General features: G+C 38.2%; 5 protein-coding genes across 5 annotated transcripts; 2 read left to right on the top strand and 3 right to left on the bottom strand.

Moving 5' to 3' along the window:
• Positions 1-20,325: 20,325 nt before the first annotated feature.
• On the top strand, positions 20,326-21,264 carry OR2G6 (olfactory receptor family 2 subfamily G member 6). Its single transcript, XM_068979787.1, has one exon. The coding sequence runs from the start codon at positions 20,326-20,328 to the stop codon at positions 21,262-21,264; it is 939 nt and encodes a 312-aa protein (XP_068835888.1).
• Positions 21,265-45,446: 24,182 nt separating this feature from the next.
• Positions 45,447-46,418, top strand: LOC138086265 (olfactory receptor 2H1-like). Its single transcript, XM_068981061.1, has one exon. The coding sequence runs from the start codon at positions 45,447-45,449 to the stop codon at positions 46,416-46,418; it is 972 nt and encodes a 323-aa protein (XP_068837162.1).
• Positions 46,419-63,786: 17,368 nt separating this feature from the next.
• Positions 63,787-64,722, bottom strand: LOC138085801 (olfactory receptor 2T11). Its single transcript, XM_068980347.1, has one exon. The coding sequence runs from the start codon at positions 64,720-64,722 to the stop codon at positions 63,787-63,789; it is 936 nt and encodes a 311-aa protein (XP_068836448.1).
• Positions 64,723-64,839: 117 nt separating this feature from the next.
• Positions 64,840-74,508, bottom strand: LOC138086264 (olfactory receptor 2T11-like). The gene is made up of 3 exons (XM_068981060.1): positions 73,629-74,508; positions 67,250-67,263; positions 64,840-64,866 (listed from the first exon to the last, which is right to left on the bottom strand). The coding sequence occupies exons 1-3, from the start codon at positions 74,506-74,508 to the stop codon at positions 64,840-64,842; spliced, it is 921 nt and encodes a 306-aa protein (XP_068837161.1).
• Positions 74,509-108,699: 34,191 nt separating this feature from the next.
• On the bottom strand, positions 108,700-109,668 carry LOC138086263 (olfactory receptor 2T2). The gene has a single exon (XM_068981058.1). It carries the CDS (start codon positions 109,666-109,668, stop codon positions 108,700-108,702), a length of 969 nt encoding a protein of 322 aa, XP_068837159.1.
• Positions 109,669-113,720: the final 4,052 nt, after the last annotated feature.

The following is a 113,720-nucleotide window of genomic DNA, read 5'->3' as shown; positions in this document are numbered from 1 at the left end:
ATAGGAAAAGGAGTGCATCAAGACTGTATATTGTCACCCTGCTTATTTAACTTCTATGCAGAGTACATCATGAGAAATGCTGGGCTGGAAGAAGCACAAGCTGGAATCAAGATTGCCGGGAGAAATATCAATAACCTCAGATATGCAGATGACACCACCCTTATGGCAGAAAGGGAAGAGGAACTTGAAAGCCTCTTGAGGAAAGTGAAAGAGGAGAGTGAAAAAGTTGGCTTAAAGCTCAACATTCAGAAAACGAAGATCATGGCATCTGGTCCCATCACTTCATGGGAAATATATGGGGAAACAGTGGAAACAGTGGCAGACTTTATTTTTGGGGGCTCCAAAATCACTGCAGATGGTGATTGCAGCCATGAAATTAAAAGGCGCTTACTCCTTGGAAGGAAGTTATGACCAACCTAGATAGCATATTGAAAAGCAGAGATATTACTTTGCCAACAAGGGTCCATCTAGTCAAAGCTATGGTTTTTCCAGTGGTTATGTATGGATGTGAGAGTTGGACTGTGAAGAAAGCTGAGTGCTGAGGAATTGATGCTTTTGAACTGTGGTGTTGGAGAAGACTCTTGAGAGTCCCTTGGACTGCAAGGAGATCCAACCAGTCCATCCTAAAAGAGATCAGTCCTGGGTGTTCATTGGAAGAACTGATGCTGAAGCTGAAACTCCAATACTCTGGGCACCTCATGCAAAGAGTTGACTCATTGGAAAAGACCCTGATACTGGGAAGGATTGGGGGCAGAAGGAGAAGGGGAAAACAGAGGATGGGATGGCTGGATGGCATCACCGACTTGATGGACATGAGTTTGAGTGAACTCTGGGAGTTTGTGATGGACAGAGAAGCCTAATGTGCTGTGATTTATGGGGTTGCAAAGAGTTGGACAGGACTGAGTGACTGAACTGAACTGAATTATAGATACATATATGACCAATGTGGAAGGACTGTGCATCCATTGTGCCTAATCCTGTGGACTTGAGAGAAACATATGATGTATCTCAATAAAATATAACCATATATCTTCTGCTTTTCTATTCATGACCTGCATCTGAAGGACAGTTATCTTCCAGGGTAGAATCATGGGTTCGTTGGCATCTCCTGGTGGTCTCATTTCTGTTTTCACCAGAAGCATTTCATGAAGGACTTGGGCCACTGCATACACAGCATTATGGGTGAAATAACTGGATTCAGACAAGGTCATCATGTCAGCAGAGAAGGCAATGGCACTCCACTCCAGTACGCTTGCCTGGAAGGTCCCAAGGACGGAGGAGATTGGTAGGCTGCAGTCCATGAGGTCACGAAGAGTCAGACACCACTGAACGACTTCACTTTCATGCATTGGAGAAGGAAATGGCAACCCACTCCAATGTTCTTGCTTGGAGAAACCCAGGGATGGTGGAGTCTGGTGGGTGGCCATCTATGGGGTCTCACAGAGTCAGACTGACTGAAGCAACTTAGCAGACACATCATCATGTCAGAATTCCCTTGCATAAACACTAAAGAAGAATTGGGTGGGCAGTAGAAGATACTTCCACAATGTGCTCCAGCAGGTGAATATGTAATAATTTGAAGCCACACATTCCGTTCAGTTCAGTCTCTCAGTCATGTCTGAGTCTTTGTGACCCCATGAATTGCAGCACACCAGGCCTCCCTGTCCATCACAAACTCCCGGAGTTCACTCACACTCACGTCCATTGAGTTGGTAATGCCATCCAGCCATCTCATCCTCTGTTGTCCCCTTCTCCTCATGCCCCCAATCCCTCCCAGCATCAGGGTCTTTTCCAATGAGTCAACTTTTCGCATGGGGTGGCCAAAGTACTGGAGTTTCAGCTTTAGAATCAGTCCTTCCAAAGAACACCCAGGACTGATCTCCTTCAGAATGGACTGGTTGGGTCTCCTTGCAGTCCAAGGGACTCTCAAGTGTCTTCTCCAACACCACAGTTCAAAAGCATCAATTCTTCAGCACTCAGCTTTCTTCACAGTCCAACTCTCACATCCATACATGACCACAGGAAAAACCATAGCCTTGACTAGACAGACCTTTGTTGGCAAAGTAATGTCTCTGCTTTTGAATGTGCTATCTAGGTTGGTCATAACTTTCGTTCCAAGGAGTAAGCGCCTTTTAATTTCATGGCTGCAATCACCATCTGCAGTGATTTTGGAGCCCCCAAAAATAAAGTCTGCCACTGTTTCCACTGTTTCCCCATCTATTTGCCATGAAGTGATGGGACCAGATGCCATGATCTTCGTTTTCTGAATGTTGAGCTTTAAGCCAACTTTTTCACTCTCCACTTTCACTTTGCTCAAGAGGCTTTCAAGTTCCTCTTCCCTTTCTGCCATAAGGGTGGTATCATCTGCATATCTGAGGTTATTGATATTTCTCCCGGCAATCTTGATTCCAGGTTGTGCTTCTTCCAGCCTAGCATTTCTCATGATGTACTCTGCATAGAAGTTAAATAAGCAGGGTGACAATATAGTCTTGACGTACTCCTTTTCTTATTTGGAACCAGTCTGTTGTTCCATATCCAGTTCTAACTGTTGCTTCCTAACCTGCATATAGATTTCTCAAGAGGCAGGTCAGGTGGTCTGGTATGCCCATCTCTTTCAGAATTTTCCACAGTTTATTGTGATCCACACTGTCAAAGGCTTTGTCATAGTCAATAAAGCAGAAATAGATGTTTTTCTGGAACTCTCTTGCTTTTTTGATGATCCAGCGGATGTTGGCAATTTGATCTCTGGTTCCTCTGCCTTTTCTAAAACCGGCTTGAACATCTGGAAGTTCACGATTCACGTACTGCTTAAGCCTGGCTTGGTGAATTTTGCACACTACTAGTGTGTGAGATGAGTGCAGTTGTGCGGTAGTTTGAGCATTCTTTGACATTGCTTTTCTTTGGGATTGGAATGAAAACTGACCTTTTCCAGTCCTGTGGCCACTGCTGAGTTTTCCCAATTTGCTGGCATATTGAGTGCAGCAATTTCACAGCCACACATTACTGAAGTAAAAATCTTCTGGGTATTGGGAAGGATTAACTGTCTTGAGCAAGTGTTTAAAACTTGCGATGTCCCTCTTCTGAAGTGAGAAGGAGAAACCTCCATGGAAAGAGTGCAGTATGCCGTTCATCTCAGTCAACATACTATTCCTTTGCTGCCATAATCCACACTTTGTCAGAGGTTAGAGTCCTGGTCCTCTGCCTATGGAAATGAAGCATCCGATATCACCGTGTAGTATATACACATTTACAGATGAAATTCTGGGCATCTTCAGTGAATGTACATCAGTTAATTGATACAATTCCTTAATGGTAGGGAGCTTTTCAGTAAAGGCCACACATACACTTTTCTTTACCATCTCTGCTTTCAGGTTCCAGAGTAACCTGCTTCCCTTTCTTATCTTCAGAGAAAAAATAGTGCCAACCATATCCAGTCAAGATGCGAGAACAGCCTAATCATTCCATGGATTAGATAGCTGTCCTCCCTGGCCATCTGATAAATGGATGGAAATTAGTCTTTATCACTCAGTGAAGAATCAAAAGGACCATATGTCATCTGAGCAAGAAAAGAAGAACATGATTCTTCTAACCCATGTTTAGTGGGTTTGGGGCTGTCCTCCTTGAGGAAAGGGTGAACCAGTCCTTTCTGCTATAGGGAGAGTGACCAAATTATTTCCTGAAAAGAAAGAGATCCAGTGGACATTCTATAGTTCTTATTTCATTCTGGGCACACAGAAGACTGTGTTTCCTAGATCCCTCATTCTTGGAAAAGACATGTAGTTTCTTCTGAAAAATGATATAAATATAGTACAAAAAACCAAAAGAGAATGTGTGAGATTCTCATGAGCTTTTTATCTCCTTCAATGGCAGCTGACATTTCAGATGGTGCACTGCCGGGGTCCAGCCCCGGTGGATCCAGGGAATTCGAAGGTGGGGATGGTGTTGGCGTCTTTGGAAAAATACATATTTAATTACAGATATATAGAGAGATTAGAAACGGATGGTGTAGTAGGAGATAGTGTAGTGGAGAAAAGGAGGCTGAATCCAGATGGGAATTCAGCCAGAGAAACGGGAGCAAGAAAGAAGCGACATGGGGGAATCAGTCTTTCCAGAAACTGATCCATTTTCTTTATTTTTAGGTTTGCTTATATACCTTTTGTTACACATAGGGATGAATACAGAGTCACGGGGGAGGGGGGGGTCAGCAGTCCTGACCTTTATCAAAATCAGGTGTTCACATAAAAAGGTCTTAGGGATTTTATAATCCTTTCTTTCTGATAACCAAAAAACTTATTTTTTCCAAGGGTGTTTTTTCTTAAACCAGGCACCACCCTCCAAATAAAGTTGCATTCCTATAGGGTGAGGGTGTAGTGAGTTACAATCAAGAAAGGAATTTATTTAACCCAAGGTTAACATGATTAGTCTTAAAGGTTAATACTTATTTCTCCTATATGTTAGTTATATTCATTATAAGGGTAGGGAACATGGAGATTTAGCAGCAAACATCAGCCCAACAAATGAAAATCCTTTCACCAATGTTCCCCTTAAGATCTATTAAGTCTTAAGATAGTGATAAAGTTACATTTTTACATAACAAGGACACAGTGATTTATAACAAAGCACAGTGATCTATTACAAAAGAGAAACTCCATTAACTCAAAAAGTCTAGTATTGCTAACATCAAAAACTACTATATTTCCTTTTCTATAGTCCAAATGTATTGATTAATATATTCCCAGGTGCCTAAGGATATGGAGGCCTGGTGGCAATCATTGACTCCACGAGAAGAAAAAGCCCTATGCTAATTAAGACTCTCAAAATACTCCAGAACTCTCTGTGCTGTTTATGGTTAAGAGGTAGTAAACAATCATGTGGCAGGAGTATGGATAATCCTGTCACACAAGCTAGCTTGTCAGCAGAGAGGTTTGATCTGAGACATCCTTGTCCCACCCAGAGCAGGGAATTAGCAGCAATTATTGACACAACAAATGAAAAACCCTTCACCAATATAATTCCTAACCAACCCACTATACTAATAATTTCTAACTCCCCAAAAGAATTTGCCTTTAGTAAGTCTAAAACATCTCGTGCCTCTCAGATTGGGAGGCTGTAAACAATCACATGTGGCCGGATGAACCTATACAGGTGGGCTAGATAACCTTCAGAGGAGTTCGTAAGCTGAAATACTCTTGTCACGCCCAGGAATTTTTATTGCCTTGGAGCTGCGCGTTTACTCCTCCAGTAGAAACGGTTATGGGGGAGAGCCCCTCGTAAAGTCAGAGGCTTAGGTGAGAGCATAAAACAGACTCTGGTTTTGGGGTTAGATGCTCGGGAACAGGGGGTTCCTGAGGCTTGATCACGCCTTTGCGTATGCCAAGCCTCCTTTCTCATGACCTTTGCCATGGGCGGAATTCCTCACACTGGCCCCCCGGCAGTGCACCCAGAATAGTGTAGTATTTCCATCAACTTTGCCCCAGGTGGCTTGTGAAGAAGAGATTACTTCTACCTAGCAACTAATGTTTCATGTAAATGCTGAGAATAAGTAAATCTTGTCTTATTAAATCTTCATGATGGATTAAATGTACTACCACAGCATTACCTACATTATCCTAGAGATTACAATGCCCTACCCGTCCAAGCTTTCTTTAAAAATATTCCATGGACAGCATTCTTCTATTCTATGCTGCTGTGCTTAGAAGTAATGTCTCCTGTTTTCTGCTGGTAGGATTGGTCCTTGGAAAGAGATCCGGAGATGGACAGACCTGTGTGGAAAGTTTAATGGAGATATGCTTGGGGGACAGGAGCAACGCAGAAATGGGGAAAAGAACTGCTGAACCACAAGACAATTACAACTGAATCTCAGTCAGTCCTCAGGGCTCTGGGATGACCCTTCAGGGTTGTCCAATACTGAGGCTAGGGAACCAGGCTTCTTATTACTATGTCTCTAAGACCCTGGCTTCTGGCTGTTACTTGAGAGGGTCCTGTCCTAGAGTGAGGGGTTTCCCTATGCTGTGAGTGTTTCCTGTGTAAATAGTAGTAAACCATCACACTCAATGTTCCCTGGATGGGTGCTTTGACCCTGTGCATGAACTTGGGCTTTAAAGTACTGACTGATCATTTCCATCACCTCCCATCCCCAGGAATAACTCACCATCTGAAGTCTCTAGACTGTGTTTATAACTCAGTGGAATGCATACACACAACCTCTACATTATTTTTTTATGGGATGTGGGTGAAAGACACCAGGAAAGAGACATTGTCTCTCACCAGAACTCAGACCCACTCACCTGTGACATTTTGTACAGCTCCAGAAGCATTCAAATCTTGGCTGAAAATACTGATGCAGTTCCTGTAACTATGGCCAAAGATTTCCTCTCTCTCTGGCAGTTGTAGTTAGGGGCAGTCTGTTTCCCTTCAGAGAGCCCAAACAGAACACCTTCCAGAGTCCTGTTGTCACTTTCAAGGGCACTTTAGAGACCATAACCCAAGGACACGTTGGGAAGGAGATGAGAGTTCTTGCTGATCTCCTCAATGGCAAAGCGAAAAGCCAGGACATATTGATAATTCCTGAGAAACCACCTAAACAGAGGGGACAGTATTAGACAGAATGGTCATGTAATACAGGAATATATCCCAAGCCAAGGGAAGGAAAGGAAAGGGCTTAAACCCTGTTTTCCCATTCAGAGATTCTTCTGATTTCTTGGTATGAATAAGGTCTCAGGGGTCTGGAGGACACTGGCAAGGCTCTCTCATGGTGAGGAAACAAATCATGGCCAATCCACCTAGAGAGGTTTTTAGGGCACTGTAAGAAAACAGATTTTTTGAGTTCCTCAGAGGTTAGGTGAATCAACATAGCGAGATATTTGCCTTTAGGTATGTTCTTCAGCTCTTCTCTTGGATGACTCAGGTTAACTTTTATACTGATCTTAAGTATTTATTTTATAAATTTTTTTTACATTAAATACTGTTATCAGTTACCCTAGCTTTCTGTATCCTTTTGAAACTAATAAAATGTATTGCATGTTAATAATTAATTGACCTCATGGTTAATTCCATGAAATTAGAGTCTGTCTGTGTTTTTGACCATTCCCTCTGTACTTGGCAAGTGGTATTAAGAAAAAAATCTTAGCTAAATACATTGGTATTTGAAACATATCACTGAAAAAATTTTAATACTGGTCATTTACTATTGTTAGTCATTTATTTGTTATCTCTGAAGTTCTTCCTCATGTAAATATCTTTGTCATATCTATACCACACACTACTGTGATGTTCTATCTCTTTAGGCCTGTATAACCTAGACATAAGAATGTATACTATTGAAATAAATACAGGGTCAGTGCTCACTCTATAGTGAGCGATTATTTATTTATTTATTTTTTGGTTGGAGGAAACAAAGTTGGTTGAATGATGTATACGTTGGCATTGAAGGAGTTTTGATTTCTTCTGTTTGTTTGTGTTTTTCATGCTATTTCCCCTTTCAGTTTTACTGAGAGATAATTGACATACAGCACTATGTCAGTTGAAGGTGTGCAGCATAATGATCTGACTTACATCAGTCATGAAATGATTATCATGGTAAGTTTAGTGAACATCCATCATCTCATATATATGCAAAAATAAAGAAATAGAAAAAATTTTTTCTTGTGTTGAGAACATTTAAAATTTATACTCTTTCCAGTTTTTTAAGGAATCTCCACACTGTTCTCCATAGTGGCTATACTAGTTTGCATTCCCACCAACATTGTAAGAGGGTTCCCTTTTCTCCACACCCTCTCTAGCATTTATTGCTTGTAGACTTTTGGATCGCAGCCGTTCTGACTGGCGTGAAATGGTACCTCATTGTAGTTTTTATTTGCATTTCTCTGATGACGAATGATGTTGAGCATCTTTTCATGTGTCTGTTAGCCATCTGTATGTCTTCTTTGGAGAAATGTTATTTAGTTATTTGGCCCAGTTTTTGATTGGGTCGTTTATTTTTCTGGAATTGAGCTGCAGGAGATGACCCAGAGGGATGGTATGGGGAGGGAGGTGGGGGGGGGGGTTCAGGATTGAGAAAACGTGTACACCTGTGGCAGATTCATGTTGATGTATGGCAAAACCAATACAATATTGTAAAGTAAAAAAAAAAAGTTATATTCTTAAGAAGTTTCATATATAACATACAACAGTATTAATTATATTTACATGCTGTATAATATATCCCCAGTACTTATTTATACTATAACTCTAAGTTTACAACTTTCAGCTGTTTTCATCCAATTTCCCCTTCCTACCTCTGGTAACTACTATTCTGATTTATCTATAACCTTGTTTTTGTTTGTTTGTTTTTGAAGTGTAACTAGCCTACAACATTATGGTAAGTTCCTGTTACAGGACATGATTTGGTATTTCTGTAAATTTCAAAATGATCGTTATAATAAGTCTAGTTAAAATATGCCACTATATAAAAATATTACATTATTACTGACTATTTTCCCCACACTAAGCACTCCACTTATTTTGCAACTGGAAGTTTATATCTCTTAATCTCCCTAACCTATTTTTTTCTTCCTCTAGCTCCTCACTGGCAATAATCTGTTTGTTCTCTGTATCTGTGACTCTGCTTCTGTTTGTTGTATTTATTTGCTTGTATTTCCACCTATAAGTGAAATAATGAAGTATTTGTCTTTATATATCTGACTTATTTCACTTAGCATAATATACTTTAAGTTCATCCATGTTGTCACAAATGACAAGATTTAATTCTTTTTTATGGTTGAATAATATCTCTAAATCTGAGATATATCTCACATTTTCTTTATCTGTTTTTCTGTTGGTTACCACTGTTTGGGTTGTTTCCATATCTTGGCCATTCTAAATGCTTCATACTACTTCAATGAACACAGAGAATGCATATATCTTCTTGAATTAGTGTTCTGGTTTTCTTAGAATCCCAGGGGTGGAATTGGTGGGTCATACGGTAGTTCTACTTTTACGTTTTTGAGAAATTTCCATACTGTTTTTCATAATGACTATACCAAATTTATACTCCCATCAACAGTGGATGAGTTTACTTTTTTCCACAACTTCCTCAACACTTGTTATTTATGGTTTTTTGATAAAAGCCATTCTGACAGGTGTGAAGTGCTACCTCACTGACATTTTGATTTGCATTTCCTGAAGACCACTGATGTTGAGAATCTTTTTGTATGCCTATTGGACATCTGCATATCTTCTTTGAAAAAATAATGTCTCTTCAGTGCCTCTGCCCATTTTTGTTTGTTTAATGCTGAGTTGTATGAGTTCTTTGTATTTTTGCACATCATTCCTGATCAGATCTATCATTTGCAAATGTCTTCAGTCATTCATTAGGGCTTCCCTGCCAGCTCAGATGGTAAAAAATCTTCCTGCAATTCAAGAGACCCAGGTCCTATCCCTGGGTCAGGAAGATCTCTTGGAGATAGAAATGACTAACCACTCCAGTATTCTTGCCTGGAGAATTCCATAGACAGAGGAGCCTGGTGGGTTACAGCCCATGGAGTCACAGAGTCAGATAGTACTGAGCAACGAACACTTTCACTTTTCAGTCATTCATTAAGTGAAAATGAAAGTTGCTCAGTTGTGTCCGTCTCTTTGTGACCCTGTGGACTATGCAGTCCATGGAATTCTCCAGGCCAGAATACTGGAGTGGTTAGCCTTTCCCTTCTCCAGGGGATCTTCCCAACCCAGGGATCGAACCCAGGTCTCCTGTATTGCAGGCGGATTCTTTACCAACTGAGCCACAAGGGAAGCCAGGTGGCCTCTTATTTTGCTGATAGTTTTCTTCAGTATGCAAAGCCTTCTCCTTTGCTGTAGTCCTACTTGCTTATTTTTGCTTTTGTTTCCCTTGCCTGAGACACTAAAAAAAAAAAAAGTGTTACTAAGACAGATGCCTACGTTTTCTTCTAGAAATTGTATTTCAGGTCTTACATTTACATCTTTAATCTACTTTGAATTTATTTTGTAAGTGGCATGAGAAAGTAGATCAGCTTGATTCTTTTGCACTTAGCTGTCCAGTTTTCCCAACAGAATTTAATGAAGAGTCTATCCTTTCTGCATTGTGTATTTTTGCATTCTTCTTTGTAAAAGAAATGCTGTATATGATATTTTTATTTAGAATCTTCACAAAAGTTATGCCTATGATGTGTACATAGTTTTTCTGTAAAGACACATTAATTCTGTATTAAAAAAAAAAAAACTTATAAATGTCTTTCATCAACTGAAAGAAAATAATCAAATATCACAGACCTTGACAAAATAAGTAACTCCTTTTTAAAATCTTGACTCAATATTATTTTTAATTTTTTGAAATGTATATTTCTTGATCTGGAGTTTATTGTTATTCCTTCCAAATGTTGATTTTTCTTATGTTTTATTATTTTTATTTATTTAATTAAAAATCAATTTTTAATTAAAAAAATTTTATTGGAGAGTAATAGAAGTTCTGATTATTTTTTATTAAACATTAAAAATATAAGCCCAGATACATAAGTTTAATTATATATGTGCTGTCCATTGGAATTGTGCTGTGCATATTTAGGTCAATTGGATGGTATAAATTTTTTTCCCAGAGGAAGCATTCTCAGGACCATAAACCTCCATTGAATCTCTCTGACTTTAATTAGTGGGTTGAGATCACAGTCCCAGTGGTATTGCCAGTATAAACAAGCCATACCCTAAATTTAGGCACTTTATCCCTAAGGGGAGAATCTGTTCTCTTCCATTTCCTATCAGACTTGTTTTAGATTCAAAGTAGAACGTCTTGTTACTCTGTGGTTTCAGTCTCCTGACTCCCAAACAGGCAACGATTCAGAGAAAGCAGATCAAGGATCCAAACTCTTGCATCTGCTATCTTTTCTTTCTTAGTTGGTACTTTTTCATTACTTTCTCTATCAAATTCTTTTTTTTTTTCTGTCTTCATTATGCAAGATTTATAATTAGATTCACACAAAAATCCTAACTGAAGGGATCATTCCATCCAAGAAGAGGCTGGGATCATCCACAATATCAGGTATTAGGAAATATTCCATATGAATTAAAATTATTTAAAGGGAAAAAATCATAGGATATTGTGCATATCATTTTAAAATTGGTGTTAAAAAGAATATGTTGGGCTGAGGTCCAGAAGTAAACTTGCTGATTGATTGCAGCTAGGGATTGGAGTAAAATTTAAAGATGTTTGTAAACTTGACCTATCTCCAATGCAAGTCAATTATGTTCATGGCCATATAGACTATGAAGCATTGAGTATAATTTTTCTTTTCCAAATTTCATCCAAATGGTGTTTCAAGGCAGAACTAGACGGCCAGAATGATTCTTTTATTTTGAAAAGTATAATTGGGTAAAAATAGCAGAAATTGGTATGGTGGTGGTGGTGGTTTAGTCACCAAGTCATGTCTGATTCTTGCAACCCCATGGACTGTAGTCTGCCAGGCTCCTCTGTCCATGGGATTCTCCAGGCAAGAATACTGGAGTGGGTTGCCATTTCCTACTCCAGAAATTGGTGTGATTTAAAGCCAGTTGATTGATTTTCCTGGATATGAATATTCTTTAAAAGCCAGAGAAGGAAACACAATACCAGAACCACTTTTTTTGTGTGTTCAATCTCAATATACAAGAAAAAAGGACTTGACAGTATATAGGTGGTTATTTGCTGCAGCAGTTTTTAAAGTATAAAGATATTGTTACCATATCTGTTTCCATATCTAAATTTTAACATCACAGAGTCTCCAGGCCTGAACTCAGTGCCTAGCACATTATAAATTTTTGGGAATTGTAGATCACGTGAAAATTAAGTGTTATGATGGCATGAGATGCTAAGGGATGTCAGAGGAAACTACTTGGGTAAACAAAAAATTGGTTATTCTTCTGAGTTTGCTTGTTATGTTCACCTCTTCAGATGACAGGCTTAATGTGTAAAGTTAACAAAATGAAGTCTTCAGTGTACCTGGGGACCTTAAGATTCATGAGTAAAGACCTATGGCATCCAAGAATTCTTCCGTCCACCCTTAGTATTTGATAACCACTTGTCTAGGCTTTGCATTGAGCTTTAGGTAGAGCACCAAGTTTAAGGAACAAGCAGTTCTTGAATGGTGGGAAGAGATGGCGGCTTGAAATGCTTGGAAATAGACTATTGCTATTTTAAGTGTAGTTACTAAAATTTGTCCTGAGGAAATGACGTGGGTTTTATATCATACAAAATATAAAAAAGGTATAAGTCAGAATGATTATTTTTAGGAATTCTCTTCAAATCAAAGTTGATTGTATGCTTATCTTAAATACAAACGGAAGGAAATGCAGCCATGAAGTAAAGCAACACTTCCCTCACCTGAGCAAAGACACAGACAGAAGACAGGACTGACAGAAAGACAAATATTCATGTGTTCAAATGACATTCTGTAGGAATATAGAAGGTATATTATGTAGCAAGCTATATTTTAGTGTTTATGATTTCATAAAACTAGGACTGGCAAAAATACATTTATAATTTGAGTCTTCAATTTTTTTCTTAGAACTAGGAAACATTGTGTGTATGTCTATTTGTGTGGGTGTGTACATCTATTGTGTGTGCCTGTGTGTAAGAGAGAGAGAGAGAGCGAGAGAGAGAGAGAGAAAGGGAGACAGAGAAATTAGGCCCATTTGGTCTGAATGATATAGTTCAGTTCCAACATTTGCTTATTGATTTTCTCTCTGGATGATCCTTCCATTATTGAAAATGGGGTATTGATCTCATAGTATTATTGTGTTGGTGTATATTATTCTCTTTAAATCTGTTAATATTTGCTTAATATATTTAGCTGCTCCAGCGTTGGATAATATATATTTACAATATGATGGTCAATTTATCCTCTTGATTAGCTGTCTCTCTTTATCATACAATGCCTTTTTTGTGTCTTATGAGTTATTGCAATGTGTTTATTTTACCTGATATAAGTAAAGCCACCTCTGCTGTCTTTTGCTTATCCATTTGCATGGAATATCTTTTTCCATCCCTTCACTTTCAGCTTATACTTATCTTTAAAGCTAAATGTGTCTCTTTAGGTTCATACAGTTTAATGTGAAAGGATTTTTAATTCTCTTTCATTTCTAAAGGACAGTTTGTCAGGTATTCTTGGTTGGTATTTGTTCTCTGTCAGTACATTGAATATATCATCCGATTCTCTCCTGGCCTGCGAGGTCCCTGCTGAGAAATCTACAAAAAGGCTTATGGGGGATTCCCTTCTATGTGATGATTCTTTTTCTTGTGGCTCTCAAAATTTTATCTTTCGTTGTAATTTCAAATTTTGATTATATTATGATTCAGAGAAGTCCACTTCAGATTGAGTCTGGGAATTTTTGGTATTTTTGTACCTGGATGTCTGTGTGCCTCTTCAAAACTGAAAGTTTTCAGTCATTATTTCTTCCAATAGACTATTATTGTTCTGAGACTCCTAAGGTGTTTATATTGTATACCTACGTAAGGTCTCATAAGTCTTGTAAGATCTTGTCACATTTTTTTCTTTCTTTCTTTTTTCTTTTTGCTCTTCTGAATGAGTAATTTCAAATGGCTTATTCAAGTTCACAGAAGAATTCTTCCTCTTGATCAAGTCTGCTGTTACTCAATGTTTTAGACAAGCATTGTATTCTTCAGCTGTAAGATTTCTTTTTGTTTTTGTTTATAGTTTCTTTTCCTTTGTTGAAGAGATCTCATTTTGTTCATGTATTACTTTTTCTTTTTAATTTTTGTATAGTTGTATATTTTTCTTATAATTCACTAAACATTTGAAATAATTATTCTGAATTCTCTGTCAGTCATTCCATAGATCTCCCTTTCTCTGCGTTTGGTCATTAGAGTTTTATTGGTTTTCACTGGCAGTGCCATCATTCCTGTTGTCTTCATGATGCTTGTAACTGTATGTTGGTGTCTGTATATTTGAGCATCTCTTCCACTCTTTACAAGCTCATTTTGGCAAAGACCAAAAGACCTTTACCAATCATCCCAACCTGGTGTTCCAGCTAAGCTAGCTTGTAATATACATGGGGAAGTGGTGCATTCTGCTAAAGTCTCTGATGAAGTGGGGTGAATGCCTGGACTTTGAGGTCAGCTAGGACCTCTGCCTGAGTTTTAGTTGAGAAGACCTAATGGCTGGCCTCTGTGATCTGATGGTTCCACTGACTGAGCTCCTTTATCAAGTAGGGCCTCTGGCTGGGCTTTCTGGGATGGTAACACCACTTACTGTTCTCTATAGTCTAGTGGGTTCTCTGGCTGGGCCCTGCGATAGGGAATAACAGCTGACTGGACTTTGTATTCAAGCAGGGCCACTTATTAGGCAACATGATCAGGCAGGAATGCATGCTGTGATTCTGCAAATAAATGAGACTGCAGGCTGAGCTCTTTGAATAGGCAATACTGCTGGCTGAATTATGTGATCATGCAGAGAGTTACCACTGCAATCACCTCTTGTCAGATGGTGCCACAGGCTATACTCCAAGTCCGGGTGATGATACTGATTGGGCTCTATTTTCAGAAGGGCTGTACTCTGGGTTTGAACAGAGGTACAGACTGGACTCTGTGATCAGATAGGTCCAGTGGCTGTGCTTCGTCGTGTGGGGTCACTGGAGTCCCAGGTAGGATGATACCTCTAACTATACCACACATTTGGATGGGGCTGCAGGTTGAGATATGCGTTTAAATAGGGTTGCAGCTCTGAAGAAAGCTGCTCTGCAGTTAGGTGGGGTTGTAGGCTTGTCTCCATCAATGGACTGAACTACAATTTAGGAACCTTAGCCAAGCAGAACTGCTGACTGTGCATACTAGTCATATGGGGCTGCAGTTTGTCTCCACAGATGGATGAAGCTGCTGGTTTGGCTTTCTGGTAAGGGAGAATTTTCAGCCAGAAAGAGGTTGCTGTTGTTCAGTCACTCAATGGTATCCAACTCTTTGCAGCCCCATGGACTGCAGCATACCAGGCTTCCCTGTCCTTCACTATCTCTCTAAATTTTCTCAAACTTAATGTCCATTGAGTCAATGATGCTATCCAACCATCTCATCCTCTGTCACCTTCTTCTCCTCCTGTCCTCAGTCTTTCTCAGCATCAGGATCTTTTCCAGTGAGTCAGCATTTCACATCAGGTGGCCAAAGTATTGGAGCTTCAGCTTCAGCATCAGTCCTTCCAATGAATATTCAGGGTTTACTTCCTTTAGGATGGACTGGTTTGATCTCCTTGCAGTCCCAGGGACTCTCAAGAGTCTTTTCCAGCATCACAGTTTGAAAGTATCAATTCTTCAGCACTCAGCCTTCTTTATGGTCCAACTCTCACATCCATACATGACTATTGGAAAAACTGTGGCTTTGACTAGATGGATCTTTATTGGCAAAGTAATGTCTCTGCTTTTTAATTACATAGTCTAGGTTTATCATAGCTTTTCTTTCAAGGAGCAAGTGTCTTTTAATTTCATGGCTGCAGTCACCATCCACAGTGATTTTGGAGACTAAGAAAATAAAGCCTTTCACTGTTTCCATTGTTTCCCCATCTATTTGCCATGAAGTGATGGGACCCGATGCCATGATCTTTGTATTTTGAGTATTGAGTTTAAACCAGCTTTTTCACTCTCTTCTTTTACTTTCACGAGGAAGCTCTTTAGTTCCTCTTTGCTTTCTGCCATTAGAGTTGTATCATCTGCATGTCTGAGATTATTGATATTTTTTCCACCAGTGTTGACTCCAGCTTGTGCTCCATCTAGCCCAGCATTTTGCATGATGTACTCTGCATACAAGTTGAATAAGCAGGGTGACAATATACAGACTTGACATACTCCTTTCCCAATTTTGAACCAGTCTGTTTTTCCATGTCTGGTTCTAACTGTTGCTTCATGACCTGCATACAGGTTTCTCAGGAGACAGGTAAAGTCATCTGGAATTCCCATCTCTTTAAGAATTCTCCACAGTTTGCTGTGATCCACACAGTCAAAGTCTTTAGCATAGTTAGGAAGCAGAAGTAGACTTTTTTTCTGGAATTCCTTAACTTTTTCTATGATCCAACAGATGTTGGCAATTTGATCTCTGGTTCCTCTGCCTTTTCAAAATCCAGCTTGTACATTTGGAAGTTCTTTGTTCATGTGCTGTTGAAGCCTAGCTTGAAAGATATGGAGCATTACTTTGCTAGCATATGAAATGAGCGTAATTGTGGTTTGAAAAATTTAGTTTGAAAATGTAGTTTGAACACTCTTTGGCAATGGCCTTCTTTGGGATTGGAATGAAAAACTGATCTTTTCTAGCCCTGTGGCCACTGTTTTTTCAAATTTACTTCTCTGGTGGCTCAGACAGTAAAGCGTCTGTCTACAACGCAGGAGACCTGGGTTCAATTCCTGGGTTGGGAAGATCCCCTGGAGAAGGAAATGGCAATCCACTCCAGTACTATTGCCTGGAAAATCCCATGGACAGAGGAGCCTGGTGGGCTACAGTCCATGGGGTCACAAAGAGTTGGACACGAGTTCACTTTTACTTTCATTTACATTACATATCTTGCATCACTATCAGACTGATTCCATGGGGCTGCAGCCATCGAGAATCCTTTCCTGGTTTCTGTTCCTTTGTTGTGTGAACACCTACATTCTTCTCTAAACTGCACTTCTTATCACTTTCTCATCCTTTGCCATGACTGGGATAATAATTCCGTTAGTTTAGATAATGCTACTTTGATAGCTCTACCAGTCCCTTGCCAGAGTTCCCTCTACACATTTTCCCTGATTGCTTCCTGCCTCCTTGTCCATTAGACGTGTGCACAACTGTTCACAAAATAGTAAGAACTTCATTTAAAGGGAAATTATTTTTGATATTTTGGGGGTGTTGCCTATATCAGTGACATTGAATAACCTCTTCTTCCCTTCAAGGCCTACTGGTCCCATTCTGGGATTTCTGCAACAGTTCTGATGAATGTCAGTACGTTTTTTCTTTATTACATTTAATTTGGTGAGATTTTGTTTGTTTTGTTCCTGATGATAATGAAGGTACAATGTTAGCCATTGTTCGAAATGTTTAGTATATATTTTCAAAATAGCAGTAGAAATATTAAGATTAGAAGATTATCTAAAGTGTTTACCAGCACCTAGAACTTTCTATTTTATATTTGAAATTTTTTACTTTGTTCCCCTCTGTAAAGAAGGAGGTGACTGGGGGGAGAGTGTAAAAGATTTTCAATTTGGAAACTCTGGCAGAGGTGCAGGCGCTAGATGATAGTGATTGGAAGGGAAGTGGTGGGGAAGATCATGAAGGGACTTTGGCGTGTGCACACACACTCACACACACACACACACACACTGTCTTGATTTTCATATACATTTTCCTGGCGGCTCAAATGGTAAAGAATCTGCCTGCAATGCAGGAGACGTGGGTTGGAACCCTGGGTCGGGAAGTTCCCCTGGAGAAGGAAAGGGCTACCCACTCCAGTATTCCTGACTGGAGAATTCCATGGACAGAGGAACCTGAGGGGCTACAGTCCATGGGTTTGCAAAGACTCAGACATGACTGAGTGATTAGCAAATTCTTTTCTTTTTTGATTTTTTTAAAAGTATAAATTTATTTATTTTAATTGGAGGTTAATTACTTTACAATATTGTATTGGTTTTGCCATACATCAACATGAATCCACCACAGGTATACACGTGTTCCCCATCCGGAACCCCCCTCCCTCCTCCCTCCTTGTACCATCCCTCTGGGTCGTCTCAGTGCACCAGCCCCAAGCATCCAGTATCATGCATCGAACCTGGACTGGCGATTTGTTTCATATATGATATTATACATGTTTCAGTGCCATTCTCCCAAATCATCCCACCCTCTCCCTCTCCCACAGTCCAAAAGACTATACATCTGTGTCTCTTTTGCTGTCTCACATACAGGGTTGTCGTTACCATCTTTCTAAATCCATATATATGCATTAGTATACTATACTGGTGTTTTTCTTTCTGGCTTACTTCACTCTGTATAATAGGCTCCAGTTTCATCCACCTCATTAGAACTGATTCAAATGTATCGTATTCAGTTCAGTTCAGTTGCTCAGTTGTGTCTGACTCTTTGCAACCCCATGAATTGCAGCATGCCAGGCTTCCCTTTCCATCACCACTCCTAGAGCTTACTTAACTCATATCCATCGAGTCAGTGATGCCATCCAACTATCTCATCCTCTGTCCTCCCCTTCTTCTCCAGCCTTCAATCTTTCCCAGCATCAGGGTCTTTTCCAATGAGTCAGTTCTTCCCATCAGGTGGCCAAAGTATTGGAGTTTCAGCTTCAGCATCAATCCTTCCAATGAATCTTCAAGACAGATTTCCTTTAGGATAGACTGGTTGGATCTCCTTGCAGTTCAAGGGACTCTCACAAGTCTTCTCCAACACCACAGTCTATTAGCAAAACTAATAACTGAAACTGTAAATAAAGTGCTTATAGACCAAATTTTTTCCCTTTTTTCATCTATATTATTCTAGTTCAAATAAAAATACTATTTTTCATATTTTTCCTTAACTACAGAGGGATTTTGTTCTATTTTGTTTCCATATTATATTAAAGAAAGTCAAACTCCACAGATTGTAAACGTGAATAAATATATAGATTTTTTTAGATAAGACAATATTCTGTGAACATTTTGTATATATAATTATGTATAGTTTTATATATCACATACATCATTGCATCACATATAATTTTATATATATGTATGTATATATAATTACAAATTATGTAAATACAGTAGATTATATTATATATAAATATAATAACAAATTATAACCAACTTTAATGGCAAATAATAAAATAAGTCACATTTCCTACATGATGAAACTTTATGTAATCTTTGAAAGTTAGATTTTTTTGTTGTGCTTTAAACTTTTGATATAACATAAAAATACAAGATTTGGATATATAGTAAGTGTAAGCAGCATAAAGTATTGAAAATTATAAAAATAGATAGTATTTACTTAAAGAAATTATTAACTTATAATTTGACTACCACCAGTTTAATATTTATTCCCATTATAATAATAAATTGTAAATTTTTATTAATGTTTACAGGTGTTGAGCAAGAAGTATGGAGATGAAAGTAAGTAAAGATGAAGAAACTAAGCTGTTTCTTCTGGTACACTAAGCAGTTAACAGTAATCATTTTTAAATGAAGATATCATAAGTAAATATTATTTTTAAAATTTGTTTTTATTATTCAAATATTATGTACTAAAATGTAATGTGTTCAAAGTACATTTTCAAATGAAATAATAAACAATTGAGTGAATATAAGCAGCATTAAATTATTTCCAAAATACTTTTTCAACTATTGGATTTTAATAGAAAAAGGTATGAAAAATTTAAGTGGAAATACCTATAAAGGAGAGAGACAAGATAAACTACTTCTCTAACTCATCTCTAAATACTTTAAGCTACTCTACAATAATCAAAAAATGTTAAAAATTATTGGAAAGGAGGTAATTGAAGAGAAGGAGGTGGGAAGTGAAGAAGGAACCATGGAATAAGGTGTGTGTGAGCGACTGCTAACTACTGGGTCTTTAGTTAAAAATGTCCGCAGCTCAAACTCTGTGTTAAGTCAACACCAATGTCCAAACCAATTAGTGGGTGTCATGGTGATGCTGCTGTTATTCTCATCTAGTCTCTTTCCTCTCCTCTCAAGACCACCCACCTCTTTAAGAGTTCCCTTCTCGGCCACATTGGTTCAAACTTCTTTCCATGCCTGGGATGTCATCACTTCTTGCATCTAACCTACATTTTCTCCACATATAACTGTTATTTTTCCCAATGTCTCCTCCATATTTGTCTACCATTGGATAATTTTTTTAGATAACAATAGCAGACTCTTCTAGGAGTCTGCAACCACCATTGATAGAATCAGTCAGTCAGTCCGTTCAGTTGCTCAGTCGTGTCTGACTCTTTGCAACTCCATGAACTGATAGAATAGAGTCTCACAAATGCACATTACTAAATTTACAGAGATGTCTCTGATAGATGAAGAATGTCAAGCAGATGATACCCTTTCGGATTAAGAATGAAAAGAATCGAGCATTGTGATGGTGTCTGTGTTAGAGTTCCTCCTACTAGGGTGGCATCTACTTCAAGGAAACATGGGGAGAGGTATTTTCTGTCAAAATATACATTGAGAAAAATATACATTGAGGAAACTGCTATCATTCTTCCACAACATGGTTGAATGTTGTAAGAGAAAAATAATCATATTGGAAACAATTACAGTTTACTAATAATATTCACCTCCTCACTTTCTATCTCCAGAGTATAAACCCTTTTATGAATTGAAGTCTGCAAGATAATGGAAGAAAGCAACAGCAGCTCTGAAAAAGGGTTTCTTCTTCTGGGATTTTCTGATCAGCCCCAACTAGAGAGAATACTTTTTGTTATAATTTTGCTCTTCTACATCTTAAACCTACTGGGAAACACTGCCATCATTTTAGTTTCTTACTTGGACCCCAAACTCCACACTCCAATGTACTTTTTCCTCAGCAACCTGTCTTGTGTAGACATCTGCTTCACCACCAGTGTTGCCCCACAGTTGCTGGTTACTATGAATAAGAAAGACAAGAACATGAGCTATGGCGGATGTGTGGCCCAGCTCTATGTAGCCACTGGGCTGGGTTCCTCTGAGTGTATTCTCCTAGCGGTCATGGCTTATGATCGCTATGCTGCTGTCTGCCGGCCTCTGCACTACGCAACCATTGTGCATCCTCAGCTTTGTGCATCCCTGGCCAGCACAGCGTGGCTCAGTGGCCTCATCACCTCCCTTATTCAGTGCTCCCTTACTGTGCAGCTGCCTCTTTGTGGTCATCGCAAATTGGACCATATTTTTTGTGAGGTGCCAGTGCTCATAAAACTGGCCTGTGTGGACACAACTTTCAATGAAGTAGAACTATTCGTGGCCAGTGTAGTCTTTCTCATTGTCCCTGTGTCACTCATCTTAGTCTCCTATGGCTTTATAACGCGAGCTGTGTTGAGGATTAAATCAACAGCAGGGCGTAGCAAGGCCTTTGGGACTTGCTCCTCCCACCTGCTTGTGGTCATCATTTTCTATGGGACCATCATTTTCATGTACCTTCAGCCAGCTAAAAGTAGCTCCAAAAACCAGGGAAAGTTTGTCTCCCTTTTCTACACCATAGTCACCCCACTTTTAAACCCCATTATCTACACTCTGAGAAACAAAGATGTGAAAGGGGCCATGAGGACACTGGTAACAGGAAATGCTTTCAGTTCATAAAGGGTATGAGCTGTAGGTATAGTTTTAGCGGGTTGGTTTTAGTTTATGGATTATTTGTTCTAAGTGCAATTTTCTTATTCAATGCTGTAAGAGATAGTAAAAGACACAGAACTCTACAAGAAGCTAATATTCTTGAGCCGCAATAGTGTTTCACTTTTTCCAAACATTCTTCTCATGAAGTCCAAGATTCTATGCTCTATCTAGAGAAAACTCTTTGCTTTCTCCACTATGCCATCAACTTTCATACACAAGTTATGTCACCCTGGAATACTGGTCTATTTGGTAAATTTCTGCTTATCTCTACAATCTAAAATAAATTTTACCTGTACTTCTTGAAACTTGATCCATCTAATCCTCTGGGTAAAACTGGTTCATAATATATGTTTCCTTAAAACATAAAGCATTCTCTCTCTCTCTAATAATATAGACCATTTTGGAAATAATATATGACCACTTTCCCACAATGTCATTTTAAACCAGAGACTGGACAAGCCTTATTATATTGGCTCATTTATATTATGAAAAAATACAAAACAGAATCATGATACATTGATAACATTTATGATGCAAATTTTCACTTCATTATTTTACTAAATTGACAAAATAAATAGTATTACATTAAACAGATCAGTCCATATATAATTTAGAGTTGTTCCCCTTTTCTTTAAAAGGATTAAAAGTTGAGTGAAAGTGACAGAGTGTGTGTCATTCTCTCTGTCTATTTCTCTCAAAAAGAGCAGAATTGATCAATTTGTCAATCTCCAGTATTTTAAGAGAACTGTGCAACTAGGGAGAGATTAATTTAATCTACATATTAAGTTCACTTCCATCTTTCATAATAATTTCAAAGTAAAAAAAAAACCGTGAAAACAATGAAGACAAAAAATCAAATTCGTATGTGACTTAGACTTATGATAACAAAGAGGAAAACTGAGGCTCATTTAAATTCAATTGGTACTAGAATATTGCTGTTAGTCTATAAATATTACAGATAAAGTTTGGAGCTGTTTTTACTGCCAAAGCCTAGATTGAAGGCAAAATGGCTGCACCCAAAAGGAAAAAAAAAAACATGTAGAGAATTTTCTGATTGAATCAGTGATGCCTCTGCAAACAACCTCTGTCCAATTTACATCTATCTAACATCTTTATAGAAAAAAAAAAAAAACTACTATTTAACAGAAAGAAGAATCATAAAAGTCTGATTGAATTCGTCTTCTGGAAGTTTCTTATGTGAGCTCCCCACTCAATAATGGAAGGAAGAGTTGGGAATTCAATTGAACATGTTTTTAGAAATGCACACTTTCATTTATAATGCCCAAGGAGAGACGATGTTCTGTAGGAAAGCTCATACTTATAAAAACGTCACTTCTTTATACCCAGAAAGCACAACACAGGAAAGAACATACATATGTCAGAATCTAAATAAATTTAAATAAAATAAAGCCCCTATGACACAAAATTTTACAATTAATAAAGCATTAAAAAATAAAACAAGAAACAGTTAAACTTTTTTATGGATATTTAGGACTCTGAATTACCACGGTGGAGAGCCCAGACTCTATGCTGTGAAACATCTCTACTAATTCTAATACCCTGTGGAGGAGAGAAATGTCATCCTTGAGATCCTTAGTAAGGGCTGCAACAAAGTGCTGGCCAGAAGTCTCCCAGGAAATATCTGTAGATGCTCATTCTCAAGGGCATGTGTGGGAACCTAGGTTGGAGGCCTTGAGGATGACTCCAAACCGAACCCCTCTTCAAGTGCCACGTGGACGATCTTCAAGGACAGCAACAGTTGCTCCCATAATAAATCGAATAGCTCTCAAGAAATACTTGGCAGCCAACCTCAGGAAAAGAACTTAAAAAAAAAAAAGAAAAGAATAAACAGCTGAAAAATGAGAGGAAAAAAATGTATGAAGGAAAGGAAGTAAACAATAGATAGGACTACTGTGAGAAAAAACAAATGCAAGGACAAAATAACAACAAAACCAACACTTAAAGGTAATATGAAAAAAATTTCTCATCAGGAAAAAGTAAAATTTTTATGTATGATTACTTAAATGCTAACATAATTCATAAAAAGCTATATATAGAATGAAATAAAGAGAAATACACTATTTTCTACAACCAAAAAATAATAGGCATAACTCTTCAAAAAGAAATCAGTAAATAACATGAGTGGTAACACATATGGAAAGAAAAATTAATAAAAAGTCTCATTATTAGATGAAAATGTAAACATATTTGAAAAAACATGCCACTATTTTTTCTGTATTTAATGCAGGGTTTTCTATGATAATATGTTTGCATTGATTTTGCAATATACAATTCTAACTATATTTTAAAATTTATAATATTCTAACTTTTCCTATAATGATTGAATAATCTCAAAAAAACCCATGGTTTATTTTTTAAAATTTCTCCATAGTTTGCTCAGAGAAGGCAATGGCAACCCACTCCAGTATTCTTGCTGGGAGAATCTCAGGGACTGGAGAGCCGGGTGGGCTGCCGTCTATGGGGTCGCACAGAGTCAGACACGACAGAAGCGACTTAGCAGCCATAGTTTGCTTTCAGTTTTTCTGTTGATTAATAACTGGTGTAAGCATCAGTTCAGGTCAGTTCACTTAGTCGTGTCCGACTCTTTGCGATCCCATGAATCGTAGCATGCCAGGCCTCCCTGTCCATCACCAACTCTCGGAGTTCACTCAGACTCATGTCCATTGAGTCCGTGATGCCATCCAGCCACCTCATCCTCTGTCATCCCCTTCTCCTCCTGCCCCCAATCCCTCCCAGCCTCAGAGTCTTTTCCAATGGTGGCCAAAATATTGGAGTTTCAGCTTTGGCATCAGTCCTTCCAATGAACACCCAGGACTGATCTCCTTCAGAATGGACTGGTTGGATCTCCTTGCAGTCCAAGGGCCTCTCAAGAGTCTTCTCTTCACATTTGTAGTCTGTTTATTGTTATATATTGATAAGGCACTTTAAAAATATATGTGTATTTTATTGAAATATAGTTGACTTACAGTGTTTCAGGTGCAGAGTAAGGTGATTCAATTATGCATATCAGTTCAGTTCAGTCACTCAGTCGTGTCTGATTCTTTGCGACCCCATAAATCGCAGCACGCCAGGCCTCCCTATCTATCACCAACTCCCGGAGTTCACTCAGACTCACGTCCATCGAGTCCTTGATGCCATCCAGCCATCTCATCCTCGGTCGTCCCCTTCTCCTCCTGCCCCCAATCCCTCCCAGCATCAGAGTCTTTTCCAGTGAGTAAACTCTTTGCATAAGGTGGCCAAAGTACTGGAGTTTCAGCTTTAGCATCATTCCTTCCAAAGAACAACCAGAACTGATCTCCTTTAGAGTGAACTGGTTGGATCTCCTTGCAGTCCAAGGGACTCTCAAGAGTCTTCTCCAACACCACAGTTCAAAAGCATCAATTCTTCAGTGCTCAGCTTTCTTCACAGTCCAGCTCTCACATCCATACATATACATGTATATTATTTTGAGATTATTTTCAATAATAGGTTATTATAAAATATTAACTAAGGTTTCTCATGCTGTAAAGTAAACCTTTGTTGCTTGTTGCATGTCTATTTTTAATTAAATATCTAGCATTTTATTCATACTAAGTCAAACATGTGGATTCAAAATATCATAAATTTTTTAGTTAGGCAAAAATTCTTGAGTTTTAGAAAATGTATATATTACACACACACACACACACACACATACAGAAACTTTTCTATTACACTTGATACAGGCTTGAGAAAGAACATCAAAATAAAGAGACATATTGGAGAATGTAAGCAAAATGAAATGGGATTATTGAATATGAAATAGAAAATGTGAAATAAACTAAATAAAAGTAAAAGATCATCATATAATGCAGTTGTTTTTAAACATGAATACTCATTAGAAACATATCTGGAAGTCTGGAGAAAGAAGGCAATACTTGAGCATTTGTATTTTTCAAAAAATTCCAAGAGAATTCTGGTATGCATCTGGACTTTAAAAAGTGATGACAGGTTTTTCTATGAAATGGTAGTTTTGGTGATATAGAGTTCTATTATTTTTTTTATTGACCAGCCTGGCGTGCTGCAGTCCATGCAGTCACAAAGAGTCAGACACAACTGAGCAACTGAACTGAAATGAATCGTGATACAACACTGTTAAGTGAGTAACAGTTACACAATCACAATAGTAATATATGTTTATCAGTTCTCACAATCAATAGCCAGATAAAACATAAAAGATAATTACAATTGTAAGCCATAATGGGAACACAATTCAGTTCAGTTCAGTTCAGTTGCTCAGTCATGTCCGACTCTTTGTGACCCCATGGACTGCAGCACGCCAGGCTTCCCTGTCCGTCACCAATTCCTGGAGCTTGCTCAAACTTGTGTCCGTTGAGTTGGTGATGATGCCATCCAACCATCTCATCTCTATAGTCCCCTTCTCCTCCTGCCTTCAATCTTTTCCAGCATCAGGGTCTTTTCCAATGAGTCATTTCTTCATATCAGGTGACCAAAGTATTGGAGCTTCAGCTTCAGCATTAGTCCTTCCAATGAATATTCATGACTCATTTTCTTTAGGATGGACTGGTTGGATCTCCTTGCAGTCCAAGGGACTCTCAAGAGTCTTCTCCAACACCACAGTTCAAAAGCATCAATTCTTCAGTGCTCAGCTTTCTTTTTAGTCCAACTCTCACATCCATACATGACTACTGGAAAAACCACAGCTTTGACTAGACAGATCTTTGTCGGTAATGTCTCTGCTTTTAAATATGCTGTCTAGATTGATCATAGCTTTTTTTCCAAGAAGCAAGCATCTTTTAATTTTATGGCTGCAGTCACCATCCACAATGATTTTGGAGCCCAAGAAAAGAAAGTCTGTCACTGTTTCCATTGTTTCTCCATTTATTTGCCATGTAGTGATGGGACCAGATGCCATGATCTTAGTTTTTGGAATGTTGAGTTTTAAGTGAGCTTTTTCATTTTCTTGGCCACCTGATGCGAAGAGCTGACTCGTTGGAAAAGACCCTGATGCTGGGAAAGATTAAGGGCAGGAGGAGAAGGGGACAACAGAGGATGAGATGGTTGGATGGCATCACCGACTCGATGGACATGGATTTGGGTGGACTCCAGGAGTTGGTGATGGACAGGGAAGCCTGGTGTACTGCAATTCATGGGGTTGCAAAGAGTCAGACATGACTGAGTGACTGAACTGAACTTGCACTCTCTGCTTTCATTTTCATCAAGAGGCTCTTTAGTTTCTTTTCTCTTGTAAGGGTGGTGTCATCTGCATATCTGAGGTTATTGATATTTCTCCAAGTAATCTTGATTCAAGCTTATACTTCATCCAGCCAGCATTTCACACGATGTACTCTGTATATAAGTTAAATGATCAGGGTGACAATATACAGCCTTGATGTACTCCTTTCCCAACTTGGAACCAGTCCATGATTAACTTAACAATATAAAATAATTGCATATAATTTGGGAGGGTCAAACAGAGTTATGTGGTAAGTGGAAGTACATATATGCACATGTATTCCATCCAGGAAATCTATGTCTTTTGGTTGGTGCATTTAATCCATTTACATTTAAGATAATTATTGCTATTCATGATCCTATTGCCATTTTCTTATTTTTTGGAGTTTTATTTTCAGTAGGTCTTTTCCTACCCTTGTGTTTCCTGCCTAGAGACATTCTTTTAGCTTCTGTTGTAAAGCTAGTTTGGTGGTGCTGAATTCTGTTAATCTTTGCTTGTCTGGAAAGCTTTTTATTTATCTATCACATCTGAAGGAGAGTCTTGCTGGGAAAAGTATTTTTTTTTTGGAGGGTCTTCTCTTTCATCACTTTAAATATATCATGCCATTCCCTTCTGGCTTGGAGAGTTTCTGTTGAGAAATCAGCTGATAGCCTGTTGGAAGTTCCTTCTTATGTTGTCACTTTTCCCTTGTTGCTTTTAATATTTTATCTCTGTATTTAATTTTGTCAGTTTGATTACTATGTGTCTCAATGTGCTCCTTCTTGGGTTTATCCTTTCTGGGACTGTCTGTGCTTTCTGGACTTGGTTAACTATTTCCTGTCCCATGTTTGGGAAGTTTACAAGCTATTATCTTTTCAAATATTTTCTCAGGTCCTTTCTTTCTCTGTTATGTGAATATTGATGTGTTTAATGTTTTCCAAGCAGTCTCTTAGGGTGTCTTCATTTCTTTTCATTCTTTTTTTAATATTCTGTTCTGTGGCAGTGAGTTCCACCATTCTGTCCTCCAGGTCATTTATCTGTTCTGCCTCAGTCATTCTGCTATTGATTCCTCCCAGTGTATTATTAATCTGTTTGTTTTTCAGTTCTTCTAGGTCTTTGGTAAACATTTTGAGCATCTTCTTGATCTTTCCCTTCATTCTTTTTCCTAGATCCTGGATCATCTTCACTATCATTATTTTGAATTCTTTTTCTGGAAGGATGCCTATCTCCATTTAGTTGTTATTCTGGGATTTTATCTTGTCCCTTCATCTGGGGCATAACATTATGCTTTATTGTTGTGATTAATGCTCTGCAATATGGTTTTTATTTTGGCCACTGTGAGCTGTGAGACTGCACTTTTTCTTGCTTCTTCTGTCTGCCCTCTGATGGATGAGGCTAAGAGGCTTTGCAGACTTTCTGATGGGAGGGACTGGTGATAGGGAAAACTGAGTCTTGCTCTTGTGGTCAGGGCCTCGCTCAGTAAAGCTTTAATCCAACTATCTGCTGCTGGGTGGATTTGCACTCCCTTCCTGGTAGTTGTTTGACCTAAGTTGACCCAGCCGTGAGGTCTATGGGTTCTATGGGAGAGTTAGTGACAAACTCCAAGAGGGTTTATGCCAAGTTGTACCCTCCAGTGCCCCAGTTCCTGCAGTAAGCCCCCGCCAAGTTATGTCTCCACAGGAGACCCTCCAACACTAACAGGTAGCTTTGGTTCAGTCTCTTGTGGGGTCACTGTGCCTCTCCTTTAGATCTTGTTATGCATAAAATTTTGTTTGTTCCTTCCAAGACTGGGGTCTCTGTTTCCATCAGTCCTCTGGAAGGATAATCTAATCCTGCTGGCCCTCAAGGCCAGATTCCTTAGGGGTTCCCAGTCCCTTTGTCAGATTTCCAGGCTGTGAAGTCTGACGTGGGGTTCAGAACCTTATAGTGTGAGAACTTCTTTGGTATTATTGTTCTCCAGTCTGTGGGTCACCTACTTGGCAGGTATGGGGTTTGATTTGATCATCATGTGCCCCTTCCACCATCTTGGTGAGGATTCTTCTTTGTATTTGGGCATGAGTATCTTTTTTTGGTGGGTTCCAGCATCCTCCTGTCAATGGTTGTTCTACAGCTAGTTGAAATTTTGGTGCTCTCCCAGGAGGAGATGAATGCACATTCTTCTACTCCTCCATGTTGTACTGGAATTGATAAGACACTTTTAGAAATGCAATTGTCAAAAACAAAGACACATAAGTAGATTTACATACATTACCAATTTATTTTCCAATTTTATTTCCATTTTATCCACATGGAAAGGGCAATCTTGCCTATCTCTGTGATAATTACATATTGAAATTGCTTTTAACCTGTACAATAAAAAGGGCATAATGAACAAATAGTTCCAACATCCTTCCATGAAGAAAGAGATGTACTTTTTAGAATAATTTTTTTTAAAGCTACGTATATTGGAAATACTGAAGAATTCAAGGGAAAGAGAAATATAGGATAAGATTTAAAAAAAAAAAATTGAGGGAAACCACAGCACAAACCTAGCCTAAATAGTAAGTCAAAAAATGGAAACATTTTGAAGTTTATAGATACAGATGCAGGAATTATTAAGCAGTTCATCCAGGATAACTTGTAGAGAAGCTGAGGATCATGATGACTTCCATCCCAAATATGTACCCCTCCTCCACCCCCTCAAAAGCTGTTTAAGGAATAAAAAAGAAAAGAAAAAAAATCATCATAATGCTCAGAAGATAAACTGTAGTTATGCCTCCATATGATACAAAGAGTCCCAGAAACAATGGAGGAAAGAAAATATATACTACTACATATAAAAAAGGAATAAAGTAAACAATTTCCTCATATTTAAGCAGAACCAAACTCACCAAAGAAATTAACATAAGAAAAATAATGAAATGAGGAAGATAAAAGAAAAAGAATCATTAAATACTAAAAAAGAGTCTAAATAAAGTAAAAAAAAATTTTTAAAAATACCTTCAAAAGTAGTGGGAAAAATAAAAAATAACTGTAAACACCTGACTTTCAAAAATATTAAATTTAGAAAACACAGTAATAGGACTCAATAGAAGGAACACAGATGAGGAAATGTTTATCAGATGGAAGATAAAGTCTATAAATGTTCCCTGAATATTTTGAAAAAGGAAACACATATATATGTATATAATAAAATAAGTAAACATAGATAATATATGTTATATATAAATAATGCATAAATTATATATACATAACATGGGCTTCCTCCATGGCTCAGTGGTAAAGAATCCACCTGCACTGCAGGAGACACAAGAGACTTGGGTACGATCCCTGGTTCAGAAAGATTCCCTGGAGGACGGCATGACAACCCACTCCAGTATTCTTGCTGGGAGAATTCCATCGAATTTCATGGATGGAGAACTCTGGAGGGTAATAATCCATAGGTTCACGAAGAGTCAGACACCACTGAAGCTACTGAGCACACATATACATAACATATATATTTACATGATATATATAATAAATGTTGAAGACGCAGTAGTGTTGATCATCTCTCTCTTAAAAGAAAACTACATTAAAAATAATTCTGATATTTGTGTGACTTTTATTTGCAAATTTCTATGGTCTAAATATTTCCACCATGGTAAACTCAAGTTGTCAATGCAATATCACTGACTACAGAATTAGGAAAAGATGTATCAAGTTACCTCTCACAAGAAAGTGCAATCTTTCTTTAGCACACTGATGAACAAATACTATACATCAAATTACATTTCCAAAACACACAAAATGAAGAAAGCTAACAGGACAGAATGATAGAAACTGATTTCCCTGAAATGAGTAAAGATACCCATCTTTCTGGACTGGGGGATTAAACACAAATACTAAAAATTTCCACACCATATATATCATATTAAACTATACATATCATATTGCTTTTGTTCAGTTACTAAGTCCCATCCACTCTTTGAAACCCCATGGACTGCAGCATGCCTGGCTCCCCTGTCCTTCACTATCTCCCAGTTTGCTTAAATCCATATCTATTGAGTTGGTGATACTATTTAACCATTTCATCTTCTGCCACCTGCTTTTCATTTTGCCTTCATTCGTTCCCAGGATCAGGGTCTTTTGCAACCAGTCAGCTTTTCACATTCAGGTGGCCAAAGTATTGGAGCTTCAACTTCAGCATCAATTCTTCCAATGAATATTAAGGGTTCCAATTGCAAAGAATTGGGATTGGCTGGTTTGATCTCTTTGCCGTCCAAGGGATCCCATCCAAGAGTCTTCTTCAGTACCAGAATTTAAAAGCATCAATTCTTTAATGCTCAGTCTTCTTTATGGCCCAACTTTCACATCTGTACATGACTACTGGAAAAGCTATAGCTTTGACTGTATGGACCTTTGTCGGCAAAGTGATATCTCTGCTTTTTAATACACTGTCTAGGTTTGTCATAGTTTTCCTTTCAAAGAAAAAGTGTCTTTTAATTTAATGGCTGCAATCACCATCCGCAGTAATTTTGGAACCCCCTCCCCCCACCCCCAAATAAAAACCTGTCACCATTTCCACTCTTTCCTCATTTACTTGCCATGAAGTGATGGGACCAGATGCCATGATCTTAGTTTTTTTAAATATTGCATTTCAAGCCATCATTTTCACTCTCCTCTTTCTCATTCATCAAGAGGCTTTTTAGTTCCTCTTCTCTTTCTGCCATTAGAGTGGTATCATCTTCATATCTGAGATTGATATTTCTTCTGGCAGTTTTGATTCCAGGTTGTGATTCATCCAGCTTGCATTTTGCATGATGTAAACTGTGTATAAGTTATATAAGCATAGATTTTATATATCCTTATGACTTTATCTTTGTATATTATAGTTTTCTAAGAATGTACTTATTTATTTTAGGTTATCTAATTTGTTGAGATATACCTATTCATAGCAGTCAATATAATACAAAATATGAATCTTTGCATCTTGTGGTATCAGTTGTAATGACTCCTCTTTAATTTTTGTTTTTATTTACTGTATTTCCCCATTAGTTTTTAATTTTTCTAGTTGGAAATTTTGTCAAATTTATTTGTCTTTTCAAAAAACCTGCTCTTAATCTTTCAAAATATTTCTTTTATTTTTCTAATCTCTGTTTCATTTCTGTTCTGATTTTTCTTTCCGTTAGTAGGGCTTAGTTACTTTTCTAGTTCCCTGAGGTGTAAAGTTAAGTTGCTGAATTAAATTCTCTCTTTTTATTCCTAACACAGTTGTATATTACTAAGCATTTTCCAGGTTTCCTTCTACTTTTGATTCTAGTTTTATACCATTGTTGTTGAAAAATATACCTGGTGTAATTTCAATCTCTTAAATATGTAAGAGTTCTTTGGAGATCTAATGAACTATGTTTGAAAATGTTACATGTGTTTATGAGAAGAATGTGTATTTTGTTGCTATTTTATGGAATATTCTGTGTATGTCTATTAGTTTTATATAGTGTATGCATAGTCCTAGTCTAAAATTTCTTTGCTGATTTTCTTTCTTGATCATATCCACTTTTGAAAGTGGGTTACTGGAAATCCCTATAATTATTGCATTGCTGCCCATTTCTCCCTTAAGATTTGCTAATATTTGGGCACTTCAATATTAAGTACAGATATATTTATGAATGTTATGTCTTCTTGATGACTTAATCTTGTTTATCATTATATATCAGTTTAGCTCAGTCGCTCAGTTGTGTCTGACTCTTTGAGCCCCCATGAATCACAACACGCCAGGCCTCCCTGTCCATTACCAACTCCCAGAGTTCACTCAGACTCAGGTCCATTGAGTCCGTGATGCCATCCACCAATCTCATCCTCTGCCGTCCCCTTCTCCTCCTGCCCCCAATCCCTCCCAGCATCAGAGTCTTTTCCAATGAGTCAACTCTTCGCATGAGGTGGCCAAAGTACTGGAGTTTCAGCTTTAGCATCATTCCTTCTAAAGAAATCCCAGGGGCTGATCTCCTTCAGAATGGACTGGTTGGATTTCCTTGGAGTCCAAGGGACTCTCAAGAGTCTTCTCCAACACCACAGTTCAAAAGCATCAATTCTTCGGCGCTTAGCCTTCTTCACAGTCCAACTCTCACATCCATACATGACCACAGGAAAAACCATAGCCTTGACTAGACGGACCTTAGTCGGCAAAATAATGTCTCTGCATTTGAATATGCTATCTAGGTTGGTCATAACTTATCTTCCAAGGAGTAAGCGTCTTTTAATTTCATGGCTGCAATCACCATCTGCAGTGATTTTGGAGCCCCCCAAAATAAAGTCTGACACTGTTTCCACTGTTTCCCCATCTATTTCCCATGAAGTGATGGGACCGGATGCCATGATCTTAATTTTCTGAATGTTGAGCTTTAAGCCAACTTTATCACTCTCCACTTTCACTTTCATCAAGAGGCTTTATAGACCTTGTCTTTAGTTACCATTTTTGGATGAAAGCCTATTTTGTCTAAAGTGAGTAGAATTACTCTATGTTTTGAGTCTCAATTGTATGAGACATCTTTTTTTTTCCCATTTAACTTTGATCCTTCATATATATTTAAAGTTGAAGTGAGTCTTTTATTTTATTTTTATTTTTTATTTATTTATTTTTTAAATTTTTATTTTTACTTTATTTTACTTTACAATACTGTATTGGTTTTGCCATACATTGACATGAATCCATCACGAGTGCACATGAGTTCCCAATCCTGAACCCCCCTCCCACCTCCCACCCCATATCATCTTTCTGGATCATCCCCATGCACCAGCCCCAAGCATCCTGTATCCTGCATCGAACATAGACTGGTGATTCACTTCTTACATGATAGTATACATGTTTCAATGCCATTCTCCCAAATCATCCCACCCTCTCGCTCTCCCTCAGAGTCCAAAAGTCCACTCTACACATCTGTGTCTCTTTTGCTGGCTCGCATACAGGGTCATCATTACCATCTTTCTAAATTCCATATATATGTGTTAGTATACTGTATTGGTGTTTTTCTTTCTGGCTTACTTCACTCTGTATAATTGGCTCCAGTTTCATCCATCTCATTAGAACTGATTCAAATGTATTCTTTTTAATGGCTGAGTAATACTCCATTGTGTATATGCACCACAGCTTTCTTGTCCATTCATCTGCTGATGGACATCTAGGTTGTTTCCATGTCCTGGCTATTATAAACAGTGCTGCGATGAACATTGGCTTACACGTGTCTCTTTCAGTTCTGGTTTCCTCAGTGTGTATGCCCAGCAGTGGGATTGCTGGGTTGTATGGTAGTTCTATTTCCAGTTTTTTAAGGAATCTCCACACTGTTCTCCATAGTGGCTGTACTAGTTTGCATTCCTACCAACAGTGTAAGAGGGTTCCCTTTTCTCCACACCCTCTCCAGCATTTATTGCTTGCAGACTTTTGGATCGCAGCCATTCTGACTAGTGTGAAGTGGTACCTCATTGTGGTCTTGATTTGCATTTCTCTAATAATGAGTGATGTTGAGCATCTTTTCATGTGTTTGTTAGCCATCCGTATGTCTTCTTTGGAGAAATGTCTATTTAGTTCTTTGGGCCATTTTTTGATTGGGTTGTTTATTTTTCTGGAATTGAGCTGCATAAGTTGCTTGTATATTTTTGAGATTAGTTGTTTGTCAGCTGCTTCATTTGCTATTATTTTCTCCCATTGAGAAGGCTGTCTTTTCACCTTGTGTATATTTTCCTTTGTTGTGCAGAAGCTTTTAATTTTAATTAGATCCCATTTTTTAATTTTTGCTTTTATTTAAGCAACATAGGGTAGTTTCATTTTTGTTTTTTTCCTCTAGTTTATCTATCCATTTAATGCCTTCTGTTTGGAGAATTCAATCAACTTATATGTAGTATAACTGTTGATAAGTAAGGACTTAATAATGATAACAACGTCTTGTGGTTTTCTAGGTGTCTTGTAGTTGCCATATTCTTTTCCTCCTCTATTGTTTCTTTCCTTTTAAAATTGATAATTTTCTGTAATGGTACATTGATTCCGTTTGCTTTCCCTTTTGTAAAGCATTTGTAGAGTTTTTTTTTGGTGGTTACTTTGAGGCTTATATAAAACATCTCATAGATATAACAATATGTCCTACACTGATAAATGGTCTACCAAAACTATATTTCTCTCCAGCTTATTTTTAATTTTGCTATATTTATTCGTAAATTATTTTACCTATAGTTACTTTTGATACTCTTGTCCTTTAACCTTTATACTAGAGTTAAGCTATTAATATGTTACCATGTTAAAGTATTAACGTTTGGATTTGGCTATATTACCAGTACACTGAATTTTTCACATGCTTTCATGGTACAAATTAACTTTATTTAATAAATATTTGAAAGACTCTTTTCATATTTTTTCTAAAGCAGATGTAATAGTGGTGAATTCCCTCTCTCTCTCTCTCTCTCTTTTTTTTTTTGGCCTGGGAATGTCTTCATCTCTTTTTCATATATGAAGGACTGTTTTTCTGTGAATCATATGCTTCATTAACAATTTAGTTTGGTTTATTGCATTGAATATATCATCCCAAACTCTTCTGGTCTTTAAGAAACCCATTGATATTGGTATGTAAATGTCTTTGTATGTTACAAATATTTTCTTATGTATCAATGAAGATTCACTCTTTGTCTTTGATTTTTAACAATTTTATTTTAACAAGGCTTGGAGAGAATATCTTTATTTGATCTTAATTGGTGACCTATGAACAGCATGAACTTGAATACTTATGTCCTTGCCATATTTGAGAGCTTTTAGCCATTATTATTTTTTTAAATAAACTTTCTGTCCTTTTATCACTCTCTTCTCTTTCTAGAATTCCAATTATTCTCAATTTTACTCTTTTAGTTGTAATTTATGCCCCATAAGCTTTCTTTCAAAGAAGACAATGGCATCTCACTCCAGCACTCTTGCCTGGAAAATCCCATGAATGGAGGAGCCTGGTAGGCTGCAGTCCGTGGGGTCGCTAAGAGCCAGACACGACTGAGCGACTTCACTTTCACTTCACTTTCATGCATTAGAGAAGAAAATGGCAACCTACTCCAGTATTCTTGCCTGGAGAATCCCAAGGACAGTGGAGCCTGATGGGTTGCCATCTATGGGGTCGCACAGAGTCAGACACAACTGAAGTGACTTAGCAGCAGCAGCAGCAGCAGCAGCAGCAAGCTTTCTTTATAATTTTTTATTATTTTCTCATCTTTTAAAATTATTTTAGTTTGCTCTATTATAATGGATAACTTCAAAGTTCCTGTCTTTAATTTCAGCAATTTATTTCTTCTGCTTGACCACATCAGCTTTTGATTCTGTCTTTAGTATTTATCATTTCATGCATTATATTCTTCAATTCCAGAATACTTTAAAGATTTCTCCTTCTTTTTAAAGTTCATTTGTTCAAGTGTTGTTTCCCTTATTTTGCTGAACTGTCTTTCTGTTCTCTTGTAGAGCTTCTCTGTTGTCTCAGGTAGAGAATCTGCCTGCCAATGCAGGAGACACAGGTTCAGTTCTTGGATTGGGAAGATCCCTTGGAGAAGGATATGCAACCCACTCCAATATTCTTGCCTGAGAAATCCCGTGGACAGAGAAGCCTGGTGGGCTTCAGTTCATGGGCTTGCAAACAGTTGGACATGACTTAGCAACTGAGCATGCATGCAAGATATCTTATAACTCATTGAATTCCCTTATAGCAGGTGTTTTAAATTGTTTATCTGTTAAGTTGAAGACCTCTGTGTCTTTCGGTTTGACTAACAAGATGATTATTGTGATCCTTTGTTGGTGTATGTTGCCTTAAACTTTTCATATTTCTTATTATTTTTATTTGATCCTTTTGCATTTAAAGTAACAGGTATCTCTTCTAGGTTTTACTGCTTGTCTTAAGAGGGGAAACACTGTGAGATATACAGAGAGTCTGAAGTTTTCTCAACCTACTATTGATATACCTGTTCCATGCTTCTTGCTCTACACTGGGGCAGAGCTCCTAAGCTTGTGTGCCTTCTCTGGATCATGCAACTCACCAGTTTGAATTCTGGCAATCTGTCTTTAGTTTTCCCAAATATAACTCTAGAACTCGTGTTTGTAATATTTCCCTGGCCTCCAGATTTGATGAATACTCTTTGTACATTCACTGCTACCTGCCAAAGCCTGCTATGCAATCCTTGTGAGTGCATACAGGAAGATGTCCACAAAGTGGGGGGAGGGGATATGTTGGTGAGGCGGTGTGTTGGCATGCCCATGGGCCAGGTATGGAAATTAATGGAAAGAATATTTCCAGTGGCTTGTGATTAGATTTCTCATTGGAATCTGTGATGTGGTTCATATCCATGTCTCTTTAACGCCTTCTGCTATTCCTGTCTGCTGCTTTTCCACAGTTTCCAATCCCCAGTAACGGAGCACTTGATTTAGTTCTCTGAAAGAGGTGAGAAAAATGAACCCCTTTGTCCCGTTCCATATAACTGGTGAGGTTAGGTATTCACTGGCACATTCTTTCTCCTCTGGGGATAAAATACCGAACAGCAAAAAAAAAATTCATGGATGGGCCACTTTGGGGATGGATAATATGGATAAGGTAAACTGTTCTTCTTACACACTCAAATGTGTGTGGATGGTTGCACAAGAATGTTCTCCAGGGAATCCTAGAATGCAGCTAAGAGTTCCTGAGCCTAGTTCATTGGCCACATCAGGAATTATAGTCAGAACTGAGGTATGTCAGAACTGAGGTATGCCTATTACTCAATGTGTAAATGTGCAAGACCCTTCCAGAATCCCCTGGCATATGGATATGAAAAAAGTTTTATCAAAAATATTTTTGTCCATGGAAGTATGGTGTTTTTTTTAATGTGTGTGTGTTTGTTTGTTTGCTTATGGGGGGCACAAAATCATGGAGCCTCTTCTGTCAATATAATGTTGATGTCAGTCTTGGTTTTGTGATTCTTTTTTGTCATATCATATTTTTTCTTCTTAGGTGTTGTCTAAGTTTTACTTTTACATGTGTTTCTATCTTAGTTATCAATATATTTTATTCAGAATTTGATTTTGAAATATGTTTTTTAACTTATTTCTTAGAATTTATTTTACTATAGTTGATTTACAATGTGTTAATTTCTGATGCATGGCAAGGTGACTCAGTTATACATATATATTCTTTTTCATTTCTTTTCCATTAGGATTTTTAAAATTAATTAATTTTAATTGCAGGATAATTGCTTTACAACATTGTGATGATGTTTGCCATACATCGACATGAATTGGCCACAGGAATACATGTGTCCCCCCATCTTGAACACCCTTCCCACCTCCCTCCCAACCCTTATCCCATTAGGATGTCCCAGAGCACAGGTTTTGTGTGCCTTACTTCAATCATTGAACTTGCACTGGTTGTCTATTTTACATATGGCAATGCACATGTCTCAATGCTATTCTCTTAAACTGTCCTACTCTTGTCTTCTCCCACTGAGCCTGAAAGTCGTTCTTTATGTCTGTGTCTCCTTTGCTGCCCTGCATGTAGGATCATTGGTACCATTTTCTAGATTCCATATAAATGTGTTAGTGTGTCTCTTTCAGTTCTGGTTTTCTTGGGGTATATGACCAGCAGTGGGATTGCTGGGTTGTATGGCAGTTCTATTCCCAGTTTTTCAAGGAATCTCCACACAGTTCTCCATAGCGGCTGTATCAGTTTTCATCCCACCAACATTGTAAAAGGGTTCCCTTTTCTCCACACAATCGCTATCATTTATTATTTGTAGTCTTTTTGTTGATGGCCAACCTGACCAGTGTGAGATGATACCTCATTGTGGCTTTGATTTGCATTTCTCTAATAATGAGTGAGGTTGAACCTCATTTCATATGTTTATTAGCAATCGGTATGTCTTTGGAGTAATGTTTGTTTAGGTCTTTTGCCCACTTTTTGATTGGGTTGTTTATTTTTCTGGTATTGAGCTGCATGAAGTGCTTGTGAAAGTTAGTAGATGGAAAGAAACCTTAAAAATCAGAGGAGAAATAAATGAAAAAGAATTGAAGGAGACTATAGCAAAGATCAGTAAAACTAAAACCTGGTTCTTTGAGAAGATAATCAAAATAGACAAATTCTACTAGCCAGACTCATCAAGAGAAAAAAAGGGAGAAGACTCAAATCAATAAAATTAAAAATGAAAATGGAGAAATTGTGACAACACAGAAATTTTAACGATCATAAGAGACTACTGTGGGCAACTGTATGCCAAAACAACAACAACAACAACAAAAACCAGACAACTTGGAAGAAATGGACAAATTCTTAGAAAAAGCTAACCTTCCAAAACTGAACCATGATGAAATAGAAAATTTGAACAAACCAGTCACAAGCATAGACATTGAAATGGTAATTAAAAAAATCTTCTAACAAATAAAAGCCCAAGACCAGACGACTTCACAGGTGAATTCTACAAAAAGTTTAGAGAAGAGCTAACACCTTCCTACTCAAACTCTTCCAGAAAATTGCAGAGGAAGGAAAAGTCCCAAAGTTATTCTTTGAGGCCACCATCACCCTGATACCAAAACCAGAGAAAGACGCCACAGAAAAAGAAAACTAAGGCCAATATCATTGATGAACATAGATGCAAAAATTCTCAACAAAATCCTAGCAAGCAGAATCCAACAACATATTAAAAAGATCATACATCATGATCAAGTGGGCTTTATTCCAGAGATGCAAGGATTCTTCAATATTTACAAATCAATCAATGTGATACACCATATTAACAAACTGAGAGATTAAAAACCATATGCTTATTTCAATAGATGCAGAGAAAGCCTTTGGCAAAAATCAACATCTACTTATGATAAAAACTCTCCAGAAAGTAGACATAGAAGGAACATACCTCAACATAATAAAAACTATATACAACAAACCCACAGCAAACATTATCCTCAATGGTAAAAGATTGAAAGCATTTCCTCTAAAATCAGGAACAAGACAAAAATGCTCACTCTCAGCATTACTATTCAACATAGTTATGGAAGTTCTGGCCACAGCAATCACAGAAGAAAAAGAAATAAAAGGAATCTTCTTTTCTTGGAAAAGAAGAAGTAAAACTCTCACCATTTGCCAACGACATAATCCTCTACATTTAAATAAGTATTAAAGAATTTCAGGTTTGTTAAACATGTTACCATGCTTCATGCTGCTGCTGCTAAGTCGCTTCAGTGGCGTCCAGCTCTGTGCGACCCCATAGACGGCAGCCCACCAGGCTCCCCCGTCCCTGGAATTCTCCAGGCAAGAACACTGGAGTGGGTTGCCATTTCCTTCTCCAGTGCATGAAAGTGAAAAGTGAAAGTGAAGTCGCTCAGTCATGTCTGACTCTTCGCGACCCCATGGACTGTAGCCTACCAGGCTCCTCCGTCCATGGGATTTTCCAGGCAAGAGTACTGGAGTGGGGTGCCATTGCCTTCTCCACCATGCTTCATGGAGTAACCATTAATGAACTGTTACACAGTCCTGTTTAGACTTATTTTGTTCATCAATGCATGCCTAAGATAAAACTGAGTTGTTTTCATCTTTTACTTTATTCTCAGTCCCTAAACTTTATTTTTTTCTTTTTTCTTGTGTAAATACTGCTTTGAATTATCTAATGTCCTCTAACTTTTAAATTATATAATAGTGTATACAATCAATTTTAGGTTGATGAATAATTTTTGATGCTTCTTGATTTTCTCTTATCTCTAATGTTTCCTAATACTAGCATAGGGACAGGAAAAAAAATAGTCATTTAGTAAAAATTTATAAATAAGTAAACCAATGACTTTACATTTTAGCATATATAATTGATTATTTGCCTGATAATGTTGTTGGGAGAGCAATTAAAAAGAGTTAATTGAAAATAGTTAAATTTCTACCTCATTTCATATGCTAAAACAAAGGATTTTTTTTTTTTTTTAAATTTTGTAGGCTTTTAAGACTTTTCTGGACTGTCAGCTGATTACCTGCAATGATTAAGCCTCAGGGACCTCCTGGGAAGTGCTGTTCCCTCTGTGCTGCTTATGCTTTATAGAAAGAAAGGTTCACTGCTTTGATCACATCTCCTGATGACTACGGGCTTCCCTGGTGGCTACACAATGACATATATTTAACTGGAGAGTAGCTCAGAGTAGGGGAGGCTGATATCAAGGAAAGCAGGGAAGAGTTTCTGAATGGCTCTCAGGCAAGCTAACTTATGTTTTCCACATTCTGCCAACGATCTGTTTTCCAACCCAGGTATGTTACTTGTATTTGCCAAGTAGAATAGTTAAAAATAAAGAGAAATAATCAGGCTTACATATTAATAAATTCAAGAGTCATGATATGTCTTTGGACTTAAGGGAAACTTATACACATTTCTGTTGAATGTCATGGAACATGATGTATTTTAAGATGAACAGATTATTACTGTACCCTTTCTAACCTCAAGGATACTATGTTTTCACTTATGTACAAAGTATATGTTAAAATACAGCCACACACACAACTGAGATTTTAAAAGGTTTTGTTATTGAAAATTTTTTGGACACTTTCATTTCCTGTGAATGTCGCTCAGTCATATCCTATTCTTTGTGACCCCATGTATTATACAGTCCATGGACTTCTCCAGGCCAAAATACTGGAGTGGGTAGCCTTTCTTTTCTCCAGGGGATATTTCCAACTGAGGAATCAAACTGGGGTCTCCTGCATTGAGAGAGATTCATTTCTTATATCACAAAAATAAATTTTACAACTTCCCCATATTAAAAGCTACAGAGTTGGTTTATTGTTTGGTATAATTTAAAATAAATCCTAGATTTTAATGATTTCTTTAAACACTTTATATGTTATAATCTGAAACAGAGTCAGTCTTAAGAAATGTGTTGATTACCTATTCAAGCAAATATCTACATATAAAGCTATTTATTAGGTATGACTAGTGTCATCACAAACAATTTTTAGCATCATAATCTGATTAAAATAGAGTGCTGAACAATAATCAATATTGTGGCTGCAAAAAACAAAGGGATTTATTTAGGGTCTTAAGCAATGTAATTCAGGAGACATATTTTAGCAAAACTGAGAGTATTTTGGGAAAAAGAAAGAGTCAGGGTCTAACAAAGGCAAAACCGGAAGTCTGTATTCTGACACAAGAAAAAATTATTTATCTAAATGGGATAGGCTATGATCAGTCATTTTAAGGTAAGGACCTGATGAGTATCTTGAGTTTCTGGCAGATGTTTTGGAAGTCTTTATTAGAATGTTCTAAAGGCCAAATTCCACTGAGGCAGAGACATACTTAAGTTACACTTCATCAGTGTCTTCTCAGGTTCATTTTGGAGAGCTCTCTTAACAGCAGGAGAATCCAACTTCATTTTAATTTCCCTTCAATTTCCTTTTTAAAAAATACAGAAAGAGAGATAAAGTATTCTCTTAACAGACCAGTTAATTTTTGGCAGTAATCATAACAACGGAACGTGAAACCCCCAACCATGATTGTAGCTGAACTCTTGGCAAATAAATACAGCAAGATCATCATTGTGAATCAATGAATTGAAAAAAGATTTTTTAGTAAAATGCTCTGATAATATGGCAACAAATTAGAAATAAACTTTATATATAAGGTTTACATTTAAAAATTAAACTAATTAAAGATTTGAATCTAAAAAAATTAAAAACTCAAGCATTAAGGCAAAAGTATATGAAAAATTTTAAATAAACTATGAATAGATAAATTTAAAGATACTATGGGAAGTAATTTAGGATTTGCAGAAAATAGGGAGAAGAAAAAGATGAACTATAATAAGATATATTTAAATTTGTAGAATTTGTAATTTGAATCGTGTAAACATATATCAAAAGCTAAAAGCAATGTGTCCTATTACTTATTAATCAGAAAAATCAGAAAAAGGAAGCATATCAAGTTAAAACTGTCACAGACATTTTGATGAAGAAAAATTTGCATAAACAAACATATAAGTAACAAAAATGCAAGTTAAATTCATAATAGGGATTCACTTCTTTACTTGATCAATTATAGTAAAATGATGATCCTTACTGATTGTGAGAAAAGTAAAAATAAAAATTGCCTTTTGTGATAGATCAGGGAAGAGCCTTCATAGAAAGCCATCTGAAACCACAGAAGACAATATTTCTTAATGCAAATACATTCATAGAATAAAGGAATTTTTACATAAAGTATTGTTTAGGTTATCAAAAAATTTAAAAGATACATTTAAAATAAAATATTTTGTATAAACTTTGTTAGTAACATAAAATACTATGAATTATTAAACTATACTCAAGCAGATTATATTTCTAAAAGTATTTAGAGTCATGAGAATGTGTAAAAGGTATAATATTGAGCTATGCAGATACAGTTTATATATTATATCTATATATCTATGTGCATTATTTATTAAAATATATTCTTAAAAGAAGAAACCAAAGTTTTACAGAAAAATTCATATTTGATGGTGGGGTTAAAGGTGACTTTATTTTTGTTTTTGTTTCATACTTATATTGCTAAATGATCTGTAAGTATGTTAGCTGCTCATTCGTGCCTGACTTTTTGTGATCCCATGAACTGTAGCCCTCCAGACTCCTCTGTCCATGGGATTCTCCAGGCAGGAATACTAGAGTGGACTGGAGTGGATTTCCATTCTGTTCTCCAGGGGATCTTCCAGATCCAAGAATCAAATCCAAGTCTCCTGCAATGCAGGTGAATTCTTTACCAACTGAGCCACCAGGGATATATACTATACTGCTCATAAAATGTGTTTATATAGTAAAAAATAATCTTTAAAAATAATTCAAAGGAATTTGTAAATATATATATATATATATATATATATATATATATATATATATATACATATGCTGCTGCTGCTAAGTCGCTTCAGTTGTGTCTGACTCTGTGCGACCCCATAGATGGCAGCCCACCAGGCTCCACCGTCCCTGGGATTCTCCAGGCAAGAGTACTGGAGTGGGTTGCCATTTCCTTCTCCATATATACATACACACACATATATATATATATTTGATCTAAATTTTTTTAACGTAATGATAAATGAGCCCATGATATCATTTAAAAATAAATCCATATGAACTTGGTCATTCATTTCTAAACATCGAGTATGACACATTTTGAGCCAAGTGAAGGTAAGTGCATGAAAAATCCTCCAAATAATGAGAGAACTAAAGGAACAATACAGTCTGGTAAAGGAAATGGATATTTTATAGTTGATTCAGGAATCCTGCAGGAAGGAAACGAAATCAGTTCAGGACATGGTCATGGGCACTTAGCACAGAGAAGCTGAGTTCATCTGACATGTGTCACCACATCTAGTGTACAAGGCTTCACCATTCTGTCAGCCAGCTGGACTCCTTGTATAAACACACTTCCTCAGTACTCGACTGCTTTGTCTTCCTGTTTCCTCTGAGTAAAATGATCCTCTTCTGTTCTCATATCCTCCATTTTTATCCTTAATGACAATACTCTTGATTTTAAAATTATCATTTATAGAATTACCTTTAAAATAGTTGAATACTACTTATGATTTATTTGCTTGTTTTTTTCACGTGCTCTCTCTTCCATGGGCCTGCATTAAGGATTTCTTCTCTCTCCATTTGGGGCTTCCCTGGTGGCTCAGTTGGTAAAGAACCTGCCTGCAACTCTAGGAAACCCGGGTGCGATCCCTGTGTCAGGAAGATCCCCTGGAGAAGGTAATGGCAACCCACTCCAGTATTCTTGCCTGGAGAATTCATGGCCAGAGGAGGCTGGACAGGCTACAGTACATAGAGTCACAAAGAATCCAATATCCCCATGCCATAGCACAGTGCCTGGCATGTGACAGGTTCTAAATAAATACACGTAAACTTACTACTGAATAGTAGCAGACCTCTGTAATGATTCTCAGATTTTTGTATTGTCTGACCACTAGCAAAATGTAAAATTTACAGTCTAAATATCAATTTTATATACCTAACTGTATTTTTGTCTTTGATGCCTCTTACATTCTTGAAATTCTCTGAACTATTATAAAGTTCCTAGAAGACAAAATTAATACCCCAAGACAATGATACCCAAAACTAATACCATACCTTTTTGCTAATTAGCATTAGCCCATGAATCACCTTTCTTTGCTTTCCTGTCCATGACGTAAAGCTTTAAAAATACATATTTTATAATTTTATTAGTTTGTTTTTTCTATTATTTATTGTTCTATATTAAAGATTTGTGTTATCCCCAAATGATTATTGAGAACATTTTGCAATTATTCATATAATTCAGAATTATTATACAATAATTGGTATAATTCATGTGATACACCTGGGGTAAGAGTTATTGTAGCTACTCATTAGATGAGAATATTGATGCATATTTTAAAATTATCTATTAAGTGAATTTAAATTGCATTAGTTAAAAATGGTAAAACATTCAACTTAATTTTGCCTCATTTAAAATTGGTATGGTTCCTATCCCAAATTTCTGTTCTTTGGACTAAAAATTATTTATGTTCAGGGCATCGCTGTTTAGACCTCCATTTCATGTGTTCTTATTCATATCACCAAACTGCAAATTGTACCCTGATAAATTAGATAACTACATATTTCAAAGCAAAAGCTTGCTGTTCAACATTTTATTTAGCTACTACATACATGGCATGAACAATCTGGAAGGAAAATGTATGATCTAAGGTGATTATCTGAGGATGTCTGATGGAGATGTTATGATTACAGATTATGGGAATGAATCTCAGGGTTAGTTTTTAATGAATACTCCTTTCTTTGTTAAACTCAGCTTTGTAGAAGAGAGATTGTATGCTATTGGTCTAAGGTAAGAAAATCACCAATATATCCCATTTCCCAAGACCCTATGGAAAACAAATTATTTTCCTGTCTGGTTAACCTTTTCTCAAATCTATTCACATTTTTTTCCTTAAAATTATGTCCAAAACTCTATGCCAAAAGCAACAGGAAACACCAACAAGAGCTTCCCAGTGGGATTTGTACTTCTTGGCTACTCTGAATTTCCCCAGCTAGAAATGGTTCTCTTCTGGATAGTGATCTTCTTATACACCGTGATCATTCTCTCCAATGCGACTATCATCTTGCTCTCATACATGAACCCTCAACTCTACACCCCCATGTACTTCTTTCTTAGCAATCTCTCTTTCTTGGATCTCTGTTTCACCACGACTGTTGTGCCCCAAATGTTGTTCAACTTGCGGGGGCCAGATAAGAGCATCACCTACCCAGGATGCATCATTCAGGTGGGCATGGTGCTCTGTGTTGGTGCCACACAAAGTGTCATGCTGGTGGTGATGGCTTTTGACCGCTATGTTGCTATCTGCCAGCCCTTGCGCTACACTATCATCATGCATCCTCAGTTCTGTTGGAAACTGGTGCTTACGTCTTGGCTGTCTGGACTGATCGAATCTGTTACTCAAACACCTATCACATTCCAGCTGCCGTTTTGTGCCCACCACTGTCTGGATGACTTTCTCTGTCAGGTTCCTTCTCTCATAAGACTAACTTGTGGAGACACTTCCACTACTGAGTGGCAGATGACAATCTCTGCTGTTTTCTTTACCATCTTGCCAATGGGGTTGATTCTGACTTCTTATGGTTACATAGCTCGAACTTTGGGTAAAATCCAATCTGAGGAGGGAAGGCAGAAAGCCATTGCTACCTGCTCCTCCCACCTCACTGTGGTTTTCATGTTTTATGGGACAGTGGCCATGGTTTACACAGACCCTAAGAACCAGTTTGCTTCAAAACACGGCAAGTTTGTCGGTTTCTTCTTCACTGTGATCACACCATTGCTGAACCCTCTCATCTATACCCTGCGGAACAAAGAAGTGAAGAGTGTCTTGCAAAGACAGCTAAGGAAGGGCATCAGCATAAGAAAAAAAAAGAAACTGATCTTTTGAACCAGAATGTTCACAGTGCAGAAAACCATGACATCCACTCTACATGAAAGTCTTTGAATTATTACTAAAATTGGGTAGATTTACTTCAAAGACAATACTCTATGAGTTACTATTTATTCCTACAATTGGCATGTAATTTTTGTAAAAATATCTGTACAAAGTTAATATTTTATCCATCTATTTAGTGTTAAAATATATTTGTCTAAGGAGATACACCATTTGCAGAATGAAGTTTTGATGAATTTATCTTTCTTAAGCAATACATGCAGCATGAGCTAAACATTTTAAAATTATAAAAACAATAAATTATAAATTATCTTTCATGTATATTTTAAAATTGAAAAAATAAAAAGAAATGTTTATCATGAATTCTTTTAGACAAGCCTAAAGGGAGGAAAATTTTTTCTGGAGTTTCCTTAAGTTCTTTCTACACATCCAGTCTTCCTTCTTTAATTTTACTATAAGGATGACATTTTGGGTATAAAGAAGAAATCTTACATGTACATATTTTGCTATATTTTCCTTTTATTTACAATATTTATAAGATGAAATCATAGTGAGATGCCTCTGAGGTGTCTGAATAGAGGTGTTTAGGTATTCTTTTCCTATGAAAGAGATCTATAAATTTAATTCATACTTATTTTATTCTTTTTGTAATTATTAATACAAATTTCTTAAATATTTAGTCATATCTATTCTTCTATCCATGTCAGATGTGCTGTGCTGTGCTTAGTTTCTCTGTCATGTCTGACTCTTTGCAACCCCATGAACTGTAGCTTGCCAGGCTCCTCTGTCCATGGGATTCTCCAGGCAAGAATATTGGAGTGTTTCCATACCCTCCTCCAGGAGATCTTCCCAATCCAGGGATTGAACCCAGGTGTCCCACTTTGCAGGTGGATTCTTCACTGTCTGAACCACCATATCAGATAATGCTATTTAAATATAAAATGGCATATTTTAAAAAGTAATTTTCTCATGTATTCTCCAATAAAACAGAGAATCTTTCTTATAAAGTTGTACAAACATAACTCTGCCAAAATCCAGGTGAATTTTTGCAAATGGACGTTAAGTGTTAAATGGTGGTCTCAGCATTTTAGCACAATTAAGTTGAGTTGGTAATTTCCATTAAAGTGTATTGATCATTTTATAGGTACTTGTGCTATTAGGAATACCAAGGATAACACACAGTTACATGAAATTTTAAGACATCTATTTTCTGATTTATCAGTCTTTGCAATGTTCACAGTGATTCCCTAATGTCATTAGCAAGTTAGGTGGAACAGACGGAGTGCTAGTGAATAGTGGAATGCCTAACACACACATAAAAGATGAAAGAGAGACTCAGCTGAAAATGTTGATAAAGATGAGAGGGAAGGTTATGCTTATTTGTGATGCTGTTAATCAAATAGGAGTTTTCTTTTTAAACATTGTATGAAAAAGATTGTTTCTTTCAAAAGCCTAAGAATATTTCATAGAAGGAAAAATTATAGAAAACACTTTTGTTGCACTGTCAACTGATTCAATAAAGTGGTAGTGGTTTCTGTGTTTATTTTTTTCTTGTTTCTCCTTTCATTCTTTCTTGTTTCCTTTCTATTCATTACTCTAATATACAATCAATTTCCTTTATGAAAATAAGTTTTCTATTTATTCCTCTTCTTTCCATTTCAAAATATTTTCTTCTTCAATAATTATTCATTCTTTGTTAGTCTTGTTAGTTGTGAAAATTGATGCCTTGAAGTGCGTTTCATCACTGTCCACATACAGAGTTTATATTTAAAATCACAAGGAGAAGATTCAGGGTTAAAATTTCTCAAGAGATAAAGTTTGATTATTTTGATTTTTTTCAGAAACGAACTTAGTAAGCAATATGTTTCAAGTGAGCATCTTCAAATGACCTGACTTTTTCTTCCTGAAAGGCTCAAACGATTGGAAACAAATTCTGAATGGGGGGGAAAAAAAAAAAAAGACAAAAGACAACCCTGACACAATGCAGACTGACATATTTCACCTCCAAAAATAGAATACAAAGAATTTTTAAGCAGTCAAAAATATTAACCAAGGTAGACAGTTTTCTGGGTCATAAAAGCAATCTGAAAATGTTTAAACACTGAAATCATACAGACTGTACTCTCTCAAATAATGAAATAAAATTGAAAATAAAAACAATATGTTTTTAAAATTAAGAGAAAAATCTGTAAGTATATGGAAATTAATATACCTCTGAGTAAACTGAGGTCAGAGGAGTCTCAAGGGAAAATGCCTAGAATAAAACTATCAGTCTTGTACATAAGCAAAGCTCAACTGTTTTTCAAGAGTAAAAGAAAACTTAAAGTGAAAGTGAAGTTTCTCAGTTGTGTCCGACTCTTTGCGATCCCATGGACTGTAGCCTATCAGGCTCCTCCGTCCATGGGATTTTCCAGGCAAGAGTGCTGGAGTGGACTGCCATTTCCTTCTCCAGGGGATCTTCCTGACCCAGGGATCGAACCCGGGTCTCCCGCATTGCAGGCAGACACTTTACTGTCTGAGCCACCAGGGAAAACTTAGTTTCAAAAAAGATTTTTCAAGAGATGGAGTCAAGATGAAGAAACAGGAGTACATGGAGCTTGCCTCTCCCTGTAAGAACATCAATAATACATCTACAAAATAAACAGTTTTCACAGAGCACCTACTGAATGCTAGCATAGGATCTCAGATACCTGAAATGACAAGCAAATCCCCACACATCTTGGTAGGACAAATTAAAGGGAAAAAAAAGGAAGCAACTACACCCTTGGGCGGAGCTGAAAGAAAGGAGAGGTTCCCTAACTCAGGGAAGCACCCTCACCTGTGGAGAGATCAACTGGGACAGAGAGGTAGAATTAGTGACTTGGAAGAGAACGTAGCAACCTTAAAACCTACATGGATGGTCCATGCCTCAACCCTAAACACCCAGCCTGAATCTGTTTCTGCTGGTGTGAAGGGGGCTGGATGCTGGAACATGGAATTTGGAAAGTGGGCCCAGGGAGGGAAAACTGTTAGCTTCAAAGAGATGGGAGTAAGGAGCTCCCAAACCAGAAATTTCATGGAAGAAGCTTGAGCAGCTACTGAAGAAGGGTGCCATTGTTGAGTGGTGTGCAAGGCGCAGGGCTGCCATTGTAGTCCCCTTCCCAATTTCTTGCCCCAGCCTCTGCTGGTATTAGGAGGGGTGCCAACCTGAGTAGGCTTAGTCACCCAGCTCACAACTGCTTCTTCCAGTCCCACAGGACCAGATGGGCTTGTGCACTTCACCCACCAATGCCTCCACCTCTGTCTACCTGTCTACCTGGGCAGGTGCCTGTGCTTCAGGCAGCTTCAGGAGCAGATGCCGGGGTGCAGCCCCGGTGGATCCAGGGTGATTTGAAGGTGGGGACAGAGTCGGCGTCCTGGAAAAAACTTATTTAGTTACAGATATAGAGGGAGATTAGAAACAGATAGTGTAGTAGGAGAATTAGTGGAGAAAAGAGGCTGAACAACTGGTTTACATGGAATACCAATCACCACCTACGTAGGCCACAGGCGTCTTTCCATTCTCTCAGAAGCCCAGGCAGAATTAGCAGGCTTGGTGAGTACCCACATTTCAGATGGGAATTCAGCCAGGAAAGCGGAGAGCAAGAAAGAAACGACACGGGGGAATCAGTCTTTCCAGAAACTGATCCGATTTCTTTATTTTTCAGGTTTGTTTATATACCTTTTTGTTATACATAGGGATGAATACAGAGTCACGTGGGGGTCAGCAGACCTGACCCATGTCACAATCAGGTGCTTCATATAAAATTATACAAAGGTCTTATGAGTTTCATCATCTTTTAGCCATAAGGGCTGGACATTTTATGGCCCTTTCTGATACTGGTCAGTTAAGCAGAAAACTTATTTTTCCAGGGGTGATTTTTTCTTAAATCAGGCACCACCCTCCAAATAAAGTTGCATTCCTATAGGGTGAGGGTATAGTGAGTTACAATCAAGAAAGGAATTTACTTAACCTAAAGTTTAACATGATTAATCTTAAAGGTTAATACTTATTTCTCCTATATGCTAGTTATATCCATTATAAGGGCAGGAATATGGAGAATTAGCAGCAAATATTGGCTCAACAAATGTAAACCCTTCACCAATGTTCCCCTTAAGATCTATTTTGTCTTAAGATAGTGATAAAGTTACATTTTTGCATAGCAAGGACACAGTGATTTATAACAAAGTACAGTGGTCTATAATAAAAGAGAAAATTCATTAACTCAAAAGTCTAGTATTGCTAACATCAAAAACTATTATATTTCCTTTTCTATATTCCAAATACATTGATTAATATATTCCCAGGTGCCTAAGGATATGGAGGCCTGATGGCAATCATTGACTCATCAATGAAAAAAGCCCTATGCTAATACTCCAAACTCTGTGCTGTTTATGGTTGAGAGGTTGTCACACACACACGAGCTAGTCTGTCAGGAGAGAGGTTTGACCTGAGACATCCTTGTCACACCCACAGCAGGGAATTAGCAGTAATTATTGGCACGACAAATGAAGAAAAAACCCTTCACCAATATAATTCCTAATCGACCCACTAATACTATACTAATGATCTTCTAACTTCTCAAAAGAGTCTGTATTTAGAAAGTTTTAAAACATCCCGTGCCTCTCACAGTTGGGAAGCTGTAAACAATCACATGCGGCCGGACGAGCCTGATCAGGCAGGCCAGAGAACCTTCAGAGTTCATTAGTTGAAACACTCTTGTCATGCCCAGGAATTTTTATTAACTGCAAGTTAACTCCTTCTCTGAGAGAAATGGTTAAGGGGGAGAGCTCCCCGTAAAGTACTCTGATTTGGGGGTAGATCCTTGGGAACAGGGGGTTTCCTGAGGCTTGATCACGCCTTTGTGTATGCCAAGCTTCCTTCCTCATGACCTTTGCCATGGGCGGAGATCCTCACGCTGGCTCCCAACAAGCAGACATGTGTTGAAGGAACACAGGCAGAAGTGGGGTTGAAATCACACCTGAGAAGTAGGGACTGTGCAGCTAAGGAAGAAGAGCTGAAATCTCTGCTTATGGCTGCAGCAGCTACAGACTTACCCCCGTGTTGGCTCTGTAGACTCAGCGCCTGTGGAACTTCTGAATGTATAAGTGTTCCCAAAGCTGAGATGGGCCTAGTTTTAGCATCTGTGGGCTTTGTGAGCATGTATGCACTCAGATAGAACTATATCAGAATCTGAGCTGCCTCCAGAGCTCCCACAGTGGTTCCAGGTGCACAATTACTGCAGTCCTAGGTCTTGATTTGGTGGATCGATAGTGGTAGCCTGGTGAAAACAGTGTCTTAGAGATACTAAGGCCAACTGCCAGGATATCCACAGATAAGGTGGGGCTAAGAGCAGTCCAAATAACACTGTAATAAGTGAGCCAGCACAATGGTTGAAAAGTGAAACCTGTAACACACTCACAGGTGATCAGTTCCAAGGGAGGAAAAATCAGTGGCTTCTCTCTCACTGGGAATGCTCCAGTCCCACCTACCTCACATCACAGGTCAGAATTGCAGCAAAGAAACAGATCTAGGAGCCTCTTCTCCTACAACTAAGGAGCAGACCCTGCCTCTGACACTGCAGTAACAACCATGCAGCAACAGGGAGGCCCCATTTAACAACCAGTGAAGGCTCAGGCCACCAAAACTTTAGTCACATCTTCTATCAGGGTGGTAAAAGCCACCATGCACTGAGGAAAGAGGGCTACTAAAAGTAGCCCTTGCACCAAATAGTATTAAGCACACAGAGACCATACAGAGATGCTCCCACATTAAAGTAGCCCTTGAAGAAAGTCTAAGGATCAGGAATCCAGAGGAAGAAGCCCCAGAGCATTTGGCTTTAAAGGGCAGTGTAGCCTGAGTGAGAGAGCTCCACAGGGCTGGAAGAAACAATGACTCCACTCTTGGAGAGTGCTCACAAGACCTCATGTGCTTTGGGACACTGCACAAAGTACTCCCGCAGGAGCTGGGGTTAGCTATTACTAGGGGTCTGGGAAGTTCTCCTGAAGAGGTGGGGATTCACTGTAGCTCACTGTGAAAGTAAAGATGCTAGTGGAGGAGACCTCAGAGAATATTGATTGGTATGAGCTCTCTCAGTGGTCTTCATCTCAGCCTCAAGATCAAAAGCTTATAGGTTCCAGACCTGAAATGCCTCAGGCCAAACAACCAGCAAGACAGGAGCACAATCCCAGCCTCAGCAGACAGACTGCCTAAGGTCATATTGAGCTCATGGCTACCTCAAAACACCATTTAACATGGCCCTACCCATCAAAGGGACAAGACCCAGCTTCACCCATGAAAGCAAGGCACCAGTTCCTACTCCCAGACAGCCTGCAGAAACCACTGGGCCAACTTCACTCATCAAGGGGCAGATATTCAGAAATAAGAGGAACTACAATCCTGCAGCCTGTGGAAAGAAAGCCACAAACACAGAAAGTTAGACACAATGAGATGACAGAGAAATATATTGCAAATGAAGGAATGAGATAAACCCCTACAAAACAACTAAATGAAGAAGAGATAGGCAATCTACTGGAATAAGAATTCAGAATAATAATAGTAGAGATGATCCAAAATCTCAGAAAAAAAAATGGAGGCACAATTTAAGAAGCAAGAATAACATTGACATATATACATTACCATATGTAAAACAGATAGCCAGTGGGAGTTAGATGTATGATGCAGGAAACCCAAAACCAGTGGTCTGTGACAACCTAGAGGGGTGAGATGGGGAGAGAGGTGACAGGCGGGTCAAGAAGGAGGGGATATATGTATACCTAATGCAGATCCATGTTGATATATTGCAAAAAGCCATCAGAATATTGTAAAGCAATTTTCTTCTCATTAAAAAATTTAACAAAGAATTATAAGATATAAATAAGAAATAATCAGAACTGAACAGTACAACAATTGAAAAAATATACTAGAAGAAATCAAAGAGGAAATAAAAAAAATACCTAGAAATAACTGACAATGAAAACATGATGATGCAAACTCTATGGGTTTCATCAAAAGCAGTTCTAAGAGGGAATTTTATAACAGTGCCATCTTATCCCAGTAAATAGGAAAAATCTCAAATAAACAATCTAACCTTACACCTAAAGCAACTAGAGAAAGAATGAACAATATCCAAAGTTAATAGAAGGAAAGAAATCATAAAGATCAGAGCATAAATAAATGAAATAGACACTGAGAAAACATATACAAGCTGCTGCATCCCTGTCGTTTGAAGTAAAAGGCTTTTGCTTTAGTCTCCCAGGCCTCTCTGAGTCTAAATAGGCTAGCCCAAGAGTTAATAATTAGGAAATGTGAAGATGTAGAAATAAAGAATACACACTGAGCTGTGATACTGGTAAAAATTTAGACTATATACCAGCCATAAAGCAGAAACACCAAATTCCCAGTTCCTTGAAAAATATAAAGGATTGAGGAACATTCCAAAGTTGTTTTTTAGAAGAAGTAAACCCCTAATAGATGAAAACTGTTGACCACAAGCATGTAGACTTCAGACCAATTGAAACCAGAAGATTAGTGATACTTAAAACTTTACCTTGAGGCCAACCAATCTGAGAATTGTAAAAGATCTGATCGTGCATCCTGCAGCCCCTTCATTCATCTTGCCTCTGAAACCCATTTTCTGAAGGTCATTGGGAATTTTGAGTCTTTTGAGTCTTTTGAGCATGAGGTACCCATTCTTATGTGTGTGTGTGTGTGTGTGTGTGTGTGTGTGTGTGTGTGTGCTTCGTTACTCAGTCGTGTCTGACTCTGTGTGACTCCACGGACTGTAGCCTGCCAGGCTCTCCATGGGGATTCTCCAGGCAAGAATACTGGGGTGGGTTGCCATGCCCTCCTGCAGGGGATCTTCCTAACCCAGGGATTGAACTCAGGTCTCCCTCATTGCAGGGTGTTTTTTTTTTTTTTTTTTTTTTTACCATCTGAGCCACCAGGAAAGTCCATTTCTTATTGTTTGGTACTCTGCATAAACTATGTACTTTTCTTCACCACAACCTGGTGTCAGAAGATTGACTTTACTGTGGATGAATGAGAGTACTCAAGTTCAGGTTCAGTAACAGTAACAGGCTCTATGGATTTTGTTTTCCATGTCTGATTCTCAGATAATTCATGTTGAGCTTACTTTGTACTTTTAAATAGCAGAAACTCTGGACAGTATATGTTCTTGATGAAAAGGCAGACAACAAGAATTCTGATTTTATTTTTTAGTTTCTTGAATCCTCCTTTTTTTTTTTTTTGGTATTTTCACTTGAGTAATATGATATCTATTGGCATTTTGGATACATATCTTTTGCCACTAGGAATCAAGAGTTGTTTTATTTATCTTTTTTTAGTGATCTCAACCTTGGATTTCAGAAGTCCCTTTCTACTCTAATATTTATCTTTTCTTACTATTGTTAAATTTCTTGTGCTTTTGATTGTAATGCATCTTTACGTGCATGCTGTGCATTTCCCTCACTGCAAAAATTAGTATTCTCCTCAAATACAAGCTAAGAGTATAAACTACACAATTTTATTTCTGTAATTTTCATCTAACAGTAAAAACTAAATTGTTGTGTTTAAAAATGCATTTTTTATCTAGGGATACAACAGTAACTCCCAGAAATGATGACAATCAAATTGATTCGACAAAATAAGCAGTTGATATTCCTCAAAGTTGTCAATACTTCATGAAGGGAACAGACTGAAGGAGACTCAGGGAAAATAACAACTAGATGCCATGTGGGATCCTGAATGAGGAAAAAAAAAAAAAAACAAAAAAAACAATGGCAAGAGTCAAAACATGGGTGAAACATTAACTTCCTTGTTCTGACAACTTTTTATGGTTATATATTATGTTAATACTAGTAGAAGTTGGTTGAGAGTACTTGGAAACTTTACTAACTTTGCAACTTTTCTAAATGCCTAAAGATAGCTCAATAAGAGAGAGCACAAGATGGTTATGGAGGGCTATCCATGTTCTCCATAGATGTGTGGGGACATTACATGAATGGTTTCATGATTGTTTTTTCTGTGATTAAGCAGTAAATTTTGGACACTTCTTTTTTAAAAAAAATTTATTTATTTTCGTTGGAGGCTAATTACTTTTATGTGTTTTATTTATAGTATAAAAAAATAAAAGTCATTTTTAATGTGGTTGTCTCTCTAGGACCTCTGCTGCCTCTGTTATTAAGCAATAAGTGTAAGCTAGCTTACGGAAATCCCCATAAAATAGTTCTTAAAGGTACCTGGAAGCTTTCAAATTGATGCTTTCAAACTGTGGTGATGGAGAAGACTCTTGAGTCCCTTGGACAGGAAGGAGATCAAACCCATCAACTCAAAGGAAATCAACCCTGAATATTCATTGGAAGGACTGATGGTGAAGCTGAAGCTCTGATACTTTGGTAAACTGATGCAAAGAGCCAATTCATTGGAAAACACTCTGAGGCTAGGGAAGATTGAGGGCAGGAGGAGAAGGGGGCTGACAGAGGATGAGATGGTTAGATGGCTTCGTTGACTCAATGGACATGAGTTTGAACTCCAGAAGACAGTGAAGGGAAGCTTGGCTGTAGTCAATGGGGTTGCAAAGTGTTGGACATGATTGAGAAACTGAACAGCAAAAGGAACCTAGGCAATCATATTGATGGGAACTTTTCTCATGTGTCCTGGAGTGTCAGGTTTAATTGAGCCTTACCTCTTCAACTTGATCAGACAACGAAGTTTTCCTCTGCATCTTAACTGAGCTTGTCTCCTTCCATTGTCCTGAGTGTCACAGGGCAGGAGGACACTTGAGGTAGAACTGACTCCAGAGGGTCATAACAAAAGCAGGAGGGCTCAGAGGAGCTACTCCACGTTCAAGGTCAGGAGGGGCGGCTGTGAGGAGATACCCCTCGTCCAAGGTAAGGAGCAGCGGCTGCACTTTGCTGGAGCAGCTGTGAAGAGATACCCCACGTCCAAGGTAAGAGAAACTCAAGTAAGACTGTAGGTGTTGTGAGAGGAATCAGAGGGCAGACACACGAACCATACTCACAGAAAACTAGTCAATCTAATCACAAAGACCACAGCCTTGTCTAATTAATGAAACTAAGCCATGCTGTGTGGGGCCACCCACGGGTCATGGTGGAGAGGTCTGACAGAATGTGGTCCACTGGAGAAGAGAATGGCAAACCACTTCAGTATTCTTGCCTTGAGAACCCCATGAACAGTATGAAAAGGCAAAATGATAGGATACTGAAAGAGAAAATCCCCAGGTCTGAAGGCACCCATTATACTACTGGAGATCAGTGGAGAACTAACTTCAGAAAGAATGACGGGATGGAGCCAAAGCAAAAACAATACCCAGTTGTGGATGTGACTAGTGATAGAAGCAAGGTCCGATGCTGTAAAGAGCAATATTGCATAGGAACCTGGAATGTCAGGTCCATGAATCAAGGCAAATTGGAAGTAGTCAAACAGGAGATGGCAAGAGTGAACATCGACATTCTAGGAATCAGTGAACTAAAATGGACTGGAATCGGTGAATTGAACTCAGATAGTCATTATATCTACTACTGTGGCCAGGAATCCCTTAGAAGAAATGGAGTAGCCATCATGGTCAACAAAAGAGTCTGAAATGCAAAATGAAAGAATGATCTCTGTTCATTTCCAAGGCAAACCGTTTAATATCACAGTAATCCAAGTCTATGCCCCAACAAGTAACGCTGAGGAAGCTGAAGTTGAATGGTTCTATGAAGACCTACAAGACCTTTTAGAACCAACACCCAAAAAAGATGTCCCTTTCATTATAGGGGACTGGAATGCAAAAGTAGGAAGTCAAGAAACACGTGGAGTAACAGGCAAATTTGGCCTTGGAATGCAGAATGAAGCAGGGCAAAGGCTAATAGAGTTTTGCCAAGAGAATGCACTGGTCATAGCAAACACCCTCTTCCAACAACACAAGAGAAGACTCTACACATGGACATCACCAGATGGTCAACACCGAAATCAGATTGATTATATTCTTTGCAGCCAAAGATGGAGAAGCTCTATACAGTCAGCAAAAACAAGACTGGGAGCTGACTGTGGCTCAGATCATGAACTCCTTATTGCCAAATTCAGACTTAAATTGAAGAAAATAGGGAAACCACTAGACCATTCAGGTATGACCTAAATCAAATCCCTTATGATTATACAGTGGAAGTGAGAAATAGATTTAAGGGACTAGATCTGATTGATAGAGAGCCTGATGAACTATGGAATGAGGTTCGTGACATTGTACAGGAGACAGGGATCAAGACCATCCCCATGGAAAAGAAATGCAAACAAGCGAAATGGCTGTCTGGGGAGGCCTTACAAATAGCTGTGAATAGAAGAAAAGTGAAAAGCAAAGGAGAAAAGGAAAGATATAAGCATCTGAATGCAGAGTTCCAAAGAATAGCAAGAAGAGATAAGAAAGCCTTCCTCATGATCAATGCAAAGAAATAGAGGAAAAGAACAGAATGGGAAAGACTAGAGATCTCTTCAAGAAAATTAGAGATACCAAGGGAGCATTTCATGCAAAGATAGACTCGATAAAGGACAGGAATGGTCTGGACCTAACAGAAGCAGAAGATATTAAGAAGAGGTGGCAAGAATACACAGAAAAACTGTACAAAAAAGATCTTCATGACCCAGATAATCACAATGGTGTGATCACTCACCTAGAGCCAGACCTCCTGGAATGTGAAGTCAAGTGGGCCTTAGAAAGCATCGCTATGAACAAAGCTAGTGGAGGTGATGGAATTCCAGTTGTGCTATTTCAAATCCTGAAAGATGATGCTGTGAAAGTGCTGCACTCAATATGCCAGCAAATTTGGAAAACTCAGCCGTGGCCACAGGACCGGAAAAAGTCAGTTTTCATTCCAGTCCCAAAGAAAAGCAATGCCAAAGACTGCTGAAACTACCACACAATTGCACTCATCTCACATACTAGTAAGGTAATGCTCAAAATTCTCCAAGCCAGACTTCAGCAGTATGCGAACTGTAAACTCCCAGATGTTCAAGCTGAATTTAGAAAAGACAGAGGAACCAGAGATCAAATTGCCAACATCTGCTGGATCATCGAAAAGCAAGAGAGTTCCAGAAAGACATCTATTTCTGTTTTATTGACTATGCCAAAGCCTTTGACTGTGTGGATCACAAGAAACTGTGGAAAATTCTGAAACAGATGGGAATACCAGGCCACCTGACCTGCCTCTTGAGAAACTTGTATGCAGGTCAGGAAGCAACAGTTAGAACTGGACATGGAACAACAGACTGGTTCCAAATAGGAAAAGGAGTATGTCAAGGCTGTATGTTGTTACCATGCTTATGCACCATGCGTCTATGCAGAGTATATGATGAGAAACGCAGGCATGGAGGAAGAACAAGCTGGAATCAAGATTGCTGGGAGAACTGTCAATAACCTCAGATATGCAGATGACACCACCCTTATGGCAGAAAGTGAAGAAGAACTAAAGAACCTCTTGATGAAAGGGAAAGAGAAGAGTGGAAAAGTTGGCTTAAAGCTCAACATTCAGAAAACGAAGATCATGGCATCTGGTCCCATCACTTCATGGGAAATAGATGGAGAAACAGTGGAAACAGTGTCAGACTTTATTTTTTGGGGCTCCAAAATCACTGCAGATGGTGACTGCAGCCATGAAATTAAAAGACCTTTACTCCTTGGAAGGAAAGTTATGACCAACCTAGATAGCATATTCAAAAGCAGAGACATTACTTTGCCAACAAAGGTCCATCTAGTCAAGGCTAAGGTTTTTCCACTGGTTATGTATGGATGTGAGAGTTGGACTGTGAAGATAGCTGACCACCGAAGAATTGATGCTTTTGAACTGTGGTGTTGGAGAAGACTCTTGAGAGTCCCTTGGACTGCATGGAGATCCAACCAGTCCATCCTAAAGGAGATCAGTCCTGGGTGTTCTTTGGAAGGACTGATTCTAAAGCTGAAACGCCAATACTTTGGCCACCTCATGCGAAGAGTTGACTCATTGGAAAGACTCTGATGCTGGGAGGGATTAGGGGCAGGAGGAGAAGGGGACGACAGAGGATGAGATGGCTGGATGGCATCACTAACTGGATGGACATGAGTTTGGGTGAACACTGGAAGTTGGTGATGGACAGGAAGTCCTGGCGTGCTGTGATTCCAAGGGTCATAAAGAGTCGGACACAACTGAGTGACTGAACTGACTGAATTACCTCTTAAAACTGTCCTGTGACTATACCCAAAAACCCAGAGTCTGGAAACCTGGATACTTTGGATATCAGCCTTATCCTTTGCCTCTGATTTCCTCAGCATCAGAGACATCAAATTGTGGATATCAATATTTGTTCATCCACTATTATGCTTAAGTAAAAAAATATTAATTCATGACTAGATATTTTGTAATCTTAAATGTCTATATTGCAAAGGGAAAAAACATGAGTGACATTTTATAATTTTTGTCATGCAATATAATATGTATCAATTTAAAAACTGATAATGTTTCATGATGTCTTATTATACTTGATAGAATAATAAATAAGAAATTATATATTGAGCGTTCAAGGAAATTTTTTAAGAAATCACTTGAAAATTAGTATAACCAAAAAAGAAAACAAAAACACTTTCTTCCCTTGTGCTGAATCTGAATTGATCTACAGACTCAGTGCCATCCCCAACAAAATTCCATTGAAATTTTTCACAAAGATGGAACCAATGTGTAATATTTGTACAGAACCTAAACAACCAAAGCAATCCTGAAATTTAAGAACAGAGCTGGAGACGTATTTTTGGATTTCAAAGCTATACATTACAAAGCTGTATTAAATAAAACAATAAGACACTGGTATAGAAAGAGAAACAGACCAAAGGAATAGAATATATGTATGGGTTTATTGACTCATATATAAACCTATGCATATATGGTCAACTAATCTTTGACAAGGTTGCCTATCATAAGTAACAGGAAAAGGCAATTAATTCAATAAAACATGTCAGTAACACAATATACAAACACAAAACATAAATAAGTAAATAAATGTGTGAATGAATGAATGAATTGAGAAATAAAAACTGGGCCCCTACCTCACACAACTCACAAGAAAATATAAATGGTTTAAAGACTCAAACATAGGTACTATAACCATAAGACTACTAGGAGAAAATATAAAAAATAACTACCTTGGCCTTGATCTTGGCAATCAATTTTGGATATGATATTAAAAGTACAGACAAAAATGCAAAATTAAGAACTAAGACTGTATCAAACTAAAAAGTTTCTGCTTAGCAAAGTAAACAATCAGATATAAAAACAAATTATAGAATGGAAGAAAATATGTGAAAATCATGAAACTGATAAAGTTGAATATTCAAAGTTTATATGGAGTTTATACAGTTCAATATAAGTTGCTCAGTTGTGTCCAACTCTTTGCAACCCCATCGACTGTAGCCCACCTGGCTCCTCTGTCCATGGAGTTCTCCAGGCAAGAATACTGGAGTGGGCTGTCATTTCCTTTTTCAGCGGATCTTCCTGACCCAGGGATCGAACCTAGGTCTCCTGCATTCCAGGAAGATTCTTTATCATCTGAGACACCAGGAAAGCACCCCCCCTCCCCAAACCTAGTAGCAAAATATAAATGAATAAAGAAATTGTATAATCCAACATAAAATTTGGCAAAGTACACAAATAGACCTTGTTCCAAAGAAGATATACATTGGCCAACAGGCTTATGAAATGTGTACAATATTTGTCATTAGGAAAATGCAAATGGAAACCATATTGTGATACCAACTCACGCCTATTAAAAATAGCTTTTATAAAATTATCGACAGAGTACAAATTGGTGAGAATGTCAAGTAAAGGTAGACACTGTTAGTACATGTTAATTGGTATAGCCATACGGAAAACAATATGGATGGTCCTCAACTTATTAAAATAGAACCACAATAAAGTATAATAATACCATATCTGGAAATATATTAAAGGGAAATAAACAGGATTCTGAGAAGATATTTGCACTTACATATTCATTTCAACAATATTGTTCACAATATCCAAGATATGGAAACAAATTAATTAGATTGATGGATATAAAGATGAATGGATAAAGAAGATATCTATAAATACTGTTAAAATATTAATTGCTCATATAATTTGAAATATTAAAATAGTAAATATACCCATAAAATTTTGCCTTGAGCAATGAGAAAACCATCACTTCATGGGAAACAGATGGGGAAACAGTGGAAACAGTGTCAGACTTTATTTTGGGGGGCTCCAAAATCACTGCAGATGGTGATTGCAGCCATGAAATTAAAAGACCTTTACTCCTTGGAAGAAAAGTTATGACCAACCTAGATAGCATATTCAAAAGCAGAGACACTACTTTGCCAACAAAGGTCCATCTAGTCAAGGTTATGGTTTTTCATGGTGGTCATGTATGGATGTGAGAGTTGAACTGTGAAGAAGGCTGAGCACCGAAGAATTGATGCTTTTGAACTGTGGTGTTGGAGAAGACTCTTGAGAGTCCCTTGGGCTGCAAAGAGATCCAACTAGTCCATTCTGAATGAGATCAGCCCTGGGATTTCTTTGGAAGGAATGATGCTAAAGCTGAAATTCCGGTACTTTGGCCACCTCATGCGAAAAGTTGACTCATTGGAAAGACTCTGATGCTGGGAGCGATTGGGGGCAGGAGGAGAAGGGGACGACAGAGGATGAGATGGCTGGATGGCATCACTTATTCGATGGATGTGAGTCGGAGTGTACTCCGGGAGTTGGTGATGGACAGGGAGGCCTGGCATGCTGCAATTCATGGGGTCGCAAAGAGTCGGACATGACTGAGTGACTGAACTGAACTGAACTGAACTGAATGAGAAAACCATGCCATGGATAAGTTTAAGAGGACATAAATCAAAATAAAAATAGATTAAAACTACTGATGTTCAAGCTGGTTTTAGAAAAGGCAGAGGAAACAGAGATCAAATTGCCAACATCTGCTGGATCATGGAAAAAGCAAGAGAGTTCCAGAAAAACATCTATTTCTGCTTGATTGACTATGCCAAAGCCTTTGACTATGTGGATCACAATAAACTGTGGAAAATCCTGAAGGAGATGGGAATACCAGACCACCTGATCTGCCTCTTGAGAAACCTGTATGCAGGTCAGGAAGCAACAGTTAGAACTGGACATGGAACAACAGACCATTTCCAAATAGGAAAAGGAATACGTCAAGGCTGTATATTGTCACCCTGCTTATTTAACTTCTATGCAGAGTACATCATGAGAAACACTAAGCTGGAGGAAGCACAAGTGGAATCAAGATTGCTGGGAGAACTATCAATAACCTCAGATATTCAGATGACACCACCCTTAAGGCAGAAAGTGAAGAAGGACTCGAGGGCTTCTTTATGAAAGTGAAAGAGGACTTGAAAAAGTTGGCTTAAAGCTCAAAATTCAGAAAACTAAGATCATGGCATCACTTCATGGCAAATAGATGGGGAAAAGTGGAAACAGTGGCTGATTTTATTTTCCTGGGCTCCAAAATCACTGCAGATGGTTATTGAAGCCATGAAATTAAAAGACGTTTACTCCTTGGAAGGAAAGTTATGACCAATCTAGACAGCATATTAAAAAGCAGATACATTGCTTTGCCAACAAAGGTCTGTCTAGTCAAGGCTATGGTTTTTTCCAGTGGTCATGTGTGGATGTGAGGGTTGGACTATAAAGAAAGCTGAGCACTGTAGAACTGATGCTTTAGAACTGTGGTGTTGGAGAAGACTCTTGTGAGTCCCTTGGACTGCAAGGAGGTCCAACCAGTCCATCCTAAAGGAGATCAGTCCTGGGTGTTCATTGGAAGGACTGATATTAAAGCTGAAACTCCAATACTTTGGCCACTTGATGTGAAGAGCTGACTCATTGGAAAAGACCCTGATGCTGGGAAAGATCGAGGACAGGAGAACAAGGGGGCAACAGAGGATGAGATGGTTGGATGGCATCACCAACTCAATAGACATGGGTTTGGGTGGACTCTGGGAGTTGGTGATGGACAGGGAGGCCAGATGTGCTGTGGCTCATGGGGTTGCAAAGAGTCAGACATGACTGAGCGACTGAACTGAACTGAATAATACATAATTTTGACAGTTAGCCAAATAGACTCTGAATAACTAATGAAATATTTTGGGTTCCTTTCACCTAAGAGGAAGAAACCAGGCTAGGTAAATCCTCTTAAATTGTCACCTCTAAAAAAAATATTTAATAGCCACAGATAGTCTCTTGTGAAACAAAACACACTGAGGGTATTATTGGGAAAACCTATTCCGAGATTATTGAATCTCTAAGCATCACTTGTGAGTACCTTCTATGTGGATAAGCATTGTGCAAATATCCTTTTAAATGCTCCCATGACATCCTTGTTTCTGAGGCTGTAGATAAGAGGATTGAGCATGGGTGTGACAATTGTATAGAAAGCTGATACTACCTTGTCTTGCTCAGAAGTGTGAAATGACTTGGGCAGCACATAAGTGTAGAAGGCAGCCCCATAGAAAATGCTGACTACAGTCAAGTGGGAAGAACAAGTGGTAAAGGCCTTTTTCCGGCCTTCAACAGAGCGCATGCGGTGGACAGTCAGCAAAATGAGGGAGTAGGAGGCTGAGATAATAGAGATGGGGATGAGCAACATGAGCACACAGCAGATGTACATCAAGGTTTCATACAAGGATGTGTCAGCACAGGCCAGTTTGAGAACAGCAGGGATCTCACAGAAGAAATGATCGATGATGCGGGATCCACAGTAGGGGACATTCATGGTGATAGGGGTGAGCAGAAAGCCATCCAGGGATCCACCGAACCAGGCACCAGCAGCCAGAAGGAGACACACTCTGCGGTTCATCAACACAGGGTACCGAAGAGGGTTGCAGACAGCCACATAGCGGTCATAGGCCATGAGGCCCAACAGGAAGAACTCTGATCCAATCATGGTTAAGTAGAGGAAGATCTGGATGCCACAGGCCACAAAGGAAATGGTCTTCTGTATGGAAACCATGTCCACCAGGAGCTTTGGGACGGTAGTACAAATGAAAAGGGTGTCCATGATAGACAGTTGGCTGAGCAGAAAGTACATGGGGGTGTGGAGGTGGGAGTCCATGTGAATCAAGAATATCATGACCAAATTTGAAGTTACAGCCACCACAAAAATAGCCAAAATAACTGCAAAGACAATCCCTGTAGCTTTACTGTTTACTAGAAGCCCCAGGAGGATAAAGTCAGAGGAAGCAGTTCTATTCTTCATTGACATTTCTGTTGAAAGCTCCAGGGAAAAGGCAGCCACAAATGTGATGGAAAACAAGAGACAGAAAACACTTCCTAGAAGGTAGAAACTCACAATGGAGATAATATCTCAGAGGCTACTGGTTTAGATAAGATTTTCCAAGTCATAAAGCTAGAGAAAAACAAGCAGACCAAGAGACATTATAAATTAGGAACTATAGATCTATTTTTTTCTTTCTGGAGCACAACCCTTTTTATATTGTGCTGCAATACATAGGTAATGCAAATTGCATAATAAAGCTGGCTTTTGCTATATCTAGATTGGAATTTTAAATATCACTATCTACCCTATTTATTCTGCACTGGTGGCCTTCAGAATCTTGTTCAGCCAATAGTAGGCTTAATTAAATAAAATTGGTTATTTGGATTGCCAAAGACGGGCAGAATGAATAGCTGATGAAGTGAAGGATATAAAGGAGAAGACATGTCCTGTGTCTACTCTCAGCAACACTTTCTGACACTTCAGATAACCAGATGTGTGGGGTTTTCCCCACTTGTGAAGCAACCAGCAAATTTCCAGACACTAGATTGGCATATTACAACTTAATTCAGTTCTCACACTGTCTGCCTAGAGAGAGCCCAATATCCCATAGTTTCAGTCCTCTAAGACTGACCCCACTTCAAAAACCAATTGCTAGTACATGTCATCACCTGTGCTACTAATCTCCTGGCTATATATTGGAGTTCCCTATGACTCTCTCCAAGAGTGCAATTAAATTTTCTAGAGTGTTTCATAGAACTCAGGAAAACATTTTACTTAACTGAGTAGTGTATAACTCAGGAACAACAGAAGTGGAAGATAGACAGGGGAATATGTAGGAAGATTCCATCATTTGTGCTTGCATGCTAAGTTGCTTCAGTAGTGTCTCTTTGTGCCACGAGGGACTGAAGCCTGCCAGGCTACTCTATCTATGGGATTCTCTATGCAAGTATACTGGAGTGTGTTGCCATGCCCTTCTCCAGGGGCTCATTCCGACCCAGGGATTGGACCTGTGTCTCCTGCATTGCAGGTGAAATCTTTACCGCTGAGCCACTGCAGAAGCCTGCCTCCATTAGTCACTGGTGATTAATAAAATCTCTACGCTTTTTTTCCCCTTGGAGATCTAAGAGGTAGGAATTTAGAAGTTCCAAACCACTGAAAGTATGGTTAGTTTCCTGGTAGCCAGCTCCCACCTGTAGGGCTTTCCATAAGTAATGTCATTAACATAAATTCAGGTGTTGCTAGAAGGGATTCCTTATGAATAAGATACCTGAGGAAGCCTCATTTTATTTAGGAAATTCTGAGGACTTTAGGATCTCTGCCAAGGAATTCAGACAAAGACCAAATATATTTCTTATTATATACCATAATATCACAAAATGTTAGAAAAACTTGCTTGGGCATTATGAGTAAAATGTTAAAGCTGTTTTCTAAGTTTCTTCAGTAGCTTTGCCATCATCTACTTGTTCTTTCCTGTCTGTTTTTATTCTGATCTCAGTAGAGCACCGTAATTTTGGGAAATCTACATCAGACAGGTGACTTTAACCTCAAAACTCTGCTGAGTAGCTTCACATGCCACTTTAAGGCCCATTGTGTTGTGACAATTTCATCCTCTGAAGTCATTTTTTTTCTGCCTCCAATTGCCTTTGCTCTGGTGCTACAGCTCCTATGACCTCCTTGCTGATCCTTTGTCCTCACTTTGTGGGAGTTTCCCAGCCCAAGTCCTTTGCTTCTGCCCTAACCCTGGCTTGTTTCTCACTCTCATAACTGTATGTGGTCATCTCCTCAGGTTTTTCCTCAAAATCCACTTCTCAAAAGGATCTATTCTGTAGGACTTGATGACTTTCTATTTTTCATTGTCCTTAACACAATCTGTTATACATAATCATTTTATTTTGGGTTTCTGTCCTGCCCACTAGACAGTAAGATGAATATGGGCATGGATATTTGCTTATTTTGCTTACTGTGCACTTTCAAAATATAAAATAATGTCTAAGATCTGGTAACTTGGCTGAATATTTAAATCAATGATTATTTAGCATATGCACTCCTTAAAATGCAATTTTGGTCTTTTAATATGATTCATTTCTAGTAAAATTTCTTTAAAATTCACTTCAGTATGTTCTATAGAATATGCCAAAATAAAATTATAGTCCAGGTCTTTCTGTTTATCTTAAGTCTAAAATAGCATCATAAATTAGGATTCACTCACACTTTCTAATTAAAAAAAAAACTTAGTAATAAGAAACAGAACTACATTACAATCCAAGATCAATACAAATATTACATCTTAATGAAGTTTTATGTAAACAAATTTGAAACAATCACTGTGAGTTAAAAACATCATTCTTTTAGAAAATGAAACTCACCTCTTTATCTTTCTTTTGAATCTGATTTTTTGGTGACAGCTATTCATTCATTATGTATCAATTATTGAGTAAAAGACAAATTTAACTTCAGATGTTATTATTCATACAGTAATTGTTTTGTAGAAGTTAATATAGTTTGAACTCACCTTATGTTCCACAACTAAAAGCATAGAAAATCATTATGCATTATTCTTAGCAACAAGTTTCCATCTAGTATCAGAAAAATTGTGCAGTAAATGCTAGTGTTAATTTGGTATCTTATTAAAATAGTAAGTCTGTAATAGATTAACTTGTGTGCATGCATGCTAAGTCACTTTAGTTGTGTCTGACTCTTTTTGACCTTATGAACTCTAGCCCACCAGGCTCCTCTGTCCTTGAGATTCTCCAGGTAAGAACACCAGAGCGTGTTGCCATGCCCTCCTCTGGGGATCATCCCAACCCAGGGATCGAACCCGTGTCTCCTTTGTCTCCTGCATTGGCAAGTGAGTTCTTTACCACTAGTGCCACCTGGGAAGCCCCATAGATTAATTTAGTGTTAAACAAAGCCTATCTTGAAAGGCAGAATAATGTTCCCACCCCAACTCAAAGAACCCTCCATCCTAATCCCCAGCCTATAAATATCTTCCCTACTTGGCAAAAGAGACTTTGCAATTGTGATTCAGTTCCAGATGATGAGATGAGATTACTCTGGAATGTCCCATTGTGCCCAATCTATATTCCAGGGCCCTTATAGGAGGAAGACAGGAAAGAGGAGGCAGGGATAAGAAGATGAGATGTGACATTATGAACAAAGGTTCAAGTAATACAAATGCTGGTTTTGAAAATGAAGGGAACTATGAGGCAAGGATTTGGGTGACCTCTAGAATCTGAAAATGGAATCTCCTCAAAAACTTTCAGAAAGAAGTATAGCCCTCCTGATATCTTAATTGTAGCCCAGGATGACCAGTTCTGAAGTTGCAGTCTTCAGAATGGCAAGACAGTCAATTTGTGTTATTTTAAGGCACTGAATTTGCTCTATTTGATTAGTAGCCACAAGATATTATCATAAATAATTTTACCAGATTTTAAACATAAGTATAACACGAGGGAGTCATATTGCTAATAATAAAATACCCAGCATCCATCTATGCCAGGCATCTTTTTGCATGCTTTCGTGTTTGACGTAGTTCCTCTTCACAGCGCCTCTGTGGGGCAAATTACTGTAATTATTACCATCTTATTGTTGGAGAAAGTGAGGCATAAAGAATAAGTAGTGGAGATAGGTCCTGGCTCAGATATAAGGCTTTGTTTTCCATATACTCCACAGCTACACTCAATTGGCCCTAAATGCATAGTATCCTTTTAATCATCAGTAACTTCAACCAGCTAAAAAAAAATGTCAGAAGAATACCAACTGCAAGACCATAATCACAATCAAGAAAAACTTGAATTTCTGGTCAAAACTTGTTGACAAATTACAAAATAACATAATGAAGTTAAATATTTCCAGATATTCAAAATTCTAACTCCTGGGCAATCTCTAGTCATCACATACCTGTGGCTTGCTAATGATGCCCAGGGGGAAAAAGGTCCTCACCAAATGGATGCTGAGAAAGATCCTGCAAACATCAGATTCACAAATCACAAATCTCACTGCTGAGCACACACAGTCAATGACAGCTTCTTATCTCCAAGCAGACCTAGTAATGTCCCATCCAAAAGTCCTGCTGTCAGGCTGTCATCAGTGTAACCACCATTAGAAATACAGCTCAGTAAAGATTGTCCCAAATTTCCTTTTGAATACAGAGTTGAATTAAATCTTCTGTTAATGTGTATCAGAGGAAAGTAGCAGAGTTCACTTAAGGATAAAGAACCCCCGAGGACAAGACTATTACATGAAGTTGAGTAAAGAATAAACAATAAAACCATTTAAAAATATTGCATAGAGTTATGAACCCACTTTGGAGTAGGAAATGGAAACCCACTCCAATATTTTTGCCTGGAGAATCCCATGGACAGAGAAGCCTGGTGGACTTCAGTCTATAGAGTTGCAAAGAGGTGGACACGACTGAGTGACTGAGCACAAACACATGCACGTGAATCCATTTCAAATCCTTGTGAAATAAACTGAAATGTCTTCAGAATTATCCTGTCAGTGATATACAAATCTAAAATCACAAACTTGCAAGCATTTAAAAATTATATTTATCCTCTTCTACTATATTTTCCTACATACAGGTGCTCCCAAATGGGGAGCAGACATAACATTTTGAATTGCATTTTTCAAAAGACTCTGTCAAATGTGAACCCTGCGATTAGACTTCTATATTTTACGGTTATGTGCAATTTTTGTTGAAACATAGTACATCATTGTCTTAAACCAAAGCCTCCCTCCAGGGAGTGGTACTTTGAAAGTTCACTGACTTGTGAATCTAGGATAAGTGGTTCCATCAGACCAGATGTTTCCAATACAATTATTCCCTGCTGGAGCTGGGTCAGACTTATTATTAAAGAATGTCATTTGAAAACTAAATGTGTTCCCAAGCTTCTTTTCCAGCCAGGTTGTCCCCTCTGTATTTTCCTGGGTGATTTTAGAAAAACAAATCCCACCACTTTCTCCCCTGAATATGTATGATGAGTCACTGAATCTGTTGTGCCGTATTTCTTTAACTATGAGGCTATGAGATATGATGAAATGTTAAGCTGTTAATCTGATTGTACTTAGGTGTGTACTGCATGCTCAAAGTGAGAAAGTTGGAGCATAAGATTAATCTGCTCTAACTCTTCTTGTTTGTACAGGCTTAAAGAGGCTTCCTCAACAAGATTGATGTTGGAGAGCACTGGTTGCATTCTCTTCTGCTGCACAGGACACGGGCTATAGAAATGGGGTTGGAACTGCCAATCATACTCAAATTGAGCCTCTATTTGAGAGTTAGATTGTTTCAACACTGAGTATCTAGAGAGTACTATCATATATTGCTGGTGAGAATGTAAGTAGGTATTATTTTTGTTAGAGAGAGCAGCAAACCAATATCTGGACTTTAAAAATAACATATACTTTCTACTCCCAGCAAATTTTATATAGAAATTAAGACGACCCAGAGGGATGGTACGGGGAGGGAGGCAGGTGGAGGGGGGTTCAGGATGGGTAACACGTGTATACCTGTGGTGGATTCACGTTGATGTATGGCAAAACCAATACAATATTGTAAAGTAATTAACCTCCAATTAAAATAAATAAATTTAAAGAAATAAGTGAGCAATTTTATATAAATATTCATCTTGGTGTTTTTTGTATTACTAAAAAAGCAGAGGCAGCTTAAGCATCTGCTCTTGGATGCTTACAAAATTATTTAGTTTTTGGAATTAGTAACAAGATTCCAAGCATCCTTTAGGATATGAGGTAGACCAAAAATCATTATGGTATGACAGTTTCACTACATTCTTAAGTGAAAAATCCAGCAGTTAGAAACCCCTATGTTCTTTATATATAATATAAATATCTTACCATAATATATATAACATTTTTGTATGTGTCCAACAGCAGATGCTATTATGTATATATTTTTCCTCTCTTTGATAAAAAAATGTCTTACACATATAACCTATAATGTATATGTGATATGGATATATGTATCACTAGTTTTCACTTTCATACATTGGAGAAGGAAATGGCAACCCACTCCAGTGTTCTTGTCTGGAGAATCCCAGGGACTGGGGAGCCTGGTGGGCTGACGTCTATGGGGTCGCGCAGAGTCGGACACGACTGAAGCGACTTAGCAGCAGCAGCAGCAGTATACATGTAGTAAAGAGCTATATACAAAAACATATACATATATTTTAATGTGCATATATATGTGCACATATAAGTATGCGAATGTATATATGTACACACACACACACACACACACACACACATATATACACACACACAATTATGAAGTAAAAGTTTCACTGATGATCGAGTCTCAAGAACATCAGTTTGTCTTCACTGCATTTTCCATTTTCCTACATCATAGATTATGTGTGTAAAAATAATTTAATTTCAAGTTAAAGAATAAGCGTCCTATTCACAACTTTGGCAATAAATACCTATAATTTTCCATTTCTCAATCTTTCAGTATCAATAGGGTCACTAAGATGTATCAAATTTACCCCAGAATCCTGCTTAAATTGGATCCTGCATTCTAAAACAGAATTCATCTGATTGCTCTGACTCTTAAGCTTCCATACTGCAAGATGTCACCTGAAGTATGTGCTTCTGGCCTTAAAATATACACTTGAGTCTCTGCACGTTAAATCTGAAGGGACTCACTAACATACATACATCAAAATAATCAGAAAATGTGAACTTGCAAACATGTAACTTATTAGAAAAGTAAAATAACTTTTTATCAAAGAGAGGAGAAATATATACAAAATAATTCCCATAAGTGATAGATTTATGCATTGGTATAAACAACTCTGGTTTGATAGTTTCAATTTCCCAGGTTTCTATAATCACTTCAAACCCTGTCAGTTTATCTTTTGTTCCTGATCATTATGTAAAACCTGTACCTAATTGCCTTGGGTGAAAATCCAAGACCTGCCATTTATTAGACATATGACAGTGTGAAAGCCCCTCCTCAAATCTGTAACTAGCCAAAAGTACATCAGAGCAGCCCCTGCCCTCAGGGTTATTGGGAGGGTTTTGTGTAAGGATCTCATAATAGTACCTGGCACCTGATAATGTTATGGAAATGTTTAGACTCTCCCTTCACTCAAAATAAAGAACTCCCTAATTTGGCAATTGTGGAAACAGAACAGGCTCCAGAATGAGAAGATAGTATTAACTTTTGAATTTGAAAGTGGCCAGTATGTATAACCTTTAATCTTTTTAGCCTAATTTTCCCTGTATTTAAAGCAAACATGATAGTAAACATAATCATATAATTTTTGGATTATAAGTATAAATTTATAAAAAACATTTATTTTTCAATTAAAATAGCACTAGAAAAGTTCTCTGTCTTAAGACTAAGATCATTGAAGACATGCACTGCATATGTTGCTATCTTGTTGTTAAATATACTCAATTATAAAGATTGTTATAATCTTTCAGATTACAAAGGACCATTATTTACAGGGAGTCCTGACTTCCTTCAACTCTATATTCATTTTTGTCTCATAGAAATTTTCCCACAATATTTCCAGGGATGCAAGGAAACAGCTCTCTGTTGCAGCTTCATCAGTTCTATTAGTTGAACTGTAGATGAAGTCCAAAGACATGGACTTAACTATGTTCTAACCTGTTTCCGCATTTTATCTGCCTAAGGTTATTGGCTGCTGATTAAAACCACTGCCCATTGCAGGTAAACACTATGGAAATTCAGGGAAAGGATAACTTTTGATAATGCCAGCTCACATATACAATCATAAGCCTTGTTCTAACATGTAAGTTTTCAGTCAATATGGAAAAAATGCAAGTTTCTATCTCTATACCTGAGTAAATGCCTACCTGTGATACCTACCTCTAATTGGCTCCAAAGGAAGACAGATATCTATGACAAATCTAGCAAAAACCAATGATGTTTCTTAGCAGGAGCCACAGTTCTAAAATGCTTCAATGGAAATGATATCTGAACTGGTGGTTCAGTTAATTTTATGCCCATATCCCTCGCCTGTAGAAAGACCCCAGGTAGGGAGTCTGACTGCCTCTCAGCTTGGAACATCAGGTCCTTGGTAGACCAGACTAGCTGGCACACAACAGAAGCTGAACATAGATTTTATCTGCATGTTAGTCCCGGAGGGATATGTTTTCCCCAGGTCATTATCAGGATTAACAAGCGTCCAGGTTTGTATTGTGCCATATGCCTCCCTGCTTTTGGAAATTGTCTATCAAAGAATAGCAAGTTTTAGCACAAAATCACAAGACCAGAAGTCAGAAAATATGGTTATAAATTTCTCTATCTCCCATGAGGCTAATTTCTTCTCAAAATAACTTGGCAGAACTTTGTGAAGATCAAAGTCAAATAATGTAGTTAAATGTGTTTTGAAAAATGGAAACAGTTTTCCCTTCATGTTTACCCCATGTTTAAGAACAGTATCTGACATTTTGCACACATGCAATTGTTTTTTTAAATTAATTTTAAGTTATTACAATTTATCACTTTCAATCTCAAGTTATACATTTTATTTTTAAATTTTATTTTATTTTATATTAGAGTATATTTGATTTACAATGCTGTGTTAGTTTCAAGTATACAGCAAACAGTTATACACATATCCATTCTTTTTCAGATTCTTTTCCCTTATAGGTTATTATAGAATATTGAGTAGGGTTCCCTGTGATATATAGTAGGTTCTCATTAATTATCTATTTTATGTACAGAAGTGTGCATATGGGGCTTTCCTGCTGGCTCAGCAGTAAAGAATCCACCTGCAATGCAGGAACCATAAGAGACAGGGGTTAGATTCCTGCATTGTGCAGATCTCCTAGAGAAGGACATGGCAACCCACTCCAGTATACTTGCCTGGAGAATCCCATGGACAGAGGAGCCTGGCAGCTACAGTCCATAGGGTCAAAAAGGGGATTGAGCATGAGTGTGACAATGGTATAGAAAGCTGATACTACCTTGTCTTGCTCAGAAGTGTGAAATGACTTGGGCAGCACATAAGTGTAGAAGGCAGCCCCATAGAAAATGCTGACTACAGTCAAGTGGGAAGAACAAGTGGTAAAGGCCTTTTTCCGGCCTTCAGCAGAGCGCATGCGGTGGACAGTTAACAAAATGAGGGAGTAGGAGGCTGAGATAATAGAGATGGGGATGAGCAACATGAGCACACAGCAGATGTACATCAAGGTTTCATACAAGGATATGTCAGCACAGGCCAGTTTGAGAACAGCAGGGATCTCACAGAAGAAATGATCAATGATGCGGGATCCACAGTAGGGGACATTCATGGTGATAGGGGTGAGCAGAAAGCCATCCAGGGATCCACCGAACCAGGCACCAGCAGCCAGAAGGAGACACACTCTGCGGTTCATCAACACAGGGTACCGAAGAGGGTTGCAGACAGCCACATAGCGGTCATAGGCCATGAGGCCCAACAGGAAGAACTCTGTTCCCATCATGGTTAAGTAAAGGAAGAGCTGGATGCCACAGGCCACGAAGGAAATGGTCTTCTCATTAGAAACCATGTTGACTAGAAGCTTTGGGACGGTAGTACAAATGAAAAGGGTGTCCATGATAGACAGTTGGCTGAGCAGAAAGTACATGGGGGTGTGGAGGTGGGAGTCCATGTGAATCAAGAATATCATGACCAAATTTGCAGTTACAGCCACCACAAAAATAGCCAAAATAACTGCAAACACAATCCCTGTGAATTTACTGTTGACCAGAAGCCCCAGGAGGATAAAGTCAGAGGTTGAATTTGTATTCTTCACTGACATCATCTATGACAGTGCCGAACAGCAGGAAGCCGCAAATACTAGAGGGAAAAAAGAGACAGAAAATACTTCCTATAATGAAGAAACTCACAATGGAGATGACATCTTAGAGGCCACGGTTCAGATAAAATTTTCCAGTCATAATGCTAGAGAAAATCAGACCCAGAGATGTCTTAAATCAGTAGCTAGAGATATGTTTCTTCTTTTTGGAGAACAACCCATTTTATACTGTGCTCATATATATGTTATAAAACATAGTTTATGCATAACAAAATTTGTGTTTGTTCATATCTAGAGTTTTAATTATATCTGCCCTATTTATTCTACATTTTTAGCCTTCAGAATCTTGTTTGTCTCATAGTTGGGTCAAATGAACACTATGTCAACTACAAATTGGCACTAATCATGGGCACTTGTGCTTCCCTGGTGGCTCAGTAATCTGCGTTCAGTGCAATAGACCCGGGTTTGATCCTTGGGTTGGGAAATTCCATGAAGAAGGGAATGGCTACCCACTCCAGTACTCTTGCCTGGAGAGAATTCCATGGACAGAGAACCCTGGTGGGATGCAGTCCATGGGGTCAGAAAGAGTCAGACAGAACTGAGCGACAATGACACACACAGGCACTTGCCTTCCACCTCTGTGAGGACTAAATCATGTGCTACTGCTGGTGCTGTTGTTGATCTCCAACACCCCCTGAAGTAGTTCAGGGTAGAGAGCAGAAATGATGCGCTCTGTGCTCTGGGAAAACTGGCAGGACAAGTCTTCAGATAGTTAGATATTCTCAGGAACTGATTTTATGAGCCCGATTCTTGTGTCTCCTCATATCTAGAAAAGCACTACAATTCTAGATAACGATTCTCAGGACTAGGAAAAGCTTCAGAGACCAGTAGAAACTTTCTACAAAAAATATGTGCTTGATTGCATGTGCTTAATTGCACTCCCCTCTTAACCAAAATCACATATATATACTATCCTTTCCCTCTATCTTTTGGAGCAGTTTCTTAGAGCTATCTGAGGTGCTGTCTCCTAGGTGGCAGTCCTTATTTCACCCCAATAAAACTTACCTTGCAATTCTCACATTGTGCATTTTGTTTTTCAGTTGACGACTAGTTAGAGAAAAGAATGATTGAATCATTGCTTATTTGCATGTTTAAAGGTGAGCAGAATGAAAACCTTGAGTTGTGACCAGAGTAAAGGAAATTTTATGGGATTCTCCAGGCAAGGATACTGGAGTGGGTTGCCATACCCCTCTCCAGGGCATCTTCCCAATCCAGGGATCGAACCTACATCTCTTATGTCTCCTGCATCGGCAGGTGGGTTCTTTATCACTAGCACCACCTGGGAAGCCATATGCAGAGTACATAATGTGAAATACCACTTAAGTATAAAATTGTTAGAGAAACTAAAATGGAGAAATCTTATTCAGGCTTCAGAAGCAGTTGAGCAGGTCCTGACCTTGCTTCAGACCTGCTCGGACACTGACTGGATTCCCTGCCAGTGCAGAAGCTCAGCAAGTCAAGAGGAGTTTTAGATAAGAAAGGGAGTGCATCTTAGAATGGCTCCTGGAGGTCTGGCCAACTGCCTGGGGTGTAATGAAATCCTATAAATAAAACAAACAGCATTGTAAAAAGCAACAGTTTAAAGTAAAATCATAACTGCATGCTTGCACACAAACTGATGATGATATCATTTTTTGGCATGGGATTACACGAGGGAACCCCTAAATCTGAAATTTGGAATCTTGCCCCTGCAGAGGTCACACTGCCCAGGATCTGTTCTCTACTGGGACTCCAGATTGCTGTCAACAATAGACTTCTCTACACTGTTTAAATCTGAATGTTGGTCTGCCAAATTTGGTGGTGTATATGCTCTTACTCTTTTCTTTTGTTTCTATTTATCTTTTCTTTTAATGATTATATATTGAAATTAAGTCAAATAATCCTCTATTAAATATTGAAATTGTTTATCATGTGTGATGAATGGTTTCTTTTGTTAACAAATCATTGGAACCTAAAACAAAAGTAAAACTTTCAGCAAAACATAAGTTGGCACTATGAGCAGGATTTGTGAAATAAAAGGAAAAAAAAAGAGGTTAAGACTATTCAACATTTTTGATGGGAAAGTTAGTTACTGAATGGGGCATATCCACTGGACTATGTCAGAATTGGGGCCCCAAATTAAAGTGGGCCACACCTTCAGAAGTTATTCAATGTTTGCCACTTGTGCCAACTAAGGAAGAATAAGAATGTATTGCCATGCTGTGTTGGAGAGATTAGATCCTCCTCTCTGCTACAGTAAGGTTCAGTTCAGTTCAGTTCAGTTGCTCAGTCGTGTCCAACTCTTTGCGACCCCACAAATCGCAGCACGCCAGGCCTCCTTGTCCATCACCAACTCCCAGAGTTCACTCAGACTCACGTCCATCGAATCAGTGATGCCATCCAGCCATCTCAACCTCTGTCATCCCCTTCTCCTCCTGCCCCCAATCCCTCCCAGCATCAGAGTCTTTTCCAATGAGTCAACTCTTCGCATGAGTACTGGAGTTTCAGCTTCAGCATCATTACTTTCAAAGAAATCCCAGGGGCTGATCTCCTTCAGAATGGACTGGTTGGATCTCCTTGCAGTCCAAGGGACTCTCAAGAGTCTTCTCCAACACCACAGCTCAAAAGTATTAATTCTTCGGTGCTCAGCCTTCTTCACAGTCCAACTCTCACATCCATACATGACCACAGGAAAAACCATAGCCTTGACTAGATGGACTTTATTTTTTTTTTTATTTTTTTTTTTAAATTTTAAAATCTTTAATTCTTACATGTGTTCCCAAACATGAAACCCCCTCCCACCTCCCTCCCCATAACATCTCTGTGGGTGATCCCCATGCACCAGCCCCAAGCATTAATGTCTCTGCTTTTGAATGTGCTATCTAGGTTGGTCATAACTTTTCTTCCGAGGAGTCAGCGTCTTTTAATTTCATGGCTGCAATCACCATCTGAAGGGATTTTGGACCCCCAAAAATAAAGTCTGCCACTGTTTCCACTGTTTCCCCATCTATTTGCCATGAAGTGATGGGACCGGATGCCATGATCTTCGTTTTCTGAATATTGAGCTTTAAGCCAACTTTTTCACTCTCCACTTTCACTTTCATCAAGAGGCTTCTTAGTTCCTCTTCACTTTCTGCCATAAGGGTGGTGTCATCTGCATATCTCAGGTTATTGATATTTCTCCTGGCAATCTTGATTCCAGCTTGTGTTTCTTCCAGTCCAGCGTTTCTCATGATGTTCTCTACATATAAGTTAAATAAGCAGGGTAACAATATACAGCCTTGACATACTCCTTTTCCTATTTGGAACCAGTCTGTTGTTCCATGTCCAGTTCTAACTATTGCTTTCTGACCTGCATACAGATTTCTCAAGAGGCAGGTCAGGTGGTCTGGCATTCCCATCTCTTTCAGAATTTTCCACAGTTTATTGTGATCCACACAGCCAAAGGCTTTGGCATAGTCAATAAAGCAGAAATAGATGTTTTCTGAAACTCTCTTGCTCTTTCAATGATCCAGCGGATGTTGGCAATTTGATCTCTGGTTCCTCTGCCTTTTCTAAAACCAACTTGAACATCTGGAAGTTCACAGTTCACGTATTGCTGAAGCCCAGCTTGGAGAATTTTGAGCATTACTTTACTAGCATGTGAGATGAGTGCAATTGTGTGGTAGTTAGAGCATTCTTTGGCATTGCCTTGCTTTGGGATTGGAATGAAAACAGACCTTTTCCAGTCCTGTGACCACTGCTGAGTTTTCCAAATTTGCTGGCATATTGAGTGCAGCACTTTCACAGCATCATCTTTCAGGATTTGAAATAACTCCACTGGAATTCCATCACCTCCACTAGCTTTATTCCTAGCGATGCTTTCTAAGGCCCACTTGACTTCACATTCCTGGATGTCTGGCTCTAGAGGAGTGATCACACCATCGTGATTATCTGGGTCGTGAAAATCTTTTTTGTACAGTTCTTCTGTGTATTCTTGCCACCTCTTCTTAATTTCTTCTGCTTCTGTTAGGTCCAGACCGTTTCCGTCCTTTATCGAGCCCATCTTTGCATGAAATGTTCCCTTGGTTTCTCTAATTTTCTTGAAGAGATCTCCAGTCTTTCCCATTCTGTTGTTTTCCTCTATTTCTTTGCATTGATCGCTGAAGAAGGCTTTCTTATCTCTTCTTGCTATTCTTTGGAACTCTGCATTCAGATGCTTATATCTTTCCTTTTCAGCCCTCTTCTTTTCACAGCTATATTTAAGGCCTCCCCAGACAGCCATTTTGCTTTTTTGCATTTCTTTTCCATGGGGATGGTCTTAATCCCTGTCTCCTGTACAATGTCACGAACCTCATTCCATAGTTCATCAGGCACTCTATCTATCAGATCTAGACCCTTAAATCTATTTCTCACTTCCACTGTATAACCATAAGGGATTTGATTTAGGTCATACCTGAATGGTCTAGCGGTTTTCCCTACTTTCTTCAATTTAAGTCTGAATTAGGTAAGAAGGAGTTCATGATCAGGGCCACAGTCAGCTCCTGGTCTTGTTTTTGTTGACTGTATAGAGCTTCTCCATCTTTGGCTGCAAAGAATATAATCAGTCTGATCTCGGTGTTGACCATCTGGTGATGTCCATGTGTAGAGTCCCCTCTTGTATTGTTGGAAGAGGGTGTTTGCTATGTCCAGTACATTTTCTTGGCAAAACTCTATTAGTCTTTGCCCTGCTGTACGTCAACATTCTAGGAATCAGCGAACTAAAATGGACTGGAATGGGTGAATTTAACCCAGATGACCATTATATCTATTACTGTGGGCAGGAATCCCTCAGAAGAAATGGAGTAGCCATCATGGTCAACAAAAGAGGCCGAAATGCAGTACTTGGATGCAACCTCAAAAACGACAGAATGATCTCTGGTTGTTTCCAAGGCAAACCATTCAATATCACAGTAATCCAAGTCTATGCCCCAACCAGTAATGCTGAAGAAGCTGAAGTTGAACGGTTCTAAGAAGACCTACAAGACCTTTTAGAACTAACACCCCAAAAAGATTCCTTTTCATTCTAGGGGACTGGAATGCAAAAGTAGGATGCCAAGAAACAGGCAAATTTGGCCTTGGAATGTGGAATGAAACAGGGCAAAGACTAATAGAGTTTTGCCAAGAAAATGCACTAGTCATAGCTAACTGTAAGGTACATGAAGCCAAATTAAAATTGATTGAAAAGTTAAAATTGGAGAGAAAATTATGCAGTCTGCAAGGATGACATTCTATATAGCAATGTCAAAATTAGATTTTAACTCACCAAGTCTCTGCTTTCCAGTCAGTAGCTGAAAAAGCTACAGTAAAGTTTGCACAAGCTAACTATCAAAAGTCACATGGCTAGGTTAACAAAAAGAAAGCAATAGGTAAGAAAGGATAGACTTGGACCCTGATGCTTGGGATGAGAGATTAATCACTGGAAAATTCAGGAATCTGCTCAAGCTGTAAAGTTTTTGACAATACAATGGGTTAAAGGACATAGAGAGATTTTATTTAAGGCCAAATAAAAGAAAAAGAATTTTAAAACTCTTCAGACAAAAAGGGAGGCTCCAAAAATGTATGGCCATTTGGTTTCTGGTGACAGTATATTCCACAAATGGGGCAGATAAGTCCATTTTACAAAGTAGCTTGATGTGAAGAAACTTTTAACGAAAGAAAATCTAAATAAGATATTTTAGAGAACGTCTATTAAGAATAACCATACTTGAGAAATGCCTACCTAAAATAGTTTCTCCAGATTTTGGTCACTTGAATTTCTAGGGTTGTGCTAAAGTAAGTTAGATGATGCAAGTTTATTAAATAATTAGGCCATTTCCAAATAAAATAAGAATCTTTAACATTACTAACTAAATACTGGCTTCCTTTTATAGAGAAATAAAACATTTAGCACTAGTAATGTATATGCTTGGTGCCATCCTGAGGTGTGCTCTATAAGAAAGCAAATATTTTTATAAATTATCACTAGTATTTATGTTTGCCAATCTACAGAATGCTAATATAAAGGATAGTTCATGGCTTAAGGAAAGTGTGTTTTTAGTAGAGAAGCTATGAGGAATGGAATTGAATTTTGTTAAGGATGAAGAAAGTAGATCTGATTTACAGATGTCTATTTCTGAATGGGAAAATAGAGTGATGAATATAAAAAGTGTTAAAAACATTTTTGTGGAAAGTGGACCCTAAGGAAAGAATTTTATGCATGGTACACATTTTCTTGGGATGTTGAACTGCCTTTGATGACAGATTTTACGTTTCTTTGCCTCTTAAGTGATTTAATCTGTATTTGCTTTTGAAATCTTTTATTATCTCTTTGGCTGACTGAACAACTGTTGTTTCATAGTAACCCATAATCTTATCTGACGGAGTATTCTAAACTCTTTGTTTTTTTTTTGACAGAGCTTCCTAAAATAAAATTTTAATGAAGCTCTTTTGACTTCTAGTTAACTTTGTAGTGCTTCAGAGGGTCCCTGAAGTATCCCAAAGAAAGATACTGGATTAATTAGGTTATTTGGTATGTTAAAGGTACATGGGAAGTTCTATCAGATAACGTTATGTTGTATATCAGACTGGAATTTGTTTTTTTTTCTCTCAGTTAAGAGAGCAAGTTTTCTTGGGGTGTACCTTTTGATAACAGATTATGTGAATTTCTTTGCCTTTATACCTGTTTTTTAAAAGACTTTGCTACTTTGGTAAAGTAAATAAATATTATTTCACAATGATCTATGAAGATTGTACAGATAGATAAAGGTCATTCTGCTTCTACAGAAAAATTAACCCCTGATTATCGAACTTTCACTCTCCTTATATTCTTAGGACATGGCAACAGTCTACTCCTAAATCAAAGATTTAAAGATGGATAAACAATAGTTGTAAATCAAAACAGTAGGGCTATGGGAAATCCAAGAAGGCTGCTTGGCTTTTTCCTGTGCACTCAGTTGCTTCAGGCATGTCTGACTCTTTGTGATCCCCATGGACTGTAGCTCGACAGGCTGTTCTGTCCATGGGATTCTCCAGGCAAGAATGCTGGAGTGGATTGCTATGCCCTCCTCCAGGGGACCTTCCCAACTCAGGGACTGAACCTGAGTCTCTTATGTCTCCTTCATTGGCAGGTGGATTCTTTACCAATAATGCCACCTGGGAAACCCTTGCTCCCTCACAAAAGTCATTTTTTATTTGATAGGATAAAGCTTTCCTTGGCTTCAGGGTTAATGCCATCACATACACAGAAAAAAAAGTAAATAAAAATTATGTTTCACTGAATAGTAAATTCTAGTTTTGTTAATTGAAACCTATGTTGACTAAGACTTACTTCCCAGGTTTACTTCTTTGCTGTCATGTTTTATTGCTAAAATTTTGATTGAGTTATTTTAAAGTTTATCTTAGTAATCTGTCTTTGAATAGAGATCAAATACCCTTTGAGCTACAGCCAGGAGACATAAAATTAAATGTATCTATCCATATGCTAATTAGAGCTTATTGGCAAAAACAAAAGAGTGCCCTTGGCTTTCCGGAGTAGGAAATTTCCAGAGGTCATAAAGAATTATACTAATAGTGGTCATTTTGATGAATTATAAGTAGCATACTAGGTTCTAAAACAATAAAATTTAACTGAATGCCATATATGTATATGTATATATATGTATATGTATATTATTGGCCACTTGGCTACCCCTAAGGGTAAAGAACAACTGGAAAATTCACTCCAAAGAACTACAGGGAAAGGAATTATGGTTTGATATTTGGGAAATTGTTCACACTACTAAGACTCTTGATGAAAGCGAAAGTGGAGAGTGAAAAAGTTGGCTTAAAGCTAACATTTGGAAAATGAAGACCATGGCATCTGGTCCCATCACTTCATGGCAGATAGACGGGGAAACAATGGAAACACTGTCAGACTTTTTTTGGGGGGGGCTCCAAAATCACTGCAGATGGTGACTGCAGCCATGAAATGAAAAGAAGCTTACTACATGGAAGAACCTAGATAGCATATTCAAAAACAGAGACATTACTTTGCTAACAAAGGTTCGTCTATTCAGGCCTATGGTTTTTCCAGTGGTCATGTATGGATGTGAAAGTTGGACTGTGAAGAAAGCTGAGGGCCAAAGGATTGATGCTTTTGAACTGTGGTGTTGGAAAAGACTCTTGAGAATCCCTTGGCCTGCAAGGAGATCCAACCAGTCCATTCTGAAGGAGATCAGCCCTGGGTTTTCTTTGGAGGGAATGATGCTGAAGCTGAAACTCCAGTACTTTGGCCACCTCATGTGAAGAGTTGACTCATTGGAAAAGACTCTGATGCTGGAAAGGATTGGGGGCAGGAGGTGAAGGGGACGACAGAGGATGAGATGGCTGGATGGCATCACTGACTCGATGGACGTGAGTCTGAGTGAACTCCGGGAGATGGTGATGGACAGGGAGGCCTGGAGTGCTGCAATTCATGGGGTCGCAAAGAGTCGGACACGACTGAGTGATTGAACTGAATTGAACTGATGTTTCAGTCTTTCATGTGGATACTCATGTTGAAATCGTTAGGTGTCGTTTCCAGGGCTCTGAAGAGTTCCAGCACCACAGGCCTTTATGTCTCAACAATGGAATGGATTTAGCGAGAGTCAAAGTGATAAATAAGGGGTGATTTATTAGAATGAGATGCTTGTAAGGTCAACAAATGGGCAGGCAAGAGTTGCACTGCCTCCAGCACTCAGTGGGTTATATTTTTATAATCAAAAGAACAGACGGGAGGGGGAGATCTTTGTCTTTCTTGAGTAGATGTCGTATTTCCATCTTCCTCCCCCAAGTAAGGCAGAGAAGTTTTCTTATCCCTATATGGTCGGGCCAGGACTGTCACAGTATTTTCGAAAAATATTTTTAGGTCTCAGTACAATGAGGGTCTTTCATTCTGAAAAATGATTGTTTTTTGTGTGCACAGGGCATGCTTGGGGGGTCATTACTTGATGACACCACTGGACAAGTTTTAGGCCTTATTCTCTACTATTGTTTTTTTTGGGGGGGGGTGGGGGGAAGGGTGGTGGTGGTGGTATTGTTCATAGAACATGTTGTTGGGGCCAAAAAGCATGATTTAGGAGTTATTAACTCACCAAACTCACAGGGAAGGATGTGGGTCTCATGACACCATTGTTTTATTTTTTAGGGGCATGTCTCGTGCTTCTGTTGCATGTATTTCTGCTAAGCAAGGTAGCTTGATTTTATTGTTAAGCAAGCCAATCTGACTTTAATGCTAAGTGACCTGTTCTGCTTTATAAGTCAAGCAAGCTCATCTTATTTTGTAGAACAGCTTTTTTTGTTGAGTCATTTCATTGTTTAGGAGGGATATAACATTATTGCTATCATTTTAAAGCTTTTTGTATACATATTGTTAGAGCTTCAGTGTGAACTACATTTTCAAGACCTGGCATAAAGATGTTTACCACTGAAACACAGACCAGCTCCATCTAGCTTGCTTCACAGGGAGGTTGGCTTGGAGAGTGGCTTATCAAGAATTAATCTTTTTTTATCTTTATCTTTCTAATTTTTTGATCTTGCAGTCTGATGAATAATAAATTGGCACATCAAGCAAAACCATGAAAAAAAAAAAAAAGAAATTAAAACATGTCCTTGGGCCCAAGAAAATCCTAAAGTGCATCAGTCCAGACATCCTGGTAGAAGCCATAGCCAAAGATTTTGCTGCTTGTCCATTGGGCACCATTTGGAGCTGTCTGACATATTCCAAGCCTTCTCTTCCAGTTCATTCCAAACCAGTTAGCATCTCTAAGAACTGTTATGTTGTGACAGGAGTCTGTACATAACCACACCATAATTCTATTTAGATTTCTTTTGTTCATCCAAGAGTGGATTTTTCTGTTCCCAGCACAAAAGGGCTCTGTTGTTTAGTCTACAATATGCTGGAGTGAGCCAAATAAAACTGTCCTAAATTTGTAATGCATTTCTAGCCCCTAATTTCTTGGTTTTGTCTTTAAGTTTAGGGTAGGCTGTCCAGTGAGCCAGACATATTGTCTTATTATATAAAACTTTCACAGAATATCCAAGATATTGCACTGCAGCCCAAGGACATATATTAACTTTTTTGAGCCATTCTCTAGCCAACCTCATTATCCAACCTATGTATCTACCATCATCAACAATATTTATATCCTTGAAACTGGGCTTTTGAGTAAAATCACTCTGCCAATCCTCCCCTAGGTAGTTTCTTTGGAGTTGAACAGGTTTACCTTATGGAGAGAGAGGTGGTATTGTTTTGGGGTTATTTCATAAGCAGGCATATCATGATTTGTTGATCTGGTCTACCACCATTTTTATTCCCTTTCCCATAAACTGCAACAAATACCAAAGTGTTTCACCTCTGTAATGGGTAGCCTCGTGTAAAGTTTTAATTAATTTCCACTGTTGGGCTTGTGGAACCATCATCCTTTTATTTAGCATGTACGATCTCCTTCTATTTATTAATCTTCTACTTTTAGCCCAGTCCTCCTCTTCCTTGGTATAACAAGGTTGTGGCATTTCTTCTACTAGGCTTGTGAATTTTAAAACTGCTTGAATATTATCTGTTAATTTACAAGCTACTCTTTCTGCTTCCTGATCAGCTCAGTAATTTCCCTTTCTAGTTTCTGATCCAAAAGCTATGTTCCTTACAGTACATCACAGCTCTTTGTTTAGGGTTCTATACTGCCTCTAGTAATTCAAGGATTTTGTTTTCATACTTCATAGGGGAATTCTTTGAATCTAGCATGCCCTTTCCCCCTCCAAATAGCAGCATAACCATGGAAAATCAAAAAGGTATACTTAGAATCCATATAAATTGTTGCTCTTTTTCCTTTTGCCAGTTTAAGTGCTCTGGTTAATGCTGTAATTTGGGCCTTCTGGGATTAAATATCCATAGAAAGATGTCCAGATTCTATACTATAATAAACACTCACTACAGCAAAGCCTGCCTTTCTTTTTCCTTCCTTAATAAAACTGCTTTAATTTGTATATCATTCAACATCAGGATTATTAAGTGGAGCTTCTTTAAGTCAACTCTACTAGAATGGTGGTGGTGGTTTAGTCGCTAGTTCAGTTCAGTTCAGTTGCTCAGTCGTGTCTAACTCTTTGCAACCCCATGAACTGCAGCATACCAGGCTTCCTTGTCCATCACCAACTCTCGGAGCTTGCTCAGACTCACGTTCATTGAGTCAGTGATGCCGTCCAATCATCTCATCCTCTGTCATCCCCTTCTCCTCCTGCCTTCAATCTTTCCCAGGATCAGGGTCATTTCCAATGAGTCAGTTCCTTGCATCAGGTGGCCGAAGTATTGGAGTTTCAGCTTTAGCATCAATCATTCCAATGAATATTCAGGACTTATTTCCTTTAGGATTGGCAGGTTTGATCTCCCTGCAGTCCAAGGGACTCTCAAGAATCTTCTCCAACACCACATTCAAAAGCATTAATTCTTCAGTGTTCAGCTTTCTTTATGGTCCAACTCTCACATCCATACATGACTACAGGGAAAACCATAGCTTTGACTGGATGGACCTTGGTCAGCAAAGTCTGAGAGAACACTCACTAGAGCATATCTTGCCTTTCTTCTTCCTTCCTCAATAAAACTGTTTCCATTTGTATATATTCAACATCAGGATTATTAAGTGGAGCCTTTTAAAATCAGATCTACTAGAATGTTGGTGGTGGTTTAGTCACTAAGTCATGTCCAACTCTTTGTGACCCCATGGATTGTAGCCTATCAGGTTCTATTGTCCATGGGATGTCCCAGGCAAGAACACTGGAGTGGGTTGCCATTTCCTTCTCCAGGGGAACTTTCTGACCCAGGGATTGAACCCATGTCTCCTGCCCTCTATTAAAGGGCTTCCCAGGCAGGCAGATTCTCTACTACTAAGTCACCTGGGAAGCCCTCTACTACAAAAAACTTGTTCAATAGTCTGTATACACTCATGAAGCAAAGATTTCTCTTCCTGATTTCCTTCTATATGTAAACTGGGCATAAAAATTGCTATGTTTAAAATTTGGCATACCTTCAGATCTACTTCTGAAATGTCCAAGGAAAGGGCTTGATACTTAATGATACATCCTCAGCTATCTAGTGGTTTCCTTTTGCTTATAAAACTGAAATCACTTGGTGAAGTGTGAATATTGTCATCCTCTGGCCCAGGGTCAATTTAGTAGCCTCAGTTACCAGTAAGGCAGTTGCTACCACTGCCCATAAGCAAGGTGGCCATACTGTTGCTATTTGATCCAAACTTTTAGATAGATAGGGACCCAGTTGATAGGTAGGTTAACATGCCAAGAGCCATACCTAAATGCTAGGTTAACACACAAAAAGTCACAACTCGTCTTTCAGTTACAGAAAAAAAAAAAAAAAAAGATTTTTTTTTTTTTAAATTAAGCAACCCCAAAGCTGGAGGATCTAATAATTTTTTCTTTAGAGTCTAAAAGACCTGTTCGTCTATATTTCCTCAATTTAATGGGCCAGTTTCTATGGTTTGTTTTAGGAGCTCATATAATAATTTGGCATCTAGCCCATAGCCAGGAATCCAAATCTGACAATATCCTGTTACTTCTAAAAAGGCCATAAGCTATTTTATTGTTTTTGGTGGCTTTGACTTTTGAATTAATGTTATTCTATTAGCAGACATAGCCAATTTTTCCTAGGGCAAGCACACATCCTAGATAATGCACATTTTGTTTAGAAATTTGTACTTTAGATTTTGATACTGCATAGCCTGTTTTTCCACAAATGAATTACAGCTTTAAGAGTTTTTTCATCTGAGGCTTTTTTAAGAAGAATTCACTATTAAAAGGTCATCCACATATTGTAGAATGGCTCCATCTGTTAATTTTAGTCCTCTTAAATTGTGTGCTCAGGCGTTTCCAAAAATATGTGGGTGATCCCTGAATAGTTGTGGAAGTCTACTCACTTTGAATTTTGTTCGTTGTTTCTTCTCTAGCTGCTCTATGTGTAAGCTTTGTGGTTTATTTGAGATTTTTTTCTTATTTTCTGAAGTAAGATTGATTGTATTGCTATAAAACTTCCCTCTTCTAACTGCTTCTGCTGTCTCCCATAGGTTTGGTATCATAGTGTTTTTATTGTCATTTGTCACTAAGTATTTTTTTAATTTATCTTTGATATTTACAATGATCCACTGAGGTTTCCCAGGTGACACTGGTGGTAAAGAAGACACTTGCCAAAGCAGGAGACTTAAGAGGTCTCCAGGGTCAGGAAGATACCCTGGCAGCCCACTCCAGTATTCTTGCCTGGAGAATCCCATGGACAGAGGAGCCTCGCAGGCTACAGTCCATAGGGTCACAAAGAGCTGGGCACAACTTAGCACTCAATGCACAGGCAATAGTGAAGGATGGAGTGCCTGGTGTGGTGCAGACCATGGGGTCACAAAGGTCACAAAGGTCACAAATTCACAAACTTAGTGACTGAACAACAACAAACAACAACTGGTTATTTAGTAACCAATTGTTTGAAGTGAAGTCGCTCAGTTGTGCCCGACTCTTTGCGACCCCATGGACTGTAGCCTACCAGGCTCTTCCCTCCATGGGATTCTCCAGGCAAGAGTACTGGAGTGGGTTGCCATCTCCTTCTCCACAGGATCTTCCCAACCCAGGGATCGAACCCTGGTCTCCTGCATTCCAGGCAGACACTTTAACCTCTGAGAATTGTTTAGACTTCATATGTTTGTGGATCTTTTATACACTTTTTTTTTTCCTTCTCAAAATTGATTTCTAATCTCTTGTGCTGAGGTTGGAAAAGTTGCTTTATTTGCTCTTAATTTTCTTAGATATACTAAGGCTTGATTTCTGGCCCAAGATGTAGTCTATCCTGGAGGATGTTTCATGTATACTTGAGAAGAAAGTGTATCCGACTGCTTTCAGATGGATTGTCCTATAAATGTCAATTAAGTATATCTTGTCTACTGTGTTATCAAGTATATCTAAGTATAGATACACTAAGTAGATAGGTACTACTAAGTATATCTTATTTACTGCTTGTGTTTCTGTATTGATTTTGTATCTGGATGATTTGTCCATTGGTGTAATGTGGTGTTAGAGTATTCTGCTATTATTTTGTTACTTTTAATTTCACTTTTATGATTGTTAGCATTTGGCTTATATATTGGGGTGTTCCTAAGTTGGATGCACATATATTTACAATTGTTATAATTTTTCTTGTATTGATCCTTTGATAATTTTGTGATGTTATTTCTTGTCTCTTGTAACAGTCTTCATTTTAACATGCATTTTGTCTAATATGAGTATTGATATTCCAGCTTTATTTTGGTTTCCATTCACATGGGATATTTTTTGCATTCCCTCACTTTCAGTCTGTCTGTGTCCCTAGATCTGAAATGGATCTCATATAGAAAGCATTTATACCATTCTTATCTTTATATCCTCAGCCAGCTTATCAGTCTGTCTTTTGAATGGAACATTTAATACAGCAAGAGAGAAAGGGAAAGATAAACACAACTGAATGGAGAGTTCCAGAGGATGGGAAGAAGAAATAAGAAAGCCTTCTTAAATGAAAAATGCAAAGAAATAGAGAAAAACAATAGAATAAGACAGACTAGAGATCTTAAGAAAACTGGAGATATCAATAGAAGAATTCATGCAAGGATGGCCATGATAAAGGACAGAAATAGTAAGGGCCTTACAGAAGCAGAAGAGATTAAGAAGAGTTGGCCAGGACACTCAGAGAAGAACTATGCAAAAAAGAGTCTTAATAACCCCAATAACCATGATAGTATAGTCACTCACCTAAAGCCAGACATCTTGGAGTGTGAAGTCAAGTGGGCCTTAGGAAGCATCACTACAAATAAAGCTAGTGGAGGTGATGGAATTCCAGCTGAGCTATTTCAAATCCTAAAAGATGATGCTGTTAAAGTGCTGCCCTCAATATGGCAGCAAGTTTGGAAAACTCGGCAGTAGCCACAGAACTGGAAAAGGTCAGTTTTCATTCTAATCCCAAAGTGGGCAGTGCCAAAGAATATTCAAACTGCCATACAGTTGTGCTTATTTCATATGCTAGTAAGATTATGTTCAAAATCCTTCAAGCTAGGCTTCCTCAGTACATAAACCTAGAATTTCCAGATGTACAAGCTGGGTTTAGAAAAGGCAGAGGAACCAGAAATCAAATTGCCAACATTCATTGCATCATAGTGAAAGCAAGGGAATTCCAGAGAAGCATCTACTCTGCTTCACTGACTACACTAAAGCCTTTATATAGACAGCATATATACAGTGGTGCAGATTACAACCTACTGTGGAAAATTCTTAGAGATCAGAATACCAGACCACCTTACTTGTCTCTTCATAAGCCTGCATACAGGCTAAGAAACAACAGTTAGAACTAGATATGGAACAACTGATTGGTTCAAAATTATGAAGGGAATACAAGGCTGTATAATGTCACCTTGCTTATTTAACTTATATAGAGAGTACATCATGTAAAATGCTGGGTTAGATGAAGCACAAGCTGAAATAAAAATTGTCAGGAGAAATATCAACAATCTCAGATACACAGTTGGTACCACTCTAATGGCAGAGAGTGAAGTGGAACTAAAAAGCCTCTTGATGAAGGTGAAAGTTCAGTTCAGTTCAGTCACTCAGTCGTGTCCGACTCTTTGCGACCCCATGAATTGCAGCACACCAGGCCTCCCAGTCCATCACCAACTCCCGGAGCTCACTCAGACTCGTGTCCATCGAGTCGGTGATGCCATCTAGCCATCTCATCCTCTGTTGTCCCCTTCTCCTCCTGCCCCCAATCCCTCCCAGCATCAGAGTCTTTTCCATTGAGTCAACTCTTCACATGAGGTGGCCAAAGTATCGGAGTTTCAGCTTCAGCATCATTCCTTTCAAAGAAATCCCAGGGCTGATCTCCTTCAGAATGGACTGGTTGGATCTCCTTGCAGTCCAAGGGATTCTCAAGAGTCTTCTCCAACACCACACTTCAAAAGCATCAATTCTTTGGCTCTCAGCCTTCTTCACAGTCCAACTCTCACATCCATACATGACCACTGGAAAAACCATAGCCTTGACTAGACGAACCTTAGTCGGCAAAGTAATGTCTCTGCTTTTGAATATGCTATCTAGGTTGGTCATAACTTTTCTTCCAAGGAGTCAGCGTCTTTTAATTTCATGGCTGCAGTCACCATCTGCAGTGATTTTGGAGCCCCAAAAAATAAAGTCTGACACTGTTTCCACTGTTTCCCCATCTATTTCCCATGAAGTGATGGGACCGGATGCCATGATCTTCATTTTCTGAATATTGAGCTTTAAGCCAACTTTTTCACTCTCCACTTTCACTTTCATCAAGAGGCTTTTTAGTTCCTCTTCACTTTCTGCCATAAGGGTAGTGTCATCTGCATATCTAAGGTTATTGATATTTCTCCCGGCAATCTTGATTCCAGCTTGTGTTTCTTCCAGTCCAGTGTTTCTCATGATGTACTCTGCATATAAGTTAAGTAAGCAGGGTGACAATATACAACCTTGATGTACTCCTTTTCCTATTTGGAACCAGTCTGTTGTTCCATGTCCAGTTCTAACTATTGCTTCCTGACCTGCATACAGATTTCTCAAGGCAGGTCAGGTGGTCTGGTATTCCCATCTCTAAGAGGAGAGTAAAAAAACTGGCTTATAACTCAATATTCAAAACACTAAGATCATGGCATCCAGTCCCACTACTTCATGGTAAATAGAGGGGGAAAAAGCAGAAGCAATGACAGATTTTTTGGGGGGCAGATGCTCCGAAGTCACTGAGGATGGGGACTATAGCCATGAAATTAAGACACTTGACTCTTGGAAGGAAAACTATGACAAACCTAGACAGCATATTAAAAAGCAAAGAGATCACTTTGCCAACAAGGCTCCTTTAATCAAAGATATGGATTTCCAGTAGTCATGTATGGATGTGAGAGTTGGGCCATAAAAAAGACTGAGCACCAAATAATTGATGCTTTCAAATTGTAGTCCTGGGGAAGTCTCTTGAGAGTCTCTTGGACTGCAAAGAACCAGTCAGTCCTAAAGGAAATCAAACCTGAATATTTATGGAAGGACAGATGCTGAAGCTCCAATACTTTGACCACCTAATAAGAACAACGGACTTATTGGAAAAGATCTTGATGCTGGGAAAGATTGAAGGCAAAAGAAGAAGGATGCAGCAGAGAATGAGATGTTTGATAGCATCACTGACTCAATGGGCATGAATTTGAGCAAACTCTGGGAGACAGTGAAGGACAGGGAAGCCTGGCATGCTGCAGTCCATGGAGTCACAAAAAATCAGATAAGACTTAGTGACTAAACAACAACAACTATATATATAATAAATATAAAAATCCCTTATGATGTTCCTAAGTCATAAATGTTCTTAAATAAAATCCCTTATTATTATACAGTGGAAGTGACAAATAGACTCAAGTTATTAGATATGATAAATAGAGTCCCTGTAGAACTATGGACAGAGGAGGTGGTGACCAAAATTATCTTCAAGAAATAAAAATGTAAGTAGGAAAGATGGTCATCTGAGGAGGCCTTACGAATAGGTGAGAAATGAAGAGAAGTGAAAGGCAAGGGAAAAAGGAAAGATACACCCAACTGAATGCAGAGTTCCAAAGAATAGTAAGGAAGTTAAGAAAATCTTTTTAAGTGAACAATGCAAAGAAATAGAGGAAGACAATAGAGTGGAAAAGACTGGAGAAGAAAATTGGAGATACCAAGGGAACATTTCATGCAAAAATTGGCACAATAAAGGACAGAAACAGTAAGAACCTCACAGAAGCAGGAGATTAAAAAGAGGTGGCAAGAATACACAGAAAAGTGTGTATATATATATATATATATATATATATATATATATATACACACATACACACATTCCTATATAAATGAGTTTTCTAAAGAAAATCAATCCTGAATATTCATTGAAAGGATTAACGCTGAAGCTGAAGCTCCAATGCTTTGGTCATCTGATGTGAAGAACCCCACTCATTAGAAAAGACCCTGCAGGAGGAGAAGGGGCAATAGAGGATGAGAAGGGGCAATAGAGGATGAGAAGGGGCAATAAAGGATGAGATGGTTGGATGGCATCACCAAATCAATGAACATGAGTTTGAGCAAACTCTGGGAGATGGTGAAAAACAGGGAAGCCTGGCATGCTGCAGTCCATGGGGTCACAGAGTTGGACATGACTGAGCAACTGAACAACAGAAACAAATACTAGAGAAAAACAAACAGAACAAGAAACATCATAAATCATTAGTTAGGGATATAATTCTTCTTTTTAGAGAACAGTGCTTTTTATATTGTGTTCATGTTTATGTTGTCATACATAGGTTATGCTAATTGCATAATAATATTGGTGTTTGCTATATCTGGAATAGAGTTCTAATTATATCTGTCTTATTTATTCTGTGTTTTTGGCCTTCAGAAATTTGTCCAGCCCATATAGGGCTAAGTAAATTCCAGTTGCAGAAATGGATGCTTGATTTATAGATTATTTGGATGACTAAAGGTAAGCAGAATAAATAACTTGGGAAGTGAAGGGCGTAAAAGAAAGAGTTGCGTGTCTCCTCTACTTTCACTACTTTCCTTTCTGACACTTTTGTGTGGGGGTTTCTTTCCCTTAAAAAGCAATCTTCAACTCTCCAGACACTAGGTTGGCATCTTATAACTTAATTCAATTCTCACTCTATCTCCTTGGAAATAGCCTAACAAACCACAGGTTAAGGGTTCAGTCTCAAGACTGACACCACCTTGGATGACAACTACAAGCACATGTAACCACTTGTGCTTCTAATTTACTGTCTTAAATAGGAGTTTCTCATGATCCCTTTCAAAAATTCAATTACATTTTCTAGAGTTTCTCAGAGAACTCAGGAAAATATTTTACATAATAAATTGACTAGTATATAACTCAGGAACAACCAACTGGAAGAAATATTAATACATACTCGATATATATAGGAAGAGGCCATTAGTCATTGGTGATTAATTAAACCTCTAACCCCTCTTTTCCTTGGAGATTTAAGAGGTAGGGTTTCAATAATTCCAAATTTCTATTGGTATGGTTAGTTTCCTGGTAATCAGCCCCCATCCTTATGGCTTTCCATAAATAACCTGGTTAACATACAAATTCAGGTATGTCTTAAAGGGATTCTTTATGAATAACAAAAGACACCTGCAAGGCTCTTTACATTTAAGTAATTTTAAATATTTTAGAATATCTGTACCAAGAATGGGGATGAAGACCAAATATATATTTCTTATTAACAAAGCAATATCACAAAATGTTAGAAAAATTTGTTTGGGCATCCGGACAAAATGCATATTTTCCTATTAAAAAAATTTTTTTCCAGTAGCTTTCCCAGCATCTACTTATTCTTTTCAATATGATCTCATCAAAGCGATCTTGAGAAACTTGCATCAGATCAGGTCACTTTATGCTCAAAGCTCTGTCATCACACTTCACATGCCACTTTAAGACCCAGTGTATTATGATACTTTGACCCTCAAGTCCTTTCCTCCTGCCTCCAATGCATTCACTCTGGTGCTCCAGGTCCTATTTGCTGGTGATCTTCTGTCCCTATTTTGTGGAAGTTCCCCAGTCCAAGTCCTTTGCTTCTACCCTAACCCAGGCCTGATTCTCATCCTTACATCTGTGTGGTCCTGTTTCAGGTCCTTTCTCAAAGTCTAACTTCTCAGAAGGACTATTCTGTAGGAATTGATGAATTTACATTTTTCATATTCCTTAACACATACATATTCATTTTATTATGTGTTTCTCTCCTTCCCACTAGACAGTAAGATCAACATGAACAAGAGCATTTGCCTATTCTGTTTTCTATGAAGTTACAAAATATAAAATCATGCCTGACACATGGTATTTTTTGTTCAGTATTTAAATAAATGATTATTAAAGAGTCAATATGCAGTCAATAAAATGAATTGTTTTGGTTTTAAAGATGATGCATTTTTAGTAGAATTCCTATAAAATATAGCCATATATGTTCTATAAAATGTTCTAGTAGAATTTTTACATCTAAATATGTTCTATAAAATGTGCTAAAGTGATATAAAATTTAAATGTCATGCTCGTGTTTATCTTCAATCTGAAATAATATCTCTATAAGATAGAACTCACCCACATTTTCTAATAAGTAACTTATTCCAGGATCTAGACATATATCAAAATTATCTAAGATCTAACAGCAATATAAATTTTACATATTAATTATTGAGGTTTTATGTGTATAAATCTGAGAAAATCACTTTTGGAAAATTATTATTTTCAAAAAGAAATCTCACCACTATCTCTCCTCTAAGTCTGGTTTGTATTACAGGTATTCATTCATTATGCCCCAGTTATAGTGTAAAAGATAACTGTAACTTCAGATGCTATTTTCTATACAGAGATTATATTGTGGATGGCAATGTTATAGTTTGAAATCACCTTGTGTTACACATGTAAAAGTACAGAAAACCATTATGCATAACTTTTACTTAGCAGCAAGTTTTCATCTGTTATCAGAAAAATTGTGTATTAAAATGCACAGTGGATTAGTCTCCAAAATATACAAATAGCTCATGAGGCTCAACATCAAAAAAAACAAACAGCCCAATCAAAACTGAGCAGTCCTAGGCAGGTATTTCTTTAAAGACATACAGATGGCCAAGAAACCCATGAAAAGATGTTCCACGTAACTAATTATTAGTGAAATGAAGATCAAAACTACAATGACATATTACCTCATATAGATCAGAATGAGTGAAGTGAGTGAAGTCGCTCAGTCGTGTCCGACTTTTTGCGACCCCATGGACTGTAGCCTAGCAGGCTCCTCCATCCATGGAATTTTCCAGGCAAGAGTACTGGAGTGGGTTGCCATTTCCTTCTCCAGGGGATCTTCCTGACCCAGGGATTGAATCCAGGTCCCCTGCATTGCAGGCAGACATTTTACAGTCTGAGCCACCAGAGAATGAGCCATCTCATTCCCTGGCGAGATGGCTCACTCGATCTGAGCCATTGATCAGAATGAACATCATCAAAAAATCTGTGAACAATAAATGCTGGAGAGGATATGGAGAAAAGGGAATACTGTTGCACTATTGATGGGAATGTAAGCTTGATATAGTCAGTATACAGAACAGTATGAAGGATCCTTAAGAATCTAAAAATAGAATTACCATATAACCCAGTAATCCCCCTATGGAGTATATACACTGAGAAAAGTATAATTCAAAAAGATGTACTGAGACGACCCAGAGGGATGGTATGGGGAGGGAGGAGAGAGGGGGGTTCAGGATGGGAAACACGTGTATACCTGTGGTGGATTAAAAACGAAGATCAAGGCATCTGGTCCCATCACGCCATGGGAAACAGATGGGGAAACACTAGAAACAGTGTCAGACGTTATTTTTTTGGGCTCCAAAATCACTGCAGCCATGAAATTAAAAGACACTTACTCCTTGGAAGAAAAGCTATGACCAACCTAGATAGTATATTCAAAAGCAGAGACATTACTTTGCCGACTAAGGTCCGTCTAGTCAAGGCTATGGTTTTTTCTGTGGTCACGTATGGATGTGAGAGTTGGACTGTGAAGAAAGCTGAGCGCCGAAGATTTGATGCTTTTGAATTGTGGTGTTGGAGAAGACTCTTGAGAGTCCCTTGGACTGCAAGGAGATTCAACCAGTAGATTCTGAAAGAGATCAACCCTGGGACTTCTTTGGAAGGAATGATGCTAAAACTGAAGCTCGAGTACTTTGGCCACCTCATGCAACGAGTTGACTCATTGGAAAAGACTTTGATGCCGGGAGAAATTGGGGGCAGGAGGAGAAGGAGACGACAGAGGATGAGATGGCTGGATAACATCACCAACTCGATGGATGTGAGTTTGCGTGAACTCCAGGAAATGGTGATGGACAGGGAGGCCTGGCGTGCTGCGATTCATGGGGATGCAAAGAGTCGGACACGACTGAGTGACTGAACTGAACTGATGGCAAAACCAATACAATATTGTAAAGTAATTAGCCTCCAATTAACATAAATAAATTCATATTAAAAAAAAGACACATATACCCCGAAGGTCACTGTGGCACTATTTACAATATTCAGGACATGGAAGCCACCTAAATGTACATGAACAGCTAAAAGGACAAAGAAGTGGTACATATGTAAAATGGAATACTACTCAGCCATAAAAATGAATGAAATAAAATCATTTGTAGAGACATGAATGAATCAAAAGTCTGTCATACAGAGTGAAATGTCAGAAAGAGAAAGACAAATATATTAAGGCACATATGTGGAATCAAGAAAAAATGGTAGAGATGAACCTATTTGCAGGGCAGAAATGAGAGACAGACATAAAGAACAGAAATCATAGGGGTGGGAGGGAGTGTGGGATGAATTGGGAGATTGCTATTGAGGTATATGCATTGCCAGGTGTAAAACAGCTAGTGGGAATCTGCTGTATAGCTCAAGGAACTCAGATCTGTGTTCTGTGGTGACCAAGAGGGCTGGGATAGGATGAAGGGTAGGAGGGGGGAGGAGTGAGAGGGAGAGCCAGAGAAAGGGGATGAAAATGAAAGTGAAAGAGAAAGTTGTTTAGTCATGTCCAGCTTTTTGCAACCCCATGGAATTCTCCAACCCAGAATACTGGCGTGGATAGCCTTTCCCTTCTCCAGGGGATCTTCCCAACCCAGGGATTGAACCCAGGTCTCCTGCACTGCAGGCAAATTCTTTACCAGCTGAGCTGCAATGAAATCCCGAGAGAGGGGGATATATATATATATAACTGATTCATTTTGCTGCACAACACTATAAAGCAACTACACCCCCCCAAAAAAAGCTACTATTAAGTTATTATTTTGTTAAATTAACAAATATGTAATAGATTTAACTTAGTTTTAAATAAAACAAATTATGCAAGGCAGAGAAAATTTCCCATCCCAAATCAGATTCCTCCATCCTAATCCCCAGCCTATAAATATGTTGCCCTACTTGAAAAAGATATTTGCATTTGTGATTAAGTTAAAGGATGTGAGATGAGGCGGTTATTCTGGAATGTCTCCTGTGCCTAATCTATATACAAAGGCTCTTTAAAGAAGGAGACAGGAAAGAGGGAGGCAGGAATCAGAGGATGAGATGTGACATTATGAACAGATGTTCAAGTGATTCAGATGCTGTTTTTGAAAATGACAGGAACCATAAGACAAGGAATTGAATAGCCTCTAGAATCTGAAAGGCTAGAAAATAGAATTTCTCCAAACAGTTACAAAAAGACATATAGCCTCCTGACATCTTAATTTTAGCCCAACATGACCAGTTTTGGATTTGTGGTCTTCAGAACCATAATATATTTGTCATTTTAAGGCACTGAATTTGTGATCTTTGAGCAGCCACAAAAAAATTATATACCTTAAATAATTTTGTCAGATTTTAACAAAAGTATAACTGAGATATGTTGTTGATTGTAAAATGGCAAGCATCCATGCAGTGCTTACTCTGTATGAGGCAACTTTCTGTATTTTCTAGTGTTTTAATGTAGTAACTCTTCACAGCTCCTCCTTGATGGAAATTATTGTAATTATCACCATCTTGTAATCACACTCAAGTGATCTTATAATCACTTGTCACACTCAAGAAAAAATTGGGTTTCTGGTCAAAAGATGTTAAGAAAGTTACAAAATAACAAAATGAAGTTAATTATTTTCAGAAATTCTTTTTTTTTAAATTTTTATTTGAAGATAATTGCTTTACAATATTCTGCTGGTTTCTGCCATACATTAACCCTATGGCAGAGCATACATGTTGAGCATCTTTTCAGCCACAGGTATACATGTGTCCCCTCACTCTTCCACTCCATCCCATCTCTCTAGGTTGTCACAGAGCCCTGAGTTGAGCTTTCTGTGTCACATAGAAATTCCCACTGACTATCTATTTTACCTATGGTAACGTATATATTTCCATGCTACTCTCTACTCATTCCACCCTCTTCCTTCCACACTGTGTTCACAAGCCTGTTCTCTATGTTTGTGTCTCCATTGCTGCCCTGCAGATAGGTTCATCAGTACCATCTTTCTAGACTACATGCACATGCATTAATATACAATATTTATCTTTCTCTTTCTGACTTTAATTCACTCTCTAAAATAGGCTCTAGGTTCATCTACCTCATTAGGACTGATTCAAATGTGTCCTTTCTTAAAGCTGAGTAACATTTCATTCCTCTGGAGAAGGAAATGACAACCCACTCCTGTATTCTTGCCTGGGAAATCCCAAGGACAGAGGAACCTGGAGAGCTACAATCCATGGAATCACAAAGAGTTGGGCACAACTGAGCGACTAAGCAACAATATTCTATTATATGTATGTAACACAATTTCTGTATCCATTCATCTGTTGATGTACATCTAGGTGACTTCCATGTCCTACCTACTTTAAAAAGTGCTGCAGCAAACATGGTGTACACACATCTCTTTCAATTATGATTTTTTCAGGATATATGCTCAGTAGTGGGATTGCTTGGTCATATGGTAATTCTATTCCTAGTTTTTAAAGAAATCATCATACTGTTCTCTGTAGTGGTTGAATCAATTTTTATTTCCACCAGGAGTACAAGAGGGTTCCCCTTTTTCCACGTCCTCTCCAGCATTTATTATTTGTAGGTTTTTAAATGATGCCCATTCTGACCAGTATGAAGTGATACCTCATTGTAGTTTTGACTTGCATTTCTCTAAAAATGAATGATATTAAGCATCTTTTCATGGTCTTTCTTGGCCATCTGTATGTTTTCTTGTAGAAATGCCTGTTTAAATCTTATGCCCATTTTTTGATTGGGTTGTTTGTTTTTCTGGTATTTTGCTGCATGAGCTGCTTGCATATTTTGGAAATTAATCCTTTGTCAATTGTTTCATTTTCAATTATTTTCTCTCATTCTGAAGGCTGTTTTTTAACCTTGCTTATTGTTTCCTTTGATGTATAAAATCTTTTAAGTTTAATTAAGTCCCATTTGTTTACTTCTGTTTTTATTTTCATTACTCTAGGAGGTGGGTCAAAGAGGATCTTGCTGTGATATAATGCCAAAAAGTGTACTTCCTATGTTTTACTCTAAGAGCTTTATAGTTTCTGGCGTTACATTTAAATTTTTCATTTATTTTGAGTTTATTTTTGTGTATGATGTTAGAACCTGTTCTAGTTTCATTTTTTTTACACATAGTTGATCCATTTTCCCAGCACCACTTGTCGAAGAGGCTATCTTTTCTTCATTGTATATTTTTGCCTAGTTTGTTAAAGTTGGGTGTCCATGGGTGTGTGGATTTATCTCTGGACTTTCTATTTGGTTCCATTGATCTATATTTCTGTTTTTGTGCTAGTACAAAATACTGTCTTGATGATTGTAGCTTTGTAGTGTAGTCTGAAGTTAAGAAGGTTGATTCTCCCAGTTCCATTTTTCTTCTTCAAGATTGCTTTGGCTATCTGGGCTCTTTTGTGTTTACATACCAATTGTGAAATTATTTATTCTAGTTCTTGAAAAATACCATTGGTAATTCGATAGGGATTGCATTGAATCTGTAGATTGCTTTGGGTAGTATAGTCATTTTCACTATATTGATTCTTCTAATCCAATAACGTGGTATATGATACACCTAAAAACAAATCCAAGAATATGGTATATTATATACCTAGAAACAAAAATACTGAGAAACAAATGATAATGAAAACACAACCACCCAAAACCTATGGGATGAAGTAAAAGCAATTCTAAGAGAGAAATGTTTTTTCAATCAAAAAAAATTTTTTTTAATTGAAGGATAATTTTTTTACAGAATTTTTTGTTTTCTATCAAACATAACATGAATCTGCTATAGATGGGCATATGTCCCGTCCATAAGAGGGAAGTTTATAGTAATACAAACATACCTCAAGAAACAAGAGAGACATCAAATAAAGAACCTAACCTTATACTAGAAAGAGAACACAATGGTGAATGAGATTGTTCCCTTAACTTCTCCTTCCGATTTTTCATTGTTGGTGTATAGGAATGCAAGTGTTTTCTGTGTGCTAATTTTATATCCTATGACTTTACTATATTCATTGGTTAGCTCTAATATTTCTGGTGGAATCTTTAAGGCTTTCTACATATAGTATCATGTCATCTGCAAATAGTGAAGATTTGCTTCTACTTTTCTGATTTGGATTCCTTGTATTTCTTTTTCTTCTCTGATTGCCATAGCTAGGATCCCTGTGAATAAGACTTCCAAGACTATGATGAATAATAGTGGTGAGAGTGGTTCCTCTTGTCTTATTCCTGATCTTAGAGGAAATATTTTCAGTTTTTCAATATTGAAAATAAGGCTTGCTATGTATTTGTTGTATATGGCCTTCATAATGTTGAGGTAGATTCCTCCTATGTCCACTTTCTGAAGAGTTTTTATCATAAATGGGTGTTGAATTTTGTCAAAAGATTTGTCTACATCTATTGATATGATATATATATATATAGGAGAAAAATCATAAAAGGAGAAATTTGCAGTAGCACAATAATAGTAGGGGACTTTAACATCCTACTTATACTAGTGGACACATCATCCTGGCAGAAAATGAAAAATTAATAAGGAACTACAAGCCTTAAATCACACATTATACCAGATGAACCTAATTGATATCTTCAGAACATTCCATCAACAAACAGCAGAACATAGTTTTTTTCTGTTGTACACAGAACATTCTCCAGGATAGATCACATCTTGAGTCACAAATCAATCTCAATAAATTTAAACAAATTGGAATTGTATAAACCATCTTTTCTAACCACAACACTATGAAACTAGCTATCAATTACAGGGGGAAAAAATGAAAACTGTAAAAAATACAAACACATGGAGGCTAAACAACACACTCTAAATAACCAACAGGTCACTGAAGACTTCAAAAAGGAAATTAAAAAAATACCTAGAAACAAATGACAATGAAAATGTGACCATTCAAAACTTATGGGATTAAGTAAAAACACTTTTAAGAGGGAAGTTTACAGCAATACAAGCCTACCTGAAAATAAGAGAGATGTCAAATGAAGAATCTAACATTATGCTTAAGGCTACTAGAAAAACTGAAAGGCTGTTGCTGAACCAGGAAAGATGCTGGGATTCTTGGCCTCCAGAGAAGAATTCAATCCAGGGCCAGAGATGAGGCTTGATTGCTCAGAGCTTTTGTGTAATAAAGTTTTATTAAAGTATAAAAGGGATAGAGAAAGCTTCTGACAGACATCAGAAGGGGGCAGAAAGAGTGTCCCCTCACGAGTGTTCCAAATGGAGTTATATATATTTTAATTAGTTATTCAGTTCAGTCTCTCAGTCGTGTCCGACTCATTGCGAACCCATGAATCGCAGCATGCCAGGCCTCCCTGTCCATCACCAACTCCCGGAGTTCACTCAGATTCCCGTCCATCGAGTCAGTGATGCTATCCAGCCATCTCTTCCTCCTTTGTCCCCTTCTCCTCCTGCCCCTAATCCCTCCCAGCATCAAAGTCTTTTCCAATGAGTCAATGTGGAGAAGCTGGAAGGCTTTAATCAAATAATGAAAATGTATTTGCTCCACTCATGATGAAGGTTGGAAGCTGGGACGAGCATAACAAAGGGTTATGGGAGTTCACTGAGTGCCCAAGGGTGGGAACGGATGATGAAGTGTCAATATATCCGGCCTTGAGGCATTCCAAGGCTTCCTTCTGACCACCTGTATCTGAGAGCAAAGACTGTTGTTTCATGATAAGACTACCTTTAGAGTTTCACCAAAGCTATGTTATGGCTTGGGCGGTGGGAACTGTATTTTATGCTTGAATGCTTTAATGTTTATCTGGAATGGCCACGTGCAAGTCAGCCTTATCCTCTATTCCATGAAAATTATAAAACTACACAATTGGATAATAAACTTTGTCAGTCCACTAGAGGCTGTCCCTGAGTGTCCTTTTCAGAGTGGGTTCTCCGAGCCTTACAAGTCAACTCTTTGCATGAGGTGGCCAAAGTACTGGAGTTTCAGCTTCAGCATCATTTCTTCCAAAGAAATCCCAGGGCTGATCTCCTTCAGAATGGACTGGTTGGATCTCCTTGCAGTCCAAGGGACTCTCAAGAGTCTTCTCCAACACCACACTTCAAAAGCATCAATTTTTTGGCACTTAGCCTTCTTCACAGTCCAACTCTCACATCCACACATGATCACAGGAAAAACCATAGCCTTGACTAGACAGACCTTAGTCGGCAAAGTAATGTCTCTGCTTTTGAATGTGCTGTCTAGGTTGGTCATAACTTTTCTTCCAAGGAGTAGGCGTCTTTTAATTTCATGGCTGCAATAATCATCTGCAGTGATTTTGGAGGCCAAAAAAATAAAGTCTGACACTGTTTCCACTGTTTCCCCATCTATTTCCCATGAAGTGATGGGACCAGATGCCATGGTCTTTGTTTTCTGAACGTTGAGCTTTAAGCCAACTGTTTAACTCTCCTCTTTCACTTTCATCAAGAGGCTTTTGAGTTCCTCTTCACTTTCTACCATAAGGGTGGTGTCATTTGCATATCTGAGGTTATTGATATTTCTCCTGGCAATCTTAATTCCAGCTTGTGCTTCTTCCAGTCCAGCGTTTCTCATGATGTACTCTGCATATAAGTTAAATAAGCAGGGTGACAATATACAGCCTTGACGTACTCCTTTTCCTATTTGTAATCGATCTGTTGTTCCATGTCCAGTTCTAACTGTTGCTTCCTGACCTGCATACAGATTTCTCAAGAGGCAGGTCAGGTGGTCTGGTATTCTCATCTCTTTCAGAATTTTCCACAGTTTATTGTGATCCATACAGTCAAAGGCTTTGGCATAGTCAATAAAGCAGAAATAGATGTTTCTCTAGAACTCTCTTGCTTTTTCCATTATCCAGTGGATGTTGGCAATTTGATCTCTGGTTCCTCTGCCTTTTCAAAAACCAGCTTCAACATGTGGAAGTTCATGGTTCACGTATTGCTGAAGCCTGGCTTGGAGAATTTTGAGCATTACTTTACTAGCAAGTGAGATGAGTGCAACTGTGTGGTAGTTAGAGCATTCTTTGGCATTGCCTTTCTTTGGGATTGGAATGAAAACGGACCTTTTCCAGTCCTGTGGCCACTGCTGAGTTTTCCAAATTTGGTGGCATATTTAGTGTGGCACTTTCACAGCATCATCTTTCGGGATTTGAAATAGCTCTACTGGAATTTCATCACCTCCACTAGCTTTGTTCATAGTGATGCTTTCTAAGGCCCACTGGACTTCACATTCCAAGATGTCTGGCTCTAGATGAGTGATCACACCATCGTGATTATCTAGGTTGTGAATATCTTTTTTGTACAGTTCTTCTGTGTATTCTTGCCACCTCTTCTTAATATCTTCTGCTTCTGTTAGGTCCAGACCATTTCTGTCCTTTATCAACTCCATCTTTGCATGAAATGTTCCCTTGGTATCTCTAATTTTCTTGAAGAGATCTCCAGTCTTTCCCATTCTGTTCTTTTCCTCTATTTCTTTGCATTGATTGCTGAAGAAGGCTTTCTTATCTCTTCTTGCTATTCTTTGGAACTCTGCATTCAGATGCTTATATCTTTCCTTTTCTCCTTTGCTTTTCACCTCTCTTCTTTTCACAGCTATATTTAAGGCCTCCCCAGAGAGCCATTTTGCTTTTTTGCATTTCTTTTCCATGGGGATGGTCTTGATCCCCGTCTCCTGTACAATGTCACGAACCTCATTCCACAGTTCATCAGGCAGTCTATCTATCAGATCTAGGCCCTTAAATCTATTTCTCACTTCCACTGTATAATCATAAGGGATTTGATTTAGGTCATACCTGAATGGTATGACCTCTAGCTTCCAAGAGGAGCCACCCTGCACCCGAGGCCAGGGGTGGCGGCCAGGAGGAACAACCCCATGTCCAAAGAGCGGTGGCTGTTCAGTTGCAGAAGGGCCTAGAAGAGCCATCCCACGTTGAAGGCCAGGAAGGGTGGCAGTGAGGAGATACCTCTCATCTAAGGTAAGGAGCAGTGGCTGCGCTTTGCTGGAGCAGCCATGAAGAGATACCACATGCCCAAGGTAAGACAACCCCAACTAAGGTGGTAGGTGTTGCAAGAGGGCATCAGAGGGCAGACACACTGAAACCATACTCACAGAAAACTAGTCAGTCTAATCACACTAGGACCACAGTCTTGTCTAACTCAATGAAACTAAGCCATACCCATGGGGCAACCCAAGATGGACGGGTCATGGTGGAGAGGTCTGACTGAATGTGGTCCACTGGAGAAGGGAATGGCAAACCACTTCAGTATCTTGCCTTGAGAACCCCATGAACAGTATGAAAAGGCAAAATGATAGGATACTGAAAGAGGAACTCCCTAGGTCAGTAGATGCCCAATATGCTACTGGAGATCAGTGGAGAAATAACTCCAGAAAGAATGAAGGGATGGAGCCAAAGCAAAAGCAATACCCAGCTGTGGATGTGACTGGTGATAGAAGCAATATTCGATGCTGTAAAGAGCAATATTGCATAGGAACCTGGAATGTCATGTCCATAAATCAAGGCAAATTGGAAGTGGTCAAGCAAGAGATGACGAGTGAACATCGACATTCTAGGAATCAGCAAACTAAAATGGACTGGAATGGGTGAATTTAACTCAGATGACCATTATATCTACTACTGTGGGCAGGAATTCCTCAGAAGAAATGGAGTAGCCATCATGGTCAACAAAAGAGTCCGAAATGCAGTACTTGGATGCAATCTCAAAAACGACAGAATGAACTCTGTTCATCTCCAAGGCAAATCATTTGATATCACGGTAAGCCAAGTCTATGCCCCAACTAGTAACGCTGAAGAAGCTGAAGTTGAATGGTTCTATGAAGACCTACAAGATCTTTTAGAACTAACACCCCAAAAAGATGTCCTTTTCATTATAGAGGATTGGAATGCAAAAGTAGGAAGTCAAGAAACACCTGGAGTAACAGGCAAATTTGGCCTTGGAATGTGGAATGAAGCAGGGCAAAGACTAATAGACTTTTGCCAAGAAAATGCATTGGTCATAGCAAACACCCTCTTCCAACGACACAAGAGAAGACTCTACACATGGACATCACCAGATGGTCAACACTGAAATCAGACTGATTATATTCTTTGTAGCCAAAGATGGAGAAGCTCTATACAGTCAACAAAAACAAGACTAGGAGCTACTGTGGCTCAGATCATGAACTCCTTATTGCCAAATTCAGACTTAAATTGAAGAAAGTAGGGAAAACTGCTAATTGGTTACTACAGTGAATCAAAAGAATGTCTGGAGGTTGTAAAGAACTTACTAGACCCACTCCCATAATCTACATTTTAAAATAACGGGATTAGCCAGAAGGTTTTTTCCAGAAACTGTCCTCAAGCAAGATACATTATTGTTATCTAATCTTAAGGAATGTAGAGGGAAAAAAAAGTGTCATTTTCTCCTCCTTGAGAATTCCAGACCCCTCTCTCCTTGGGGACCCCCAGAATTCTTATCAACCTGCTTAGGAATTGACTTTCTCAAAACAAGAACAAGAACAAGAACAACAAAACCCCAAAGCTCAAGTTTAGTAGAAGAAAGGGAATCATAAAGATCAGAGTAGAAACAAATGAAAAAGAGATGGAGACATTAGCAATGCTCAGTAAAATTAAAGGTTAGTTCTTTGAGAAGATAAATAAAATTTATAAACCACTAGTCAGACTCATCAAGAAAAAAAGGGAGAAGACTCAAATCATTTAGACTCAAATAAGTGGAACAACAGACTGGTTCCAAATAGGAAAAGGAGTACGTCAAGGCTGTATATTGTCATGCTGCTTATTTAACTTATATGCAGAGTACATCATGAGAAACGGTGGGCTGGAAGAAGCACAAGCTGGAATCAACATTGCCAGGAGAAATACCAATAACCTCAGATATGCAGATGACAACACCCTTATGGCAGAAAGTGAAGGGGAACTAAAAAGCCTCTTGATGAAAGTTAAAAAGGAGAGTGAAAAAGTTGGCTTAAAACTCAACATTCAGAAAATGAAGATCATGGCATCTGGTCCCATCACTTCATGAGAAATAGATGGGGAAACAGTGGAAACAGTGTCAGACTTTATTTTTTTGGGCTCCAAAATCACTGCAGATGGTGATTGCAGCCATGAAATTAAAAGATGCTTACTCCTTGGAAGGAAAGTTATGACCAACCTAGATAGCATATTCAAGAGCAGAGACATTACTTTGCCAACAAAGATCTGTCTAGTCAAGGCTATGGTTTTTCCAGTGGTCATGTATGGATGTGAGAGTTGAACTGTGAAGAAAGCTGAGCGTTGAAGAATTGATGCTTTTGAAGTGTGGTGTTGGAGAAGACTCTTGAGAGTCCCTTGGCCGGCAAGGAGATCCAACCAATCCATTTGAAGGAGATCAGCCCTGGGATTTCTTTGGAAGGAATGATGCTGAAGCTGAAACTCCAGTACTTTGGCCACCTCATGCGAAGACTTGACTTATTGGAAAAGACTCTGATGCTGGGAGGGATTGGGGACAGGAGGAGAAGGGGACGACAGAGGATGAGATGGCTGGATGGCATCACCGACTCGATGGATGTAAGTTTGCGTGAACTCCGGGAGATGGTGATGGACAGGAGGCCTGGTGTGCTGCGATTCATGAGGTCGCAAAGAGTCGGACACGACTGAGAGACTGAACTGAACTGAACTGAAGTTTTATTCAATATATTGATTCTTTCAATCCAAGAATATAGTAATTTGTTCATCTCTATCATCTTTGAGTTTTTTCATTAGTGTTTTGTTAGTTTTTCTACTTGAAGAGATTCATCCATTTAAGCCTTTCTTCCATCTCTTTTCTATTTGTTTATTTGTTTCAGCATAAGATCAAATTTGGGGGAATCTTCCAAGGCAAAACGAACCCTGGATTAGCATATTAATGAGATGAGATTTACTTACATGAACATCTATGAAGGATACAGTTTTCACTTTGCATTGGCACTAACAATGACATATAGTAACCTATTCTTAATCTTTGTCAATTACAAAATCACCCAAAAATGATCCCAGCACATAATAAGCTTTTGATTGCAAAACAAGATAAACACCAGGTGAATAAAAATTTATTTGTCATAGTTTAGTGCCTTACACATAAGAAGGAAGTTAAAATTAAGTAGGTAAATGGATGGACAGTCCTTAGTGACTGTGGTGTTTTAAAATAAACATTCTATTGTATCAGGATCCTGTATCTATCAAACTTCTTAAATAAGCAAAAGATAATTAATAGAGAAAATAGTACCAGTCTACTAGATGAAAACTTTTACAATAGGAAAATTGACCAAGGGAGCTGTTTTAACTAACAAAAGATCTTGATTTATTCATGTTTTGGTTCATATGTCATTTTATTAGGGAATAAATGGAAGTTACTACAGGATTATAGCAATGTCTATCAATAATAATAGAATTCAAATCTAATAAATCAGAAATATTTAATGATTTCCAGACACATAATGAACCCTACATGAATAAAGTTATGATAACAGTTTAAATTTAGAGATTAGAGAACACAGACATTTTTAAAATATAACAAAGAATACTGAACCCCAAACCCAATTGAATTATCATTACAAAAGTTTTCTAAAAAGAGGTGCCACATAGACTATAGTCATCAGAAAATATTTAATTTGTACTGAACATTTGACTTTAAATCAACAAAGACATGAAAATTATTCCTCGCATTTTCTATTCAAAAGTTTGTGTGAAATACAGACACAAAAGACACATGAAAATATATAACATAAAAATATCCATTCAGGACTTTCAAAGAGATGTTTGGACTGACTGGAGTGATTTATAATGCTACCTGAAGAAAATGCTCTCTGAGAGATGTCTGTCAGTGAATTCAGACAAGTGAGTTGGCTGTTGCTGAGATATTGGCTATGTTCAGCTATAGTTCTTAAGTGTTGGTGTCAAAAGAATTCTTTTGCCTGGTATAATTCAGGATTGTGAAAATGATAGTGAATATTTTTCAGAACCAACAACATATTTTCTAGAATTACTGTGTGCCAGTAGCCACAGTACCAAGAAAGTTTGTACACAGCTCCTTCTAGTATTTCTTGGATACATCTCCTGCTCTGATTTTCTGGGAGTATGTACATCTCCCCTGTATTCTCCTTAGAGCTGTAGCCACATCTTTATTTCTCAAGCTGTAGATGAGTGGGTTGAGCATTGGAGTGAGTATGGTGTAGAAGGCAGATACAACCTTGTCTTTCTCTGCTGTGTGATATGATTGGGGCAGCACATTGGTGTAGAAGGCTGCCCCATAGAAAATGATCACCACCACAATATGGGATGAACAGGTAGCAAAGGCTTTGCGCCGGCCCTCAGCAGAGTTCATCCGATGCACTGTGAGCAGGATGCGTGTGTAGGAAACAGAGATGATGGATATAGGGATGAGCAGCATCAGCACGCAGCAGGCATACATCAGGGTCTGGTAGAGTGATGTGTCAATACAGGACAGCTTCAGTACTGCTGGGATCTCACAGAAAAAGTGATTGATCTCTCGGGACCCACAGTAAGGGAAGCTCATGGTAAAGGGAGTCAGCATGAACCCATCCAAGGAGCCACCAACCCAGGAACCCACCGCCATAAACAAGCAAATCCTGCGGTTCATGAGGAGAGGATATCGAAGAGGGTTGCACACAGCCACATACCTGTCATAGGCCATGAGGCCCAGCAAGAAGAATTCCCCTCCAATCAGGGTCAGGTAGAGGAAGATCTGAAGTGCACAGCCCAGAAAGGAGATGGTCTTTTCCTTGGACAAGAGGTCTTGCAACATCTTGGGGACAGTGATGCAGATGTAGACAGTGTCCATGATGGACAGTTGGCTAAGCAGGAAGTACATGGGCGTGTGGAGGTGGGAGTCTGTGTGAATGAGCAGAATCATGACCATGTTAGCTGTTACAGCCACCAGAAAGATGGAGAAGACCACTGCAAAGATAAACCCAGGGAATGTGGGTTGTGTGATGAGGCCCAAGAGGATGAAGTCAGTGGAATTTTGAAGAATCATCTCCATGTTTACATCACATAATAGCTCCTAGAACTGCAAAGACAGGAAGTTGTTAGGTTAATTAATAATTCAAAATTTAGGGAAGGCCTACCATGGATAGTATGTCAGAAGCAGAGTGAGATAAAGAAAGAACATCAGTTCAGAATCATGTTGAATCCCAGTTTTGGCATTAATTGTCTATGTAACATTGGACAGAAAAATTAATCTATAAACTAACTCAGTTTCATCACTTGTGAAAAGTTATCATAGGTCAATATCTCTGTAGGCTGATATAAGATATAAATGTAATAATTTATACAGTATTGTTTTCAAATTTTTCTTTATTTTTATTTTGAACTATCTTCTGTATATATTTTATAATCTTATTTTAGAATGAAAATTTCTTCAGTTTGATAACTGTGCCTTACCCTTCATATTGCCTTGCAATCAATATGTATGGGTAGATTAAATTTAAATTGCACTCTGCCATTTAATATTGCATTGTTAACATCATGGACATCCATTTGTGATTTCATAAACTGATAAAAAATAAGCATGAAGCCAATAAATTTAGATAATTTGGCTTCTATTATAATTAAGCTGCTTTGTGAATGGTTGGAACATCAGGAATTAACAAGGCAGTACTACTAACTTTAATTAATGGTCAATATCTGTGGCGTATGGTTAGATGTTTTTTTGCCAAGGAAGTTCATGCTTTAGGCACAGGTCATTTTAAGTACTTGGATCCATTTTTTTTTCTCGCAGAATAATTTAGGGTCATAAATATCAAATGAGTACCACCTTAAATGTATTCTGCAAGCAAGGCTTTGGATTCTTCATCATTGTGGTCTTTCTGATTGACACCACTGAGTGGACTGAGATTTTATGACTTAGAATGGCCTCATATCATTTCATAGTGACCTAAGCAACTTTTTAATTATTGTTCAGCCAAACATTAACAGTTTTTCTGACATTCTGAAATTATGAAAATTTTATATTGTCCTAGGAATCCATTACTACTTGCTTTGTTTTTTATTTTTAATTCCTTAATAATTATATTCCTACATTGTTATCTATCCCCTATGTTTATAAGTAAAGACAACTCTAGATGGAAATGAGATTCCTGAATTTAGAGGAAAAAAACTCAGTTGAACTAGATGGAATGAACTCTTGTATGTTTTATTCTTGAGAGATGTAAAAGTGCACTTCTTAGATATATTCAAGAACATTTTATTATTACCATTGTTTTATAGTATACATTTCTGTAGTGTACATGTCTTCATTTTAGTGACAGAATTACTGAAGAAGTATATTTCTATAAAATATACTAGTTACTAATACTTTATCTGGATTTTTAAATAAATATATAGTCTTTGAGGTATTAAGAATGAATTAATCTTTATGCTGAAGCAGAACTATTAGGAACAATACTGAGACTTTTTCTGAGTGTTCATTAAAGATGTAATTACACTATAGACTAGGTAAATGACCAAATTTCAGAGGAAGAAAGTAAAAAGAAATTTCATGTTGGCCTGTGTTGAAACTTTAATATACCTTTTCAACTGAGAAGGAGAAAAACAAATGCCTGGGTAAACCAGCATAAACCTTACCTAAATATCAAATATCAGCTTTCAATAAGTTTGATAAAAGTCAGCTACTTCTGCCTTTTTAAATATGTGAAAGATTTACTTGTGAAAGCAAATTTAAGATATTAGAATTAAAACTGTGTTTATGGAGCTCTGCAATAACTGGTTGGGATAAAAATATTCATGCAGGCAGACAATAACTTTATCTTGAGCAATAATCCTTTTTTTTTCACTTAAACGCATTGTAGATTTTAGGTGCACTACTCACAGTATCAAATCCACTCTTAATCATCACTTTGAAAATACACTGAAAAACTGAGATAGTCAAATAATCTGAAAATTGCCTAAGGAAAAGCTGCTTTGCAATCAAAATATGGGTCAGAGAAATTTATTTCACACATACACTCAGATTGGAGTCTACAGAATATTCAAAATGGTAAATCATTCTCATTGCCTCAGAACTCTTTGTCTAAGGAATGCACATTTTTCAAACTCCAGATCCTTTCTTAGAGTAGATCCTAGAATGTTAAAATATATTAATAAAACTGAAGGAGCAGAAAGATTTGTTGTAAACTAACTTTATTTCTAAAACAATCAGAGTTTCAGTGACTAAAAGAACCTCAATTTGGATCCAGGCTGCTTCTCTGTGTGTATGTGAGTGTGTGTGTGTGTGTGTGTAAGAGAGAATATTTAAGAGTAGGGAATAGATCCTGTTAGAGGAATAGAATACTAAGAGGCTTAGCACAAAGGTGTATGTGTTACTTTTGTCAGTGAATCAAATATATAAAACTAATGTGACACACTAACAAAATATGTATTTAGCATTGCACTGTGGAATATTTGACATGGCAACATCTACATTGTGAGCACAATGACATGTCATGATTTAATCTATTTGCATCAGTTCCCAGTATCTAATTTTAACATTAGCGTTAACACTACTGACTACTTTTTAATGTAATGCGTGATTTGATTTTCACATACAAGATACTGGATTCCATTCCCCATTAGGATTCCATTCCTCTACCACTATCATCATTATTCCCTAGTCTCAAGTTTTCTACCATTTCCTTCTTTAATTACAATCCTTCTAAAAATTAGAAGAAAAAAATGAAACCTTGTATCTGCATGGCTCCAGGTTCAGGCTCTTCTCTTTTTCAAGACAGAGAATACCCCACCTCCAGAACTAACATAAATAACATCATCTAGTATCAATACATAACCCACCTGGTATGGCAGAGGCTAGGGTATGGGAAGATCCAGCCAAGGTAAGAAGAGTGCTGTAGTGGAGACTCTGGATCTCTGCCATGGGGAAGAATGGGGAAGTTTTGCAAGAGGCCTTGATTTTTTCTCTGATATGCCATGTGGAGAGTAAAGGTAAGGAGATGAAAGAGGGTTCCTGTGCAAGGTGCTAGCTGGTAGAAGTGGAATGTTTCAGGACAATAAGCCTGAAACTACTCTGAGAGAAGCCGCAGAAGTCTGGACACAGTTCAGATCCTTGCAACATCTTGTAAAAAGAGGCCTTCAAGTGAAATCAGGGAGAAGGACTACTGAAGGTAAGGAGGTCTTGGACCAATCCTTTCTGATTCACTGTATGGACAATTGACAGGGAGAAGGTCTGATTCCAGATAGTTTAGTTTTCATATCAAAGACATGCTGAGACTTTTGCTATCTCTAATAACTGACTAGTCCAGGGAGGGGCAGTCTCTCCACAGCTAGAAATGTTAAGATGTCAAAACATCGTAAGATACAAAAGATTTAAATATGTACATATAGTTGATCATAAAGTGTTAGTTTTAATACCAGGTGCCAACTTACCTAAAGCATACTGTTAAGGGTATACCCTGATGCTGGGAAAGATTGAAGGCGGAAGGAGAAGGGGATGGCAAGGTTTGAGATGGCTGGATGTGACCACTGACTCGATGGACGTGAGTTTGAGTATGCTCCAGGAGTTGGTGATGGACAGGGAAGCCTGGTGTGCTGCAGTCCGTGGGGTCTCAAAAGAGTTGGACACAACTGAGTGACTGAACTGAACTGACTGAAAGGTGTGGTCATTGGTCTGGAAACAATAAGTACAGCTGGCTTCCTGGAATATTGCATGAAGGGTCTAAATTTAAAGCTGTCAGATGCCAGGACAGCTACTTATTTTGATTAATAGAGATACATCCTTCTGAGTAGTGGTGTCAGTTTGTGCAGAGGTAAACAGAAATCAAAGGATCAGGCACAAGGGACATCTACTCTCTACTCTGCTAGTGCTAAAGGGGAGTAAAGAATTAGAGGAAAGAAACAACTGCACAAGATCAGAAATGACAGAGGAACATAAAAACCTGATACCTTCAGCTCTAAATGTAACAAGCTCATTATTGCATGATGCGATCTAAGTTTCTGACATGTAGACACAATCCTATTCTGCTTCTGTGATTCAGTCCAGTGGTCTCTGATAGGACCATGGTAAAATCTTTTAAGGGAATTTCTTTAAGAAATGCTGCTTGT

Source organism: Capricornis sumatraensis, chromosome 9, assembly GCF_032405125.1.
Source record: "Capricornis sumatraensis isolate serow.1 chromosome 9, serow.2, whole genome shotgun sequence".
Lineage (NCBI taxonomy): Eukaryota > Metazoa > Chordata > Mammalia > Artiodactyla > Bovidae > Capricornis > Capricornis sumatraensis.
This window is presented reverse-complemented; position numbering and strand designations above follow the sequence as displayed.

Bases quoted from the DNA above. Each gene is read 5' to 3' on its own strand.
- LOC138086265 (XM_068981061.1), top strand. From the start codon at position 45,447: ATGCCAAAAGCAACAGGAAACACCAACAAGAGCTTCCCAGTGGGATTT.
- LOC138085801 (XM_068980347.1), bottom strand. From the start codon at position 64,722: ATGTCAATGAAGAATAGAACTGCTTCCTCTGACTTTATCCTCCTGGGG.
- OR2G6 (XM_068979787.1), top strand. From the start codon at position 20,326: ATGGAAGAAAGCAACAGCAGCTCTGAAAAAGGGTTTCTTCTTCTGGGA.
- LOC138086263 (XM_068981058.1), bottom strand. From the start codon at position 109,668: ATGGAGATGATTCTTCAAAATTCCACTGACTTCATCCTCTTGGGCCTC.
- LOC138086264 (XM_068981060.1), bottom strand. From the start codon at position 74,508: ATGTCAGTGAAGAATACAAATTCAACCTCTGACTTTATCCTCCTGGGG.